A 144,179-nucleotide genomic window follows, 5' to 3' on the forward strand; every position below is an offset into this window, starting at 1 on the left:
TGGAATGTAATTAACCAAATAAAATGATGTAGGACTTTTCGCTTTTATGTGGGATTTTGCTTGGTCAGTCTAATGGTGGGCCCGGGAAAGCGTATAAAATTGAAGCGAAATGAAACGGGCCTACAGTAATACCGCAAGTGCACGGTCGTCAGATGTAGCTCGTGCAAGTACGGGTCGATCCATAGAGACTGGGGGTGTTTGGAGTTTCTATCTATTTGGACTCTAAATTGCTATTGGGCTTTTAATTGTGCTTTGGGCTTAGTGGGTTTTTGTAACAATGAAATGGTTTTGGGTTCAGTGGGCTTTTGGATTGACTGTGAACTTATGGGCTTTTGGTCTTTTGAATTGCACTGGGCCTTGGGCTAACAGTGACTGTGAATTGGGCTCAATGTCTTTTGATGTGAACTGGGCCGTTGGTTTCTAAACAGATACAGTGGGCTTTTGTAATGACTGGACTTGTAGCCCATAATTAAACTGGACCTGGAGCAGCAGAAGTGGTGGCTTCAGCAGCAGCAGAAGCAGTGCATAGCAGCAGCAACAACAACAACAATAGCAAGTAGTAGCAGCTGGGGGAGAACTGGCAGCAAGGCCAGGGAAGGAAAAGGGCAGAAAAGCCAAAAAGACCTAGTGCAGCTGGAGCTAAACAAGGCAGCAGAGCACTAGGCCAAGGTAAAACATGGATATTTACAATGGCAAAAGCAAACAGCAAACAACAATGAAGATAAACAGTGAAGCAAAGACAATAAAATGACAGTGTAATAAACCAAGGCCTAAGCCAAGGGCAGTGATGTGAAGAAAACAGTGAAGTAGAAATAAGAAAACAATGAAGACAAGAGGATGATCACTAGGATGTTGAATCCACCATTAACCTAAGGGATATTCTAATCACAGCTAAAATAATTACCAAAGTGCTAATTGTCTGATTAAAGCACAACTAGTCTAAGGGCTTAGCAACACTGAACATGAGCTGCACATGATGAAGACTATCTCAGCATTCCAAACACAACATGAATGTCATAATTTGATCTGACTCCTTACTGGTTCATAGCTTCATCTAATCCTAGCATTTGAGGTTCAGAACATGATAGACATGAAGATAAACATACATTAACAGTTGACAGTGAAACAAAACATGAATTTAAACACAATAACATAACATGGGAAGCACATAACAGTGGATAAACTTAGAACATAAACATGAACAGGAGCTTGATATAAAATGTAACAATCACACACTCAAATTAAATACATGTTGGAGTTCAGAACAGCTAAAATTAACAATGCATTTGAATTGAGAATCATGGAATTGAAAAGATTGAAACCCTCAAAGATACAGTTCATAACAAAACTAAACTATTCTACTGATGCTCTGGTTAATCCAGGCATATCCATTACACACACCACAGTCCCCTTTTTATACCCAGACACCCAAATTAGGGTTTACAAAAAAAATTCCCCCAAATCCCCAAATTGAACAGTGACAAAATTAGGGTTTCTCGCCTAATTCGACTAATTTAATCATACCCATGTTGCCACTGTTCTTCCTCATGCTCTCCCTAGCAGTAATTAGGGTTTTCTCAAACAAACCCTAAATGGACAGAAAAATTAGGGTTAGGGATTTTTCTTACCAAACCTGCGATTTAACGCTTCCCTCTTCAACCCATTCCTCTCCTCATTCACCAGCTCCATTCCCATGCCTTCAATTGCTTTTCTAGCTTCACTAATTCGTCAACCACTCACCTAGGGTTTCGGCAGGGGAGAAATTGACGAATTAGGGGGCTATAAAGATGGGTAATAGCTGTAGGAAGGTAGGGGTGATGATGGTGGAGGTGTGGTGGTGGTGGTAGAGGAGTTGGTGGCGGTGGCAGTGGAGTGGGTAGTGGTGATGATGGAGAAGGTGGTTCTGTTGCAGAGAGGGGGGGAAGAGAAGAAGTCGATGGAGAAGGAGGGGGCGTTTGGTTAGGGTATAGGTATAGGGTACTAGTGTGTTGAGCGGTTTCATCAAGTCTCGATGATTCGCAAAGATGAGACGTGGGATGCGGAAATGATAGATTGATCTAACGGCTACAAGTGAAGAGACTGGTATCGACCGTCGGATTTCTGATACAACGAAACTGACGGCTCAAGATGGAGTTAGGTGCTGTAGTGTTAGACAGGAGCTTCAGACTTTGATGTACTGGGGATACTGCGACCGTAGGATGCTGAGATGATCCAATCTGACGGCTAGAAAGGGAAACGGGTATGGATATATGAAATGGATTTGGGTGAGGGTTTTGGGCCTTGGGTATGCCAAGCCCATATCTTTTTAAGAACAATTCTTCCTCTTCGAGCCCACTTCTAGCCTTTTGGTCTTGTGCACAACATTCTTCGCGGCTTCCTTGTGTAATTCCTCCCGGCTTTTCACTACTTTTCTGCTCTTTTCGTTCCGCAATTCATCCAAACTTTATTTACAACCTAAAAATGCAAAATTAATTAATAAAAATATTTATTCTTGAAAACAATGAAAATACAGAATATGGGATAAAATGTAGAATTAATGCATAAAAGATGAGTTAAAATGCCAACAAAAATATATAGAAATATGCACTTTTTAGCACTCATCAAATACCCCCAAACCTGAATTTTACTTGTCCTCAAGTAAAACAAAACTAAGGAAATCCTACTTATACCACTTTCGCTGGTCTCTCGAATGCATTTAGCGTATGCACTAAGCCTTTTAAACCACTAAGTGTCCCTAGTGGACGAGTTAAGTCTCGTGAAGGTTTGCTTAGAACGTACCTACAAAGTTCTAGGTCAAAATATAAGCTCATATTCCATCAAATGTGACATGTGCAAGACAGTTTAAGCTCACAGAAAAATGGAGATGTCAATCTAGCTATCAAAGGCACAATCCTAGCACTGATAACAAAAAAAGACATGTGATAAGAGTGTAAAGTGTATCTACACATGTGTAAAGAAAGATCTGAAGTTATGACTACTAATCACCAAGAGATAGTTTCTCAGGCTAAGAACCGAGGTCGAAATCTAGCTAGCTGTCCGGACTTTACGAGAATTGTGAATGAGTTGGAGGTATTTCACAATTACTCGCGTTGTACATCAATGGCATACACCCTTCCTTGCTTATTACAATGAAACAACAAAAATGACTATTTACATGACTCTTATTTACATTGACTATTCTCTTTTTATTTTTGGAACAAGAGATGATGGAATTGATAAATACTTGATTTTTTTTTTTTTTTTTTTTTTTTTTTTTTTTTTTTTTTTTTTTTTTTTTTTTTTTTTTTTTTTTTTTTTTTTTTTTTTTTTTTTTTTTTTTTTTTTTTTTTTTTTTTTTTTTTTTTTTTTTTTTTTTGAACAAGGAAACACTTTTGATACATATACAAAAGGAAACAAAAGATTACATGACACTTTGCAAGAGGTAGCCCTTTTTGATGCACCCAGTTAAATTCGATGGTTGTCTTTCTTAATGTAACCTCCACCTTCTATCCCAACCAACCAAAGAACAAGCTAGTCAAGTTTCGTTCAGTATTCTAAAGTGATTGGCAATCGTAATTTCCTATCAAACACCTTGAAGATCGAGGCCATACATGTATTGGTAGATCGTGCGCGTGCAAATTTCTTATCACTATGTGAATTGTGCTAGAATCAGGGTGCCTAAATATCTAGACTAAGACTCCTAATAATAATACATATTTGCACAAGAGTCAACATTTCAAGGTAAATGAGCTCCATTTTTTTATGATTTTTTCATTTTTTAATTTTTTTGAATTTTGAGTTTTTTAATTTTTTTGGAATTTTTCACTTTTTTCAAAAAGAAGAAGGAGTTCGTTTTTAATTATAGCATATTATCGTGGTATCTACTCTATACCCCCAAACCTAAACTAAACATTGTCCTCAATGTTTCAAAATATGGAAAGAATTAAAATGCAACATATGGAAAGGGACATGCTGAGTAGAGTAAAAGGAGAGAGAATACCCGATTCGTCGAAAACACGAACCGAACTCCATTATTCACCGGCTAGAATCCAACATTTTCAACTTAGATTATATTGGATTAGCAAAAATATATACAAAAGAAACCAAAAAGTTTTAAAATTTATCTATTGGATTATATACAAAAAATTCACCATACACCAAAAGTCTAAAGAGTTGAGGATCAACCCAAAAGACAAAGTGTAGCGGTTTCAACAACTTCACACATGAAAGAAAAGCACGTGAAGCTGTGAAACCAAATGAGCTACCCCCAAACCTGGATTTTACAGAAGATACAATTTTGAAAACAAAATCGCGCAGTTTTGGGGGTTCATCATGCACAAGATCTAACTCAAAGTGAACTGTGCTATGGACGGGCAAACATGCAATTTCCAACTGTGGTTCCTCAGATGTATTATACTTAGAAGCAAAATAGTCCAAGAGGACTTGGGAAGCACACAGTTCCAAACCTAGGTTGGGGACTCTCAGAAAAGTCGGTTTGTCAATATGGGTACAAACCAAATCTAGGTTGGGTGGAAGGCCATCAGATTGTGACTTATGTAGGACGATAGGCACATCATTATTAATCAAATCAAAATCTCCTAAATCATCTACACATGTCACATCATGCTCACAATCATCAATCAAATTAGCAAGTTCACACTCAGAATCATCAGAATCATCAACAGTAAAATTGACATTGGAATTAACCCAATTAGGGGGTATCTCGGCTAACCAAGAACACCTCAACAGTAATACCCAGCCCTCAATTTATACAAAAAAGGAATGACGAACCCTAATTCCCAAAACCGAGAAAACTAGGGTTAGGGTTTACCTAAAATTCTTCACCCACGTCGACGACCCATGCTCTCTTCTTGTTCCTCCTGCTCTTCCCATGCTTCTATTGCTTCTTCTTCCATCTCTGTCATGCCTATAACTCTATTTCCCTAATTTCAAAACCCTAAATTTGAGAGGGTTTGTGAAACTAGCGAAATAGGCTAATAGGATGGATGGGTTTCGATGTCTTTGATGTAGGGTGGCTATGGTGTTTGGTGATGAAGCGGCAGTGGCAGAGGTGGTGTTCTGGTGGTGGCAGGACATGGTGTCTCTGCAGAGGTGAGGGGGTGGAAGAGAAAATGAGGTCGATGGAGAGGAAGGAGGGGATGTTTGGTTGAGGTTAAATGATTCGGTTGCTAGGGTGTTAGGCGGGATATCAAGGTTCGATGTCCAGCGAAGGTAAGCCACTGGATGCGAAGATGGTAAGTGGATCTAACGGTGAGATAGGAGCATATAGGAGCGACCGTCGGATGAAGAGATACAACGAAACGAACGGTACTTGATGGAGTTAGGTACTGTAGTGTAAGGCGGAGATATCAAACTTCGATGCACAGCAAGGGAGCGACCGTCGGATGCTTCTGAGAACTGATCTGACGGCTGAAGACGCAAGCGGGTATGGATTTGAGTTTTAGGCTTTTGGGTATAGAATATGGGTTTGGGAAATGAGTTTGGGCTTGGAAAACCTTGAGCCCACTTCTTCTTTAAGAACAACTTTCTTCTTCAAGCCCATTTCTATCCTTTTTTTGGTCTTCCGCACATCACTCTTCGCGGCTTCCTTGCGTAATTCCTCCTGGCTTTTCACTACTTTCCTGCTCTTTTTGCTCCGCAACTCATCCAATCTTTATTTATTACCTAAAAATGCAAAATTAAGTAAGAAAAATGTTTATTCTTGAAAACAATGAAAATACAGAATATGGGATAAAATGTAGAATTAATGCACAAAAGATGAGTTAAATGCCAAGAAAAATATATAGAAATATGCACTTTTTAGCACTCATCAAATACCCCCAAACCTGAATTTTACTTGTCCTCAAGTAAAACAAAACTAAGGAAATCCTACCTATACCACTGTCGCTGGTCTCTCGAATGCATTTAGCGTATGCACTAAGCCTTTTAAACCACTAAGTGTCCCTAGTGGACGAGTGAAGTCTCGTGAAGGTTTGCTTAGAACGTACCTACAAAGTTCTAGGTCAAAATATAAGCTCAGATTCCATCAAATGTGACATGTGCAAGACAGTTTAAGCTCACAGCAAAATGGAGATGTCAATCTAGCTATCAAAAGCACAATCCTAGCACTGATAACAAAAAAAGACATGTGATAAGAGTGTAAAGTGTATCTACACATGTGTAAAGAAAGATCGGATGTTATGACTACTAATCACCAAGAGATAGTTTCTCAGGCTAAGAACCAAGGTCGAAATCTAGCTAGCTGTCCGGACTTTACGAGAATTGTGAATGAGTAGGAGGTATTTCACAATTACTCGCGTTGTACATCAATGGCATACACCCTTCCTTGCTTATTACAATAAAACACAAAAGATGACTCTTTACATGACTCTTATTTACATTGACTACTCTCTTTTATTTTTGGAACAAGAGAGAATGAAATTGATAAATACTTGATTTTTTTTTTATTTTTTTATTTTTTTGTATTTTTTTTTTTTTGACAAGGTAACACATTTGATACATATACAAAAGGAAACAAAAAATTACATGACTCTTAGCAAGAGGTAGCCCTTTTTGATGCACCCAGTTAAATTCGATGGTTGTCTTTCTTAATGTAACCTCCACCTTCTATCCCAACCAACCAAAGAACAAGCTAGTCAAGTTTCGTTCAGTATTCTAAAGTGATTGGCAATCGTGACTTCCTATCAAACACCTTGAAGATCGAGGCTATACATGTATTGGTAGATCGTGCGCGTGCAAGTTTCTTATCACTATGTGAATTGTGCTAGAATCAGGGTGCCTAAATATCTAGACTAAGACTCCTAATAATTACATATTTGCACAAGAGTCAACATTTCAAGGTAAATGAACTCCATTTTTTATGATTTTTTAATTTTTTAATTTTTTAATTTTTTTTTTTAATTTTTAAATTTTTCAAAAAGAAGGAGTTCTTGTTTTCAATTATGGCATATTATCGTGGTATCTACTCTATACCCCCAAACCTAAACTAAACGTTGTCCTCAATGTTTCAAAATATGAACAAAATTATAATACAACATATGAAGAGGATCATGTTGAGTAGAGAAAAAGGAAAGAGAATACCCGATTTCGGCGAAAGCAATACTAGAACTCCGTTATTCAAGGCAAGAATCCAACATATGTCAGCCGAGATCATATTGGATTAGCAAAATATATACAAAAGGAACAAAAGGTTTTTTTTTTTAAAAAAAAATTTATCTACTGGATTATGTACAAAAAATTCACCATACACCAATAATCTAAAGAGTTGAGGATCAACCCAAAAGACGAAGTGTAGAGGTTTCAACAGCTTCACACAAATATAACAGGAAAGAAACGCAAGTGAAACTGTGAAACAAAATGAGCTACCCCCAAACCTGGATTTTTCAACGGACAAAATTTTGGAAACAAAATCTCGCAGTTTTGGGGGTTCATCATGCACAAGGTCTAGCTCGAAATGAACTGTGCTAGGGACGGGCAAACATGCTAATTCCAACTGTGGCTCCTCAAAGATATTATACTTAGATGCAAAATAGTCCAAAAGGACTTGGGAAGCACACAGTTCCAAACCTAGATTAGGGACTCTCAGAAAAGTCGGTTTGACAATATGGGTACAAACCAAATCTAGGTTGGGTGGAAGGCCATCAGATTGTGACTTATGTAGGACGATAGGCACATCATTACTAATCACATCAACATCTCCTAAATCTTCTACACGTGTCACAACAAGCTCACAATCATCAAACAAATTGGCAAGATCACAATCAGAGTCATCAACATCATCAACAGATTTATTCTCATGCATCAGCAAATCAGGAGAAATATCACAATGTGACCTAGGTAGAGAATCAGACACATCAAATATATTTTCATGCATATTAACATTAGTGTCTACAGAAGATTCAACTATTCCTATGTCATGCTCATCTTCATAGAATAATTGTACGAATCCCATGTCAATATCAAAATCATATGAATTACAATGAGTATTAGAAAGAACAACATTCATGAAGGTCGAGGGCGAGAAACCATATGTTTTTGAACCAACAGGTTCCACAATATTTTCATGTTCTTCTAACATATCATCATAATCATCATAATCATCATCATGGTAGCATGCATATTGGCCCTCATTAACAGTGGTGGTGTCATTAGTCGATTCATGTTCCTCTAAATTAGGTTCATATTCAACATCATTTACAAGAATGGGACTAGACACTTCATTAGGGACAACATACATTTCCTCATGAATTTCCTCCTTTTGTAGGTGAAGCAAAATCTGATCTAAACATGCCTGAATTCGTGATGTAGATCTATCAAAGTTTTGCTTACTGAGTCTTAAAGCTTCTGTGGTGGAGTCTAAATTCATGGGAGTACAAAATTCTTCATGTTCAAATTGTGGTGAATGGTACATGTGTGCATGGTCATTAGGATTTACAAAATATTGATCGCAACCCTCAAAAGATTGATTATGGTCCCAATGACTACCATTCTCACAATTTATGGGCATTTCATACCTTGGATTTTCTCTAGATTGCCTAAAATTATGCAAAATATGACAATTCTCAACAGGGTGGTCTAAACTACCACATGCGGGACATGCATAGATTTCAGGTTGCCTAAGAAAATTAGATGTGACAGATTCCTCATGTGATTGCATTTCTAAAGCTGTGATTCGAGCTTTTAATTGATCGATCAGTGATGATTGTGTGAGTGAGGCACTAGCAAAATGTTCATTTTCACGTTGTGATGAATGATGCATGTATGAATAGTCATTAGGGTTCATGTATTGCGGCTCGGGACTTTGAAAATGTCCATAATAATGCCTATGACTATTGACATCATGGTCCGTGGAAGGTTCATAACGTGAAGTTTGTCCATATGCAAGTTCTCTAAGGGATTTGTTGTCTTCCCCAACTGTAGAAGAAGATCTAGACATGATTGGGCTCAAAGGCTAAGTAAAGAGTTTACAAAGCTCAGAATTTGGTTTTTTAAAGGGTTTGGATTTTTGGGAAAAATTTGGTTTTGGTGGGATAAAAGAAAATAAAATTTGGTTTTTGAATGGGAGAGAAAATATTTATTTATTTATTTATTTTAAAAAGAAAATAAAATTTGGTTTTTGAATGGGAGCAAGCCCACTGTTGGTTTTGTGTTTGCTTTGGCTCAGCTGGTTTGAAAACGTTTGGTGAAACTGAGTCCAAAATCTCGGCCTAGAATTTGGGTACTCGGCCCACTAACGAGTTAACCTAGCGTGATCGGTTACAAGCTCAGCTGGGTTTAAAAACCCAGAATACAAAATACCAGTCCAAATTAAACAAGCTCACAAAAATTAAATACAAGCCCCCAAATTAAACAAACAAGCCCACAAAAATTAATTACAAACCCAACAGAAAATAAAAAGCCCAAGAATTGGCTTTAATATTACAAGCCCACAATTAAAAATTGGAAGCCCACAATTCGGGTTCTCTTAAATGGGTTACCTTTTAAGCACAGCCCAGCTGCTCTGATATTGTTGCAAAAACCCAGTTGGGCTTTGGTTCTTTTCCTTGGTGGCGTCCCAGCAGAGGAAAAACTGGTTCAGAACAGCAGGTCCAACAGCAAATGAAGTGAAGCAGATGCAGATGCAAATGCTATGCAGTGAAATGCAAAAATAGCTAATAAAACTACAAGAAAAACATAGCACCAGTCCCCGGCAGCGGCGCCAAAAACTTGGTGGGCCCGGGAAAGCGTATAAAATTGAAGCGAAATGAAACGGGCCTACAGTAATACCGCAAGTGCACGGTCGTCAGATGTAGCTCGTGCAAGTACGGGTCGATCCACAGAGACTGGGGGTGTTTGGAGTTTCTAGCTATTTGGACTCTAAATTGCTATTGGGCTTCTAATTGTGCTTTGGGCTTAGTGGGTTTTTGTAACAATGAAATGGTTTTGGGTTCAGTGGGCTTTTGGATTGACTGTGAACTTATGGGCTTTTGGTCTTTTGAATTGCACTGGGCCTTGGGCTAACAGTGACTGTGAATTGGGCTCAATGTCTTTTGATGTGAACTGGGCCGTTGGTTTCTAAACAGATACAGTGGGCTTTTGTAATGACTGGACTTGTAGCCCAGAATTGAACTGGACCTGGAGCAGCAGCAGTGGTGGCTTCAGCAGCAGCAGAAGCAGTGCATAGCAGCAGCAACAGCAACAGCAAGTAGTAGCAGCTGGGGGAGAACTGGCAGCAAGGCCAGGGAAGGAAAGGGCAGAAAAGCCAAAAAGACCTAGTGCAAGCTGGAGCTAACAAGGCAGCAGAGCACTAGGCCAAGGTAAAACATGGATATTTACAATGGCAAAGCAAACAACAAACAACAATGAAGATAAACAGTGAAGCAAGACAATAAAATGACAGTGTAATAAACCAAGGCCTAAGCCAAGGGCAGTGATGTGAAGAAAACAGTGAAGTAGAAATAAGAAACAATGAAGACAAGAGGATTATCACTAGGACGTTGAATCCACCATTAACCTAAGGGATATTCTAATCACAGCTAAATAATTACCAAAGTGCTAATTGTCTGATTAAAGCACAACTAGTCTAAGGGCTTAGCAACACTGAACATGAGCTGCACATGATGAAGACTATCTCAGCATTCCAAACAACATGAATGTCATAATTTGATCTGACTCCTTACTGGTTCATAGCTTCATCTAATCCTAGCATTTGAGGTTCAGAACATGATAGACATGAAGATAAACATACATTAACAGTTGACAGTGAAACAAAACATGAATTTAAACACAATAACATAACATGGGAAGCACATAACAGCGGATAAACTTAGAACATAAAAACATGAACAGGAGCTTGATATAAATGTAACAATCACACACTCAATTAAATACTTGGAGTTCAGAACAGCTAAAATTAACAATGCATTGAATTGAGAATCATGGAATTGAAAAGATTGAAACCCTCAAAGCTACAGTTCATAACAAAACTAAACTATTCTACTGATGCTCTGGTTAATCCAGGCATATCCATTACACACCCACAGTCCCCTTTTATACCCAGACACCCAATTAGGGTTTACAAAAAAATTCCCCCAAATCCCCAAATTGAACAGTGACAAAATTAGGGTTTCTCACCTAATTCGACTAATTTAATCATACCCATGTTGCCACTGTTCTTCCTCATGCTCTCCCTAGAAGTAATTAGGGTTTTCTCAAACAAACCCTAAATGGACAGAAAAATTAGGGTTAGGGATTTTCTTACCAAACCTGCGATTTGACGCTTCCCTCTTCAACCCATTCCTCTCCTCGTTCACCAGCTCCATTCCCATGCCTTCAATTGCTTTCTAGCTTCACTAATTCGTCAACCACTCACCTAGGGTTTTCGGCAGGGGAGAAATTGACGAATTAGGGGGCTATAAAGATGGGTAATAGCTGTAGGAAAGGTGGGGTGTGATGGATGTGTGGGGTGGGGGGTGGTGGTAGAGGAGTTGGTGCGGTGGCAGTGGAGTGGGTAGTGGTGATGATGGAGAAGGTGGTTCTGTTGCAGAGAGGGGGGGAAGGAAGAAGTCGATGGAGAAGGATGGGGCGTTTGGTTAGGGTATAGGTATAGGGTACTAGTGTGTTGAGCGTTTCATCAGTCTCGATGATTCGCAAAGATGAGACGGGGATGCGGAAATGATAGATTGATCTAACGGCTACAAGTGAAGAGACTGGTATCGACCGTCGGATTTTGATACACGAAACTGACGGCTCAAGATGGAGTTAGGTGCTGTAGTGTTAGACAGGAGCTTCAGACTTTGATGTACTGGGGATACTGCGACCGTAGGATGTGAGATGATCCAATCTGACGGCTAGAAGGGAAACGGTGTATGGATATATGAAATGTATTTGGGTGAGGGTTTTGGGCCTTGGGTATGCCAAGCCCAATCTTTTAAGAACAATCTTCCCTTCGAGCCCACTTCTAGCCTTTTGGTCTTGTGCACAACATTCTTCGCGGCTTCCTTGTGTAATTCCTCCCGGCTTTTCACTACTTTTCTGCTCTTTTCGTTCCGCAATTCATCCAAACTTTATTTACAACCTAAAAATGCAAAATTAATTAATAAAAATATTTATTCTTGAAAACAATGAAAATACAGAATATGGGATAAAATGTAGAATTAATGCATAAAAGATGAGTTAAAATGCCAACAAAAATATATAGAAATATGCACTTTTTAGTACTCATCATCTAACATCACTCTTAAACCTTTGAAATTCTTCTGAAATGAATAACCAATTTGAAATTTTACTTAACGAATATTAGGATTGTTTCTTTATATCTTTACATACAACTCAAATGAGAAAAATGTGGTGAAATTTTATTGTAGTACAATCGCTAAGTAAACAACTAATTCGTGTCTGAAAATCCTTTCACACGATGAGTCTTTAGCTTCCTCCAGAAATTGTACCAACCAGCAAACAACCTCAGCTGAGAATTAAATCCATGAGTTAAAACCATTCCTCTTCCTCTCCTCTAATCTTAGCTCCTTAGATCCCATCGACACCATGAAAATCTTTCTCTCTAGGTAGAGCGTTTTTTGCGCTCTACTTTTAAGTCCTTTCTCCGAAAGTGATTGTTTATGGACTGAGTCGAGACAATACAACTAATCGGCTCACACTTCGTGTGATCGTCTATGGATACGAGATCGAGACAATACAACGACGAAGTATGTTTACTTGATAAACAGTTCAGACTTAACCAAATACAATAGGATTACTATCAAGTAAATAGGAATTAACGTTTGTGTATTTTACTTCTAATTATAATAAAAACAATTATAATTGCGGAAATAGAAAAGTAAAAGACACATCAAGATTTTCTTAACGAGGAAACCGCAAATGCATAAAAACCCCGGGACCTTGTCCATAATTAAATACTCTCAGCATTAAGCCGTTATACAAAATAAAACCAACTTCATACAGTTGAGACCAAGCAACTAAACCTATAGTTCACCTAGCTCCGTCTGTATTCCTACGCCTCCAACTTGTAATAAGTCACGTACTTGGAACAATTCCTTTGGTTCGTATTCCAAACAATAAAGGAACAACAAATATGTTTGGTAACAACTCTTTTCAACCAAGTGATGTGAGTTCGACAAAAGGTTCTTCCGTTTATCCCAATAAACTCCTTTGCCAGGTCCTTAGATCTATCTAATAACAACTACCAAAGTAATTGTTAAGACTTTGCAATCAATACTTTGAATCACAAAGAATTGTATTGATGCCGATATACTCAACTAATCAATCCAATCTACCACAAGGATAAATCGATTATAGTTGGATCCTCTTTAACCGAAATAAGTATTGTGCACACCAAAGATTATGAACCCAAATCAGAAATCTTCTTCGTCTTCAAATCTTCTTAGATCTTCAATATATACATGCACACAATCAACTTGAATCTCTTGTGGTCAATCATACACAGAACGGAGTCTGTTAACAATGGATTATCATAAGACGTCTTTAGATCGGTTGCACCTCTTAGGAAGATCGATTCCCCTTTGCCTAGAGTTGGTCATACCAATTGCAACAAATCGATCATACCATCTCAGGTGATTACTTAAGATCGGTTTCACTAATAAAAGTCATACCAATACAAAATTCAAGCCTTGTGGTGTGGAAATGGGGTTGCACACTAAACTTGCAAGTATACAAGGTCAAGCTTTATAATATAGGGATAAGAAAGGGATCAGTCCACAGGGAGTAGGAGTGCTTAAAAGAAATTTTCCTAAGCTAGCAATGGAGACAAGGTACTATGGCAGTGAGCAAAGCAAGGTAATGTGGCAGATGCAAAGAACTAAAACAGTTAACACAACAAAGCAGTTAACACAAGATGGCAAAACAGCAAGGAACCAAGGCTGTGAGCCAAGGGTAGGGGGTGAGATTGTGCACTGATTTCAGTGCACAACAACTACAAATTGCAAGGAAAACAGGCAAGAAAAACAGTAAATTTAGCAGGGAACAAAATAGAACTGAAATTAAGTGACTGCAAAGGGATTTGTGGTTAAGCCAAGGCTTAGGATCCACCTTGTGTCCTAATCAAACAACATGTTTCTAGGTTGAGTTAAAAATCCTATGCATACATCTAGAATGGGAGGAAGACTAATTTGCTCACTAGGTTGCCCCTAGCATTGACTGTCTTTTGACAGAACAATCAATCACAGGTACTATGAGCATTAACCTCTTCCCATTGCTCAATCAAAACACACATAAGGATAACTATCCTAGCAACTTGTCAATTGACAGTGCACAAGGCTTCAACTGAGACTTAGCTTAGTGCTACTTAGCTCATGCTCAACATAAGTATAACAACATCATTCATCAAACAAAATAGTTCAAACACAACACACATAGCATTCAACTGTCAACTGTGATAAAGAGAACTGGAATTGAAATTGCATAAAATTTGTTCTAATTCTCTACTGGCTAGTCCAGAGATCATCCCCCTCTACCCCTCTACATCACCCCCTATTTATATCACCAAATACCCAATTTTTCCGAAACCCTAGAATTGAAATTAGGGTTTTCAATCTCCGAAATTTACTCACCAAAACTTTGAATTGACGTCGCCCCATGTCTTCTCTGCCTCTCTCGGTTCTTCTCCTGCTCCCAATCGCTACAATTGCTCCCTAATTTGAGGTGTTTTATCAACCCTCACCTAGGTCAGTTGGTGAGAGAGGTTAAAGCGCTTCGAATTAGGGGGATGGGTCGTGTCGGGTAATGATGGAGATGGTGGAGTTGGTGGTAGTTGATGTAGGTAGTGGTAGTTGTGGAAGTGGAATAGGTGGTGGTACGGCAGGGTATGGTGGTTCTGTTGCAGAGAGGGGGAGAGGAAGACGAAGGTGGAGGTCGATATGGGTTAGGGTAGGGAGCTGTTTGGCTAGGTCATAGGGTTCGAGTATTAGTGTGTTAGACGGGTGTATCAAGATGTGTGTACCACGAGCTGAAGCCGCTGGATATGGAGATGGTAGGTGGATCAGACGGCTAAGAAAGAAGCAGCTTGTAGCGACCGTAGGATGTAAAATACAACGAAGTCTACGGTGCGAGATTAGGTTAGGTGTTGTAGTGTTTAGCGGAATCATCGGGATTTGATGCACAGGCATAGGAGCGACCGTAGGATGCTGAAATGCTTCGATCTGACGGCTGAAATCCGAGACGGGCTTGGATATAGAAAATGGGTTTGGGTGAGGGTTTTTGGCCTTGGGTATGCCAGGCCCATGTCTTCTTTAAGAACAATTCTTCCTCTTCAAGCCCACTTCTAGCCTTTTGGTCTTGTGCACGACATTCTTCGCGGCTTCCTTGTGTAATTCCTCCCGTCTTTTCACTACTTTTCTTCTCTTTTCGCTCCGCAATTCATCCAAACTTTATTTATTACCTAAAAATGCAAAATTAAGTAAGAAAAATATTTATTCTTGAAAACAATGAAAATACAGAATATGGGATAAAATGTAGAATTACTGCGCAAAAGATGAGTTAAATGCCAACAAAAAGGGATAAAATAATACAATATTTGGCACTCATCAAATACCCCCAAACCTGAATTTTACTTGTCCTCAAGTAAAACAAAACTAAGGAAATCCTACCTATACCACTGTCGCTGGTCTCTCGAATGCATTTAGCATATGCACTAAGCCTTAAACCACTAAGTGTCCCTAGTGGACGAGTGAAGTCTCGTGAAGGTTTGCTTAGAACGTACCTACAAAGTTCTAGGGCAAAATATAAGCTCAGATTCCATCAAATGTGACATGTGCAAGTCAGTTTAAGCTCACAACAAAATGGAGATGTCAATCTAGCTATCAAAGGCACAATCCTAGCACTGATAACAAAAAAAGACATGTGATAAGAGTGTAAAGTGTATCTACACATGTGTCTAGAATGACCTGAAGTTATGACTACTAATCACCAAGAGATAGTTTTTAGGCTAAGAACCGAATTCTAAGCCAAGCTAGCTGTCCGGCTTTACGAGAATTGCGAATGTTCACCCAATGAGTTGGTGATATTTCAGTTTACCCGCGTTATACATCGATGGCTGCACCCTCCTTGCTTATTACAAGACTATTTACAACAAAAAGATGACTCTTTACATGACTCTTATTTACATTGATTACTCTCTTTTATTTTTGGAACAGAGAGATTGTTTTGTGATATTACTTGATTTTTTTTTTTTTTGATTTTTCTTTTTTTTTTTTTTTTTTTTTTTTTTTTTTTTTTTTTTTTTTTTTTTAACAATACACTTTTGATACATAACAAAAAAACAAAATTACATGACTTTGCAAGAGGTAGCCCTTTTTGATGCACCCAGTTAAATTCGATGGTTGTCTTTCTTAATGTAACCTCCACCTTCTATCCCAACCAACCAAAGAACAAGCTAGTCAAGTTTCGTTCAGTATTCTAAAGTGATTGGCAATCGTAACTTCCTATCAAACACCTTGAAGATCGAGGCCATACATGTATTGGTAGATCGTGCGCGTGCAAATTTCTTATCACTATGTGAATTGTGCTAGAATCAGGGTGCCTAAATATCTAGACTAAGACTCCTAATAATTACATATTTGCACAAGAGTCAACATTTCAAGGTAAATGAGCTCCATTTTTATGATTTTTTATTTTTTAATTTTTTTTTTTAATTTTTTTTTTTGAATTTTTCAATTTTTTCAAAAAGAAGGAGTTGTTTTCAATTATAGCATATTATCATGGTATCTACTCTATACCCCCAAACCTAAACTAAACATTGTCCTCAATGTTTCAAAATATGGAAAGAATTATAAAACAATATATGAAGAGGAACATGCTGAGTAGAGTAAAAGGAGAGAGAATACCCGATTGTACGGCGAAAGCTCCGTTTTTCAAGGCAAAAATCCATCATATTAGGAGTCACAATGGATGAGCACAAAATATATACAAAAGGAAATTTAACTAACACATTATCTACAAGAAAATTTGGTTTTTAATGGGATTGGACTTTTTGGGAAAAATTTGGTTTTGTTGGGAGACATTTGGTTTTGATGGGAAAAAGAAATTTTGGTTTTTAGGGAAACATTTGGAAAACTTTTTGGTTATTTAGGGAAAGAGTGGACCAGTTTAGTCCACATAGACGGGTCCTCCAGGTTGGTTGTTTCAATGTCGGGTGGAAATGGCTCAAGGAATGGCTTTAATCTCTGCCCGTTGACTTTGAAAACGTTCTTGTTGGAACATCCTCCAGCTCTACAGCTCCATGAGGAAAAACTGTGCGTACTAGGTACGGACCCTTCCATCTGGAACGCAGTTTTCCTGGAAAAAGATGTAATCGGGAGTCATACAGCAAGACTTTCTGACCAGGAGTGAAGGATTTGCGTAGAATACGCTTGTCATGAAACATCTTCATCTTCTGCTTATATAACTTGGCACTGTCATAAGCCTCATTTCTCAATTCTTCCAACTCGTTGAGTTGAAGTTTCCTTTGAATTCCAGCTTCGTCCAGAGAAAAGTTCAGCTCTTTGATTGCCCAGTAGCACGATGTTCTAATTCCACAGGTAGATGGCACGGCTTTCCATACACTAGACGATAGGGGGACATGCCAATTGGTGTCTTATAAGCTGTTCTATAGGCCCACAAAGCATCATTCAATCTTATGACCAATCTTTCCTAGACGGGTTAACCGTCTTCTCAGAATGTGCTTAATTTCCCTATTAGAAACTTCCACTTGTCCACTCGTCTGAGGGTGGTACGGAGTAGCAACCTTGTGAGTTTGCCATACTTGCGTACTAAAGACTCAAAGTACTTGTTACGAAAATGTGAACCGCCGTCACTGATGATAGCTCTAGGGGTACCAAAACGTGCAAATATGTTTCCTTTAGAAATGAAAGTACCACCTTGTGGTCATTTGTTCTGGTTGCTATGGCTTCTACCCACTTAGAAACGTAATCAACTGCGACTAGGATGTACAACTTGCTGTCAGACATGGGAAATGGACCCATGAAGTCTATCCCCCAAACATCAAAAATCTCCACAATCAAAATGGGGTTCAATGGCATCATGTTTCTCCTCGAAATGCTTCCTAGCTTTTGACAGCGTTCACAAGCAACACAATAATCATGGCAATCCTTGAACAATGATGGCCAATAGAATCCACACTGCAAGATCTTTGCAGCGGTTTTCTTGGCACTGAAATGGCCTCCACATGCTTGGTCATGACAGAAAGATATCACATCTTTCTGTTCAGTGTTGGGGACACATCTCCTAATGATTTGGTCTGGGCAGTACTTAAACAAATATGGGTCATCCCAAAGGAAATGTTTAACTTCAGCCAGGAATTTAGAGCGGTCTTGTCTCGACCAACGTGAGGGCATCCTACCTGTAGGAGGTAGTTAACAATATCAGCAAACCAAGGAAGGTCTGAGATAGACATCAGCTGTTCATCTGGGAATGATTCTCTAATCAGCTCAAATTCATCAATAGACTCTAAAGTTAATCTAGACAAATGATCAGCAACCACATTCTCACAACCTTTCTTATCACGGATTTCGAGATCGAATTCCTGTAATAAGAGTATCCATCGAATAAGGCGAGCTTTAGCATCCTTCTTGGAAAGAAGATACTTCAAAGCCGCATGGTCTGTGTATATGATGATCTTAGACCCTATCAGATAAGATCTAAACTTGTCTAATGCGAAAACGACGGCAAGCAATTCCTTCTCGGTAGTTGAATAATTGAGTTGGGCATCATTAAGGGTTTTGCTAGCATAGTATATCACATATGGTAGTCTATCAACTCGCTGTCCTAAAACAGCACCAACAGCATAATCAGAGGCATCACACATAAGTTCGAACGGAAGCTTCCAATCGGGTGGTCGGACTATAGGAGCGGTGGTGAGAAGGGTTTTTAATTCCTCCCATGCCTTCACACAAGCAGCATCGAAATTGAAGGCAACATCTTTGGAGAGAAGACTGCACAGAGGTCTGGAGATTTTGCTGAAATCTTTGATGAATCGCCGGTAAAAACCAGCATGACCTAGAAATGATCTGATCTCCTTCACAGAGCGAGGTTGTGGTAGATGTTGAATGAGGTCAACTTTAGCTTTATCCACTTCAATTCCTTTTTCTGAGATGATGTGTCCTAGAACTATTCCTGAATTCACCATAAAATGGCATTTTTCCCAATTTAGAACAAGGTTCTTTTCTTTACATCTGGATATCACGAGGGCAAGATGCTTCAAACATTCGTCAAACGAGGAACCAAAAACAGAGAAATCATCCATAAAGATCTCGAGAAAACTATCTATCATGTCAGAAAAAATGCTCATCATGCAACGCTGAAAAGTAGCAGGTGCATTACACAACCCGAAGGGCATACGTCTATAAGCAAACGTCCCAAATGGACACGTGAATGTAGTTTTTTCCTGATCTTCGGAGCAATGTGAATTTGGTTATAACCGGAAAAGCCATCTAGAAAACAGTAGTGACTGTGTCCAGACACACGTTCTAGCATTTGGTCAATGAAAGGGAGCGGGAAGTGATCCTTCCTTGTTACTGTGTTCAACTTCCTGTAGTCGATGCATACTCGCCATCCTGTGGTTGTACGAGTAGGGACTAATTCATTCTTGTCGTTCTGAACTACAGTAATGCCTGACTTCTTAGGCACAACTTGAATGGGACTAACCCATTTGCTATCGGGAATTGGGTATATGATACCCGCATCAAGTAGTTTCAGGATCTCTCCTTTGACTACATCTCTCATGTTAGGATTAAGTCTCCTTTGCATTTCCCTCGATGGTTTGGCATTCTCTTCAAGGTTAATGTGGTGCATGCAAATGGTGGGACTAATTCCTTTGAGATCTGAGATGGTCCATCCTAAGGCCTCTTTGTGTTCCTTAAGTACTTCTAAAAGCTTACTTTCCTGTTCCGTGTCTAAACATGATGAAATAATGACGGGTAAAGTATCAGAAGAACCTAGGAATGCGTACTTCAACGTACTAGGCAATGTTTTCAATTCAAGCTTGGGTGGCTCAACAATGGATGGATAAGCTTGGAATCAGAGAGTAAGGGTGGTTCCACTTCATATTTCCTTTCAGTGATGTCCATTTGAGGTACAGATTCGAGCAGAGATAGGACGTCACTACAGTATGCATCATCATAGGAATCTGGGTTAAAGTTCTCCATACATGCTTGAAAGGGGTCGACGGATAGAATGTTAGTCAACGAATCTTGCATTAATCCTTCAATCATATTAACTTCATGCACATCATCATCATCAAGATTCACAGGTTGTTGACTAATATCGAACACATTCAATTCTACCGTCATGTTACCAAAAGACAGTTTCAACACTCCATTACGACAATTAATGATCGCGTTGGACGTAGCCAAGAAAGGACGTCCTAAGATGACAGGAATGTGACAGTCTGGGTTTTGTACAGGTTGAGTGTCTAAGACAATGAAGTCTACGGGAAAATAGAATTTGTCAACCTTGATCAAAACGTCTTCGACCACCACGAGGAATCTTGACAGATCGGTCTGCCAGTTGTAGAGTGATAGATGTTGGTTTCAACTCCCCAAGACCTAACTGCTCATAAACAGAATATGGCAGTAGGTTAACACTTGCACCTAGGTCTAATAACGCTTTATTGACCGTGTGTTCTCCTATAGTGCAAGAAATTGTTGGACATCCTGGATCCCTAAACTTGGGTGGAGTTTTGTTCAGAATGATGGAACTCACCTGCTCAGCTAAGAAAGCACGTTTTTGCACATTGAGCTTGCGCTTTTGAGTACACAAGTCTTTGAGGAATTTGGCATAAGCAGGGATTTGCTTGATTGCTTCAAGAAAAGGAATGTTGATGTTGACTCTCTTGAACAGATCTAACATCTCATAATGGGTACTTTTCTGTTGATAGATCAATCTTTGAGGAAATGGGGCAACAGGAGAATGAGTTGGCAAAGGGACATTCACAGCAGTAGAATTGTCAGATTTTCCAACTTGCTCAGTTCTTTGGTTTTCTGGGGTTGTGGAGACAGTGGAATTTGTATCAGATTCATTAGGTTCGCCCACGTTGTTCTCGATGACTTTACCACTTCGGAGGGTGGTAATGGCATGGACTTGATCGGGTGAGGTTTCAGTGCAGGATGTTGTGCCTGTTTGAAATATCCTCTTTGGATTTTGTTGGGGTTGGCTCGGAAGTTTACCCTTTTCTCTCTCACACATTTGATCCATCTTTTGATCTAGATTTTTCTGACTTTGCATCAAACTCTGGAACATTTCCTCTAGGGTGGATAATCTCTTGTCGGTATTGTGTTGAGGATATGATTGTTGTTGAGAGTTTGATTGTTGTTGAGGGTTTCTCGGGTGTTGATAACCTTGATTGTTCTGATATCCCTGATTGTTTTGATAGCTCTGATTGGGTTGAGATGGTCCTCCTGAGTGGGTCCTTTTGACCATGAAAAGTTAGGGTGGTTTCTCCATCCTGGATTGTAGGTCTGTGAATAGGGTTATGCTTGGTTTTTGAAACATGGCATGTGCCTGTTCAAGCCTAGATTCCTGGACTGCAAGCAAATCGGGACAATTTTGGAATTGATGGTTGGGATCGTTACAAGCGGCACAAACAGACGAAGCGACATGTTCTCGGAGAGTAGTGGTGGAAGGTTTTGAATTTTTATGTAGTTCTAACTCTTCTAATCTCCTAACTATTGATGCCATGTTTGCTCTTCCCTCGAAATCGCTTCAATCCTAAAAGCCTTGCTTCGGATGTAGTCTTTCTGGGTTTCACGGATGGATTCCCACTGTTGCGTCTTTTCAGCTACTTCAATCAAGAAGTCCCAAGACGCATCAGCAGTTTTGTCTACGAATAGACCATTACACATCGACTCAACCGTTGTTCGGGTGGACACATCTAGACCTTCATACAAAATTTGCACAAGTCTCCATTTTTCAAAACCATGATGGGGACATTGGAGCAATAATTCATTGAATCTCTCCAGGTATCTAGCTAAGGTCTCACCTTCTAATTGCACAAAGCTATTCAGACTTTGACGAATTGTCGCAGTCTTGTGGTTCGGGAAAAACTTTTTGAAAAACTCCTTTATGAGGTCATCCCATGTCATGATGGATTGAGGCTGTAAAGCAAAGCCAGGCCTTTGCCTTATCTTTCAGGGAGAAAGGAAAAAGCCTTAACTTTAGGGTTTCGTCGGACATTTGAGTGAAACGCAGAGTTCCACAAATTTCCTCGAATTCTCTCACGTGGTGGTACGGGTTTTCATTCTCAACACCTCTAAAAATAGGAAGCATCTGTATTGTGCTTGATTTCAGCTCATAATGGCCATTAGCCTCGGGTAGCACAATACAAGAAGGTTGACTGGCTCTAGTTGGGTACATATAATCCTTGAGGGTACGGGGTTCTCCCATTGTTTCTGGTTGATCTGGACTGTCTCCCTCAGAACTTAGAATTTCGATAGGTTCGTCTGGGTTAATTCTAACAAGTCTGTTTGTTTGGTCTCTGTAGGTCACAATCATGTCCTAGTAGGTACCTTAACTAACATGTTGGTCAGACAGAGCAATCGGAAACAATTTGGCCCACAAGGGTTATGAAGATTTGGTTTTGAATGGGTGTTGGACTAACAAGGGATTTTGGTTTTTGGTTTAAAGTTGGGCTTTGGAAAATTTTTTGAACTAAACCTAGCATAAATTAGCACAACTCATAAAATAAAATAAAAACAATAATAATGATTACAAGCCCATAAAAGAAAAATAAAAGAAAATAAAAGAAAAAGAAAATAAAAATAAAAATAAAAATAAAAATAAAAATAATTATTACAAGCCCAAATTAAAAATAAATTAATTATTACATACCCAAATTGAATATTTAATGGGGCCCAAGTGGGTTACTCATGGTTTAGGCTTACTTGGTTAAGGAGGGAAGCCCAGTTAGGCTTTTGTTCCCTTTAGTTGCACAGCCCAGTTGGGCTTTAGGATCGTCCTAAGCAGCTCACGCTCAAACCCAGCAACAGCAGTTGGGTTTAGCAGCCCAGCAGAAGCAACAGCAACGAAGCCCACCTCAGTTGGACGAGCCCAGTAACACTTGGCAAGCCCAGTTCAGTTGAAGTTGGTGAAGCCCAGTTCAGAGAAGTACAAGCCCACCAGTAGAAGGCAGAGCCCAGCAGCAGCAGGTAGCAGCCCAGTTGCTTTGGCTTGGCAGCAGGCTTGGCAGCAGCAGGCTTTGGATTAGCAGCAGCAACACAGCTCTGCAGCAACTCAGCAACAGCAGCAGGAGCAGCAACAGCAGCAGCAACTCAGTGGTACCTGCAAGTGAACAAGAGTGCAATGATATCAGGAGACAGCTTCAAGCACAGCAAGGTAAGATGCACTTTCAACAGATTATGCAGTGGTAGATGAAAGATAGCAAAGGAAATCAGCAGATGGCAGCACCACTCCCCGGCAGCGGCGCCAAAAACTGGGTGTGGAAATGGGGTTGCACACTAAACTTGCAAGTATACAAGGTCAAGCTTTATAATATAGGGATAAGAAAGGGATCAGTCCACAGGGAGTAGGAGTGCTTAAAAGAAATTTTCCTAAGCTAGCAATGGAGACAAGGTACTATGGCAGTGAGCAAAGCAAGGTAATGTGGCAGATGCAAAGAACTAAAACAGTTAACACAACAAAGCAGTTAACACAAGATGGCAAAACAGCAAGGAACCAAGGCTGTGAGCCAAGGGCAGGGGTGAGATTGTGCACTGATTTCAGTGCACAACAGCTACAAATTGCAAGGAAAACAGGCAAGAAAAACAGTAAATTTAGCAGGGAACAAAATAGAACTGAAATTAAGTGACTGCAAAGGGATTTGTGGTTAAGCCAAGGCTTAGGATCCACCTTGTGTCCTAATCAAACAACATGTTTCTAGGTTGAGTTAAAAATCCTATGCATACATCTATAATGGGAGGAAGACTAATTTGCTCACTAGGTTGCCCCTAGCATTGACTGTCTTTTGACAGAACAATCAATCACAGGCACTATGAGCATTAACCTCTTCTCATTGCTCAATCAAAACACACATCAGGATAACTATCCTAGCAACTTGTCAATTGACAGTGCACAAGGCTTCAACTGAGCCTTAGCTTAGTGCTACTTAGCTCATGCTCAACATAAGTATAACAACATCATTCATCAAACAAAATAGTTCAAACACAACACACATAGCATTCAACTGTCAACTGTGATAAAGAGAACTGGAATTGAAATTGCATAAAATTTGTTCTAATTCTCTACTGGCTAGTCCAGAGATCATCCCCCTCTACCCCTCTACATCACCCCCTATTTATATCACCAAATACCCAATTTTTCCGAAACCCTAGAATTGAAATTAGGGTTTTCAATCTCCGAAATTTACTCACCAAAACTTTGAATTGACGTCGCCCCATGTCTTCTCTGCCTCTCTCGGTTCTTCTCCTGCTCCCAATCGCTACAATTGCTCCCTAATTTGAGGTGTTTTATCAACCCTCACCTAGGTCAGTTGGTGAGAGAGGTTAAAGCGCTTCGAATTAGGGGGATGGGTCGTGTCGGGTAATGATGGAGATGGTGGAGTTGGTGGTAGTTGGTGTAGGTAGTGGTGGTTGTGGAAGTGGAATAGGTGGTGGTACGGCAGGGTATGGTGGTTCTGTTGCAGAGAGGGGGAGAGGAAGACGAAGGTGGAGGTCGATATGGGTTAGGGTAGGGAGCTGTTTGGCTAGGTCATAGGGTTCGAGTATTAGTGTGTTAGACGGGTGTATCAAGATGTGTGTACCACGAGCTGAAGCCGCTGGATATGGAGATGGTAGGTGGATCGGACGGCTAAGAAAGAAGCAGCTTGTAGCGACCGTAGGATGTAAAATACAACGAAGTCTACGGTGCGAGATTAGGTTAGGTGTTGTAGTGTTTAGCGGAATCATCGGGATTTGATGCACAGGCATAGGAGCGACCGTAGGATGCTGAAATGCTTCGATCTGACGGCTGAAATCCGAGACGGGCTTGGATATAGAAAATGGGTTTGGGTGAGGATTTTGGGCCTTGGGTATGCCAGGCCCATGTCTTCTTTAAGAACAATTCTTCCTATTCAAGCCCACTTCTAGCCTTTTGGTCTTGTGCACGACATTCTTCGCGGCTTCCTTGTGTAATTCCTCCCGTCTTTTCACTACTTTTCTTCTCTTTTCGCTCCGCAATTCATCCAAACTTTATTTATTACCTAAAAATGCAAAATTAAGTAAGAAAAATATTTATTCTTGAAAACAATGAAAATACAGAATATGGGATAAAATGTAGAATTACTGCGCAAAAGATGAGTTAAATGCCAACAAAAAGGGATAAAATTATACAATATTTGGCACTCATCACCTTGTGAATAGTTTTACGAAGAACATAAACAAGTCATGAGCGGTTATACTAATCACACATATTGGTAATTCAAAAGATATGCAATGAATAACAATACCAATAAGCCTAGCGATTTCCCTTTCGATTCGCAAAACAAGTTCATGAATTTACTTCCTTTAAACAAATGTAAAACATTGTTATCTAGGATGAACTCTTCACCTCATACCCATACATAATCACAATAGCATTCAAAAGATTATGTTGATGTCTTATATACGAAGTTCAAAAGATAAGTATTATACTTCGTATTGTCTTCCTTAATACTACGTCTAACTAGAGTATACTCATTCATGCTTCACAGTTATGTTTTCAATATGCACGACTTGAAATATACGTTAGGAAATGAAACAGTTCAAGTCAAATATCACTAACCTCAAGTGAAAGGATGATGTTGTCGGTGTATCTCCTTACTTCTTCACTTCTTCAAGTATTCACGTAATACTTGTAATGTCTCATATCCTAATACTTTCAAGCTAACCTATACGAAGTTGACTCTAGTACATAATCAAGCGACTCTTCAAATGATTTTGGTTCACTAAAATATGACAACCAAACTTGACATACCAACGCTTGGTGGGTTCAACCGAGCTATGATCTAACAGTACAATTCAGGAAACAAAGATAACCTCCTTCACTTTTTGGTTCATAAGACAATTATGGTATAACTCTGATTTTGGTTGGGAGCATATTCCTTCACAAGGTACTGCTGGGAACAGTGGAGGGCTTCTTACCATTTGGGATAATGTTATACTGGAACTGGTAGATAAAAGGATATGATATAATTCAATATCTTGTCTTTTTTAGCTAAGGAGTAACAACTTCAAGTTCATTGTGACCAATGTTTATTCTCCTTGTGATTACAACTTAAGAGAAAACTTTTTGGAGCGATCTTGCTGATATTAGAGTTTGGTCACAGGAAGCTTGGTGTTTTGTAGGTCATGTGAATGCTGTTAGAAGTAATTCAAAAAGAAACAAGGTTGGTGAAGATGTGAGATACATGAAGTTCCTTAATGACTTCATTGTTGACCAGGAACTTATTGATTTACCATTAAATGGAGGTGCTTACAGTTGGAGTAGCAAGCAGAGTGATTCTCTCCTTTGCAGACTTGACAGATTTCTTATTTTTTCAACTTTTGATTCCAAGTTAAGTAATGCAACTCAAATTGCACTGGTAAGAACTTTTTCTGATTATAATGCTTTGTTGTTGGACTTAAATCCTTCTGTCAGGGACAACTCCAGTTTCAAGATTGAAAATCATTGGTTACAACACTTGACTGTATGGTGGAATACTGTGGTTTTTGAAGGTACTCCAAGCTATATTCTTTTTAGGAAGCTGCACATTTTAAAGTTTTTTATAAAAAGTTGGAGCAAAGCTACTTTTGGTAATGTACAGAAGAAAGAGGATGATTTAAATGAGAAGATAAAAAATTTTAATCTGGCAGAGGAGGATGCTGCTTGAACTGATGTACAACTGAAGGAGAGGGAAAAGTTGTTATTTGAGATCAGTGGTGTTAAAGTAACAAGAGCTAGGGTTGCTTTTCAAAGGGCAAAGGTCAGGGGTTTCAGAGATGGAGACAAAAATACAAGATATTTTCATCAAATTGCTAATGCTAAAAGGAAGAAGAATTATATCTCAAGGTTGAAAATTGTGGGAGTAGATGTTTTCAATCAAGATACTATAAAAATGGAGATTCAGCAGTATTATCAAAATCTGTTTACAGCAAATTCTCCAATTTTTCCTTCTTTTGAGAATATGGAGTTCAAGAAATTGGATGAGGTGCAAAAAGTTTGGTTAGAAATGCTTTTTTGATGACGAAGAGGTGGTAAGTGTTATCAGTAGATGTGGTACCAACAAAGCTCCAGGACCAGATGGGTTCGATCTGGAATTCTATAAAGCTTGTTGGTCTACTGTGAAGCCTGAAGTTATGAATGCAGTTAAGGAGTTTTATGATAGAGGAAAATTGGATTGGAGACTAAATATATCTTTCTTGAAGCTAATTCCTAAGAAAGAAGATTCTGCTACTCCTAAGGACTTTAGGACTTTAAGTTTAATCAGTAGCTATTACAAGATTCTTTCTAAGTTGCTGGCTGAAAGATTGAATATTGTGATTCCTGGTTTGGTTTCAAATGCTCAGGGTGCTTTCATTAAAGACAAGCAGATTTTGGATGGTATCTTGATTGCCAACGAATGTATTGATAGCAGATTAAGACAAAAGAAGCCAGGTATTGTGTGCAAAATAGACATGGATAAAGCCTTTATAATGTCAACTGGAACTCTTTGTTTTATATTATGATCAAGAATGGGTTTGGAGAGAAGTGGATTTAATGGATATAATGGTGTGTGACTGGTGCTCAATTTTCAATTTTAGTTAATGGAGAATCTACTAATAGAATTCAGCCATCTAAAGTTATCAGGCAAGGAGATCCTTTATCTCATTTTCTTTTCCTTCTTGTAGTTGAGGTGCTCTCTATCTTAATTAATGAAGTTGTTTCTCAGTAGAGGCTTGAAGGTTTTAAAATGGTGGAAGGGGGCAGTGTTGTTTCTCACTTGTAGTTTGCTGATGATACTATCATCTTTCTAAAATCCACAAAGGAGGAGGTTAGAAAACTACTCTTATTTTGATGGGTTTTGAGGTTTTAACAGGCCTAAAAATTAATTTAGAGAAGAGATCCATTATCAGTGTTGGTGTTGATAATGTAGTTCAAGATCTGGCTTTGGAGTTGGGATGCAAGTTAGAATTTTTGCCATTCACTTATCTGGGAATGCCTATTGGATCTAATAGAAGAAGTGTTGTAATTTTGGAAGTTGTAATACAGAAGATGAAGAAAAATCTTGTGCCGTGGAAGAGAAAATACTTAAACAAAGATGGGAGGGTGGTGTTAATAAGAAGCACTTTGGAAAGTCTGGTTGTGTATTTTATGTCTTTACATTATATCCCAGTCTCAGTGGAGAAGAGGATGAACACAATTATGAGGAAATTCCAGGGGGGTGAAGATGATGATAACAAAAAGATGAGATGGGTTAACTGGAAAAGAATTTGGACTCCAAAGAAGAAAGGTGTCTTGGGAATTAAGAGCTTAAGATTAGTTAACATAGCTTTAAGAGCCAAATGGCACGGAAGATACTGTAATGAAAAAATAGCATGGTGGAGACGATTAATGTGTGAGAAGAGTAGGGCGAGGGAGGATGATTTATTGCCTACTGAAGTTAGAGAGTCCATTGGGAGGAGTTTGTGGTTTGATATATTGAAGGCTAACGTAGACTTATTTGATGTTGTTTCTGTCCAGGTGAAGAATGGTAACTCATTGAGGTTTTGGCACGACTGGTGACTTGAGAAGAAATCTCTATAAGAGAAGTACCCTATACTTTACAAATTGAGTAGATAGGAGAACTTCTCAGTGTCAGAGATGTTTGAAGATGGTTGGAATTTCATACTCACTAGGGAGCTTAATCCAGTAGAATGGATTAATTTCTTGGAGATTAAGTTTGATATTAGAAACATCCAGTTGGCTGAAGAGGAGGACACGATTCAAGGTGATTGTTCTGCTAAAGCTATTTAAAATTCCCTAACAGGGTCTGAGCCAGATTGTTCTGCTAAAGCTATTTACACTAGTATACTGTCAATTAAGCTTGCTCCTCCTAAAGTTTTGTTTCTTTTTTGGACAACAATGCATGAGTCAGTTCCAACAAGAAATATGCTTCAAGATAGAGGAGTGGTGGTAAATTCTATTATGTGCATGTACTGTAACTCAAATTTGGAGACGATGGACCACCTTTTTCTTAACCGTGATTTGTCTAAACAACTGTGGGATTATTTTATTTCGTCTCGGCAAGTGTTATGGATCATGCCATGAAGCTTTAAAGATCTAATAATGGGATGGAGAATTACTCGCGTTTCGAAGAAAAAGCAGGTGGTCTGACATTTAATTCCATACGCCATTTGCTGGGAGTTATGTCTGGAATGCAATAGGAGAGTTCATGGAGGAAGCGCTAGAGTAAAAGATGAAGTTATTCATTCTGTTAAGCTAGATATTCATCTATGGAGTTTTTCCTCAGAAATCTTCAAGAATTACACTATGGATCAAGTTATCCATCATTGGGAGGATGTAGTGAATCTGTAATTCACTTTTTGTTTAGTTGAGATGGACTTTTGACCTCTGTATATACTATGTACATATTTTTTTCTCTTAATATATCATTCCTTTTCAAAATAAAACAAAACAGGATGAACCTTTTTTAATAGTAGTGACCAGAGAGATGCGGCTACGGCAAATTTTATTTCTATTGGAATTGGCCTGGCCTGGATTGTTTAATCTCTAATTTCATAATCTGTTCATAATAAATACTAGTAATAAGTTGGAATGGTATAAAATAGAAACAAAGTATAAATATTATCGTTGGTGCAGTTCCTAAAAGCTAGTAATCGTGACCTTACTAGCTTCAGTTTTTCTTGTTTTCTTTTTTCCAAAAAGGAAAAAAGATCCTTATACATTGATAAACCATCTGCTTCTTCATCGTAGGGAGAAAGAAAGTCGATTGCATTATCATTTCAGAATTAGAATTAGAATTAGATTGCTTAAAAGGGTTATGGATTTTTCTCAGTTCTTCAGATGATCCAAGCTAGAAAGAGGTGCATTGTTCTCTTAGGTTTGAAGAAAAACTGATGGCAAAACGAGATGCCAAATGGGCAGTTGCTAATATATCCGAACGCTGATAAGTGAACATAAACTTTCACGTGTGGACGTTAATTAATTAAGAACTGAATCTTGGGTGATCACATATTTAATTTTGGTATCAAAATGGTATCCAACTCAGAATCTCTTAAGTACTTTTCCACTTTGTAAAATAAGAGAATCCAAATTAAAAAAAAAAACTGGTATCAGAATGATTGTAGAAAGCTAACGAAGATTTTTTTGCCATAGCTGAAGTAATAAAAGAAGGGCAATTATCCACCATTAAGTACAACCCCATGTAGAGAGCGAATCCAATGGGGCGCGCAATTGAGAAGATTGAGTCATTGTCACACTACAATGGGACTGCCAAACTAGCAAAATGGATTGGAAAACTCTAAAATAAAAGGGTTTGTCCATTGCGTCACAACCGAAAACAGTTCGCATCAAATTTAACCGGTCAGGCACAATTAGGGCACAATTAGGCTGAGGCTCAACTCACATGGGAACGAGCCGCCTTGTTGGAGCTGACAACGGCTAGTCCGATCAAATGGCTTTCATTCCACTCTCAATATATTGAACTAGTTTCAGATCCAAAATCAATCTTCTCCACCTTTTACACCCGCAGATTTTCCGAATAATGGCTTAACCTTCTCCAGTTACAAAGTTCTCTATTGGTGCAATTGTGCGGGATTTTTCACGGACTTTTCATTCCTTAGTTGGGAGTTACATGGTTAGTAATCCTAACTATATAACTAATATCAGGGGTATTACAGATATAATTTTATCATTCTTTTAAGAAGTCAAATTCCTCAGAAATTTTATTTCTCTCCTCAGATCTATTTTTCCCCTCCTAATAACAAGACTCAATTTAAGTATCTTTGATGTAGTTCTTAAAAACAAATGCGACCTAGCCTTCGCATTTTTTTCTTCCGAAGAGGAAAGACCCCCATAATTCATCTATTTCTCCATTGTGATCGATACTCACTTGAGACCTCACTTAGGATTGATAAATCCTTTTGGTCACTTTTTACCAAAGGATATCAAAAGAAAGAAATACATGTTATTTTGGGTTGTTCGGTTGCTCCTTATATAGAAATCGTAAAACGATCAGAAACTTCGTAAAATATTGATATCTTTTCCATATTTTGATTTTATAGTTTTCTATCTAAAATATCATGATATTTTGTGATATATTTAATGGTTTGTCATTAAAAACCATTAAAAATAAAATAAAATGAGTTTAAGGTCCGGTTATCTTCTTAAAAACAATGTCATCCAGACAAAAAAAATGTTTTATGTAATATTTAGTGGGTTTTCGTCAGAATATTGTCACGATAAAATATGGATAGTGGTTGCCATTCGTTGCTTACCATCAACAACCTTTGGCTTTGGTCAGGCTGTTGACGACTAATTTGGTCCTATGATCAGCAAATTTCGTCCCATCATAACAACCAGCAATGAAAAGAGGCTCAGTGATCTCCTAGGTCCCCGGTTTGAAGAAAAACAGATGGCTACCCTAGATGCCAAATGGGCAGTTGCTAATGTATCTGGATGCTGACGAGTGAACATGAGCTTTCACGTGTGGACGTTAATTAAGAACTGAATCTTGGGTGATCACAAATTTAATTTTGGTATCAAAATGGTATCTAGGAATCTGATTGGATATTGTTAGTATATTCTGGCACTGTCACAAAATAAGAAGACAAACTAGAGACGAAAATCTGTGAACTTAGACAGATAATTGGACCATGATATGATGCACATGCAAGTCACTGGGTCCCATTGCAGTACAAGACAGTAAGCGTTATGGGCAGTGGTTGGGAAATGGTTGATCCTGTGTGCTTGAAATTATTGAAACTGCAGCTTTTCCGGAGTCTAACTGCATATAACAAACATGTTTACGTAGTGTCTTAAGCTGATGACAGAGAGTGTGCAACTTCTAAGTCATTTATACCTTTTAATGCAGTGATGTCTCCAAATGAATTTGCAAAATAAAGCTTATGCATAATCGCATGGGTTAGCCAATCTATGCTCCAGCCTCCATGTTGGAGTCAGATCTGAGTTATGTCCATTTATCTAGTCTAGAGTCTGAATATTGGCACCAAGCATAGGATTTTAGGATATGACGGTCAATTATTATGTTCCCACCAATTTTGTTTTAAGTATGTGTGTCAAAACTTATACCGTCTGACAGTAACTACTACCTCAATAATCACATACTCCTTATCTCCTAATTTAAAGTTTCTCCTTAATTTCTGCCAAGTGCCAAATGCTCTGCTGAAATCTGATCTAAGGAGAACTTTCTCCACGGTATTGAGAAAACTGGTGGCTGGGAGTGGTGTGCCAAATAAGCGGTTCAGAATGTAGTTAGATGATGAAAACGACTTCCCATGGTCCATGTGGATGTTGAGAACCGAACTTGCTGAGTGTAAACAATTGGCATGTAAATGCTCTGGCTATTGAATGGCGTTTAGAGAATTGGGTATGCCGATATGTTTCAGTTTATTTCGATTCTGTAGCACAAATTAGATATGACTTGAATTAACGGAAATCCAAGAAAGTCGGGGTCAAATAAGATTTCCGTTAATTCTAGTCTAATTGTTATTTTTCTTGCAGAGTATGAGGAGTTTGATATTTGGGGATAGAGTAGTAAAAACAAAAAACCCATCGGCGCAGACATTTTCACTATCAGGAGAGAACAACAGTTAAATTCGTGAGGCAAGAGCAACAGTTAAATTTGTGAGGCAACTAGAACAATCGAGTTGGACCCGTGTGATTGGCTGCTTGTGGGCTTAGCGGCCTTAGCCCATGCAAATCGTTAGATGGGCAATTTTACGATTGCCATCATGACTTGTCATATGAGAAAATTAGGCGCAGGTAAAAAAAAAAAATATTCATATTGTCAGTCCCACAATTAAGTTTGGGGAAATTAGGGGGAGATCCAAAAAAAATAATATTCTCGTTCTCAGGCCCACAATTAATTTTGTATATCGTGACACCCATAATTATATGAATCAATACATAACTGGTTATGCATACTATCTTTTCAGGCATAACTCGTTATGCATATTATCTTTTTCAGGGATATAATTGGCAGCGCAACTTGGACATAACATATCTAAAAATCCGCGCCTTAGAATTTTACAAATTTTATATCGTTGGAAATCTTTTTAAAAGAGCTACGCAACGAGTACAAACAAGAATATCAAATTTTTGTTTTTGACGAAAAAATCAGAGGTGATCCTCATTTTAGGGAATTTTTTTTGAAAACTTGATACTTAACCATTATGCAGTCACCAAAAACGATGCATAACACATTCTACAGACGCATAACGAATTATGCAACCATTTTTCGACTGCATAACAAGTTATGTATTTGCATAACAAAGTTATGCATCTATAACAAGTTATGTAACCATTGTTTTGGTTGATTTTAGCCGTACATATAAAAAATTGATGCATAATGCAGTATGCATCCATATTTACGGATGCATATCAGGTTATGCATCTATTTTCTCGATGCATAATGCATTATGTAGCCATATTTTCGGACGCATAACAGGTTATGCAGGTTTTCTGGACTGCATAACAAGTTATGCAACAAATTTTGTAGATGCATAACAGGTTATGCATCCATTTTCACGAATGCATAACATGTTATGCAGACAGTTTCTCGACTGAATGACATGTTATGCAGTCATAACCACATCATCATCTTCTTTCATGTTTCATTAACTCCCACGCAAACCATTATATTTTAGTTATTCGGGGGCTCTTGGTCAAAATCATGTATTTACACCATCATCTTCTTTCATGTATTTACACCATCATCTGCAATTAAACCTGCATAACAGGTTATGCAGGTTTTCTGGACTGCATAACAAGTTATGCAACAAATTTTGTAGATGCATAATAGGTTATGCATCCATTTTCACGAATGCATAACATGTTATGCAGACAGTTTCTCGACTGAATGACATGTTATGCAGTCATAACCACATCATCATCTTCTTTCATGTTTCACTAACTCCCACGCAAATCATTATATTTCAGTTATTCGGGGGCTCTTGGTCAAAATCGTGCATTTACACCATCATCTTCTTTCATGTATTTACACCATCATCTGCAATTAAACCTTCTTCACAACTCATCCAGTATTGTTTACTCCAACTCAATTCACGGCTGAGAGTTTCATAAAAATCTGAAATTCATTTCAAAATCTTCATTGAAAACAAGTTTTATTGGGAACCCTTGCTTGTCACACCCTCCCATAATATTAAAAACATATACTTTGAATTCCTGTTGGGAAAAAATAAAAATTAAAAAATGCATTTGGAAACTAAGATGCAAACTTAAAAGTAGTTCAGCAACATTTGAACAGTAATACATACGTCACCAAGAGCATCTCCACTAACTTCCGGAGACACCCTCTTGTCGTGGAATGCACACCTACACACAATCAAATGACATTAAGCATAAGCAAAGGCAATATCAAATGACACTAGCACATGGGAGAACCAAATGCAGTTAAGAGTTAGCATCACCAACAACTAAAATAAAACACTATCATGAATTAAGATGTAATCTCCACATTTATCACATCCAAAACGAAGGACTATTTCATATTCCTGAGGTTTGAAGCTGCAGATTAAAACAACTTGAATCAGCATATTCAAAGTTTGAACAAATTTTTATCTATACAAACTACAGAAAGGTATCCTATAAAAAGTACCAAAATCAACTGGGGATTTTTCCTCCTCCAGATGGAAGAAGATAACAATAACAAAAATCTAATAATTCTAAAAACTAAACAATCCAGATTAGTCATTCCAAACCCAAGATCATATATATTCAAATCCAACTACAAAATGGTAATCCCATATAAAATTAATAAATACCAAAATCAACTGGGGATTTTCCTCCTTGAGATGAAGAAGAAGATAACAAGAAAAATCCAGATGATACTAAAAACAACGACCTAATCATCTTTCAAAATAAACAGTCGAATTAGTCATTCCAAATTCTAGATTATAGATATTCAAATGCAACTACTGAATAAACAATCATTATAGTGAGAAAACAGTGTAGAACTTACAGTTTTTGGTCATCATCGATTTCCAACTTCTTTTCACAACCGGTTGTTGGACTTTTGTTATCACAGTAGAGAAGAAGAAGAACGCCAGCAATTCACTATGTTCTTCCTTCTTCTTCTCGGCTTCAGGGAGAGGTCTTGATCTATGGTGAATACCCATCGAATCCATGACCGGCGGCTAGGAAAATAGTGCAACATCTCACGATTGGAACCAGAGAATCAATTCACAGTCGAGAAGAAGAAAAACAATTGCGGAAATTATGGGTGTGACGGAAATTTTAACCCAGAAAATGGGTGCGCGCCTGAACTTTTATGAGCGTGGGTTTCTTAGTGTAAAAAATTTGAGAAATGGGTGTGGTAGTAGTTTTCACTTTTAGGTACCATGACATCCATAATTATTTCCGTGACATCCATAATTATATGAAATTATTAAAAATGTCTGCATGACGGATTATGCATCCGCATGACGGGTTATGCATCATGGATATAATTGGCAACGCAACTTGGATATAACATATTTAAAAATCCGCGCCTTGGAATTTTACAAATTTTATATCATTGGAAATCTTTTTAAGAGAGCTACGCAACGAGTACAAACAAGAATACGAAATTTTTGTTTTTCATGAAAAAATCGGAGGTGATCATCATTTTAGGCAAAATTTTCGAAAATTTGATACATAACTATAATGCAGCCACAAAAAACGATGCATAACACATTATGCAGACGCATAACGAATTATGCAACCATTTTCTCGACTGCATAACAAATTATGCATTTGGATAACAAAGTTATGCATCTATAACAAGTTATGTAATCATTGTTTTGGTTGATTTTAGAGCGTACATAAAAAAATTGATGCGTAATGCAGTATGCATCCATATATACGGATGCATATCAGGTTATGCATCTATTTTCTCGATGCATAAAAGATTGTGCAACAATTTTCTCGATGCATTATGCAGTCATATTTTCGATGCATAACATGTTATGCATCCATTTTCACGACTGCATAACATGTTATGTAGATATTATTGTAGGTGCATTACAAGTTATGCAGCCTTATTTTTTGTTGATTTCAATACTAAGAAAAAAATAGCTGCATAACGTGTTATGCAACCGTTTTCTGGACTACATAACAAGTTATGCAAAACAAGTTGTAGATACATAACAGGTTATGCATCCATTTTCACGACTCCATAACATGTTATGCAAACATTTTCTCGACTTTCAGTTCTGTAGTTAGTTATGGTACATCAAGCCCTCGCGCAGCAACATCTGTTGCTACCATAATTGGCGTTGCGCCAGTCTTGAACGATCTCAAAGCTTGTTCACACTCCTGCATATTATTGAAAGAGATTTTGAATAACAATAGCAAAAGGCCAACCATACAGGCAGTCTAGGGCTAGGAAACTAGAAGACCTTGTATATACCTGTGGATGATGATTTTTTTAATTTTATAATCTGCAATTTCAGCTGCTCGTGGACATATCCCCAGTGCATGGCGCGCGTCTCCTGAAATAGCTTCCACCTGCAACACGCACAGTTTAGTGAATGTGAAATCTGAACACCTGGATTCCAGACGAACAAACAAATATATATTATGATTGGACTGCAGGAAATAGAAAAGATGGCCATGAATAACACAAAATTTATGATGACGAAGATACTGGAGGAACCCAAACCTTCCTCGAAGCAAATTCTATAGCTTGTCTGTCAAATGCTTTGATTCCTTCAACGCGGATGAAAATGATTTCTCGAAGTTGCTGATAAGTATTGGGGCTAAAACAAAGCCGTTGGATTCCCACGCGGCTTGAAATACGAGGTAGCAATTTCTCGGGAAGATGAAGATCCATGGTGTTTGCTATCCCTGCACATGAATTATCCATAAAAGAAACATATCAATATTTAGGCCAATTCGGGAATAAACAGGTCATTAAGTATAGGAGCACAATCGTGAATTAATATGTTGCCTATTACAACCAATTTGGAATGTGGCTTAGTCGGCCAGTCAAGGATATTGTATAGAACCTGACACCATGATATATCGTTATGAGTGCTTAGCATCTTGAATTCATGAGAACAGATCACTGAATTTTTGAAACAAAGATTTCCCTTCACAATATGTAATTGTTCGCCATGAAAGGACATTAGTTTTTTCTTGTCTAGATTAAACACTTCCTTCTATCCGTAATCGATTTCTTTTTGACCTAATTCCTTTTGGATAGTCACTTATAAACCCAAAATTACTATCTGATCGATGAGAATGAGATAGTCACTTAAACAACACCAAATTCAAACCCCTTAATCAGCCCTAACTTGCGATTTCTATCACCATTATCTGTAGCTTCCCAACCATTTTTCTTATTTGTAATAACCTTCTTCTCTTTTTGGTGAAGATGATTTGCTTCTGATTCTTCTATTCATATTCACTGATTTGATTTCTATGATTTTCCAATGGATAATTTTACTCATCGGGAATTCACATTAGAGTGGAGAGGAAGAAGAAAAGGAATTGAAAAAGAAGAAGGAAAAAAAAAGACCGAAACCTAATTTCATAAATTATGGGTTTGGGAGAAATTTTCTCGTAAAAAATGGGTGCGAGCATGAGTTTTTTTGGCCGTGGGTTTCTCAGTGGAGAAAATATGAAAAATGGGTCTCCCTATAGTTTTCACTTATTCAAGATACTGGAATAGTTCGTGGAGGCCTTTGTTCTAACCGTGTATTTATGTAAAATTCGTGGTTAATCCGCATCCGGTTCGTATCATCCGTTGATCCGCGGATGTCAAATCCACGGGTGATTGGGCCGGACACGGTTGGATTTTCCAAATCCGCAACTTTTACGGATTGAACACCGGTGACCCCTAATCTGCATCCGTCCGTCCGTTGCACACCTCTAGTTTTCACTAGGCAAATTTATTAGTACAGAAAACAAAAAAGCGAAAAATAAGAAAAACTGGTATCAAGACTATTGTAGAAAGGTGATGAGAAAATTGCGGGTGAAATCTAATCCGCAAGATATATGGGCTGAACACGGGTGGGATTCTCAAATCCGCACTTTTAACGGTTTGGTTGTGGTTGGACTTTGAAATCCGCAGATTCACCCGCACCGTATATTTGATCACCGTAAACAATTGTATTCTATGCCTGTTTATCTGTCAACTTCCGTTGTACATTGTTTCTCTACTTTCTTAATAGTGTATCAGTTTCCTATATCTTCAGAATTTTCTTTAGTCTGATATACTCAAACTCCTAACAGAGCTTTTTAAGCTTGTTCTACGAAAAAAATAGAACTGTGGATGATGAGCAAGGTTAGGTGGACGGACTTGTAAGCAGTTCATTTTATTTCTTTAAACGTAATTGAGCGTAACGGTGAATCAACTGTGTGCCCCAACCCCACCAAAGAAGATAATTGTGTCTAACTAGTAGACCGACCCTGCAAAAATGGTGAAAGCTAGGCCCTTAGATTGACAGTTAAGCATAAATTCTCGTAGTGCTGCAGCATCGTCGTCAGAGAATCTCTGATCCTCCAACACTCTTAGTCGTATGCCACAACTCCTGGTGATTCTCAACATTTATCTGAAAGATACTGGTATAGTTCGTGGAGGCCTTTTTTCTAACCGTGAATATGTAAAATTCGCGGTTAATCCGCATCCGGTCTGTATCATCCGTTGATCCGCGAATGTCAAACCCGCGGGTAATTGGACCGGACACGGTTGGATTTTCCAAATCCGCAACTTTAACGGATTGGACACGGATGACCCGTAATCCGCATCCGTCAGTCCATTGCACACCCCTAGTTTTCACCAGGTAATTTTATTAGTACAAAAAATAAAAAAGCGAAAAATAAGAAAAAAATGGTATCAAGACTATCGTAGAAAGGTGATGAGAAAATTGGTATCAAAACAACCAAAACTCAGTTCGCCAAAAATAATCATGTATCTTTTGAAATGTTTGCTCGGGATATAGTATTAAGGATCTCAAGACTAATGTAAGATAGGGGAAGAACCCGTTACAGCTGTAAGACCTACGCGCTAGCCATGAAGTGATAGCAGGATGCAACTATATAGGATTGTTTAAGCTGTGATGGTGCATACTGGAATTTGGCATTCTGTAGACAACTGAAAGATAGGGAGGTGGAAGATGTTGTCCATCTTGTCAATCTTATTTCAAATTTCAAAACTGGCACTGGTGGTGATAGTAGAGTATGGCATCAGGGTAGGAAGCATTTCTCAGTGTCAGAGTGTTTTAAAGCTTTAGAAGTTGATGGTTTGATCTTGTCTTCGTACAAATGTTTGTGGAACCCAAAAATATCACAAAAGGTGATTTTTTTTGTTTTGGACTTTATGCTATAACTAGAACTTGACCCGTGCCGTAACGTCACGGTTTCGAAAATAAGTAGGAAAATTTATATCAATTTTGACTCGTGTTATTCATTTGTTGTTACTCTATAAAGTCACAATTATTCTTCAATCTTTTTTTTTTATTTTTTTTTATTTTATATTAACCGAGCTTATTTTAACACTAAAAAATTCAAGCACAACTTCCATAATACAGTGTTGCTTGTACCATAGCGACACTGAATAAACATGACACACTACTACAATGACCAACTGCAGTACCACCATCAAAACCACCCATTACCGCTACCTTTTCCACCAGTATCATTATCGTTGCTGACTCCATGCACCACCACTCACAAATACCACACTGACTATTAATGTAACTGTTAACAAAGTTGTTTAGTGGAGTATATATTTATTATGATAAGATTAATTAACTGGATATTTATAATTAATCATTAATTATAAGCAATTAATGAGACGTTAATTAATAAAACATTTATAATTGTTAAGTTGAACAGAGCACAACCGTAGATATGTATTCTTCCTAGACAAATCTCAACTGCTCTTTATTTAGGCTAAGCTATCCAAACTGTGCTTTGTATTCTTGATGCTGCTCCCACTTTAGATATTTATAAGAATTCTATTCTTATTAATGGTTGTTTACTTTGTAAGAAGTCAGGTGAATTAAATCACCATATCTTCTTACACTGTGCAACTACCAGGGAGGTTTGGTTGTTCTTCTTGAAGAGCTATAATCTCACTTGGGTGCGTCAAGAAACAGTTAGAAAAATTATTTGGGAATGGGATAGAAAAAAGGGATCTAGCAATAATATTAGAAGCAAAATATGGGATATAATACCATTTGAAATCTGGTGTGGCATGTGGACAGAGAGAAATGCAAGATTTTTCACTGGGAAATACAAGTCTTTGGAGGAGATCAAGAACAGTGTCAAGATGCTTATTTATAACTGGTGTATAGGCACAAAGATATTAAGGGGTATCTATTGAGATGGTTTTGTACAATTGGGAGGCTATTATGACTTAGTTGTATTTTGTTTTTAGTTTTTGTTTAGGTTTTCTCTTCTGTTTTAAAGTACTTCTTTGTGTACTTTGTATTGGTTTTGCTCAGTTTCTTACCTTCTTGGTAATGAGCTGATTTTCAATTTATTGAGCCTTTTTTGAGTCAAAAAAAAATAATAGTAGAAGGACCAGTTTGTGATAATCTCTACCCAATTTAGTTAGCTCATGTTGTTGTTTTTACTACTATTCTTTCTCATCCTTCAGTTTGGCATAAAAGGCTTGGTCACCCCTCCCTTAAGATTTTAGGTAAGTTGCACATTTCCAAATTTATTAAACTTTCTTCCTCTTCTATTTCAACTTTTTGCTATGAATGTCAGTTAGGTAAACATCACAAACTGTAGTTTACCCATTCAACTAGATTGACAAGTTCTCCTTTAGGACTTGTTCGTCCTTCCCCTATTCTTTCTCTAAATGCTTTTAGATATTACATTTTTTTGGTGATGATCATAGTTGCTACCACTGAATTTATCCCATGACTACTAAAACTGATGGAAATCTTTTGAATTCTTCTGTTACTTCTTTTCAATGTGATGAACTAAAAAAAGGTCATTTTAAAGCTTTTCTCGACTCTTGTGGTGTCACACTTAGATTTTCATATCCCCATGGTCAAGCTCATAATGTTCTTGCTGTGAGGAAGCATAAACACATTACTGAGATGGACAATACCCTTGCTATCCAAGCATCATTTCCGAAATATTTCTGGTTTAATGTTTTTTTAATAACTACATTTCTTATCAACGGAACTCCTAGTAAACTTCTTAACTATCGTAGTCCCTTTCAAGTTATTTTTGATACTATTCTTGATTACAGTTTACTCAAAGTATTTGGTTAGTTGTTATCCAAATCTGTTTATTTATAGATCTGATAAACTCATTCCAATATCTACTAGGTGTATGTTCTTATGATACAGTCCTCTCTATAGGGGGTTACAAATGTTCTGATCCTCTTACTAAAAAGACTTTTGTCTCCAGGAAAGTCATATTTGATGAATATTTTTCCTTTTTCTCTTGAAACTTCTGGCTCTTCTTCTAACTTTGACTCTAAGTTTGTGACTTTACAAATTGGAAACTGTTCTGGCCCACAAATGCCTAGCTCATCACTCCCTGCACCACCACCAACTTTTTTTTTCCATACTAATGTGCTTGTTGATGAATCCCCTTTTGTTTCCACTCTACCACAGGGTTCAATTCCTACTAGGACCATTGTCACTAGATTGTCTAGAGGAATTTATAAACCAGATCCTCTTCCTTATGATTTTGTTGCACACGGTTCTCTTTTCAATCTCTTCTTACATCTGATGTGGAAACTAAATCCTATAAAGATCAACAAAAGATCCTAAGTGGGTAGTTGTAATGAAACATGAGAATACTGCCTTAAAAAGACAATGGGAAATGGGATTTAGTGAAGTTTATGGAGGAAATGAATGTGCTAGGGAGTAAGTGGGTATACAAAATCAAATATAACTCGGATGGATCTGTTCAAAGGTACAAATCTCTCTTAGTTTCACAAGGCAACAATCATCAAGATGGTGTTGATTTCTCAAAAATATTTACCCATGTTGTGAAGATTTCAACCATCAGGTGTGTTTTGACTATTGTTGTTACCAATGGTTTAGAAATAAGGCAGTTGGATGTATCAAATGCTTTCCTTCATTGTTTTCTGAAGAAAAAAAATGTTAATATGTGGCACCCTAAGGCTTTTGTCGATGAGTTCAAGCCTGACTATGTTTGCCACTTAAAGAAATCTCTTTAGAGCCTCAAACAAGCTCTTAAAGCTTGGTTTTGAGAGGTTTAGTACTTTTCTTGACAAACATGGATTACAGTGTGGTTGTCTTGAGCAAAGAATTCTCTATGAAAGAGTTAGGTCCTCTTTATTTATTTTTTTGGTATTGAATGTTCCGGGTTTGCTACTTTTATTCTTCTTACACAGAAGAAATATGTTGTCAGAGCACTGCTCGGTCGAACTCGCAAGCGTTGCTACCTCAAGCTTGTTTGACAAGTTTAGGTGTCAAAACCATAAGTCTTGATTTCTAGTCTACCTATAGCTATGTATCAGATTATGATAAAATGTGTAGTTGAGCTTTAGACTTCACGGAGTTCATCGATTGAAAACGAAGATCTACTAAGGGGAGATTGGAGGAACTTCATCAACAAAAGGTATGTGGAGACTTAAACTCATCTATCACTCAGAAGTCTATTCTATTCTATCTCTTATTGAGACTAAGTCGTATAGCTATATAGACTTTACATTATACACATTTGATATTTCGAGCTGAGTTTAACTTGCTTATATCTTTCTTGGAATATGTGTTGGAAAGCTTTTTTATTTAACTACGTTCATCATTATACTTGACGAGTTTAGTTGGAAACAATTTATTTGTTGGAAACTAAATTATGAGTCAAAAGATGATCATGTGTAAATCGTAACATCTTACACGATTTGTGTGAGACAGTCATTTGTTGTAGACTCGGAATATTTCGTGTTGATCATTCGATCACTTGAAAATTACTTGTAAGCTAATAGTTTGTGTGAGACATCTATTGTCGTCTTCTAAGGATGTTTCAATGATTGAAATGGGAGTTTAGAACAATTAACCATTGTATGGATATTGTAAAGTATGCATACCCGTATGCAAACTGTTGTATGAATGATTCAGGTCCGGGAACCAAGTATGCATACCTGTACGCGAACGATTTTAACTGTTAAAGTCCAGGAACCAAGTTTGCGTACCCATTTGAAAACTGTCGGAAAAGATCAAATTCCGGAAATCTAGTTAGCGTACCCGTTTGCAAACTGAGTTGGTTTAAGTTCTAAAATTGGTTAAATATGATTTCATGCTCATTGACAAATAAATTTATAAATTAAGGAATGCAATCTTTGCAAACCGTGGCTAAAATGTACATGAACTGATTCTTTTGAATCAATCCGATTTTACTTCAATTGTGTGTTGTATACTTCTATGAGAATATAAACAATTGAACAACTCTATGAGTAACACAATTAGATTCATTTGATTATCGTTTGATCTGGAAGTGTTAAGATGAATGTTGTTAATACAAAAGTGTTCATATGGATAACTTCGGTTAACTATTGTTGAGCCAACTCAATATACACGTTTAGGTACGGTTACCCATATCTAAATGAAGGTATATTTCATTTGTGTGTAACAAGCTAAGTCTATCTAATGGTGGAGAGATATGGCTTTGGTTTTAAGCAAACTTAGCTTGAATCTTAAATTAGGTTTTCACCTAACGGTGAATATTGGTTGCTTTGTTTCAAGCTAAATGAACGTGCATTTCATTTGTGTATAACAAGCTATGTTCGATCTAATGATTGAAAGATATTAGCTTGAACCTAATCAGATTTTCATCTAACGGTGAATATTAAATGCTTTGTTACCAAGGTAGCATTGATTGCAAACCCTGATTTGAAGACTATATAAGGGAGAACTCTAGCAACTGGGAAACCTAATCCCCGCACCTCTTGTGTGATACTAGGTGCGACTAGAGTCTATTCTTCTTTAACCTGGGTTTTTTCTAAAACTATTATAGGTTAACGACTTGAAGACTTCATCGGGATTCTGAAGCCAGACCCAACTATTTTCTTTGTAGTTGTGTGTTCTGATCTTAATTGTTCTATCGTATTGAGTACTATCTTCTCTAAGATTTGCTCGAGATTTATCTCCGATAGGTAAGATATAAAAAGTAATCACAAAGCTCTTCGTCTCATTCTTTGTAATTCCATAATAACTTGTCCTACTACCATATAGTTACGTTATTTTGGGGTGATTAATATTTCTAGGCAGTTCTACGGGAATATAAGACCGGATTATCAATTGGTTCCTGTTCACCTTGATTTACCAAAAGACGGAACAAAAACTTCATAGGTATTTTTGTGGGAGACAAATTTATTTATCAGAATAGACTTTTCTGTGGGAAACAGATTTGTTTATCAAGTCTTCGACTTTGGGTCGTAGCAACTCTTAGTTGTGGGTGAGATTAGCTAAGGGAATCAAGTGCGTAGAGTCGTGATGGGATTCAGAGACGTAAGGAATACGATTGTACCTTAATAAGTGTGAGATTGGTTAGGGTTAAACTACATTATATTCCAAAGTTAACTTGTAGTAGGCTAGATTCCATAGCGGCTTAATACAGTGTGGTGTTCAAATCTGGACTAGTACCGGGGTTTTTCTGCATTTGAGGTTTCCTCGTTAACAAAACTTCTGGTGTCTGTGTTATTTATTTTCCACGCATTATATTTGTTTATATAACTGAAATATCACAGGTTGTGCGTAGTTCAATCAATTGTTAAATCCAACCTTTGGTTGTTGATTGAAATTGATTGACACTTGAACATTGGTTTTTGATATCGTTAAAGTTATTTCTCATATCAATCAGGCTCACAAATTTCTATATGTTCGATTGCAGATTGTATTGAGAAATTGAGATATAACTCTTGGATGTTTGTCCTCGATTGAGTCTGACTGTCTAGTTTATTCTCTTGGAATTATATTGGAGTTAGTCCATAAAGATTGCCTAACAAAATATTGGGTGTGGTTGTTAGACCCCCTCTTTTTCATATGCATTACAACTATTACAAAGAGCTGACATACTTTAATGCAGTCCTTAAAATACACTTGTTTATATAGGTCCAAGGCTATATTTGTACAATGGTGATCTCTTGAAGATGCTGCTTTCGACAAGAGTCTGGGGGAAGTTTTCAATATCCTACTCTTACTAGACCTGACATATTTTGCTGTCAATTACGTCTCCATGTTTATGCATGCACCCACTACATCTCATTTACAACTTGTTAAACAAATTTTCTGTTATGTCAAGGGTAGTATTGCTTCTGGTGTGACCTTGTCAGCTGGAAATTACAATGCTCTCACTACATACTCGAACTCTGACTAGGCAGGGTGCCCTTACACTAGGAAATCTACTAGTAGCTTTTGCATTTACCTTGGTTGTTCTCTCATTTCATGGTTTTATAGAAATCATCCGACTATGTTGAAAATACGAGGGTACCCAAATATACCTCAACCTAAAACTTTTCCACCTATAAGTCATTTCTCCGAAAGTGATTATCTATGGACTAAGTCGATACAATACAACTATCGGTTCACACTTCGTGTGATCGTCTATGGATACGAGATCAAGAAAATACGACAACAAGATAACTTGTGTGATTGACTATGGATACAAGATCGAGACAATACAACAACGAAGTATGATTTTGATAATAGGTTCGGACTTAACCAAACACAATAGGATTGCTATCAAGTAATTAGAAATTAACATTTGTGTATTTTACTTCTAATTACAATAAAAACAGTTATAATTGCGGAAATAGAAAAGTAAAAGACACAGCAAGATTTTTTAACGAGGAAATCGCAAATGCAGAAAAACCCATGGACCTTGTCCAAAATTGAATACTCTCATAATTAAGCCGATATACAAAATCTAAACCAACTTCGTATAGTTGAGACCAAGCAACTAAACCTATAGTTCACCTAGTTCCCTCAGTATTCCTGCGCCTCCAACTTGTAATAAGTCACGCACTTGGGACAATTCTTTTGGTTCGTATTCCAAATAGTAAAGGAACAACAAATCTGTTCGGTAACAACTCTTTTCAAACAACGTGATATGAGTTTGACAAAAGGCTCTTCTGTTTATCCCAATAAACTCCTTTGTCAGGTTCTTAGATCTATCTATTCAACAACTACCAAGGTAATTGTTTAGACTATGCAATCAATACTATTAATCACAAAGAAATGTATTGATGCCGGTCTACTCAACTAATCAATCAAGATTATCACAAAGATAAACTGATTATAGTTGGATCCCCAACCGATCAAGTTTTGCGCACACCAAAGATTATGAACTCAAATAAAAAATCTTCTTTGTCTTCAAATCTTCTTAGATCTTCAATAAACACCTGCACACAAACAAGTTGAATCTCTTGTGATCAATCACACACAGAACGGAGTCTGCTAACGATGGATTATCACAATACGTCTTTAGATCTACAAATAGTTCTAAAGATCCCCGTCGATACTTCGATCTAGTTTGAGTGAATCTTATATCATAAGAGAAGATTCTAAAGCATAAACAAACTAGGTGCAATCAAAGTTCAACAAACATTAGTCAATCAAATCAATCAAAAACTAATAATAAATTGCAATTATCTAGTTTACCACCAACGGTACTCGTAGAGCTTCCCAATCCAAAAGAAAACGAGCGGTCGTAAGAGATTTCGCCTAATTAGGGTACTTTTCTCTCCGAATAGACGGCTCCACCAGTAACAACACAACTAGGTAGTTTTGCTGGCTCTGAGGATTAGTTTGCTCAAAATGCAAACTTCAATATTTATAGACCAAGGAAGTTTGAACACCAAGGAATTTCCAAAACCGAATATTCTCAAAGATATGCAATAAATGCCCAAATCGGTTTTCATAATTCCTAGAAATGCTCTGTCCAAATATTGACCGAAATCTCAGTAGAAAATCTCCAATTAGTAAATGCAGATTACCAATTTTTATTTTCTAAAGATATGCATTTAATTGCTGGAAATTAAAAGCATATAAAACTAAAAACCTTAATTAAAAGATTCTCAATTTATTTCGATCCGGGATTCTCCTTTAGTTATTAAGGAATATCTTTGAACAATAAAAGGTAAGAATTACTGCACATGTTCAAAGTATGTCGACATCTTTATTTTGTAAATCCTTTTTCATATTTACAATCTTGGAACCGATTTGCCACACTTCCAAACGAGTTTAGAATTGGTTCATCTGAATTCCAAGAACTATGTGATTGATTATCATATCAAATCACCATTAATGGGTTTCACGGTTCTACCAAAATAAAGCTTCGGTTCTACCTCCATGTGGGTACTAGGATCGGTCACACTAGCTTTCCTAAAATTGGTTGACTAGGTACTAAGATCGGTTACCACATTAATATGGTATTTTACTTGTGATCGGTTGCAAAGTCATAGGATCGGTTACCAATTACTAAGACTTATTGCACCTCTTACAAGGATCGATTCCACATACTTGTGATCGGTTGCACCTCTTACTAGGATCGGTTACCCAATGTCTAGAGTTGGTCATACCAATTAAAATATATCGATCATACCATCTCAGGTGATTACTTAAGATCGGTTTCACTAATAAAAGTCATACCAATACAAAAGTCAGGCATCGTGAATAGTTTTATCAAGATACATAAACAAGTTATGAGCGGTTATACTAAACACACATATTGGTAATCCAAAGATTTGCAATGAATAACAATACCAATAAGCCTAGCGATTTCCCTTTCGATTCACAAAACAAGTTTATGAATTGTACTTCCTTTAAACAAATGTAAAACATTGTTTCCTAGGACGAAATATTCACTCATACCCATACATAATCACAATAGAATTCATACGATTATGTCGATATGTTATATATGAAGTTCAAAAGATAGACGTTATACTTTGTATTGTAATTTCTTAATACTATGTCTAACTAGAGTATAATCATTCACAGCTTCGCAGTTATGTTTTCAATATACACGACTTGAAAGATACGTTAGGAATGAAACAGTTCAAGTCAAATATTATTAACCTCAAGAGGAAGGATGATGTCGTCGATGTAGCTCTTTACTTCTTCATATTCTTCAAGTCTTCACGTAATACTTGTAAGTTTCATATCCTAGTAACTTTCTAGCTAACCTATACAAAGTTGACTCTAGTAAATAATCAAGCGACTCTTTAAATGAGTTTTGATTCACTAAAATATGACAACCAAACTTGACATACCAACGCTTGGTGGGTTCAACCGAGCTATGCTCTAACATATGTCTCGTTCTAGCACTGAAGCAGAGTATAAATCCTTAGCAGTCACAAGTGCAGAACTTCTTTAAATTTCTTATTTACTTAAATAACTGGGTATTATTTTATCTGGACCTGCTGCTTTTTACTGTCGCGATATTGGAGCTAATAGTTTAGCTACAAATCTTGTTTTCCATGCTCGTACGAAACATGTGCAGATTGACTATTGATGTACTAGTTGAAAATGGCTTACTGAAATTAGTATATGTTACCTCTCAACAACAGCTTGCAGATTTTTTCACCAAAGGGCTTGTAGTTTTCATGTTTCATTCTTGTATTTGCAAGTTAATGTACTTTGTTGAGTCATTATCTTGAGGGAGAGTGTTAAATAATATAAGTGCAAGCACAATGTTACGTTCTTTATGCTTTGTCTTATGTTTTTTATGTCTGTTGTGGGTTCCATATGTCTTATAAATAGTGGAACCCTTGTCCTTCTCTTATAACGATTCACCACTTCTCAATACACCGTGCTTGGTTCCTACATGAAATAATAAAGAAGGGTGTTGATCCACCATTGTGTCCCTTAATTAGCACCCCATGTATCTAGTGTATTAGAGCAAGTTTAGTGGGGTGCGCAAATGGGCATATTGGCCCATTTTCACCCCCACAATGAGACTGGCAAACTGGAAAAATGGATAGACAAACCTTCAAATTAAAGGGTTTATTCATCGCGTCGCAGCCTAAGACGGCTACACCCAAATATTTTCCAAGTAATGGCTCAACCTTATATTAATCATGCGGAGTTCACAGTAGATGAAAATTTATTTCTATGTAGAAACTCTATAGTATTTTATCCAGTTAGGGACGCGGAACGACGTCAAACTAGTTTAATGAGTATGAGTTATTGGCATAGATCATGAAAACTTATGCAATGATGTCGGTAACCCCAATAACCGCAATGCAGCTGGCTTGTTTTGTCGATTTCAAATCATGAAAAGAAAAAAAAATGGAAGAATTTATAGCTTTAGTACGGGTTGTCAATCAATATCGACTAGGCTCCAAACCAAAGTTGATATTGTATCGAGATTTCGAGAGAAATGACGAAGATGGAAAAAAAATCTTATGAAGCTCAATATGCAATCTTAAAGAATTTTTTTATGACACGTATGGGATGTTAAAAAGTAGACATACTACTCGAGAAATACGTTGTTATAAATTTTAATTGAATGTGAAATAAATTTTTATACTAGTTTCATTTTTTTTATAAATCAGTTGTAATTACATAAATAAAATTAATCTCATTTTCAGTTACAAATATTAAATAAAACATAACTACAACTACTCAGTCCTGTTAGAGAATTTCTCGGTCGAACTCGCATGCGTTGCTATTTCAAGCATGTTTGTCAATGTTAGTGATCAACACTATAAGTCTTGATTTCTAGTCTACTATAGAAAAGTCTCGGACTAGGATAGAAAGTGTAGTTGAGCTCAAGAACTCCATGGCAATCATCATAAAAGACGAAGGACTACTCAAGGAACTGGTGGAACTTCATCGACTAAAAGGTATGTGGAGACTTTAACTTATCTATCACTCAAAAGTCTATCTACTCTATCTCCTATTTTGAGGCAAAAGTCATTTTGCTATATAGACTTTGATTATACACATTTGCTATTTCGAGCCGAGTTTATCTCGCCTATCTATTTCTCGAAATATGTATTGGTAATATTTTGCTTTGGCGAAGTTCATCTTTACCTAGTGACGAAAGTCATGATACGTTTCAATCACATTGAAAATTGCTTACTTTGACGAAAAATAGTTTGTGAATAACAACTATATAGCAACGTCCTCTAAGAATGTTTCAACGACTGAAATGAGAGTTTAGATTATATAACCAATGATGGATATAAGGATTGTGTGGCAATACGTATATGTATTAGTCCTTTTTCCTTGAACCGAAGTTTGCGAACTTTGTTGATCAAGAGAACCGGAATAAGATCCGTGAACTCAGTCCGCGAACTCAGTACGCGAACCCATTCCGCGAACTGGAGGAAGTTCTCGACCCGAGAAAATCTTCTGGAGTTTAAGAACTCATTCCAGGAACTTAAGTCCGCGAACTAAGTCTGCGAACTTAAGTTGGTTATATCTAAAGACGATTGTTTGTGAACTTATTTATATTAACTAAGGACTGCAAAATGCAAACCGTGGCTATAAAGTTCATGAACCGATTCGAGTGAATCAAATCGTTTTTGCTTCGATTGTGTCTTGTGTAGTTACATAAGATTTCCTTGCAATTGAACAACTCTCTAACTAGTTCAATTGAGTCATTTGAACTAGTTATGGTGAAGAATAATATGGTTTATATTAAAGTGCTCATATGGCTAACCATTTGGTTAAATATTGTTGAACCAAAAAATGTACATGTTTGGGTACGGTTACACAAACCTAAAATCGTGCATTTCATTTGTGTGTAACAAGCTAAGTTTTCGATCCAACGGTTGAAAGATATTAGCTTGAATCTAATCAGGTTTTCATCTAACGGTGAATATTGAATGCTTTGTTACCAAGCTAACATTGATTGCAAACCCTTATTTGAAAGACTATATAAGGGAGAACTCTAGCAACTGGGAAACATAATCCCTACCTTCTGTGTGATACTAGTTGTATTAGCTAGAGTCGATTCTCCTTTAACCTTAGGTTTCTTCTTAAAAACCAGGTCAACGACTTAAAGACTTCATTGGGATTGGGAAGCCAGACCGATACTACTTTCTCGTAGTTGTGTGATCTGATCTTGCTGATTCTATCGTTTTGAGTACAATCGTAACGATTGGCTTGAGATTTATATCCCCGATAGGCAAGATAGAAAAGTAGTCACAAACATCTTCGTCTCATTGTTTGTGATTCCACAATATCTTCTTTCGTCGCGTCGATTAAGATTATTGTGAGGTGATTGATAATACTAGGCTGTTCTTCGGGAATATAAGTACGGGTTATCAATTGGTTCATGTTCACCTTGATTTATCAAAAGACGGAACAAAAACTCGTAGTTATTTTTGTGGGAGACAGATTTATCTATTCCTGTAGACTTTTCTGTGTGATACAGATTTGTTTATTAAAGTCTTCGACTTTGGGTCGTAGCAACTATTAGTTGTGGGTGAGATCAGCTAAGGGAATCAAGTGCGTAGTATCCTGCTGAGATCAGAGACATAAGGAGCGCAACTGTACCTTGAATCAGTGTGAGATATATTGGGGTTCAACTACAGTCCAGACTGAAGTTAGTTTGCAGTAGGCTAGTGTCTATAGCGGCTTAATACAGTGTGGTGTTCAGTATGGACTAGGTCCCGGGGTTTTTATGCATTTGCGGTTTCCTCGTTAACAAAATTCTGGTGTCTGTGTTATTTCTATTCCGCATTATATTTTGTTATATAATTGAAATATCACAGGTTGTGCGTTTGAATCAATCAATTGGAAATCCTACCTTTGGTTGTTGATTGAAATTGATTGATCCTTGAACATTGGTCTTTGGTACCTGTAGATGGGGAAAAAAGATTTATTTGTTTTCACGGAATTGAGGAGACGACCGTGCGGAGGAGACTCCTTGAACCGAGTGAAATGTTCAACCTCACACAGATGCACTGCAAGAAGGGAGTGCTTTGAATTCGAGAGATCAATCTGTAGTACTCCGAACTAAACCAAGACAATGGTCGTTCCAGAGTAAATTCGGTCACAAGAGAGAATGGGTTGATCTGTAGGAGGGATGCTGAGAAATGTGTGGAATCAATGGTAATCAAAGATTATGGGTGTGTTATGTATTCTGAATAAGATAAGTTCCGAATGATTGAAATTGCTCACTTGAGAGTAATTGCTCAATTGATGAGGTGTTGATCTCGTGTTGTCTGTGAGACGTGAGATTCTTGTATATTCAATCATGATTTCAGAGACTTATTTATATTGCTGGAATTGTAGACACCATGATCCCATGAAGAGTGACATTTGATGAAATCAAAGAGTGGGGAAATGGAAATCGTGTTTGAAACCAGTTGCTCATCGTGCAAAGACTTGGTCGATTTTCCATCCACTACTTTGTTAACTCCTTCAAATGATTGCACGACTTGCTCACATTCCATCGTATGTATGAACATACGTGCCGCAGACCGCCAGACCAAAACCATAGTTAATATCCCCCCATGTGACATGATTGACGTCTCGTGGTTAATTAGTCATTTGTTGACTTCATGATTTTATGGGACGATGAGTCCATGTATTTGCTGAGTTGAACATGATTTTGCAAAATGTTATGAAACTCATGAATTGAACGTGTCTGTTGAGCCAGAAGTATAATTCTCAGGTTGATAGTTGAGGCGAGCAAGTATTGCTCTGAATTGTTGAAAATTGATAGTTGAACCAATATTCCTTGATTTGAGCAAATATTGCTTATCTAAGCAAGTGTTGCTCGTCTGATGAATTATTGGTAGCGTGACCAAAATAAAACATTAATTAGAATACTGGTAGTTGAACCGAGCATAATTAATAAGAATACTGATCATGAGATCGTCGTAAAGTTATTAGTGTTCAAATCTTGAATTTTGATCCTTGGACTCAGAAACCCTAATTTGATCAATTGATGACCAATTGATGGTTTATTTAAAAATCAACCATGGAATGAAAGAGGGATCGGCTACATGAGACCGTGGGTCGACCATGTAGCGTCCATATGCTCATGTGAGCAAATACCAAGGTCTCTTGAAGAGTTGGTGAAAGGATGATCAAATACTAATTCAATCATTTCTCATATAATGTTCGTCTGATCCTTAGGTGATAAAATCTAATTAATTCTGAAGAGGTGAGGGACCGACCAAGGGGTCATGAAACCGACCCTGGGTAATCACGGGATCGACTGACGATCACTCCATGAAATTCCAATATTATTTGGAAGAGTTTTGGACCTAATACGTGCAATTGCGCAAATTAGGTCAAATCGTGAAAATACGTGGGACCGGCTTCTTACAAGCCAAAGAGCCAACCTTGGTCGGTCAAGGTAACATGCTCACGTCGCCAACACGTCCGTGTCTCAGTCCTGAGAATTTTGATATTTTCTGGCGTGCGTTTGAGCAACCATTCGAGAAAATATGACAAAATCAGGGTTTTGCTGAAACTGAGGAAACTTCATGAGATGAAGGAAAATAATTATAAAATGAAGGAATGTTGAAGCGTGGTATCGCTGAGGCCAAGGTATGGCCGTCCGTCCAGTGACCACGGTCCCGTGGTTCTTTTCCTAATTTTATATTGTTTTTCATGAATTTATGAAAATATCATGAAATAAAGGAATTTGTTGAAATTAAGGAGTTTCCTTGAAGTGAAAGAGTTTACATGGGATCAAGGAAGCAAATAATATTAAAAAATAATAAAATAAGGGCGTGTGGGACCGACTGAGGCATGGTCGGCCGGCTGGGGCCTGGTCCCGTGCGATTTGCCTAATTTTATGTATTTTTTCCATGATTTGAAGGAATTTTCATAATTTGAGAGAAATACCATGAAATCAAGGAATTTCATGGGATCAAGGAAACCTTAAAATAATAATAATAAAATTAAGGGACGTGTGGGACCGGCTAGGGCATGGCCGGCCGGCTTGGGCCCGGTCCCACGGGTTTCCCTAATTTTATATTATATTTTTCATGGATTTATGAAAATACCATGAGATTAAGGAGTTTTCATGAGATTAGGAAAATAATAATAAAATAATGAGGAACCATGAGGTGTGGGGCCGGCCGGGATCAATGCATGGACGGTTGGCCAATAATCACGGCCCACAATGTTTATCCCAATTTTATATTATTTCCTAGGTGCGAAGGAAACACCATGAAACTGAGGAGTTTCTTCAAAAAGAAGGATGTTTGTTCAAATGAAAGGATTTTCATAAGATCAAGGAAAATAACAAAAAATATGATAAAATGTAAAACTGGCGTGGGATTGGCCACGACACGGACGGCCGTCCGGTGAGCCCAATCCCTCAGCACCTTGGTCAATATTTAATTATTTATTATTTTCCTTCCTATTTTGCATAGGTTCATCATTTCGTCGTATTTTGAAATACTCGTTCGTGCGGTGATTGTTGATGCATCATCTTTGAGTACACTTACACCATTTGAGTCGGGTCTTACTCGGAGGTAACTCAGACGCCCGTGCGTTGAATATTTATTACTAACCCATGGAATTCTGCTGGGAAGAATCATAGATTGAAGTAACGAAATAATACGAAAATATTTGAATATTTTCGGAAATTCAGTGGATGAATCCAAGAATTTAGGAATAATTAACTTATGGCTCTATACTAGCAGAGCAAGCTGTCTAGGAGAATTAATTATTCTGACATGAGCTTGCTGGAGCTTCACATCTTTTATATAGTCAGGGAAAACTTGTTGTTTGTATCCTGAAGACGTTATCGCTCTATACTAGCAGAGCAAGCTGTCTAGGAGCCGTCAATCTCGTGATTCTATATAGAAATAATTACTGAAATGTTCAGTGTTCATGAGATATGTTGTTATCCAGCCGAGAGACTACATATCTACATGTACTCCGAGAGAAAGTATTCACAGTCAGAGGATTCGATGAGAGACCCGTGTCTCAATACTCGCGTCTGATTGTTGGATCAGAAGTTCGTATAATTATGGGTTTATGATTTTAGCCTTTGTCGAAAATCCACCGTCTACATTAAGTCCCCTGCTTAGTAAGGAAAGCCGTGTTCCTCAGTTAGCATTGAATGGTGATTTTCTGGTCATAAACAGTACAAGTAATTGAACTTAGTCGTAAGTTAAGACGTTACCGGATTTCGATAGTACGAGCAAACCATGACTTGAATGAGGATCCCAGTGGCATGATAGAGCATCGTTTGATGAGAATAAATTGGTGTTGAACCGCTGATTTGGATGACGGGACCTTGGTCGTTTAGGATTCGCGGGTCGGGCCCAATAAGGAAATCCTTGTGGAATTAGGTTTTGGGAAATAAAATTTGATATAAAAGGGAATCAATCCCTTTCTTTCTTTTTATATTTTCTACGACCAGCACACTCATCACCTCTCCACCACCTTCACGCCAGCAACAGGAGGAGAAAATTTTCACGCCGGTCGCCGGAGCACCGACCGCCGCGGCCAGTTTCCGGCCGGCGCCGACCAGGTAATTTTTTTTATTTTTTTTTGCTGATGTTATGAGTTTCATGAATTGATCATGTTTGAGTTATATACACATGTACATGTATGTGAGTAGGATTTTTTGTCGAAAACCCCTTTTTTTTGAAAATGTATGTTCGTTTGATCGTTAGTTTTGAAAACTAATAATAATCCCTGATTTAGGAGAGATTTTTTATGTATAGACCTAGGTCCAGTGATAAAACTTAGTTTATGAGCTTTCATGTGAACCAATATTTTATCGTAAAAGGAGTGAATTTTCACAAAAAATCGAAATAAACCCTCGTTTTAAAGAATGACGATAGTACGAAGGAAAAAGTTTTTTTTTATATGTGGACTTGTGTCCAGTGATAAAATTTTGTTTATGAGCTTTCATGTAAATCAAAACTTTATCCTATAATGTTTGAGCTTTCACAAAATTGAAATAAACCTTCGTTTTAAAGATGGATGACGATACGAAGGAAAAAAGTTTTTTTATATATATAAGATTATGGTCTGTCCATGAAAAATATATTTGCATACAAAACCGTGACATGCTTTCACGGAAAAAAGATTTTTTTTTGCATGAGTTATCACTCACAAAAGTAAAAACGTGAGTTATTGTTCATATATTTTCAAAACCCATGTTTGATTTTGAGTAATGTTCAAAGTGAACAATTATTTATGATAAGATAATGTTTTAGTTTTCATAATTCCATGGTAAATCTTCACGCAGTGGAAATGTTTATGATTTTATGAAAAATTTGAGTTTCGTTTGTCTTTTGTAGTTTCGAAGGAACGAACGATTTTGAGGTGTTAACTCTTGTATTACTATCACTATTGTTAGTGAAATCGTAAAAGGTAAGAGTTAAGAATTACCATTTTTGCAGATGGATTTACTTGCACGTTGATAATTTTATGCTCCTGGTTTCAGAAAATGTCAACCTCCAGCGGCAACGATTACGATTATTATTAGTCCTCTTCTTCCTCCAGCTCTTCTGATGAGGATTCCAAAGATTCTGTAGCCAAATCGAAAGCTAAGACAACTCATGATTATGGAGCGAAGACTAGCATACCCTTGATTGATCAAAGGGTCACTTATGTTGAACTTATGAAGAGAAGGCTGAAGATGACGAAGCAGAGAATCGTCAGCGCAGAAGGGATCGAACCCGGCGCCGAGTACAAGCGGCTGAGGAGAGACGTTGATTTTTCGATGGGGTACCCTCTAACTCTGATGCTGATACGTCTGAAGAGGAAACTGCGTGGGTGTTTACAGAGCGCAAGATCAAGCCTGACCGATATGAAAGAGAGTTATGGAAGAGCATGAAGCAAATTGAAGCTGAAGCTGAAGCAGAAGAAGACTCAGACTCGGATGATGATCCTGATGCTCATCCATATTTCATCGATGAAGAAGAAGACAATGATGACAAATCTAATAACTCGGATGACAAGAAGGACAGCGATGACGACTCTGACAATTCAGATGAGTCTGACGAGTAGATTTACTTCCATCCTCTTTTTTTTCTTAAACATTTGAACGTTCTTTAGCCTTCGTGGTAGACATCTCGTTGATTACTTGAATGACTTAGAGTTAGGGTTTTCTTCTGAATAATAAACATTTCTATTAATGTTGATTCCTTCTGATCGAATGAAATGGACCAATGTCCATGCGCCTAAATCCATCATGATCTTTGATGATTTCCTTCTTGTGAGAAGTACCAGAACACGATTAAGAGACACATGACGTGTACGAAGCCGTGTGGATATTCTCTGACTATGTCATTGTCAGTCCCCAGTGCGTTACTTCCCTCCGCGTCTTCAGTATTGATTTTGTTTGAAACTTAGGGTTTCCGTGAATCCCTAACTGAATTGACTTCCCGCAGAAGATAAACATCCATCGTGTCTAATATATATCTTCAAGACTTTGAGTCTATCACCTACGTGAATATTTCTTCCATTCCTGAGTCAGTTTCATCGTGCAGTGAAATTTCGATCATCATACCTTATTATCGCTATGTCGGGCAGTAGTATTTCTTCTCAAGATGACCCTCAGTCGAAGCGTGAAATAGAAGCGTCCATCTCAGTAAGTTGTATACCCTTTTCGTATCTATCTGATCGAGATTGTTGATCATAAGAAAACGATTTGTTGCAGGATAATCAGAAGAATCCTTCTTCTCATAATTCGAGGCCCAAGCGAACTGTTAGAGCTCCTGCCCGGTACAGGTCGGCTCATGCTGAGGCTGGATCGTCTGTAAGTAATCTTACACCTTTCGAAGCTTCATCACGTTCAATTTTGATAAAATTAATCATTTCTCCATTTCGTCGTAGGCGAACATTCGTGTCGTCGTTGATGCTAGAAGGAGGAGAAATAGAAAGTTTGTGACCGTGGTTGAGGTTTAAGGCAGCATCAACTGAGTTGGTGAAGACTCTGCAGAATCCGTGGAGGTTGAAGACAGGGTTCACGCTCGTGAATATCCAACAGCTGGACTTTTATTTGAAGCTCCTTTGACCAATACTTCCCCAGACAATGAGGTAGTCGGTGGATTCGTCATTCCCAAGTGTCACACGCCCCTCTATACCAAGATCTGGAAAAGATATGGGCACATTGCTACGACCGAAGTATGGAAAGGTTTTCTACCAACCCTCTTAAATACAATTGCAGGGTTGCTGCCGATCATTGAGGAGATGGACCAAATGCGTCTGCGAGATGTCAAGAATCAGGAATTGCATAGGTGGGATGAGATGATTTCGAACTGCGTGACCTTGAGGTTTAATGTAGGATGGCTTCGTCATCGGCTTGAGATAATAAAGATTCATAAGGCGGCGGAGGCGGTTGACGCGATTTCTCTGACTACTGCTTTGCTGGAGGAGGAGAATATGCTTGCTTTGGAGTCGGCCAGGGTTGAGAAGGCGGTACAGGAGTTGAAGACGAAAACCAAAAGTTTCCATAAGAAACTTGATAGGGTTGTTTACAGGTATTACCCATTGATGGATGGTTTGCTCTGAGTGAGCATTTGTAATTGTTGTTTTTGAATAGGTTTAGGCTTCTGGTTAGGTGGAATAATTGATCATGATATGAAGGAATTTTGCTCATTTATGAAACGTTTAATGAACAAAGGAGCGTTTGCACGCTCTTTGGAGGAATGAAAATTACATTTTTGAAAATGCATGAAATGATGAAAAGGTAATTACTTTCATGAATCAGGCATTATAGGCTTTGATCCATTTTCCATTGATTATATTCCCTTCCACTCCTCCATCCACAACTAAGATCCTGTAGTACCCACTGGATACTGCCTTGATGACTACATATGGTCCCTCCCATTTCGGAGAGAATTTGTGAGTGGACATATCTTGTTGAATGTGCTTTGTTGTCTTTAATACCAGATCTCCTACTTGAAATGTTCGAGGTCTTACCATTTTGTTGTAGGCCCTGGAGATCCTTTGTTTGTAGGTTTCTATGTATTTTTCCACCTTAGCCCTCCTTGACTCGAGCATGTCTAGCTCAGCGATCCTTGACTTGGATACTTCGGCCTCATCCCATTGCACTCCACTGGATGTTGCAATCCTTGCTGAAGGAATTTTAATTTCTGCCGGAAGTATGGCGTCTGCTCCGTAGACGAGGGAATATGGCGAAGTTCCGATCGAGCTCCTTGGTGCGGTTCGATAAGCCCATAGAGCCATAGGCAGCTGTTCATGCCACGTTCGAGGATTGTCATGAATTTTCCGACTAAGAATTCGGATCAAAGTTTTGTTGGTGCTCTCCGCTTGCCCGTTTCCTTGGGGATAATATGGTGTGGAGAAAACTTGTTTGATGCCGTATTCCTCGAGCAGTTAAGTCACATGTTTATTGGCGAAAGGAGTTCCATTATCAGTAACGATGTGTTTAGGTACACCGATTCTACATATTACGTGTTCTTTGATGAAGGCTGCAATCGTGACTCCAGTGGTGCTTCGAAGAGGAATCGCTTCAACCCATTTGGTGAAATACTCAGTTGCAGTGATGATGTATTCATGCTGCTTTGAAGATGCTGGATTGATCTTCCCAATAATATCCAGTCCCCAGCTGTAGAAGGGTCATGGACTGTTTACAGAATTCAACGGGAGACAAGGAGTGTGGATAAGATTACCATGGATTTGAAATTGGTGGCACCTCTGAACTATGCAGTTTCATCGTCTTCCATGGTCGGCCAGTAATATTTCTCATGTACTTGAAGAAATAATTTTCTCTTTCCTTTATGTTCTGCATCGTGCATTTCCTTCAGAATTATTGAGATTTCATGTTCAGCTAAACATCTCAGTAAATTCCCACCAAAGCTTTTGCGGTATAAGATCCGTCAAGAAAGACAAATCTCTTAGCTCTCTGAATGAGTTTGACTGCTTGCTTCTTTTCTGTTGGTAGTTCGTTGTCTCGGAGGTGTTTGATGTAAGGCTCCCAAGTGTTGTGGACTGTCAAAACCTCTAAGTGATGGGGAGGTGTCTGATAATTGGGACAAGATCCTTGTAGAGCCCTTGCTTGAGCTTCCATGGAAGGCCAGAAGTATCCTTCCCTCTGAAGCCTTCTGTAAAGTGTTATTACTAGTGTTTGTACGCAGATTTCTTCATGTATGCACTTGAGTTGTTCTTTCGCTTCGTCGTTTCCAAGGCACCGTGATAGGGATCCATCAGGGTTTCGGTAATACAGCGCCCGTGAAGCAGGAAATTTCTTCAATTCTTTGAGGCTGATTTTGCCTTCTGAAATGAGCTGCTCAATTCATGAATGATGGGTGCTCGCCAATCGTCTGTTGAAATGTCTTCGACTTGAGTGAGCCAGGTAGACGACACAGTACCTCTGTACAGTGATTGTTTTCTCTGCCCCTTCGAACTGCAGCTTAGAAGCGAGTTGCTAGGCAGTCGGCATGCCTGTTGTTGGTCCGTCCAGTATGGACGATCGTGGCATCAGCAAAATGAGTTAATAGTCGCTGAGCTTCGGTTCGGAATGGAGCGAGCGTGATTTCCTTGAGAGAGTATGCTCCATTCATCTGATTGACCAGTAACTTTGAATCTCCTCTTATTTCAAGGTGTGTCGCTCCTGCTTGCTTGGCCAGGGACAATCCTAATAAGAAGGCTTCATATTCTGCTGAATTGTTGGTGCAGTGGAAATCCAACTTGAACGAATGTGAGAAAACTTCACCAGATGGGGACACCAGCATATGCTCCTCCGGTGTCATTGCTAGGGATGGCGGATCCATCAAAGTATAGAAGCCATGTTTCTTCTTTGATAACTAAGATATCTGGAAATTCACCGGGTACATCCTCGTGTAATGTTGTCGTATCTTCTCCTGGAAAAGCAGCGAGCAAGTCTGCAACTGCTTGGCCTTTGATCGCTTTAGGCGTGCAAGCTATGTCAAATTCTGACATCTGGAGTAGCCACTTCGCTGGTCTCCCTATCAAGGCTGGCTTTGATAGCAGGAATTTATAGGATCACTTTGGAGACGAGTACGACCCTGTTGGACAGTAAATAGTGCCTGAACTTCTGGATTGCATGTACTAATGCTAGACATGCCCTTTCAGCCTTTGGATATCGGAGTTGAGCGTCTCTCATTGTGCGGCTGAAGTAGTAGATTGGTCGTTCGATGCCTTCGTCGTCTTCCTGAGAAAGGAGTGCTCCGATAGCAACGTCACTGAAGGTTGTGTAAAGAATTAGGGGTCGTACCTGTACTGGAGACTTCATGACAGCAGGTGATAATAGCATCTGCTGTATCTTATGGAAAGTTTCTTGTTGAACGGCTGTCCAGGTGAAACTTGCTCATTTCTTCAGTAGAGGGGTGAATGAAGCAATAAGTTGAGCCAATCCAGGAATAAATCGTCGAATATAATTTACCTTGCCCTTAAAGCTCTGTAGTTCCTTCACGGTGCGTGGAGGAGGCACGGTGGTGATAGCTTTCGTCTTGTACAGATCGACTTTGATTCCTTCGGCTGTGACTAGGAATCCTAAAAACTTTCCAGAGGAAACACCAAAAGCGCACTTCAAAGGATTCATCTTTAATTTGTATTCTCTGCATCTCTCGAATACTTGTCTCAAGACTTCGAGGTGAGACGTTCGAGTCTTCGATTTTACCACCACATCATCGACGTAGTCTTCCACTTGTTTGTGCTCATGTCGTGGAATATGGCAGTCATGGCTCGTTGATAAGTGGCACCTGCATTCCTTAATCCAAATGGCATCACAGTGTAGTGGAAGTTCCCAATGGGAGTACGGAATGCAGTCTTGTTGGCGTCATGCTCATACATCTTGATCTGGTTGTATCCGCTGTAACCATCCATGAATGAGAACATACCGTGGCCACTAGTTGCGTCGGCGAGCATATCAATGTTGGGTAGAGGAAAATCATCCTTTGGGCAAAATTTATTCAGATTCCTGAAATTGACGCAACATCTGATTTGACCATTTTTCTTCTTGACAGGAACAACATTTGCCAGCCACGTTGGATGTTGAATAGGTTTGATGAATTCTGCTGCTAGTAGTTTCTGGATCTCGACTTTGATTTGCTCTTCGACTTCGTACCTAAATTGCCTAGGCGATTGTTTGACAGCTTTGGAGCCAGGAACAATGTGCAGGTGGTGAGTGACCAGTTTGTCGTCTAGACCGGGCATTTCCTCATACGTCCAAGCGAAAACATCTTGATATTCTTTCAACAGTTTTATCAACTCCGCCCGCTCCTCTGATGACAATGTTGAACTAATCAGGATCGGCTTTGGATCATCCTCAGTCCCAATATTGATTGTCTCGAGATCATCGGTGGTAGAGTCAGTACCGTCTTGTAATTTTCGTGGGGCGTCCTGAACCTCTTCTTCAAGTGACTGTTCGTTCTGACATGATTCTTCAGGGTGGGGATACTTTTCATCATTCTCCCCGATTAATTGATAATCTTCCCGTTGGCGATAAACGATCCTTACCTCCGCATCACGGCTGGTTATGAAGTTTGTTCCTGGAGTTGAAACCTGATCATTACGGCGCTTAACCGGTGTAGTAGATGAATTAATCGCCTTAGCATCTGAGGATGATGGCTTGTCAGCAATCTTTTAAATATCCTTCCAACATGGAAGAAGGATGCTGCAAACCTTGCTTGGAGGTTCTGGGATGCTCTTTTGAGATTCAAGGAACTCAGCATCGTAGACAGGAGCATAAGGAGATGACGAAGCTGGGATGCGAACGATTTTGTTGTTGAGTAGTGCCTCCATGCATTGATGGTACGTGGAAGGGATCACCTTGTTATCATGGAGCCATGGGCGCCCAAGTATCATGTGATAGTCGGGCTCCTGTTCGATCACATGGAACTTGACTTTTGACTGAATAGGTCCTACCTTCAAATCGATGTATGCATACCCATATGTGTGGATCTGACTTCCTTCAAAGCCTGTCATCAGAATAGGATGGCGGACAATCTTGTGCTGTGGTAATCTGGTCGTCTTGAGAGTCTTCATAGTGACAATATTTGTAGAAGCACCTGTATCAACGAGGGCTCTATTGAATTCGTAGTCTCTAATGAATCCAGTCACGTATCGGGCTCGATTGTGTCCTTCGTCTGCCATGCGGTCTTCTTCTCCAAAATTAATGTTGTTGATTGAATGGTCAGACATCACGGGTGTTTCCTCAGCTGTTAGGCACGACGGAGTCAGAGGTATGTCTGACAATATCTGGTTGAGTGCAGCGAATGTACTCGTACGTTGATCTCTGGAGAAGTGCATAAGCTCACATAAACGTTCGATCAGATGTGCAACTTCTTGGTCCACCGGCTTTTCGTAAGTAGTTAAGCTGTTGGTTTGAGGGGTATCGTTGGCAGTAGCGCTGGGATGATCTACCACTTCTGCTCCCAAGAGTTTTTTCAATTCTACCATACAGTTGAAGAGTTCATCGATTGCCTCCTTCAATCGACTGATGCTCCTAGTCAGGACTTCTTGCCTCCATGCCAATTCAGCCAATGACAGGATTTCTCCGTCGAACGCATCAATAGAGGGAAAAGGAGTAGTAAAGTAGGAGTGACGAATATTACCAGGGTCGTTCGGACGAGCGTGAGTAATGTCTACATTTGAAATACTCTGGTTAGGGTTTGGAGCTTCTGATGAAGACCTAAGACCAACCATATTGTGAAAGCTTGAGATTTCAACCGAGAGAATGATCTCCCACTATGGTCGCCAATCTGTAGATGGGGCAAAATGATTTGCTGGTTTTCACGGAATTAAGAAGATGACCGTACGGAGGAGACTCCTTGAACCGAGCGAAATGTTCAACCTCACACAGATGCACTGCAAGAAGGGAGTGCTTTGAATTCGAGAGATCAATCTGTAGTACTCCGGCCTAAACCAAGACAATGGTCGTTCCAGAGTAAATTCGGTCACAAGAGAGAATGGGTTGATCTATAGGAGGGAAGCTGAGAAATGTATGGAATCGATGGTAATCAAAGATTATGGGTGTGTTATGTATTCTGAATAAGATAAGTTCTGAATGATTGAAATTGCTCAGTTGAGAGTAATTGCTCAATTGATGAGGTGTTGACCTCGTGTTGTCTGTGAGACGTGAGATTCTTGTATATTCAATTATGATATCAGAGACTTATTTATATTGCTGGAATTGTAGACACCATGATCCCATGAAGTGTGACAGTTGATGGAATCAAAGAGTGGGGAAATGGAAATCGTGTTTGAAACCAGTTGCTCATCGTGCGGATACTTGGTTGATTTTCCATCCACTACTTTGTTAACTCCTTCAACTTATTGCACGACTTGCTCACATTCCATCGTGTGTATGAAAACACGTGCCGTAGACCGCCAGACCAAAACCCTAGTTAATATCCCCCCATGTGACACGATTGACGTCTCGTGGTTAATTAGTCAGTTGTTGACTTCATGATTTTATGGGACGATGAGTCCATGTATTTGCTGAGTTGAACATGATTTTGCAAAATCTTATGAAACTCATGAATTGAACGTGTATGTTGAGACAGAAGTATAATTCTCACGTTGATAGTTGAGGCGAGCAAGTATTGCTCTGAATTGTTGAATATTGATAGTTGAACCAATATTCCTTGATTTGAGAAAATATTGCTTATCTGAGCAAGTGTTGCTCGTCTGATGAATTATTGGTAGCGTGACCAAAATAAAACATTAATTCGAATACTGGTAGTTGAACCGAGCATAATTAATAAGAATACTGATCATGAGATCGTCGTAAAGTTATTAATGTTCGAATCTGGAATTATGATCCTTGGACTCAGAAACCCTAATTTGATCAATTGATGACCAATTGATGGTTTATTTCAAAATCAACCATGGAATGAAAGAGGGATCGGCTACGTGAGACCGTGGGTCGACCATGTAGCGTCCATATGCTCATGTGAGAAAATACCAAGGTCTCTTGAAGAGTTGGTGAAAGGATGATCAAATTATAATTCAATCATTTCAAATATAATGCTCGTCTGAGCCTTAGGTGATAAAACCTAATTAATTTTGAAGAGGTGAGGGACCGACCAAGGGGTCATGAAACTGGCCCTGGGTCATCACGGGATCGAATGACGATCACTCCATGAAATTCCAAAATTATTTGGAAGAGTTTTGGACCTAATACGTGTAATTGCGCAAATTAGGTCAAATCGTGAAAATATGTGGGACCGGCTTCCTACAAGCCAAAGAGACAACCTTGGTCGGTCAAGGTAACATGCTCACGTCCGTGTCTCAGTCCTGAGAATTTTGATATTTTTTGGCGTGCGTTTGAGCAACCATTCGAGAAAATATGACAAAATCAGGGTTTTGCTGAAACTGAGGAAACTTCATGAGATGAAGGAAAATAATTATAAAATGAAAGAATGTTGAAGCGTGGGACCGCTGAGGCCAAGGCATGTCCGGCCGTGCAGTGACCACGGTCCCATGGTGCTTTTCTTAATTTTATATTATTTTTCATGAATTTATGAAAATATCATGAAATAAAGGAATTTGTTGAAATTAAGGAGTTTCCTTGAAGTGAAAGAGTTTCCATGGGATCAAGGAAGCAAATAATATTAAAAAATAATAAAATAAGGGCGTGTTGGACCGGATGAGGCATGGCCGGCCGGCTGGGGCCCGATCCCCTGCGTTTTCCCTAATTTTATGTATTTTTATGTATTTTTTCCATGATTTGAAGGAATTTTCATAATTTGAGAGAAATACCATGAAATCAAGGAATTTCATGGGATCAAGGAGACCTTAAAATAATAATAATAAAATAAAGGGACGTGTGGGACCGTCTAGGGCATGGCCGGCCGGCTTGGGCCCGATCCCACGGGTTTCCCTAATTTTATATTATATTTTTCATGGATTTATGAAAATACCATGAGATTAAGGAGTTTTCATGAGATTAGGAAAATAATAATAAAATAATGAGGAACCATGAGGTGTGGGGCCGGCCGGGATCAAGGCATGGCCGGTTGGCCAATAATCACGGCCCACAATGTTTTTCCCAATTTTATATTATTTCCTTGGTGCGAAGGAAACACCATGAAACTGAGGAGTTTCCTCAAAACGAAGGATATTCGTTCAAATGAAAGAATTTTCATAAGATCAAGGAAAATAACAAAAAATATGATTAAATATAAAATTGGTGTGGGATTGGCCACGGCACGGCCGGCCGGTGAGCCCAATCCCTCAGCACCTTGGTCAATATTTAATTATTTATTATTTTCCTTCCTATTTTGCATAGGTTCATCGTTTCGTCATATTTTGAAATACTCGTCCGTGCGGTGATTGTTAATGCATCATCATTGAGTACACTTACACCATTTGAGTCGGGGCTTACTCAGAGGTAACTCAGACGCCCGTGCATTGAATATTTATTACTAACCCATGGAATTCTGCTGGGAAGAATCATAGATTGAAGTAACGAAATAATACGAAAATGTTTGAATATTTTCAGAAATTCAGTGGATGAATCCAAGAATTTAGGAATAATTAACTTATGGCTCTATACTAGCAGAGTAAGCTGTCTAGGAGCATTAATTATTCTGACATGAGCTTGCTGGAGCTTCACATCCTTTATATAGTCAGGGAAAACTTGTTGTTTGTATCCTGAAGATGTTATCGCTCTATACTAGCAGAGCAAGCTGTCTAGGAGCCTTCAATCTCGTGATTCTATATAGAAATAATTACTGAAATGTTCAGTGTTCATGAGATATGTCGTTATCCAGCCGAGAGACTACATATCTGCATGTACTCCGAGAGAAAGTATTCCCAGTCAGAGGATTCGATGAGAGACCCGTGTCTCAATACTCGCGTCTGATTGCTGGATCAGAAGTTTGTATAATTATGGGTTTAGGATTTTAGACTTTGTCGAAAATCCACCATCTATAGTACCGTTCAAGTGATTTCTCTTGTATTCAATTAGACTCGCAGATTTCTATTTACTTGAGAAAGAATTGAATCAAGAAAGAGAGAGAGATAACTCTTTGATATAATTTATTAAGATTGAGTCTAGTTGATTCTCTTGAAAGTATATTGGAGTTTGTCCATACATATTGCTAATCGAAATATTGGGTGAGGTTGTTGTACCCCCGTTTTTTCATTTGGTATCAGAGCAGGCAAACACGTTCAAGACCTTCCAAGTCTGTGTTTGTAGCGATCTGACTTTATGGACAAGAGTATTATCTCTGATAAACGCGTCACCAGAAATAAAAGTTTTGTCTCGTCTATTTCTATTAAAGGGAAAGATTCTTTAATCTCAAATATAGACGAACCTTGTGTTCAAACTAGACAGACAGGCTCCGACATGTGTTATTCCGATTACCCTTCAAAAGAGTCTATCTTTCTAAATGAATGGGAAACAACTGAATAGAGTGATTTGATTCTAAATCTTGTTAGAATCCTAGCTGATAGATTTAATCGGTTAAAACATCATGTCGATGTTCTCCTTGGTGTTTTAAGGGACTGCAAGTTCAAAGAAAATACAGAAGATCATTCTTCACGTATATCTCTTGAGGCAAGCCTCAAAAAGGATGCTTTGGAAATTGAACATTGCTTGAGTAAACTATCTATTCAAGGATGCTCTAAGCAGTCTAATATAACAAGTACTTCTGCTACGACTGAAAATGTTTCAGATCTAGAAGTAAAATTGGAAACCCTTCCTATCAGAAAAGATGTGTTAGTCTCCTCCTCTAATCAAAGAAGTTCCACATCACATGTAAGGAAGAAATCTCCTAACGAGACTGTTAAGACTGTACTTTATAATCACTCTTGTGATCAGAAAGTATGTCTCTTTTGTGAGGCAAAATGTTCTGGTAAACAAAAGGGAAACTCGGGGTTGAATAAAAAATCCCTTATTCAACTTCAACACACCTTAGACTTAATCCTCAAAGGTGTAACTGACATTCGTGTGTCTAAACCAATTGTTCGTACTTTCCCTATGTATACTACCAGGAAGGTCAATTCAATGAGTTCCTCGAATGCTCAAAAGCAGAACAGACGTCTTAATAAACATCGTCTAAGGAAAGATCAAGTCTTGCCTACTGATAACAGAAAAGGTGATGTTACCTTAAGTGAGAATAAAATTCCAGAAGAAAGGAGGAAAAGTGACGATGTTAATGATAACCTGAAGAAAATAATTAAAGGTTATAAAGAAACCATCAACAGGTTTTCTACCCTCTCAAGGCCAAAATCGTCTGGTAAGGACTCAAACTATGTCTCGTATTTTTATGACAGTAAGTTTTATGATAATTTCTCACATCAAAAAGGTTTCCTTCCTAGTTTCGAAAAGAAAAAGAGACTCGATCGTAAACACAATTCATTTAATGAGCTAATGGCTCATACTTGTGTTAAGTAATCACAAGGTTGAAATCTCACTTACAAAAATCCTAGCTGAGTGAGAATTGTTTAGGTATACTCTTTGCCAAAGTGACACTGATTATCTAGCTAATTTCTTATCGTTCTTAAATGGATTCTCAAGTAACACCTTTACATGAGTATTTTTTTTTGTTTATTTGCTTCTAGTTTTTGGCTCTATGCTTCCAAATTGTTCTATTTTAAAAGAAAAAGTATGGATATTGTTTGTCAACAAGATGCTTCACAAACAGCCTTTTTGGAAGGAGCTTTGTGGACCCTCTTCTCACGGGTATACGTACGGTTTTGGGATTCTCTTACAAACCAATTTTTGTAAACCCTAAGTATCTCGAAACTTGTTTATATACCTACCCTATTGAGTTGGATTATCTCACTCTAGGCTTTCTATCATCAATGGCTTCATCATCCTTCTCTTGAGATTTGCCTGAAGACTTCGTTGATAATGCGGTATATTTCGAATTCGATAAAGAGAAGGGGACTTTTGTCAAAGCTGAAGGATCTTTTCCTCAATCTCCTGATTCCTACTCGGATATTGAGAAGGTTGAAGAGATTTCAGCTGGAATGGTTCTCGATTTTCTCAAAAACTTTGAGGATGCAAAGCAACAACTTGTTGATACAATGGAATGTCTTAATATGGTAAGAACTGAGTTGAAAAGGGTTAATTCTGACCTTGTTCTCATGAAAACTCGTGTTAAAGGACTTCTCAATGAGAATATCCACTCTGATGATGTTGTGGATGCTGTCAATCACAAGCTTAAAGATCTCAAGGCTCGTGAGGATAGTGAACCATCGATTTGACTTCAGTTCGTGTTGGGCTTTGGCATAGTTTTTTTTTAGCTTGTTGATTTTAGTTTGTCTAGTAAATCTTCTATTTTCGTGTTTTGTTTAGAAGAATAACTAGAGTTTGGAATATCCATTATTGTGATTACACATAGCTATGTCCAACGTTTTCATCTTCATGTTTTTAGATTTATTGGTTTAAATTCTAAAATTGTTTGGAAGATGATTTTTGCAGTATTAATTTTTATGGTTTTATATATTGCAATTTGTTATGGGATATGTGTGTTTGCGTCGGTGAACTGTGATTGTCCCATACTTTTTCAAAAAGTTAAGTCCTTTATATGTCGATATGCATGTATTGAAAAAAGAAGGAATGAACTTTTGACAATACAAAAGTTAAGCCTATTATTTCAATTTTTGATGGAATATAGGTTAAAATCTTTAGTTCACAAGGATTATGTCTATTGTATGTCATTGTGCAAATGGTGATGGAAAATAGAATGAATCCTTGCTTATTCCACAGTATTTGGTCGACCTACGGTCTACAATTTTTTGTGCATATACTGTGTTGTTCCATAAGATGTCTTATGTTGAGCACAATCGACTAAGTTATTCTTAGCTTAGTTGTTGCTCCGTGAGGTACTTTATGTCGAGCATGATCAACTAAATTAATCATCCTTGTTGGGTTATTTAGTTGTTGCTCCGTAAGTTACCTTATGTCGAGCATGACCAATTAAATTGATTACTTTTTGTGGTTAATTTGGTTGTGTATTCCGATTAGATTAATTACGGGTTCTCTTGTAATTAATCTAATTGAGTATTTTTGAGTCTCCATAAGTTCACTTATGTTGAGCATTTCCGATTAAATTAATCATGGGTTCTCTTGTGGTTAATTTAATTGAGTATTTTGGATACAAATTCATACTTGTATGTGATTTGTTATGTCCAAAGAAATCCTTCTTTTCTTTTGAAATTAAGGTTGCTCTTGTTGTTCTTTCGGGAATGACATATTATGGGGGAGAGTTCTTGATTGAACTTGTTCTTAATTGCCAAATATTTGTGGGGAGTGTGGTTGTGGAATATTATAAGGGTTATCTTGTATCTTTATAAACTCCTTGATGAATGCATTTAGCTTTGGCTATATGATTGCATCTAAATAAGATGATATGTGCTTTCCTTTGGTCATGAAATTCTTTTTCAGAAATTTCATTAGGATCTCGTTTTCGTACCTTTGCCAATTTTATTGACAAAAAGGGGGAGAATTAATATGTAGTTCACACTACAAATACATATGATTTTCGGATCATTATGTAAGGGGGAGTGGTTTCCATGTGAGATAGAGTATTGACTAAGGGGGAGTGATACATATCACCATAGTATTGTTGCCGAAGTTGTTATGCAATTGAACTTTGATACTATATAATGATACTATGACATCGTATAACAATGATTGGGAATTCTTGTTTTCTCATTGTTATAGCTACGGATTTTCAACAACGATGATGTTGCACTTACAACCTTTGGGATCATTGGAGTAATTGGAAGTGACGAAGATTTCGAGTAATGTTGAAGATTAGACATGTGGAATAGGAGCTACAAAAGTTAATTCATTTATTTTTATACTCCATATGTATTGATAGTTTTGTCACTAAAATTGACAAAGGGGGTGATCGAATTTTAAATAGTGGTAAATAGAGTTGTCGTTCACTCGGACTTTGTTGGATTGATTTTAGGCTTAAATATAAAACGTACTCAAAAATAAGGATATACATATACAAATTTTGTGACGGGATGAAGAGATGACTGGGACTCGGGATTCCACCAATTCTCACATTCATGCGATTCAACTATTAATTCCAGACAATTAAAGCTCATAAAATAACAAACATCGACTTTAAATCTTTGCCAAGGTAGATTTTATAAAGAATTGTATGTAAATCACAAGCATGACGCATCTAAAGTACCTAAGACTAAGCATGCGACATCTAACGAAATCACAAATAATCAAGAAAAATCATAAATCAATTATAATAGTGCAAATAGCCATAAAGGAATTAAATAGAATTACCACATGGGTGAAAAACAACTTCCTCCGTCGTTCCAGTGATGGGTTCTAGCTCCTCATGGTGAAAACACGCTCAAAGGAAGCTTTCATTGCTTAAAAAGGTGTTTGCAAGGAGAAAGGGTACAAAGCAGTGTGTTTGTAACAGTTATAATTGTTACAGAACCACTGTTACAGAGAAACACTTAACAGACTGTTGCGAATTCGAAATAGTTGTTACAAAAACTGTTACAAAGATATTGAATTTGAAACTATAGGTAACGGTTTTCTGCGACTGCTTTTAACTGCTGTTTTGTGTTCTTCTTCTTCTTCAATGGCAGCGGCAGAGACAAGCTATGCAACTCCCAATCCTCAGCCTCTATTCGAACCCTCACCCTCCATTCACTCATGTGACTCTAATATCCAATTTATACTCATATCACCTTGAAATCTTCGTGATAACTCCAAAATATTTTCTTTTACTCCCATGCAAGATACGGGATTATTCTTCCCTTTCATATCTCTGCTCGCGAAAAATCTTCAACTGACACACTCCAAATCATTTATTCTTCACCCAAACACGTAATAGATTGATCGCAACATAATCAGGTCAAACGCAGCTCGGAAAATCCCGAGATTAATTCTTCTTCTGGTTTACGTGGAAATCTTCTTTTTAAGTAAATTCAAGTCACATACCTTCCCTGTTATGAAGGAACAGATGTATACGAATCATATACCATGAAAATCTCTTACAGAATATCACCCAAACCCGATCCAGTAAACCTCAGCAAACCCGTGAACTCCACACCTCTGTTTCCTTCTAACTCGAGTTCTAACCAATTTGGGTTCAATCAAATGACTATACCAGGCCTGTTTAGGCCTAATAAGTAAACCCAATCAATTTCAGCCTTTTAGTCTCTCTAAAACTCGATAAAAAAACTCAACCCTAATTCTGCAGGTGAGATGATTTGTTTCCCGCCAAAAACATCGTTCAAATGAGGAAGAAAGGGTTGCCCCCTATCCGTCTGTGGAGTGTAACTAGCAGATGTCCAGTTAGGGTGCCCCTTATCAAGGCAGGGGAGTCCGAATAACACGTGTCCTCCGGGTGTCAAAATCAACTTTTCGTGCCGAATTTTCCAAAAATGTTTATTTCCCAAAAATGCCTACAAACACACAAAACACCATAATAAGGACGAAAACGAGTACTAACAATACGAAACATTGAGGAAAAATTAGACACATAAATGCGTCTATCAAATACCCCCAAACTTATTATTTGCTAGTCCTCGAGAAAAACAAAAAAATTAAACCGAGTTAATCTCGGGAGGGTTTACCAGAGGTGTACCCACAAAACCATGACTTCTAATTGGTCACAGGTATCCAAAGATCTATGAGGACATACATATTCTCAACCTATCTCCAAGTAACTAGAATGCCATAGAAATTAAAGGTGTCAGCTCTAAAGCTGACTGAAGAAAAGGGGAGACACATCCGCAACACTGCTAGATAAAGAGATATCCGCTACACAGCTAGATAAACATTGTAAGATGCGTCCGCTGCTTTACAGCTGGATAAGATTATGAGAGAGATAAATATGAGAGGGACATCTGCTACACAACTGGATTAATTACGTGTGATGAGTTAAACCAGTGCTAGAAAGATCTTGTGCCATATTGAAAGCGGACTAACAAAGAAACCAAATGTATCTTTCTTCGACTCTCTCATAGTGCTCAATAGAAAAAACGTCTTCTTCATTCTTCAACTGTTGATGATAAACTATCGAACCTCATAGATCCTTGACAATTAACTCTTCTCTTCGATTTCTTGCTTGACTTAAAAATTTCTACTTCCCTATGGCCTTATCAAACAAAAAACTAATTATATAACAAAAAGAACGCAATGATGATTTTCTTTTCTTTTCTTTTCTTTTTCTTTTCTCTTTTTTTTTCATTTTTTTTTTCATTTTTTTTCAGTAACAAAACAATTACAAGACAAAAATTTACATGGCCATGAGAGAAGGACTTAGAACTTGGATCTTCGCAACTTGTGATGTCTTGGTATCATGAACTTCAACAACTTAAATTGTTTGCTCTTATAGCTTTTTATAATTAAGTCTTCAACTTTGATTTTTGAATTATTCTCTTATATTGTTGCTTCTAAACCTTAAACGTCTTCAACTTTTTTCATAGATTTTGATGTCGCCCTGCTTGTTGATGATGATAAGTTTCTACTGAGAGAGAGTCACAATCCAGTAACTAAGACTAAATTGTGAGGTTGCTTTGTCTTTCTGGCATTTCCTGACCTACTTTCCTTTCCATCATGGATGGTTAGGTCCATCACGGTTACCCTCTAAAAGGAACAAGTTCTCTCCTGAATTTCAAAGATCTCAATGTCTTTTTCTCTAATGTCTCAATAGAATGTTATCCCTAGCAATTCCAATTTCCATCTTTTCGGTGAGAAACAGTATGTAAACTTAGCTAACTGGATACTATATGATGCTAGAGGTTTCTCCCTTACCCCCAAACTTAAATCTAATATTGTCCTCAATGTTCTAAAGATAAAATTAAAAACATGAACAAGGAGAAACTATTACCACTTGAGGGAAAAGAAATAAGGAAAAATATTACCGTGTCGCATGAAAATGGGTTACCTCCCAAGAAGTGCTAAGTTTAAAGTCTTCATCCAGACATTGGAAGAATTAGTCACCTCGTAGAATCGTATAACAGTAGCCGAAATAATTGTGGGTCATCTGGATCAAAAAGTGTTACCCACAAGAAGAGGAAACTGCAACAGACCAAGAAGATACCGAACATACCCTTGCTTAATACAACTACATCTAGTTGTGGTTCAGGTTCAGGCTCTATAAAAGGGTCTAAATAAAAGGTTTTCATCGGTTGGATTTCCTCAAAGCTAAGATCCGGTTCAAGTATTAGAGTCTGGAAAAACTCAACTAAGAACTTAGAAGCACATAACAACAACCTGAATAATTGGGGATCCTCTAAGTCAATTTAGATTTGACTCACAAAGCTGACAACAATTAAAGAGGTGGTCTTCCTTAAGAAAATGTGTCGACCTTAATATCCTAAAGTAATTAGGTTTAGTCTCAAAACTTAATAACCGACACATCTGAAAATCATATGTTCCCACAATTGGTTGAAAAGTTTTTGGTGGGAAAACAAATTCAATCTTGGTATCATAGCCTGGGTTAACCACATCAACCAGAGGATGGGTTTCTAACCACTGAGCTTCTTTCTGGACATTATTAGGTTCAGGGAAACGTGTATGGAGATAATCTTGTACGATGGTTGAGGCACAAATGTCAATCCCTACACGAGGGAACTTTCTAAGAGTTAAAGGTAAAGCACAGGGAGAATGATAATCACCCCCAAACTTAGAGTTTTGCGTGTCTCTAGGTAGACTAACTACAATTTCCCTAATTTCTAGATCATCGGAATCCTGAAAATGGTTAATTGCCTCTTTTAGGTTATACTCAGGTGATGCATCCTCACTCATATTTAAAAGCTCTACGAGTTCATCTTCTTCGTCTAAGACTATTGTTTCTAAAGACTCTAAAACATTATTCTCAGAATAAATTCGTTCCTCTAAATCATTATCGGCTTTGTAAACAAGAAATACTACATCGTCTAAAACGAGGGTATCTCTAGTCAAATCCTCGTCCTTTTTAATAGGTGAATAATTATTAAAATTATTTGGATTTGAACTAGAAATAATATTATCATTGTAAAGCTCAATTGGAGTAACCATTTCCTGATCACTATTCCTACATAACTATGATTCTCCATCAACACTATCCTCATCATAATAACATGAAAGAGATCGAACCTCATCTAAAATAGTGTCTCCAATTCTATCCTCGTCATCTTGATTAGGTGAATAGTAACTATCATCATTTTCAAGGGTAAAACTGGGAACACTGTGTTGGAAATTCATATAATTTCGAGTAATTATTTCGTTCGTCTCAGCTATCCGCTTGAGGTGGTCTTCTAAAGAAGGTTCACTCATTATTGTAGTTCTTTCGTCTATAATTATACTATTCATCTCAGCTAACTTACACGTCGACTCAGCTAACTTCCTGAGGGACTCTTCTAAAGGAGGAATAGGAACAGAGGGATCATAAAAAAGACTATTTTTAAATAGTTTGATTGTATCCTCTAGAAACGAAGAACTAGTACTATAATCTTCTTTCTCGTAAGACTGATGCACGTGTGGATAGTAATTGGGCTCACCAGGGTATGACCCATAACCTTCGAAAGGTTGGCGTTCCCAACCACTATTCACACTATGGTCATAAAAAGAGTGATGTCCATATTGTTCAGTTGGATATTCATATTCATTGTGATGGCTATTATAATACCAGTTTGACATCCTAACTGCAAGGGAATTCTACACAAACACAAACAAGACTGACTCGACCACAACAAGCCTATTTTATCTAGCAAACAAAAAGAATGATGGATCCCTTAGATTGTTTCTAGACCAGCTTCTAATCCTTCGAAAGGGAATTCGTTACAATTTGAGCAAACCTCTATGGAATCAATCCGAGTTAAAGTAAGTTGAATTGAGGCGAGGGAAGCTTAGTGGAGCTTTGATACTCAAGGCCTCACCGGAATTACAAGGCGGCGCAGTCACGCATTCAACTCACAGAAACCATCATGAACTTCGAAGTATGCTTAAAAGAGTAACCAATATTTTTCGAATGACTTTCCTATTAAGCTCGTTACCCTATCGATCTCGTTCTAGTCAGTATTTTAAGCTTAGGTTCGCGTAGGTTATGTGTTCCTAAGGCGGGCAAGAAGGAAACGGTGATGAAATCCGAGTCCTTATCTTGATTTGGCCAGGCCTTGCCCTTTACTAGAAAATTAAATCTGATTTCAGGTCCTCAACATATATGCATACAAAATCATCCAGTAAACCCGCTGACAGGGGATTCGCGGGTGTTTAGAATTCTTACCTCCCGTTCCAGACGGGGGATGAACCGTTGAAGTCGACTCGGGCCACAACTCCTATGTCATGTACAAACCCGAGGAGCCGAGGCTATATCGTAATCGCCGTCCTTCCCTGTGCAGTTTATATTTGAAACTACCCTTCCGTAGGGTTTAAAAAAAAATTAATGTCCAATGTCCAAAAATAAAAGTCCAAAAAGAAAAAAAGGTCCAAAAATAAAAGATTACAAAAATATAACCCTAATTATAATTTCTAAAAAATATAAAATAAAATAATATACAAAATCTTCTTCTTCACTCCTTTTGGATTTCTCTTTTCTTTCCTTTTTTGGCTTTGCCTTTCTTTTCAGCACTTTCTCCCCTTTTCTTTAGCTTAGCTCCAAATCTGAAAGCAAACAAAAATACCAAAACGCGTAAAAAAGAACAAATAAAATAAAACCTAAAAACAAATTTATAAACAAATCCGCGTCGGCGGCGCCAAAAATTGATCGAATTTTAGATAGTGGTAAATAGAGTTGTCGTTCACTCGGACTTTGTTGGATTGATTTTAGGCTTAAATATAAAACGTACTCAAAAATAAGAATATATATATATATATATACAAATTTTGTGACGGGATGAAGAGATGACTGGGACTCGGGATTCCACCAATTCTCACATTCATGCGATTCAACTATTAATTCCAGACAATTAAATCTCATAAAATAACAAACATCGACTCTAAATCTTTGCCAAGGTAGATTTCATAAATAATCATATGTAAATCACAAGTATGACGCATATAAAGTACCTAATACTAAGCATACGACATCTAACGAAATCACAAATAATCAAGAAAAATCATAAATCAATTATAATAGTGCAAATAGTCATAAAGGAATTAAATAGAATTACCACATGGGTGAAAAACAGCTTCCTCCGTTGCCCCAGTGATGGGTTCTACCTCCTCATGGTGAAAACACGCTCAAAGGAATCTTTCATTGCTCAAAAAGGTGTTTGCAAGGAGAAAAGGTACAAAGCAGTGTGTTTGTAACAGTTATAATTGTTACAGAACCCACTGTTACAGAGAAACACTTAACAGACTGTTGCGAATTCGAAATAGTTGTTACAAAAACTGTTACAAAGATATTGAATTTGAAACTATAGGTAATGGTTTTCTGCGACTGCTTTAACTGCTGTTTTGTGTTCTTCTTCTTCTTCAATGGCAGCAGCAGAGACAAGCTCTGCAACTCCCAATCCTCAGCCTCTGTTCGAACCCCTGATGCGTGTCGTAACCACAAAAAATTAGTGAATATTTTTCCACTTAATTAACAAGTAATATGGTGGTTGTTAAGTTCGTTCCCACGAGGAGCAAGAGATTTTTAGTTGTAAAATTGTCACAAAAGGGGGGAAATTATTGGTTTAGATAAAAGCAAAAGAAAGTAAACAAAGCAATTTAAAGATATAGGAAAATCAATAAAAGAGACAAGACCAAGGAATCCTTCTTCGTTGCAAAACGATGATTCAAGTTATGTTTTTCATCCACATGTTATTAGTCACAGATTATCACCAACCGTAGGATAGCAGGTTCGCTTAGCTAACCCCAAAATCCCTTGTATCACTGAGTAACAGGTCCGCTTAGTTATCAGATTCTATTCAAAAGAACCACCTTGAGGTTCGCTTACAAGATGTAATTCCCCGAACGCATTAAGATTTATGAATTTAGGTTTAGTACTAGTAGTTAGACTCGGTTCGCTTGGTCCACTTTCTAGCGTTGTTTTCACACACAATTGCTCCACGGAACACCTCTCTTCTTTCTCATCTGCAACTCAAGAACACCTCACAACACCACCAGCTCTTCTCAACTGTCTTGAAACTCCATGACCACAACAAACCCAATTCCAGCCTTCATCAGCATCTCTATTCACTGCAGTTTATGCACCTGCTACCACCACCTTCCTTCGAACCCCTGCTATCAATTGGACTCAGACGGAAAACCCCTTGTAGAATTACCCATCTCAGATACCACCATCACTGATTTCCTTTACTTGTTCTTCGGTTGCAGATTCAAATCAAAACCCTAATTTCATCCTCTCTTTCATCTGTTGTTTGAACAATAACCAGAACCCATCGAACACACCATCTCTATCACCCTAAGTCTAATTCTTTATCGCTGAGATCTCGGCTTCTTCAACAGCAAACCCTTAATCATCCACTGAAGTTCATGCTTCATCATTTTTCTCGATCTCTAACATCTCTTTCGTGGCAGCGCCATCTCACAGAACCAGATCCCATCAATTTCATCATTTCTCAATTTCTCTGCCCATTTATCTTCAAATCTCTCGGACAAACAGCATCAGCTGCTGCCTCCATTTCAGGTGGAACAAGATGCAAATGATTGAGAGAAGATTACTTCTCGATTTTAGGGTTGGGGTATTAGGGTAGGATGGGTACACCCCAGAGATAGAAGCTAATATGTACCCCAGACTGGGTGCCAATAATATACGGTCACTTATGTTAAGGGTTAGCCAGCTGGAATCCCCTTAACCTCAGCTAGTTTGTCTTTAAAACTCCTCCAAAAAAGAGTTTCCCCTTAACCCTGGCTCGGATCTGAATAGTGTTCTCCCATGAAATGATAAATTTTCCCTTTTTTTTGCTCAAATTGGGTGATTTCTTCTTCTTTTTCTCCGTATGACTCCAGAGTACCTAATAACTCAAAAACACGCGTAAAATACATAATTTACAAGAAAACATAGCAGAGAAAGCATAACCAATAGATTATAAATAAGGTGTATTCTACACCCTATCAAATTCCCCCACACTTAGACTTTGCTAGTCCTCGAGCAAATCTAACTAAAACTTACAACTTCAACGCGTCCCAGCGTCCCAAGCATCCAAAGAGTTATGAGGACCTAGAGTTTCTGCATGCTAGTAATAAGAAGTTAGAAATACTAAAAAACATATTCTCATTCTTAAATGTTGAGTGAGAAATAACCACACCATAATGAGAGAACGCGTGTTTGAGAAACGATCAATAAGCATTTCTCCTCGACTTCTGCCTCACCAAAAAGGATTTTATGATAATTGCACTCAAAAAGACGGCTTTTTTATGGGTCTCACATGTGTGCAGGTAGGAATGAAGAGAGAAATCCTGCAACACGTTGAATGGTGGGAAGGACAACTTCCGAAATATTTTAAAAACCCACATCTTTTAACATTTTGAAAAACCATTTTTCTGACGATCTCTAAGAAAGGAAATCAACCACTATTATCGAGGATGAGATTACTTACTCACCTTCACATCCGGTTGCAATGAGGATAACACCACTCTCACAGCATCCAATAGAAACGTCTTCCGCTCCTTGTCTTCATCTTCTTGGTCTTCGTCTTCGGCTTCAACTATTGATGGTAAACACTCGAAATTCATAATTCCTTGACAATTTGTAACTCTTTCCTTAAAATCCTTATCGCTTGAAACTTCCTTATAGATTTTCCTTCCCTACGGCTTATTAAATAAATAAAAACCAAAAAAAGTAAAAATTTCTCTTATCATCAATTTCTTTTTTTCTTTCTTTTTTTTTTCTTATCATCATTTTTTTTCAATAAGAGAAATAATACAAAACGAAGTGAAATAAAACAAACCATGGCCATGGGAAAAGTACTTTACCGCTTGATTCTTCACAACTTGTATCGTCTCGAAATCATAAACTTCAATAATTCTCACCTTTTGCTTCTCTTTGCTCTTGTAAATAAGTCTTCAACTTATATGTATAATTATGCTCATTGTATGCTGCTTTACTTGAATTTGCTCTTTTTCTCGTTTCGTTTCTTGTAAACCTTGAACGTCTTCAACTTTACTTGTAGATTTTTATGTTGCTCCTTGTTGATGATGATGGTGTTTCTATGGACCCGTCGTTGTCGAGAGAGAGAATGGTGCTAACTGCAAATCGAACTACAAGAAGGAGGCTTTCATCCATAGACGTCACCCTCATGATTGATAAAATTAGACCTCAAGAGATCAAAAATAGTGCTGAAAATTTGTGTGAAGTTGGGTATTCACCATTCTACCCGGAATTAACGTATGGTGACACACACTCAAAAGAAAGCTCTTTAGTTAGATGGAAAAATTTCTGGTCGGTGCCTCACATGATATAAATAGGGTAGCCTCTACTAATGATTGATCAGCAACTCTAATAATGCATTTCTCACTGCTCCTAATTTGCATCACCGACATGATTAAATCCATTATTTAACACTCTAACAAGCAAGAAATCCGAATGTAGTTCCCTAATACTTCCAAGTTCAGTAATGTCGGTCAGAATTCTCTATGTAAACGTACCTAGAAGTATGCTAGTGACTCTAAAATCTCTACAAGTTGGAGGTTTTATGCAATACTTTTTTTTTTTTTTAATTTTTTTTTTATAAAATACATGCTTAACCACTCCCCCACACTTAAACCTTACATTTTCCTCAATGTAATTGAATCGTCCTAGTAAAGTCAAGGTGAGAAACCATGATATGAAACAATAAAAATAAATAAACAAAAATAAAAAGAAAAAGGATAAGAAATACAAAACCTATGGGTTACCTCCCACTTAGCGCTTGTTTTAATGTCGATGGCCCGACTTAGCTCTTGCAAGATTCATTAGCCCGCATCAATCTTTTTAATGGTAAAACATGAATTCACATCACTTGGGTATCTCATTGTCTCAAAGATATTGAAGTAGATGAGTGCACCATCAAACTCCATAGTCAAGGTGCCATTTTGGACATCAATCTTCGTTCCGGCAGTGCTTAAGAATGGTCTACCCAATAACAAAGGTGTAAACTTGGGAGAGTTCTCATCATTCATGTCTAAGACATAGAAATCGTCCGGGAATACAAGCTCATTAACCTGCACCAAAACATTCTCAACAATCCCTTTCGGGTAAACATTAGATCGGTTAGCAAGTTCAAGAACTACCCCGGTCTCCTTAAGAGGACCAAGATTCAAAGAATCATAAATCGAGGAAGGTATAACATTAAACAATGCTCCCAAATCTAGTAAATCTCGAGTAAACCTTGTTTTACCAATTGTGCAAGGTATAGTGAAACTACCGGGTTCCTTTAATTTAGGCGGGAGTTTCTTGAGAATGAATGCCGAAGCATTCTCCCCCACACTCATGACTTCATTCCCTTTCAACCTTTTCTTCTTCACGCACAACTCCTTTAAGAACTTTGCATAGCGAGGAATTTGTCGAATAGCTTCAATGAGTGTAATATTGACTTGTACTTTCTTAAGGATGTCCCAAATATCCTTGTATTCCAACTCTTTCTTCGACTTAGCAAATCGTCTAGGAAAAGGGGGTGGAGTGGTGAAAGTAGGAACAAGTTCCTTGGAAGTTTCCTTTGGTGTGGTTTCCTCTTTGTCTTCGATTAACTCTTCATGCACCTCATCTTGTTGATTTGGTTGCTCCACTTGTTTCCCACTTCTTAAAGTAACCGCATTAACATTCTCTCTTGGGTTCACAAATGGTTGTGAAGGAATCTTTGTGGATGCTTGAGATTTCAATAGGTGCACATCGGTTGCTAATTGTCCCATTTGAGTTTGTAAATCCTTGATGGCCGAATCGGTCTTTTGTTGATTTTGTTGAAACAATGACGTAATACCTTGCATCATGACATTAAGCTTATCATCTATCGAAGATCCTTGTTCCTTCACTTGAGGTTGGAATTGTTGTTGAGGTTGAAAGTGTGGTTGTTGGAAACCACCTTGTTGCACATATGGATTAGGAGCCGCCGCTTGCTTGTTTGCATAACTAAAGTTAGGATGATCCTTCCAACCGGGATTGTAAGTATTGGATTATGGATCGTGCCTTGGCCTTTGATTTGGAAACAAACATTTACTTGTTCGGTCTCATCATCCGGAATAATTACCGCGACCATTCGTTGCACTACCCTCTCTATGTTGTTTAACCGTTGAGCGGATTGTGAAGAGTCCTCCATTTCACTAACCCTTCGGATATTGGAATCATGCCTTGTATAAAATTGTTATGCATTTGAAGCCATACTCTCAATCAAACTAGTTGCTTGGGAAAGCGTCTTCTCAGTAAGTGAACCACCTGCAGATGTATCAATCAAGTTACGTTGATCTGGAAGTAATCCTTCATAAAAATATTGAATGATAAGTGTTGGAGATATGTTGTGGTGTGGACAGCTTGCTAACAACTTCTTGTACCGCTCCCAATACTCATGGAGTGATTCTCCTGAAATTTGTAAGACTCCACTAATATCTTTACGAACCACAGCCGCCTTAGAAGCTGGAAAATACTTCTCTAGGAATAGCTTTTTCATCTCGGTCCATGTTGTAATGCTCACTGGGGGTAAATAATACAACCATTCTTCGGCTGAGTCTTGTAAGGAGAACGGAAAGGCTTGTAACATAGCCCTATCCCTATCTTCGGTACCTTGCCTAAGACTTGTCATCTTGTGTTGAAATGATTGAAAATGACGATTTGGATCTTCACCGGGAAGCCCTTTGAACTTTGGTAAGTGGTGAATAAGACTCGACTTCATCTCCACTGGATCAGTTATTGTGATACTCCATGGTTGTGAATCCAAATTCGGAGAAATTAACTCTCCCAACTTCTTCTCCGCAGGTGGAGGTGGTGGGGGATTATTATTACCGCCTACCATTGTTGATGTAGAAGTCTCTTCTTGCAAGTTCCGAGCTTCTTGTAGTATTGTTCCCTTGCGAGTTGTAATCCCACAACGTTGGCAATCCCACTGTTTAGGTGCCAGAGATCAAGCACCTGAAAACAAGACTCTCAAAAACTACGTTAGACACGATAATATAATCTAACAAAGCAATAATAAAGCAAAAAGTAAAATAAGAACAACTAAAATCGTCCGCTGCTCCCCGGAAGCGGCGCCAAAATTTGATGCGTGTCGTAACCACAACAAATTAGTGAATATTTTTCCACTTAATTAACAATTAATATGGTGGTAGTTAAGTCCATTCCCACGAGGAGCAAGATATTTTTAGTTGTAAAATTGTCACAAAAGGGGGGAAATTATTGGTTTATATAAAAGCAAAAGAAAGTAAACAAAGCAATTAAAAGATAAAGGAAAATCAATAAAAGAGACAAGACCAAGGAATCCTTATTCGTTGCAAAACGATGATTCAAGTTATGTTTTTCATCCACATGTTATTAGTCACAGATTATCACCAACCATAGGATAGCATGTTCGCTTAGCTAACCCCAAAATCCCTTGTATCACTGAGTAACAGGTCCGCTTAGTTATCAGATTCTATTCAAAAGAACCACCTTGAGGTTCGCTTACAAGATGTAATTCCCCGAACGCATTAAGATTTATGAATTTAGGTTTAGTACTAGTAGTTAGACTCGGTTCGCTTGGTCCACTTTCTAGCGTTGTTTTCACACACAATTGCTTCATGGAATCCCTATGCAAGGTGTCGTGTTTTCTACTTGTGTAAAGTGTCGAGAACGATTACGTATTCCCTAACTTATACTAGATTTAGGTTGAGTTAACAAATCAATTCAGCGTGCACTCTAAATAATCTATCAAACAACCATGAATGTATAAACATTCCAATTAGTAAAAACAAACGATAGTCATGTGAAAAACTTCAAAGTAGATTTTAAAACAAAAAATTAAATCATGTCAAGAACTAGGAATTCATCCTCAATCGGTAAGAAAATTAGCTACTCATGTTTTTGAAATTCACACAAATAATTAAAAGGAGAATTTTGAAGTTCACACAAATAACTAAAAGAAGAATTTTGAAAAGCAAACAAAAACACAAGTGTTGTGTGTGTAAAAGGTGTAGAGGTTTATCTACCAGTGTGTAGAAAAGTAGAGAACTTGTCTATTTATAGGCTTCAGTTTCCTAGCAATCCTCTTAGGAATAGACTCCCTTTCCTTAAAGCAATTCCACATTCCAAATCCTTGTCTTTGTAAAATTCTTCCACCTTCTCCTTCCAAATTCAAATCCAATTCCTCAAACCCATGAGTCTAGATGAGTCTAGAGAATTCTTCACAAATTTCTGTATTTTTGTCGCCTGAAAAGTCCTCGGGATCTGTAGTTGCAGGAAATCCTACAATACAACCCTCGTATGAATTTATCGTTGATCAGCCTATTTTTAGGTTTACACTCTTAATTTTATTGATTAATTTCTGAATATTCTTACAAGGAAAATAAAGAAATCAAGAATGATCTCTGCTCTCAACTTTCTCTCTCCTATTTACTTATTTCTCACTCAAAAAAAATCTCTCATTCCTTTACAACTCGAGTGACTATTTATAAGGGAAGTACATAATGGATGACATCTAATCTGTCCTTTATTTTTCGGATATGGTTTGCGACATTCTCGCAACCTTACAAATTTTGACTTCACAAGCTTTCTAATTTTCGCGAGACTATCACACCTTTCTCATGATCCTTGCTGATGTCGTTTCTGAAATTGTTCTGCGACGCTTTTGTGCAATACCATTGTTAACTTCGCTTAGACATAAATGTTGCGAGATTCTGATCCTACATCTTGCCTCTTCTCATATCTTCTCTGCAAAGTAGAGAATGATGTGACAAATTCCGAAACCGCTTATTTTCTCATATTCTGCATTTATCACACGTATTTTTTCTTCCATTTATTTCTCGACACGTCTTTTGTAACCGTTACTTTTTAACCGCTTAAATCTTTCCGTATTAACCACGTTTATTTTCTTGAAGAAAAATTCCCTTTATATATATTTCTTTTCATCCTCTTCTTCTTTCTTTTTATTCTCTCTGCAACTTCATCGTTCTTCTGCAAACTCCATCGTTGCAACTTTTCTTCTTTCTTCTTCAATCTTTTTAAATTCTTCTTCATCTTCAAATTAGATCTTCATAGTTCGTAATCTTCTTCAAGATAATTTCCTTGCTATCATCTTTCATGGATTCATCAAGGTTAGTCTTCTTTTTTCTTCCTTATAAATTTTGCTGAAATTGATATATTTGAAATTGATCTTGTTTATTGTCTTATGTGATGTTGTTTATGTGATTCCCATACTCTTGTTATTTCAGCAAAAGCGGCTCCAACACTAAATTTTCATTTCAGAACCCTAACAATCCCAAATCACAGCATAAAGTTGTCGTTCATAAAAGGAAGTCTGTGAATGAGAAGGTAGTAAGAAACACTATCTTTTTCTAATAACGATATTGTTGCCTCTGTTTCTTATCTAGATTGTAATTCGCAGGGTGATAAAGATCTTCATAGACCTCACAAGAAATCTCGCCACCTCAAGGCTATTCCAACTACTGTTCCCTTCCATCTACTCATTTTTTCCAAATCTCCTGCGACATCTTCGCGAGATAAACCTTTATCTCCAATTCATGAAGACGCTGCCTCTGAATTCATTTCTTCCAAATCTCCTGTGATATATTCGCAAGATAAACCTTTATCTCCAACTCGCGAGAATGCTTCCTCTGATTTCATTTCTTCAGTTGATCTTCCTATGACTGAAACTCCCCTTGTGGTTCCTTCTGCGAATGAAGCCTCTTCTCTTCCCATTGAGAATTTTTCTCAACCTTCTGCCTCTACCAGTTCTCTTCCTAAGTCTTCTCCTTTGTCGAAAGAGACCGTGGAAGGAATAAATATTGCTTTCAAGGTTTTATCTGAGATTTTAGATGATGGCAAGAAGTCTTCCACTGATCTCATCAAGTCTAATGTTTGGGAAATTCTGAGCAAGCATTTGGGTTCTGACAAAGCTGCTTCGCAGACAACTTTAGAAAAAGAATGTAATGCTCTTCGTCTTGAAAATCAGAAACTTCAGAATGTTTTGCTGGATCATGATAATCTTCGCAAGAATAATGATGAGTTAAGAGGTATGATTTCCTCATCTATGTCTTTAATCTGCCTTTTCGATGGTTTTATCCTTCCCCTGCTTAATTATCTTTTAAATCCCTCTTTCGCATGTTAAGCATTAAATCAGAAACGAGTAATGGAGAGATATCAATTTGAATCTGATGTTGAAGAAGCCCGTGTTGATAAAGAAGTCTTAATGGATCAATATAACCAATTATATAATCTCTATTCATATTCTCTTGATCAAATAAATAACCTTAACAATGAAAATACCCAATTAGTTGAAAAACAAGATCTATTAAGTAATGCAGTATCTCGTCTTTCTTATTCATAACCAAAGCTAATTTAGGGATGGAAACTTTATCAGATGAGAATAAAACCTTGTCTCAAGAAAAGCGAATTTAGTTAAACAAGATGGCGATATCTTCGCAACAACTTAATATTCTCCAAAAAGTATGTGATGACCAAGAAAAATCTCTTCGCTCTTTAAGAAATGAACTTAAAGAAGTAACAAAATCATCTATCACTGAAAGAGATTCACTCATTCAAGGTAGAATAGCTTTAAGTGTGAAGGCAAATCAGCTTAAAGATCAATATTCCAAATTAGAAGAATCTTATTCTTCTCTTGCGAAGAAAAATGCCTTCCTTGTTTCTAAAGAGAAAAATCTTCAGTCTCGACTTAAAGGTTTAGTTGGAGATAAATTTGATGACGCAATGGATCATTGGGAGAATAGTTGTCTATCCTTGGTTCAACATCTTATTTCGCAAAAGGAAGGTAGTCATAATAGTTTGACTGCCTTAATTATCTTTCCTTTGTCATATCTCTCTGAATTCCTTATCTTAATAAAATTTTGTATTCTATTTTTCGCAGAGTCTGAGAAGAATCTTCATTCTTCTATTTCTGATTTGGAGGCTAAATATGCTAAAATTCGCAAAGAGAATGCATTACTTGTCTCTACTCTTACTGGTTCTCGCGACCGGGCAGAAAGAAGACTTGATTATCTTGCTTATTTTAAGGATATTCAAGATAGGAATCATCAAAGAGCACTTCTTCGCCAAGTTCATCTCCGGGCTGAAGTCCTTGTAAATGACATTTTATTGTCCAACTCTCTTCCTCCTACATCAATTGATCCTTTAGAAGTAGATGATGATGAAGTTCCTCGTCCTGCTGATAGTGATTACGATTATGAAAGCGGTGCAGAGGATAATTTCCTGGAAGATGAAGAAGAAGTTCCTTCTAAAGAAGTATCTGCTGGTGTTAATCAGAATGAGAAAGAAATTTCTCAAGAAGTAGTTGCTGGCGATACTCAAGATGCTAATCAAGTAATTGCTGATAATCAAAATGCTAGTCATGACGAAGATCAAAGCCGAAATGAAGGAGAAGCTTGCGAGAATGTTGGCGAAGAACTTCTGTCATCTCCTGCTACTGATATTGATATTGAAGCTTGAGCTTCTTTCTAGCTTTGTTTTCTTGAGCTGTCTTATTTTTTTTTTTGAGAGCTACATTTTTCAATCGACTTTGGAGTCAACTATTTCTTTTAATATTTTGTTGATAAGAAAGATAATGCTTCTTGTATATCGATTCCCATACTTGCCTCTCATTATCTTTCTTGCAAAAATAATCTGTTATAAATGCTTATAATTAGTTTGTTTTATTATATGGTCTTATTTTGCCTTCCTAATTAAAGGTCTTATTATGCCATCTCTTGTCATTGCGACAAAATCGCAGGACGTCCTTGCACTTTCATACAAAAACCCATTGATCTTGTCTTAACTTTTTCTTTTGTATTATGGCCTCTTCAGGAATGTTGCGACAATATGACAGGCCTAAATATTCTTGCGAAAATAAAGCCCCATGACATTGCCGTCTTGCGATGAAATCGCAGGACGTCTTCGCACTTTCATGCGAAAACCCATTGATCTCATCTTATCTTTTTCTTTTGTATTATTGCCTCTTCAGGAATTTGCACAAATATGACAAGCCTTAATTATCCTTGCGAATAATAAGCCTCATGACATTTGCGTCTTAAGACACTTATCAGCTCCCTAATGGAGGGTGCCGCCCTTATCTTCCCCCTGGTTGCCCCTTCAAGGAGGCGTACTTCTACCATACAAGGTTAGCTCCTCCCATCCAGTCTTAACAACAACCAGTTGTTTTCGCAGCCTCTTATCCCTTTTACCTATAGGGCTTATGGTTACGAGACTGCACCCTAAGTGGGGTTTTCTTCAGGCCGAGTGCAGTATAAGCCAAGACTTGTCAAGAATGGCAAGGACGCTTCAAACGCCCTCGGCACTCTTGACTCAACCGTGTACCTCGGCGCCTTGATCAGATCTGCACTCCTTGGGAGAGTCCTTATTACCTTAGTCGCCCAACCTAAGTCATATGCTTAAGTTGAGAATCCAAGGTGCCTCTCCCGGATGGGTTTTATTGACCCCAAATCTCCATGACTCAGGTTCCGGTGGCGGTATAGCCTTTCCCTGAGTCATGTAACAGGTACCCCCTATAATATGACGTACTTTAGGTCTTACATTTGCCTCTTGCGAAATTTTATTCGCGAACTAGGGTGTACGCCATAAAGGTTCGCCCCTTTCTTTTATGTCATTGTTCTCTGCGAAAATTTCGCACATCATGATCTTGTTTTGTCATGAATAATCCTGCAATTATTCTTTCAGAATTCATAACTTCTCAAAGCTTCTTACGGATAATATCTTTTCAAGTACAATCTGTTCCATGGTCTATCTAATCTATGACCAACATCTCTTCCTTCTGGGTCCATTAATCTATAAGCTCCTGTTCCAACTATCTCCTTTATGATGTAAGGTCCATCCCATTTTTTCGCTAATTTTCCACCATTTTCTCGCTGATATATTGGTGTTTCTCGCAGAACTAAATCTCCTGGTTGAAATTCACGTATTTGACACGTTTATTATATTCTCGAGCCAATCTTCGCTGATAATTCTCCATATGTTGTAAAGCTTTTTCTCTTTTTTCTTCTAATTCATCAAGTTTGTTTAAATTAAACCCGCACTAAGATTTTTCTCCCAAGCTTCTCTTTTTGTTGTCGGAATAACAACTTCTGTTGGTAACACCGCTTCAACTCCATATGTTAAACAAAAAGGTGACATTCCAGTAGCTTCTCTTCTAGTTGTATTATAAGCCCATACTGCATTATGTACTTGTTCACACCATGATCTGTGATGTCCTTCTAATTTCTTCTTTTATATCTGCAATTGTTTTATTTGTTGCTTCTACTTGCCCATTAGCTTGTGGATATAAAGGAGTGGACTTTCCACATTTTATCTTGAATGCATTGAGTAACATTTCTATGTTCTGCCCCTCAAACTGTTTCCCATTATCAGATACCAACTGTGCAGGAATTCCAAATCTGCAAATGATATTTTCGAATATGAATGTAAAGATATCTTTGTCGCGAATATGTTGTACTGCCTTCACTTCTGTCCATTTTGTGAAATAATCTGTTGCGACTATTAAGTATCTTCTTTGTCCAGTTCCTGGTAAAAATGGCCCCACAATATCTAAGCCCCATTTTCCAAAGGGCCACACACTGGTTGAAGATGACAATGGTGCTCCTGGTGCATGTATCTTCTTTCCATGCCGCTGACAATCTTCGCAACGTCTTGATATTTGTTTTGCATCTTCATGCATGTATGGCCAGTAATAACCTTGCATTTTTGCTCTATGTGCCAAAGATCTTCCTCCACTATGATTGCCAGCGTCTCCACTATGTAACATTTTCAGCACCTTTTCTCCTTCCTCTCGTGTCAAACATCTGAGTGATGGTCCACTAAAAGATTTTCGGTATAACAACCCATCTCTTAATTCATAATTCGTTGCTCGGCTTTTTAACTTGTGTGTTTCCAATCTATTTCTTGGTGTTTCTCCTTTCGCCAAATATGCGTGAAGCTCCATTCTCCAGTCTGCGACATTATTTATTTGTTCTTCTTTTTCATTATCTATGACCATCACATCCACATCTTCCTCTTCTTTATTGACTGATGGTGACAGAAGTGTTTGTATTTTTATGCATCTCGCAGTTGGATCTGTCATCATACTTGAGATGAAAGCAAAAGCGTCTGCGAGTCTATTATCCTTTCTTGAAATGTGTCTCCATTTTATTTTTGGGATTTTCGCTGACAATTCCTCAACCAGATTCTTGTATTTCTTCAGGGATGGTTCATTTGTAGTATACTCTCCTTTTATTTGGCGAATAACTAGCTGCGAATCACTAGTGATCCTGGCGTTTTCTAGTTTCATTTCTATTGCGAATTTTAATGCATGTATCACAGCTTCATATTCAGTTTCATTATTAGTGGATTCAAATTCCAACCTGAATGAAAAAGCCATCTTTATTCCTTCTGACGAAATTAAAAAATTTCCTTCTCCATTTGATGATCCATCTACCAATATTTACCATCTATTTGGTTCTGTTAATAAATCTTTTGGATCTCCATGTTCGTCTTCTACATCCATCATTTCTTATACTGCTTCATCTTCTTCTAAAAGAAATTCTGCCAAGAAATCCGCAACAACTTGTGATTTTGGTGAAGACAAAACTTCATATTTAATATCAAAATGGCCTACTTGTGCGTTCCATCTCTCTACCCTTCCTGATCTTTTAGAATTCTTCATCACTGATTCAATTGGTACTTTTGTTAATACCTTATCTTGTGTGCTTGAAAATATATGCGGAGCTTAAATGATGCATAAACTAATGCTAAGATCAACTTTTCAATTTTGAGTAATTCTTCTCTGCGGTATTAAAAGTTTTGCTAATGTAATAAATGGGTTTCTCCACTCCTGCTCTACTCGCAATAACACACTTAATGCATGCGACGTTGTCGCAAGGTAAATCAATAATTCTTCTCCTGGTTCTGCCTTTTGTAAGATAGTTGTATTCATAAGATGTTCTTTGATTCCTTGAAAAGCCTTTTCACATTCATCACTCCATTTAAATTTCGCACCCTTCTTGAGTATATCGAAAAAATATTTGCATTTGTCTGATGATCGCGAAATGAATCTCCCCAGCGAAGCTAGAAGCCCATTCAACTTCTGTACATCTTTTATTGTTGCTGGTGTTGGCATGTCACGAACTGCTTGCACTTTTTCCGGATCAACCTGTATTCCTTCCTTTGATACAATGTAGCCTAAAATTTTTCCCGATGCAACTCCAATAGTACACTTCTCGGGATTCAATTTAATGTTATACTGCCGCATTTGTTCAAAAATCTCCCTCAAGTCTTGTACATGGTCCTTTGCTTCCTTACTCTTTACCAACATGTCATCCACGTATACTTCTAATGTTTTGTGTATCCATTTTGCGAACACCTTCTCTACCATTCTTTGATATGTTGCTCCCGCATTTGGCAAACCAAATGGCATTTTCGTATAACAATATAAACCTCTAGGAGCAAAGAAAGCAGTATGTTCTTGATCTTCTTCAGCGAGAGGAATTTGGTTATACCCTTTGTACCCATCTAAAGATGATACCCTATCATTTCCTGCTGCAGATTCCACCATTTGAGGAATATCGGGTAACGAAAAACTATCTTTAAGGCAAGCTTTGTTCAAATCAGTGAAATCTATGCAAATCCTGATTCCCTTGTTTTTCTTTGGGACAATGACCATATTCGCTATCCATTCTGGGTATTTAGCTTCTCTTATAATTCCTGCCTCCAACATTTTCTGTAATTCTTCTTCTATTTGGGAATGGTAAGTTGTTGCGATTTTTCTTATTCTCTGTTTAAATGGTCTCACATTTTTGTTAATCTCCAGTCTGTGGCAAGCAATTGTTGGATCTATTCCTGGTATTTCAACCATGTTTCCTGTGAAAATATCTTTATATTCTTGCAGTAAATTGACAGTTCTTTCTTCTTCTTCTATATCCATTTTGGTTCCAATTCTCAACACTAGAGGCTCCTCTTCAGTCCCAACATTTATTTCTTTTGTTGGTTCTGCGGCAGTGTGACTGGGTTTAGGTTCTCCCATTGGTGTGGGTTCTTTAATTGCTTTTATGGATCCTTCTCCTTCTTCCGAAATTTCGCTGGGTATTCCTTTGCCTTCTTTCGCCCTTATCATATATACTATAAATTCTTCTTCCTTCTTTGCTTCCTTTACCAATTTTCTGCGAAATTGTTTCCTTTTTGCTTGTTCTTCATAACGCCTTACTTCAATTTGATGACATAATTTCGCATTATCAACATCTCCTCTGATTTCACCTATTCCACTTGGAGTGGGGAATTTAATACGTTGATGTAACGTTGATACCACAGCTTTTATCGCATGTATCCATGATCTTCCTAATAACATATTATATGGCGATTCCATATCCACCACGCACAATCTCACATGTGTTTCGATTTCTCCAAGTGGAATTCGTACCACTATTTCTCCTTTAGGTTTTGTTGTGGATTTTCCAAAGCCGTGAACAAAATATGTTGAATTGGACATTTCTTCATCTTTAAATCCCATTCCCCGAAATGCATGATAAAATATTATATCAACCGAACTTCCTGCATCAATTAAAGTTCTGTTCAACATCCATTCTCCTGTGGATTTTATTTTTGTATCCTTCTCTTTTCATGTAATAGGCACTGTGACAACCAATGGAGATGTATGATTCAAATTTTCTTTTGGTATTTCTTCTGCCATGAACACAATTCTTTGCTTTTCCCAATCTTTCAAAGGTGAAGTTTTTCTACCGCCATAATTTTCTTTCCTTCAAAATTTCGTTTATGTATTCTTCCTTTGATGTTTTCATGGAATTCATTAACCAAGCTTTTTGTTATCATATTACACTCCAATTTTTTGCCATTTTCATTAATTCTATTCATCTTTCATCCAACTGATTCACTGATTTGTTTAATCACTTTCTTGATTTGAATTTTCACAATAAACAATCTTCAACTTTCGATCTTCAATCTCCCTGTTTCTAGCGCCATTATGTAGTTGCAGGAAATCCTACAATACACCCCTCGTATGATTTTATCGTTGATCAACCTATTTTTAGGTTTACACTCTTAATTTTATTGATTAATTTCTGAATATTCTTACAAGGAAAATAAAGAAATCAAGAATGATCTCTGCTCTCAACTTTCTCTCTCCTATTTACTTATCTCTCACTCAAAAAAGATCTCTCCTTCCTTTACAACTCGAGTGACTATTTATAAGGGAAATACATAATGGATGACAGCTAATTTGTCCTTTATTTTCGGATATGGTTTGCGACATTCTCGCAACCTTACAAATGTTGACTTCGCAAGCTTTCTAATTTTCGCGAGACTATCACACCTTTCTCATGATCCTTGATGATGTCGTTTCTGAAATTGTTCTGCGACGCTTTTGTGCAATACCATTGTTAACTTCGCTGAGACATAACTGTTGCGAGATTTTGATCCTACAGGATCACCGGAATCCGGTCTGAAATGTCGCCGACGTTCGCCTGAGTTCTGCTGTCGTCGACAGAATATTCCTTTCTGGTGTCGTTATCAGTAACGGTCAATAAGTCAAAACGTCGGTCGAAGGGTCAAGGGAGGAGTGAGTTAGCTACTCAGTCAGCTTCTCCGTCAGCTAGTAACTCAACTGAGTGGTCTGATCACTGGGTTGAGTCTTTAATCGGAGTTCACCTGAATCGTGAGTCACGCCATCGGTATCGGAGCATCAGCCGAGTTTCGTTTGTATTCTGGTGAAGTCCCGACCAATTTCAGGCCATTTAATAAAAATCAATTCCTGCAGTACAACCCTCTCTTCTTTCTCATCTGCAACTCAAGAACACCTCACAGCACCACCAGCTCTTCTCAATTGTCTTGAAACTCCATGACCACAACAAACCCAATTCCAGCCTTCATCAGCATCTCTATTCACTGCAGTTTATTCACCTGCTACCACCACCTTCCTTCGAACCCCTGCTATCAATTGGACTCAGACGGAAAACCCCTTGTAGAATTACCCATCTCAGATACCACCATCACTGATTTCCTTTACTTGTTCTTCGGTTGCAGATTCAAATCAAAACCCTAATTTCATCCTCTCTTTCATCTGTTGTTTGAAAAATAACCAGAACCCATCGAACACACCATCTCTATCACCCTGAGTCTAATTCTTTATCTCTGAGATCTCGGCTTCTTCAACAGCAAACCCTTAATCATACACTGAAGTTCATGCTTCATCATTTTTCTCGATCTCTAACATCTCTTTCGTGGCAGCGCCATCTCACAGAACCAGATCCCATCAATTTCATCATTTCTCAATTCCTCTGCCCATTTATCTTCAAATCTCTCGTACAAACAGCATCAGCTGCTGCCTCCATTTCAGGTGGAACAAGATGCAAATGATTGAGAGAAGATTACTTCTCGATTTTAAGGTTGGGGTATTAGGGTAGGATGGGTACACCCCAGAGATAGCATCTAATATGTACCCCAGACTGGGTGCCCATAATAGACGGTCACTTCTGATAAGGGTTAGCCAGCTGCAGTCCCTTAACCTCAGCTAGTCTGTCTTTAAAATTCCTCCAAAAAAGAGTTTCCCCTTAACCCTGGCTCGGATCTGAATAGTGTTCTCCCATGAAATGATAATTTTTCCCTTTTTTGCTCAAATTGGGTGATTTCTTCTTCTTTTTCTCCATATGACTCCAGAGTACCTAATAACTCAAAAACACGCGTAAAATACATAATTTACAAGAAAACATAGCAGAGAAAGCATAAACAATAGATTATAAATAAGATGTATTCTACACCCTATCACCTCACCCTTCATTCACTCCTGTGACTCTAATATCCAATTTATACTCATAGCACCTTTAAATCTTCCGTGATAACTCCAAAATATTTTCTTTTACTCCCATGCAAGATACGGGATTATTCTTCCCTTTCATATCTCTGCTCGCGAAAAATCTTCAACTGACACACTCCAAATCGTCTATTCTTCACCCCAAACACGTAACAGATTGATTGCAACATAATCAGGTAAGACGCAGTTACCGCAAGCAGCTCGGAAAATCCCGAGAATGATTCTTCTTCTAGTTTACGTGGAAATCTTCTTTTTAAGTAAATCCAAGTCACATACCTTCCCTGTTATGAAGGAACAGACGTATATGAATCATATACCATGAAAATCTCTTACAGAATATCACCCAAACCCGATCCAGTAAACCTCAGCAAACCCGTGAACTTCACACCTCTGTTTCCTTCTAACTCGAGTTCTAACCAATTTGGGTTCAATCAAATGAGTATACCAGGCATGTTTAGGCTAATAAGTAAACCCAATCAATTTCAGCCTTTTAGTCTCTCTAAAACTCGATCAAAAACTCAACCCTAATTCTGCAGGTGAGATGATTTGTTTCCCGCCAAAAACATCGTTTAAATGAGGAAGAAAGGGTTGCCCCCTATCCGTCTGTGGAGTGTAACTAGCAGTTGTCCGGTTAGGGTGACCCTTATAAACTGAGGTGCCCCTTATCAAGGCAGGGGAGTCCGAATAACACGTGTCCTCCGGGTGTCAAAATCAACTTTTCATGCCGAATTTTCCAAAAATGTTTGTTTCCCAAAAATGCCTACAAACACACAAAACACTATAATAAGGAAGAAAACGAGTACTAACAATACGAAACATTGAGGACAAATTAGACACATAAATGCGTCTATCAGGGGGAGATTGTTAGAGCATTGCTCGGTTGAACTCGCATGCGTTGCTATCTCAAGCATGTTTGTCAATGTTAGTGATCAAAACTATAAGTCTTGATTTCTAGTCTACTATAGCTAAGTCTCGGACTAGGATAGACAGTGTAGTTGAGCTCAAGAACTCCATGGCAATCATCATAGAAGACGAAGGACTACTCAAGGAACTGGTGGAAATTCATCGACTAAAAGTTATGTGGAGACTTGAACATATCTATCACTCAAAATTCTATATACTCTATCTCTTATTTTGAGACAAAAGTCGTTTTGCTATATAGACTTTGATTATACACATTTGTTATTTCGAGCCGAGTTTATCTCGCCTATCTATTTCTCGAAATATGTGTTGGTAAGCTTTTGATTTGGCCAAGTTCATCTTTACCTAGTGATGAAAGTCATGATACGTTTCAATTACTTTGAAAATTGCTTACTTTGACGAAAAATAGTTTGTGAATAACAACGATATAATAACATCCTCTAAGAATGTTTCAATTATTGAAATGAGAGTTTAGATTATATAACCAATGATGGATATAAGCATTATGTGACAACACATATATGTATAAGTCCTTTTTCCTTGAACCGAAGTTTGCGAACTTTGTTGATCAATAGAATCGGAACAAGAGCCGTGAACTCAGTACACGAACCCAGTCCGCGAACTGGAGGAAGTTCTCGACCCGAGAAAATCTGCTGGAGTTTGAGAACTCCTTTCGGTAACTTAAGTCCGCGAACTAAGTATGTGAACTTAAGTTGGTTATATCTAAAGACGATTGTTTGTGAACTTATTTATATTAACTAAGGAATGCAAAATGCAAACCGTGGCTATAAAGTTCATGAACCGATTCGAGTGAATCGAATCGTTTTTGCTTTGATTGTGTCTTGTGTAGTTACATAACATTTCCTTTCAATTGAACAACTCTATAACTAGTTCAATTGAGTCATTTGAACTAGTTATGGTGAAGAAGAATATGGTTGATATGAAAGTGCTCATATGGCCAACCATTTGGTTAACTATTGTTGAACCAACAAATGTACATGTTTGGGTACGGTTACACAAACCTAAAATCGTGCATTTCATTTGTGTGTAACAAGCTAAGTTTTCGATCCAACGGTTGAAAGATATTAGCTTGAATCTAATCAGGTTTTCATCTAACGGTGAATATTGAATGCTTTGTTACCAAGCTAACATTGATTGCAAACCCTGATTTGAAAGACTATTTAAGGGAGAACTCTAGCAACTGGGAAACCTAATACCCACACCTTTTGTGTGATACTAGTTGTATTAGCTAGAGTCGATTCTCCTTTAACCTTATGTTTCTTCTTAAAAACCAGGTTAACGACTTAAAGAATTCATTGGGATTGTGAAGCCAAACTGATACTACTTTCTGTAGTTGTGTGATCTGATCTTGTTGATTCTATCGTTTTGAGTACAATCGTAACGATTGGCTTGAGATTTATATCTACGATAGGAAAGATAGAAAAGTAGTCAAAAACATATTCGTCTCATCGTTTGTGATTCCACAATATCTTCTTTCGCCGCGTCGATTAAGATTATTGTGAGGTGATTGATAATACTGGTCTGTTCTTCAGGAATATAAGTCCGAGTTATCAATTGGTTCATGTTCACCTTGATTTATCAAAAGACGGAAAAAAAACTCGTAGGTATCTCTGTGGGAACAGATTTATCTATTCCTATAGACTTTTTTGTGTGATACAGATTTGTTTATTAAAGTCTTCGACTTTGGGTCGTAGCAACTCTTAGTTGTGGGTGAGATCATCTAAGGGAATCAAGTGTGTAGTATCCTGCTGGGATCAGAGACATAAGGAGCGCAACTGTACTTTGAATCAGTGTGAGATTGATTGGGGTTCAACTACAGTCCAGACCGAAGTTAGTTTGTAGTAAGATAGTGTCTGTAGCGGCTTAATACAGTGTGGTGTTCAATCTGGACTAGGTCACGGGGTTTTTCTGCATTTGCGGTTTCCTCGTTAACAAAATTCTGGTGTATGTGTTATTTCTATTCCACATTATATTTTTTTATATAATTGAAATATCACAGGTTGTGCGTTTGAATCAATCAATTGGAAATCCGTCCTTTGGTTGTTGATTGAAATTGATCGATCCTTGAACATTGGTCTTTGGTATCGTTCAAGTGATTTCTCTTGTATTTTATTAGACTCGCAGATCTCTATTTGCTTGAGAAAGAATTGAATCAAGAAAGAGAGATATAACTCTTTGATATACTTTATTAAGATTGAGTCTAGTTGATTCTCTTGAAAGTATATTGGAGTTTTTCCATACATATTGCTAATCAAAATATTAGGTGAGGTTGTTGTACCCCGCTTTTCCAAGTCCCACTCCAGTTCTTGTCAAACGTGCCCCTGCATCCTATATCCTTGATATGATCGTCCATCTTGAGACCCTTCACCATCAGACCTCTACTTTGATTTCCAACCCATGAACATGTTCCTTCAGCTGTAGAGCCATCAAAGTTTAATACACTATCACGTAATCTCCCTTATCAACTCTTTTAAGTTTCCTATCCAATCTATAGCACTCATCTCTCATGGTATTTTCAGGTTATTCCAAATAACTCTCTTTTTCTTCATATTATTATTATTATTATTAGAGAAAGAGTATTACATTAACTAGTTGGAAGCCTAACAAGCTAAGCTCCAACGACATACTACTACATTAATTGAACAGGTTGTCGTGCTAACCTACCAGCGAGCCTCATGGGTAACCTAGCCAAGGGACCCGAAGCAGATGGTGGGGCTGAGATTGTGTCACAAGGGGGGCAAGCTAACACACCTTCCATGTTAATTCCTGCAATATTACACCATTGGGGGCTCGAACCTGGGACCTCCTGGAGCGCATGAAATTTTGGGAGACGGGGATGACCAGCTGAGTTAGGTGCCCGTTTTGTACTATTATTATTATTTTATTATTTTTTATTATTTTTTTAATTTTTAATTTTTTTAAAGAAAATTAATTTATATATTATTAAAATGTAAATTTACAAATATTTGGTTGGGAGCCTAGCAACAAGTTGCGCCCCAACTCCTTTTTTTATTATTATTATTTATTTATTTTATATAAAAAAAGAGAGAGCTTTTGTTAATAAAACGAAGAATTAAAATTTTACAAGAAACTTGTTTGTAGCCTTGCAACAAGTTGCGCTCCAACCCCTTTTTGGATAGCTAAACCTAATCTAATAAAAAGAAAATTGCGAACTTTAATATCAGCATCATGTCTAGCTATGCAATTTTTCAATCTTAACAAAAACTCTATAGTTTCAGTACCAAGCTCATCTAGGGTAGTAAAAGCTAAGGTACCAAAATTATACCCATTGGCTCTACATACATCAAGGTATTTACATCTTTTACGCTCTACGACTTTAGACAAAGCAAGACCCGGTGTAAAAGTGTTTACACCACCTCCAGCGAAAGGAGAAACTCTCGTCACATCCAAACAAGTATCTCGGCCTTCCTCCCAATTGTATAAAAAAATTTACGCTGGTCTGGAATCACCACCATCACGAGATAAGAGACCTAAAGACGCTTCAACTTTAGTGTGCACACTTGCCCTATAGCAAATATCTGCAAAGGTGTCACGAGCAAGATCATGTCGAAACTTGATTCTGAATTCCTTAGCACAATGCAATGCGTGGTCACCATATACATCCGTATCTCTATTACAATACAGACAAACACTATTTTCTGCAAAAAGTGGAATGCCAATTCTATAACAAAGAACAACACAAAATTGACGTGGCCCCATCTTCTGTCCAAGTCCATCAGCAGGAATTGCAAGTAAGTAATCTTTAACATGCTTGGTTTTACTACATTGCCAAAGCACTAAGTCCATCCTTAACATATTGAAAAGGAAAGGCATGTCTTTCGTGACACCTGTAAAATACTGAACTACCAGTGAGTGCATAGGATGTGGGGCAGTTATGAGATTGCTAAGTTGTGAAGAGTCAATACCACACACTTGAACAAAATGATCAAAAGCTTGTTGATAAACTGGACCTTTAACTGAAATGCTTGAAGATATGAAGGCAGATGAAACATTGTGTAAAATATTCCCCTGTAGGTGTAAGGTCTGAGAGTAAGAAGCCAAAAAACAATATTGCATGGTGTAAAACATAGAATAAATACCAAGACCGCAATCTCTGATGGGTAGAGATACTAATCTTTGTTGTAATATGCCAAAACCTGGACCATCACCAGTCACTAGTTCCCTCATATACTTTGAAAGATGATTATCAAATACAACATGTGCTTCTTCACATATTTAGGCGCAGTAGTACACATAGAAAAATAGAGTTTAGAAACACCTGTGCAGTTGCGAAGAAGAAGCAATTCACTTTGAGGGTCTTCAAGCCTGCGAACTGCCGCCATCAACTGTATGGTCTGCTGAACTATGTCAAGAACCAATTGACTAAAAAATTCAGCATTCAAACTCACAGGACCACCAAGTCGTTTAACTCCTATAGAGGATCTACCTATATCAACAGGAAAAATACCAACTTGCAAGCTCCTAATATCCGTAGAAGGCCAAAAAAATTCAGTTTTCCGCACATTGAGATGAAGCCCAACAGATGCACCCTCAACCTGAATAATATGAAAAGCCTTAGAAACTTGCATGGTATCACCAATAATGGTGCCGTCGTCTAAGTACCATGCCTGCAGATCAAGTTGACACTGTTGCGAGACTTTTTTTATTATATTTTTTTTTATTTATTATTAACAAAAGAATCAAATACAAGGTACAATGTCAATGGAGGGAAACCTAGCAACAAGCTGGGCACCAACCCCTTATAATAATAATAAGGTATTTACAAGTGGTTAGTTGGCAGCCTATCGACAATCTGGGCTCCAACTCCTCTATGAATAATAATACCTAGTCTATGGAAGAGTAAACTACCAACTTTGTAGTTCACATCGTGACTAGCAAGGCGGTTACTTAACCTCTTTAGAAATACAATAAATTCACCACTCAACTCTCCTAAAGTAGTGAAAGCCAAGACACCGAAACCACAACCATTACTAATGCACTTGTCAAGATATTTATTATTTTTGCGTGTGACAGCAAAGGTAATGGATTGTCCAGGGGTGAACAGACGAGTACGTGCACTAGTGAAAGGTGAGACTCCTGTTACGTCAAAGCACAGATCCTTCCCATCCTCCCAGTTGTGTACTAAGATATCCGCCGGCTTAAGATCATTGTCATTGTTAGAAAGAAATCCCAACAAAACCTCTTTGTGGGCAGGATTAGCAGCCTTGTAACATATTTCTGAGATCAAATCTCTTACCATATCATGTTTGTATTTAGGTCCCACGTCTTTAGCACAATGCACAGCACGGTCTCCATGGATATCCATCGGTTTAGCGCAACTACAACAAACACTATCATCAACAAACACTGGTATGGACAAGCGATATTGGAGGATAGACTGAAATTGTCTAGGACCAACAGACTGATTGAGCCAGTAATAGGAATGACCTTCAAAAAATCCATGGCATGTTCCGTTTTGTTGCACTGCAAAATGATCTCCCCAACACTTATTATTATTATTATTATTATTATTATTATGAAAAGCACCTCAGCGGGCCTTTATTATTATTATTATTATTATGAAAGGGAGCCAGTAAGGCCTTTTATTAAGAAAAACAAATGTATATTTATAATGGTTTGGCTGGGAGTCGCGCAACAAGTTGCTCCCCGATGCCTTTCTGAATAATAATACCTAGCCTATGGAAAAGAGAACTTCCTAAATTGTTGTTAACATCATGAATCTCCATGCAGTTCTTTAGTCTCTTCAAAAAGGCAACAATGTCATCCCCCAACTCCCCCAAAGTAGTAAATGTCGTAACACCAAAACTATATCCATGAGATGAACATATATCAACATACTTGTTTCGCTTGCGGGTAACTGCAGCAGAAATAGCATGGCCAGGTGTGAAACTGCGGTTTCCTCCTTTAGAAAAGGGTGAAACACCTATGACATCAAAGCATATGTCCCGGCCGTTCTCCCAGTTATAAACCATAATGTCTGCCGGTTTAATAGGAGTACGTCTATCTGAGCTGAGGTCAAGTGAAACTTCCTTCCTTGCTGCTACACTGGCTTTATAACATAACTCCGCAAGAAGGTCTCTTTCAGGCCCACTTCACTTGCACGGTGGATAGCGTGATATCTGAAATGGTCCATAATCCTGTTACAACAAGAACAAAGGATATCTTCTTAGGTATGCCCAATTGGTATTGAAACACAGATCTACACTGGCGTGGACCAATCGAGTGATTGGGCCTTGAATAGGGACAACTTTAAGATAGTCTTGTGCATGGGATTTCTTGTTGCACTGTCATAATATTGAGTCACGTTCTGATACAGTGAATGTGGTTGGAATACTCTTCGTGACGGCATCAAAGTAACGCTTCGCGAGGTGATGCATGGGCTGTGGGGAGATGTCACTTATGTTGAACGAAGAAGAGGATATTCCACACACTTGCAGGTATTGATTCAGCGTGGTCTGAAAATGGGGACTGAGTTCAGTTGTACATTGCAGGATAGTATTCTGTAGGTGCTTGGTTTGAACGCAGGAAGCTACATAGCAGTATTGAATGGTGTCGTCCATAGTGTAAACACCTATACCACCTTCTGAGATCGGTAGAGTTGCAAAACGTTGTTGTAGTGGTCCAAAGCTGGCACCATCTGCAGTAATCAGGTAACGCAGGTGATGTATTTTATAGATAGTAGTAAAAGTGGTTCGATTCTCAGACTTGCGAAGGATAAAATATAGACTTAAATTCTAAAATTAAAATAGAAAACTCACTAATAATTATAGCAAACACTGACAAAGTTGATATCAATATTAAAAGACAACTGAGGCTAAGATTCCACTATTTTTTCAAGTTCAAAGTGATTTAATCCAATCTTTATATTTATGCAATTTTCTCATTCAATTTGATTCTAAAACAATGCAACAAGTAGATTTTAAAAAGCAATAATTGTAAATATCAAGTATGAAGCATCAAAAGTCTATAAACTAAGCATACTTCATCAAAATAGATCACAATCACTCAAGTAAAAATCATATTCAATTATATCTCAAGGAAAATAATCATAATCATAATTGCAATAAATAGATGAAATAGAATATACCACTTCTTGTTGGAAAAATAGCTTCCTCTATCGCCTCAGCAATGGGGTTTAGCTCCTCATATCAATCACTTGCTCAAAATACATGTTTGTTCCTCAAAAGTTGATTGAATAGAGAAGAAGGTATGAAGAAGCGTGTTTGTGACAGATTTAATTGTTACAGAACCCACTGTTACAGAAAGCAGTGTTACAAAGAAATACTAACAGTAATAGTTGTTGGCAAATTGTTACAGTTTGAAAGAAAAGGTGACGGTTCTCTGTTCTTCTTCTTCCTCTCGACTGCAACTCGGCTATTCTTCTCTGTGAATTTTTCTTAGCTCTGTTCTGTTTCTAAACTTCCCCAAAGTATGCGTAACCCTTCTATGACTTGCAACCAACCTATATATAGGCAACAGACCCAAAAATAACTCGATTCAATCCCTCTCTTTCCTTGATAGCAAGTCTCAGATATTTCCGTTTCTGAATCTTCTCTACGCGTATTACAAATTAAATCTGACGTCCAAGAATCTCCCAATGATGGCATTAAATATACAGAAGATCTTCTACCCTTATCTGCACGTAATCCCCATGTATAGAACCAAGAAAATTCCCGATAATAATGCTCCTCCTCTGTTCCGTTCAATCCAAGAATTCATCCCTATTCCTTCGTATTTGATAAATATACATCCCTTTTTATACTCTAAGAAGTCCATCCCAACACGAATATGCAGTTGAATCACTCCAAATCAGATCCATAAAATCTCACAAGTCTCGTGAAACTCCAAGCCTTTGTTTTATATAAACTCGATTTCTGACCCTGTTTTTTCGATTCTACAGCTCATACCTTCCCTGTTTGACCAAAACAGGGTAATCCCAATCCACAACAAACACGAATTCAGCCTAAAACTCGATCAGAATCTCGCCAGAATGTTCCGCTGCAAAACTGAATTTGAATTCAGTTTTTCCCGCCAAAAATCTGGATAAGAGAAAGGTCGCCCCCTATCCAGAGTAGGGGTGCCGATAGAAGGTGCCTTTGGGGTGTCCTGAGGGTGCCCCTTAGTAATTCGGGTACCCCTTATCCATAGTGAGAGTCCGAATAGCAAGTGTCCTCCGGGTGCGCTTTTCGACAACTTTTCGAGCCGATTTTTTCAAAAATGTTTATTGGACAAAAATACCTACACACACATAAAACACCATAATAAGTACAAAAATGAGCACTATCAATATATAGAACCGAGACAAATTAGACACAAAAATGTGTCTATCAAATACCCTCAAACCTATTATTTGCTAGTCCTCGAGCAAAGATAAAATTGAAAAATAAAATCCTAACTCACTGACGCAGGCATCGTCGATTGCATTTAGCGTATGAAATAAGCCTTTAAACCCCTAGGTGGCCCTAGTGGCTGAGTTATAGTCTCGGGAGGGCTTACCAGAGGTATACACACAAAACCTTTATACTCCAGACCCTAGATATCTATGCAGAACCTTGGAAAGCACTAAAGAATCTCCTTGGTTGGCATACTTATTGACTACAGGAAGAAATACCCTGATGCGAAATTCCAATTGTTGTACACGAGTTTGCACTCGAGCATACTAAAATCTATATAAAGTGACAGAGCTCTACTCAGATAGTTGCACTATGGATATCACTATTCGGAGTCAAACCAATCACATGGATAGATTAAGAGATGGATATAGAAAAACGTAGATGGTTTTGATGTTTACTAAGTGAACGGTGTTTCCCATATCTGTCTGAAGGCCTCCGCCAAAATGAACCTATCCTAATGGATTGAGGTACTAGTCTGACTAATATCAACACACTGGCATATACAAGGGAACCAGTGGTCGATAACCTAACTCTAGGTCAACACAACTGGCATATACAAGGGTACCAGTGGTCGACTTTATTGAATTTATTCCTTTTGGTCAAATGGTCTGGTCTTAATTTCTTTTTCTTTTTTTTTTCATCTCTTTTTTTTTCATTTTTTTTTAAAGAAAACAAGTTTATTAATCATCATCAACAACAAGGAGTTTACAATTATTGGATGGAAGCCTGGCAACAAGCTGTGCTCCAATCCCTTTATTGAGAACCACACCTATCCTATGAAAGAGAAAATCCCCGATAAAGACATTCTCATCATGACTAGCCATATAGTTTTGCAACCTATTCAGGAACTCCTCGGTATCACTCCCCAACCCACCTAAGGTTGTGAAGGCAAGAACTCCAAACCCCAGCTTCTGACCCTTGCATTTCTCCAAATACTTGGCCCTCTTCTTCACCACCGCATTATCCATAGCCCGACCAAGATCAAAATTACGTTCCCAAGCGCCAGTGAAGGGGGAAACCACCGTGACATCCAAGCACATATCATGGCCATTATCCCAACCATACACAAGGATATTCTCTAGGAGTAAAGCCGACCCATCATCCGAAAGGAGTCCCAAATCTACTTCCTTTCTGGCAGGAAGACTCGCACGATAACAAATGTCCGCAAAGGTGTCACACATTAGGTCATGCATGTATTTGATCCCGACCCCGTGATTGCAATGCAATGCATGATACCCAAAGATATCCATCCCAGCACCACAAATAGAGCACAAGTCTCCATTTTCAAAGAGGGAAATTCCGAGCCTATACTGAAGAACATCACGAAACTGCCTAGCACCAATTGTCTGATTAAGCCCGTCAATAGGCATCGCCAGCAAGAAGTCTTGCGCATGATTGACTCTATTACTCTGCCAGAGGGATGAATCACGCTTCGACATGTTGAACTGCATAGGTATGTTCTTCTTCACAGCATCAAAGTATTTGACTGCCAAAGATCTCATAGAGTGGGGGGAAGTATCCTCAATGCGTAAAAAAGAATCACCAACACCACATACCTGTTTGAAGCGTGTCAAAGCGTTCTCAAAACTGGAGCTCATACCCGAAACCCCAGAGTGCCTCAGAATGGTCCCCTGCTGGGATCTTGTATGAAAACAAGAAGCAACATAACAATATTTCTTCGTGTCCTCCATAGTATACACCCCCAAACCACCATCCTTAATGGGAAGCATAACTAGTCTCTACTGCAGTAAACCAAAACCTGGCCCGTCTCCCGTAACCAAGTGCCTAAGAAACTGTCTAAGATGGTCATCAAAAACCACTTGTGCCTCATCCAAAAAATCAGGTTTAGTAGTACGGATGGCGAAATATAACCTAGAGACACCAGAACAGTTTCTTAGCAAAAGAAACTCTCCTTGTGGGTCCTTCAGCTTCATCACCGCATCCATCAATGCGATGGTCTTCTGCACCCTCTTGACAACCATGTTTCTGCAAAACTGGGGATCTCGGCTAACTGGCCCACCCAATAACTTAACACCATCGGTAGTACGATGTAAGTTAAGCGGGAAAACACCATCAACTAACCCTCTACTATCAACCGAAGGCCAGAAAATATGACTTAGAAACATTGAGATGCAACCCCAAGTGAACACCTTTCTGCTGGATAATGTCCAAAGCCTTAGCTACCATCAAAGTATCTCTGATAATGGTACCATCATCCAAATACCAAGCCTGAAGATCCAATGTGCATCTCTCGGCAATCATATGAATGAGGGGGTGTAGCGTCAAAGAAAATAACATGGGGCCAAGAGGATCCCCTTGTTGAACTCCCAGAGCAGAGGAGAGAGTTTTGTCCATATAATATAGCCTAACAGGAGACGCATAAAAAAACTCCACCCACCTCGAGATTGAAGGAAAATGCTTTCTAACCTCTCTAATCATAGCAGACCTGCTTACCAGGTTTAAGGCATTAGAGAAGTCCACCAGAAGCATAGACATAGAAGTAGAGTCACCCTTGACTTCCAAGAGCCGGTTAACTGCATGAAGAATGGACTCGCCACCACAGGGTACCCCTACGCCAAACTGAAAGTCACCAAGATAGATATCCATTTCCTTACCAACATGAGAAGCAGCTACTTTGGAAACCAGACGTCTCCAGATAGTACCCACGGCTATCGGACGGATACCCCCATTAGGCTTAACAATAGGTGTGAGGGGAGTCGAAGATATAAACTCACCCAGTGCTTGCGGACAACCCCCAGCGAGCCAAATGTTCACAAGGTCCGTAATGGAAACAATGAGCTCACCCGAAACTGCTGAAGCAGCCCCTCCCAGTGCATCAATAAGGTGTTGGGCTCGAAGACCATCTCTCCCACATGAGGTCCCTCTAGGAAAAATTTTCAGCTTATCTAGGACCAAATCTTTAGATGCGACAAAGGGTGTATGATCCACTGGTGTGGAGGGTATCAAAGGGGGTGTCGCGTACGGATGCATGGCTTGCAACTCAAGCAAAGTGGCTTAGTTAGGATGAGCAATACCACTTGAAGTCAAAGTGCGAATCGCGACAGTATATAAACCGTTACTCAATTTCTTACGGCATACTTGGAGATTAGCCTTCTCCATATCCTATTCTGTATTAACCCGAGTTGTCCTTCGATTGTCTTTCGCCCTTAGATGTTGTATATCCTCTTGATCTTCCAATGCAATTTGAACCAGAGACGCACATCCGTCTGTGTCTGTCCATTGCTTCAAATCCAAGAGGATTGCAGCCACCTGCAACCTCTTCCTATTGCCTGAACGTTCTTCCTTGCTGAAAGTGGGAGTGTAACGCCGCAACGTAAACACAGGGAACAACAGGAGATTAATCCAGCAAACGATATCCGCGGGATTACGAATTACACTCTGAATTTCAGCCGCAAAACCCCTAGAAAAACTAAGCCTGCATTTGGCAGGGATGCTGCTAACAGTTGAGATTTGGCATCGCAGAACCCTGTCAAGCAAAGCAGGATCAATGGGAGGGAAAACAGAAGCCACGGAAACTCCAGCCAAGTCATGGACAACACCGTCACAGTTGGGGCAGCAGGCCGTGGAATGCCGTGAATTAAGAAGTCGACAGTCCTTCCTTTCAACGGGAATTGAGTTTCCTCACCCTTGTGCATGGCACACTTCTTCTTCCATGCATGTATGAGCATACAACGGTGGAAAAGCCACATTTGCATACTTTTCAGTGACTTCTCCAAGAAAGATATACAGCCAGCTCATTGTTGATCCTCAGACGACACTTCTCTTTGGCCTTCACAGTTGGGTAATGTTTGTCTCTGAGATGCGTGAGAAGGTAACCTTTGATATAACCCCTCCCTCCCACGCCATTTCTGCAACCATCCAACCCAGCAAAGGGTCATTGGTGATATTCAGAGTCGTCAACATTAGATGATGAAGCTGAGCTGGTAAAGCCATACAGGTGACGGGACAGGCGTAACTTGAGCAGTCGATGCAGAAAATTGAATGCAGGCAGGGTACGTAGAAGGTTCAGCAGCTATGGTAACAACTTGAATCGTGATCCCCACCTAATCACTTAGAGTAACATAGTTTAAAAACAAAATAAAATAAAAATATAAGTGAAAAGGACTCAACGAGATATGGTGAAACTATCATGTTATTTCTAACACCTGAGCTCTGTGCTTTTATGAATAGACTCTTCTAGATGTTTCCATCTAATCAGATTGGTTCCTCAACTCCTACAACCAAAATGCTTCCATCCACTTAGGTTGGTTAGTGTTATCCTTAATATGCATAAATTTCTAGGCTCTGGAGTGTATTTATTAAAACAAAAAGTTTTTACCCCACCCCCAAACTTAAATCTAACATTGTCCTCAATGTTTCGAATGAAAGAACAGTACCAAAAATATAAGTAACATGAGGAAATAGTAAAGAGAGAGTTCGGAAAGATAGTACCTGGGTGACGTGAAACCAAAAGCTGACAATAATAGTATACAACATACAAATCGCCTCGATGGTCAATCAAGGGTAAACAGGGTCCTCCAGAGGGACCTCCTCAACATCACCTGTAGGAAAAGGGTCTAAAAAGGGCTTCAATCTCTGACCGTTAACCTTTGAAGAACTACTACCATCTGATGTCTCAATCTCAACAACGCCATGAGGAAAAACAGTACGGACCACAAAAGGACCGGTCCACCGAGAGCGCAGTTTCCCGGGGAATAGATGCAAAAGAGTGTCATACAGAAGAACTTGTTGACCTGAAGAAAACGACTTCCGTAAAATATTCTTATCATGCACAAGTTTCATTTTGTTCTTATACTCCTTAGCACTATCGTATGCATCTCTACGAATCTCGTCCAACTCATTGAGCTGGAGCTTTCTGTGAGCTCCTGCCTTGTCAAGTGAAAATTTTATCTTCTTAATAGCCCAATAGTCTCTATGCTCTAACTAAACAGGCAAGTGACATGCCTTAACAAATACTAAACGGTAGGGTGACATTCCAATGGGTGTCTTAAGCGCAGTACGGTAAGCCCATAAGGCATCAGTAAGCCTCGACGACCAGTCTTTCCTATTGGGATTAACTGTTTTCTCTAAAATACGCTTAATTTCCCTATTGGAAACCTCTACCTGACCACTAGTCTGTGGGTGATACGGGATAGCTACTTTGTGGGTAATACCATATTGTTTCATTAACAGAGCAAACGGTATATTACAAAAGTGTGAACCCCCATCACTAATTATAGCTCGCGGTGTACCAAAACGTGTAAGTATATTCTCTTTCAAAAACTTAATTACGACCCTATGGTCATTTGTTTTACACGGAACCGCCTCAACCCACTTAGACACATAGTCTACAACGACAAGTATGTAAAGATAACCCAAAGAATTAGGAAATGGACCCATAAAATCAATGCCCCACACATCAAAGACCTCAATCACTAAAATAGGGTTCAAAGGCATCACATTTCTACGGGAAATGGTCCCTAACCTCTGGCAACGATCACAAGACACACAGTGACTATGGGAGTCCTTAAACAACGAAGGCCAGTAAAAGCCACACTGCAATATCTTAGCAGAAGTCTTCTTAGCACTAAAATGACCCCCACAAGCATGTTCATGACAAAAGGAAAGAATACTGGACTAGTCACTCTCAGGTACACATCTCCTAATAATCTGGTTTAGACAATACTTAAACAAATAAGGATCGTCCCAAAATAAATGCTTAACCTCGGCTAAAAACCTAGAACGATCTTGTTTACCCCAATGTTGAGGGGTTCGACCAGTAACAAGATAATTCACTATATTTGCATACCAAGGTGATTGGGAAACAGAGAACAATTGTTCATCAGGAAAGCATCCCTTATAGGAAGGGAATCACTAGGGGAACTAACAACTAGCCTAGATAAGTGGTCTGCTACTACATTTTCAGCACCCTTTTTGTCTCTAATGTCTGAGAAAATTCTTGTAACAATAGGATCCACCTAATCAATCTAGGTTTGGTATCCTTCTTAGACAAAAGGTATTTCAAAGCAGCATGATCAGTATAGATTACGATCTTAGAACCTAATAGGTAGGATCTAAACTTATCCAAGGCAAACACGATGGCTAACAGTTCCTTCTCGGTAGTTGTATAGTTCAACTGGGCATCATTCAGAGTTTTGCTAGCATAGTAAATCACATGAAGTAATTTGTCAACACGCTGACCTAACACGACGCCTATAGCATAATCTGAAGCATCACACATAATCTCAAAGGGTAGGTTCCAGTTAGGTGCCTGGACTATGGGAGCGGTAGTGAGTAGTAGTAAAGTCTTAAGCTTCTCGAAAGCTTCTAAACAAGCATCATCAAAGACAAACTTAACGTCTTTTGCAAGTAAATTGCAAAGAGGTCTAGAAATCAAGCTAAAATCCTTAATGAATCGACGATAAAAACCTGCATGTCCTAAGAATGACCTAATGTCTTTTACGGTTTTTGGGACCTGTAAAGTCTTAATAAGGTCAACTTTGGCTTTATCTACCTCTATACCCTTTGAAGAAACAATGTGCCCTAACACAATTCCTGATTTAACCATGAAATGACATTTTTCCCAATTAAGCACTAAATTCTTTTCCTTACACCTAGTCAACACTAATGTCAAATGATGCAAGCACTCATCAAAAGATGAACCAAACACTGAAAAATCATCCATAAAGACCTCTAAAAACCGTTCTACCATATCAGAAAATATGCTCATCATACAACGCTGAAAGGTCGCAGGGGCATTACAAAGCCCAAAAGGCATGCGTCTATACAACAAGGTACCAAAGGGACAGGTAAAAGTGGTTTTCTCTTGGTCTTCTGGGGCAATAACGATCTGATTATATCCGGAAAAGCCATCTAGAAAGCAATAATAACTATATCCAGCTAATCTCTCTAGCATTTGGTCGATAAAAGGAAGGGGAAAGTGATCCTTCCTTGTGACCTTGTTCAATTTTCTATAATCAATACAGACACGCCATCCCGTGGTCACTCGGGTTGGGATTAACACATTGTTATCATTCTGGACTACAGTGATACCTGATTTCTTGGGAACAACCTGAACGGGGCTGACCCACTTACTGTCTGAAATTGGGTAGATAATACCCGCATCTAACAACTTAAGCACCTCTTTTCGAACTACCTCTTTCATGTTAGGGTTCAGCCGACGTTGCATCTCCCTAGAAGGTTTGGAGTCTTCTTCTAAATGAATCTGATGCATGCAAACGGTAGGACTTATACCCTTAATGTCTGTTATTGTCCACCCTAAAGCTTACTTATTGTCTTGAAGAACTTTTACTAGCCTACTTTCCTGATCACTATCCAAATCGGAAGCTACTATCACAGGTAAAGTCTCAGATGGTCCTAAAAACACATACTTCAGGGTATCTGGTAGTGGTTTAAGGTCCAACTTAGGAGGCTCTTCTAAAGAAGGAATTAGGGTATTCTCAGAAACTGGTAATGGTTCGAACCTAGCTTTCCATCTATCAGTGTCTAACACAGGGGTAGAATCTAATAGAGCATTCACATGTTCAATAGTGCTATCGTCGTCAATGTCTAAACCAAAATGGGATAGACAATTTTCTAATGGGTCTTCAGACAAGATGTTTGGTAATGACTCCTGAACTAAGGCTTCTATCATGTTCACCTCTTCGACAAACGTGTCATCTAGCTCATAAGGTAGCTTACTGACATTAAAAATGTTCATCTCCATAGTCATATTACCAAAAGATAAATTCATCACACCATTTCGACAGTTAATGGTCGCATTAGACGTAGCTAAAAATGGGCGACCTAAAATCACAGGTATCTGGTTCTCTGGGTCAGGGACAGGTTGGGTATCTAAGACCACGAAATCTACTGGATAAATAAACTTGTCGACCTCAATGAGAACATACTCAATAACACCTCGAGGAATTTTAACAGACCTATCAGCTAACTGCAATGTCATCTGAGTAGGTTTCATTTCACCAAGTCCTAGATGTAAGTACACATGGTATGGCAGTAAGTTCACACTAGCTCATAAGTCAAGTAAAGCTTTTTCTACCCGGTGTTTACCTATTGTACAAGCAATGGTAGGGGAACCTGGGTCTTTGTACTTTGGAGTTGTGGTGTGATGAATGATTGAACTTACGTGACTAGATAAGAAAGCTTTCTTATGGACGCTAAGTTTTCGATTTCGCGTACACATATCCTTGAGGAACTTGGAATTAGCAGGAATTTGCCTAATTGCATCTAATAAAGGAAGGTTTATGGTAACTTGCTTAAAAACCTCCAATATGTCATTCAAGTTCGATTACTTCTTTGTTGGTACTAATAGCTGGGGAAATGGGGCTCTAGGCACAGAATCAGACCTCTCAGGAACCGAGTTGGCATCATCGGAAATTTTATCAGTCCCCTCAGCTAGTGGTCCTGAAGGATGAGATCCTGAGTGATGAACTACAGTACGTTCACTATCGGGCATGGTTACCTGATTGTCTACTACTCTGCCACTCCTAAGGGTTCTAACAGCATTCAATTGATTCGATGGTTTTGCACCTACTTCATGAACTCCTCTAGGATTGGGATTAGTCTGACTAGGGAACCTTCTGTTATCTCTCTCACTTAATGTCTTAGCTATTTGGCCGACTTGAAGTTCTAACTTAGCAAGAGTCTGAGCATTAGTTTGAATGTTCTGCTTGGTTTCCTGTTGAAAACTAATTTGGCTCTTTACTAACATGTCCTGGCTCTGTGCTAACATATCCTGGCTCTTTCTTAATATACTAAGAGTTTTCTCTAAGCTCGTCATTATATTCTCTGAAGAGTTTTGAACTGACTTGAAGAGTTCTTATCTGAACCAAAACTTGGGGGAGCATTAGAATTACTAAACTGACCTTGACTCTGGCCCTTAGACCATGAAAGGTTCGGATGGTTTCTCCAACCAGGATTATAGGTTTCTGAATATGGGTCAAACTTCTGACGGTTATCGAATCTAGTATTATTATAGAGAGCATTGGCTTTCTCTTCATTATTCTTGCCTTCCCAAAAAAGGCTCTAATCTACCACTAGTGTGACCCACTTCTAAAGCTTCTAACCTTTTCGCTATAGCAGCAATTTTGGCATCTGATTCAAAGTTTCCTTCTACCCTATTAATGTTTCCTCTGCCTAGAAGAATTGTTTTCTGGGGTCCCCTATTACTTTCCCATTGTTGGGTCTTTTCAGCGATTTCATGTAAATATGTCATCGCATCATCAACTGTTTGGTTTTCAAACCCACCTGTACACATAGATTCTACTGTGGTTGTAGTGGGATAATATAAACCCTCATAAAGGATCTGAACTAACCTAACCTTTTCTAAACCATGATGAGGACATTGGGATAATAAATCATTGAACCTTTCCAAATACCTATACAAGGATTCTCCCTCCTGTTGAGAAAATGTGCATATTTGCGTCCTAATAGACGATGTTTTGTGCCTAGGGAAGAACTTGTTCAAAAAGGCAGATGTAAGTTGTTCATATGTTTCAATTGATCCGGAATACAAACTATATAGCCACGATTTGGCTTCATCTTTTAAGGAAAAGGGGAATAACATGAGTTTCAAAGCATCCTCATCAAGGTTTCTAATTTTTAGGGTACTACAAATTTCCTCAAAGTCCCTAACATGGAAATAGGGGTTTTCATTTTCTTTCCCTAAAAATATTGGGAGCAACTGTAAGGTTCCAGGCTTAAGTTCATAATTTGCTTCAGTTTCAGATAACCTGATACACGAGGGACGAGTAGTCCTAGTAGGGTTCAACAAAGCTTTCAAAGTTGCCATTTCTGTCACTATTGGAATATCAGGGATTTTCTCCTCAAACGGACGTTCAAAAACAGAATCTTCAAGAATCGGGCTTTCTAAATTGAGGTAATCGAGACGCTTAAAACTATTAGGTTTCTCTTTAACAAATCTACCTAGGGTGTCTCTTTTACGTTCAGGCATGCAAAAGAATAAGATGGGGAATTCTATGCAATAACAAAACAAGGCTGACTCAACCAAATCAAACCTATTGATTTCTAGCAAACAAAAAGCATGATGGCTCCACTTAGATTGTTTCTAGACCAGCTTATATTCTTTCGAAAAGGAACTCGTTACAATCTGAGCAAACCCCTCTAGAATCAATCCGAGTCAAAATAAGTTGAATAGAGGCGAGGGAAGCTCGATGGAGCTTTGATACCCAAGGCCTCACGGGTATTACAAGGCGGCGCAGTCACGCATTCAACTCACAGAAACCATCATGAACTCCAAAGTATGCTCAAAAGAGTAACCAATATTTTTCGAACGACTTTCCTATTAAGCTCGTTACCCTATAGGTCTCGTTCTAGTCAAAATTTTAGTCTTAGGTTCGCGTTTGGTTTCGTTTTCCTAAGGCGGGAAATAAGAGAACGGTGATGAAATCTGAACCCTTATCTTGTATGGCCAGTCCTTGCCCTTTACTAAGAAATTAAAGCAACCGTTTTCAAGTCCTCAACATATATGCAACCGAAGGAATACAGTAAACCCGCTGACAGGAGATTCTCAGGTGTTTAGAATCTTACCTCCCGTTCCAGACGGGCGAAGAACCAGCTGAAGTTGACTCGGGCCGCAACTCCTATGTCATGTACGAACCCGAGGGGCCGAGGCGATATCGTAATAGCCGTCCTTCTCTGCACACAGTTTATATTTAAACTACCCTTCCGTAGGGTTTAAAAATAATGTCCCAAAGTCTAAAGTCCAAAGTGTCCAAAAAGAAAAGAAAAATTACAAAATAATAAAACCTAATACAGTTTTATTTTTTTTAATAAGGAAAAATAAACAAAACCCTAAGAAATAAAATAACTAAAATAAACTGTCTTCTTTTCCGTTCTTTTCGCTTTAATCTTTCGCTCCAAGTCTTTATGCTTTAAGATCCAGTCTTTATGAAATCACCAAACTCCTTGGCTCAATTTTCTTTATGATCCAACACCTGTAAACAAAAGATAAATACCGAAAAACGTAAAAAAAGAACAAAAATAATAAAAACCTAACAAAATAAAAGAAAAATAAGTCCTAAACCCTAAAAGCAAATCCGCGTCGGCGGCGCCAAAAATTGATGTATTTTATAGATAGCGGTAAAAGTGGTTCGATTCTCAGACTTGCGAAGGATAAAATATAGACTTAAATTCTAAAACTAAAATAGAAAACTCACTAATAATTATAGCAAACACTAACAAAGTTGATATGAATATTAAAAGACAACTGAGGCTAAGATTCCACTATTTTTTCAAGTTCAAAATGATTTAATCCAATCTTTATATTTATGCAATTTTCGCATTCAATTTGATTCTAGAACATTGCAACAAGTAGATTTTCAAAAGCAATAATTGTAAATATCAAGTATGAAGCATCAAAAGTCTATAAACTAAGCATACTTCATCAAAATAGATCACAATCACTCAAGTAAAAATCATATTCAATTATAGCTCAAGGCAAATAATCATAATCATAATTGCAATAAATAGCTGAAATAGAATATACCACTTCTTGCTGGAAAAATAGCTTCCTTTATCGCCTCAGCAATGGGGTTTAGCTCCTCATATTAATCACTTGCTCAAAATACATGTTTGTTGCTCAAAAGTTGATTGAATAGAGAAGAAGGTATGAAGCAGCGTGTTTTTAACAGATTTAATTGTTACAGAACCCACTGTTACAGAAAGCAGTGTTACAAAGAAATACTAACAGTAATAGTTGTTGGCAAATTGTTACAGTTTGAAAGAAAAGGTGACGGTTCTCTGTTCTTCTTCTTCCTCTCGACTGCAACTCGGCTATTCTTCTCTGTGAATTTTTCTTAGCTGTGTTCTGTTTCTCAACTTCCCCAAAGTATGCGTAACCCTTCTATGACCTGCAACCAACCTATATATAGGCAACAGACCCAAAAATAACTCGATTCAATCCCTCTCTTTCCTTCACAGCAAGTCTCGGATATTTCCGTTTCTGAATCTTCTCTACGCGTCTTACAAATTAAATCTGACATCCAAGAATCTCCCAATGATGGCATTAAATATACAGAAGATCTTCTACCATTATCTGCACGTAATCCCCATGTATAGAACCAAAAAAATTCCCGATAATAATGCTCCTCCTCTGTTTCGTTCAATCCAAGAATTCATCCCTATTCCTTCGTATTTGATAAACATACATCCCCTGTTATGCTCTAAGAAGTCCATCCCAACACGAATATGCAGTTGAATCACTCCAAATCAGATCCATAAAATCTCACAAGTCTCGTGAAACTCCAAGCCTTTGTTTTGTATAAACTCGATTTCTGACTCTATTGTTTCGATTCTACATCTCATACCTTCCCTGTTTGACCAAAACAGGGTAATCCCAATCCACAACAAACACGAATTCAGCCTAAAACTCGATAAGAATGTCGCCAGAATGTTCCGCTGCAAAACTAAATTTGAATTCAGTTTTTCCCGCCAAAAATCTGGAGAAGAGAAAGGCCGCCCCCTATCCAGAGTAGGGGTGCCGATAGCAGGTGCCTTTGGGGTGTCCTGAGGGTGCCCCTTAGTAATTCGGGTACCCCTTATCCATAGTGAGAGTTTGAATAGCAAGTGTCCTTCGGGTGCGCTTTTCGACAACTTTTCGAGTCGATTTTTCCAAAAATGTTTATTGGACAAAAATACCTACACACACACATAAAACACCATAATAAGTACAAAAATGAGCACTATCAATATATAGAATCGAGACAAATTAGACAAAAAAATGTGTCTATCAGCAGGAACTATAAAAGATGTTGATCGAAGAGAATTTGAGCATCCTACATGACCTGGGGTCGAGTAGTTCGCATTGTAAAATAAAACTTGGAGACGCCAGCACAATTGCGGAGAAGCAGAAGCTCACTTTGGGGGATCTCTCATCTTCTTAATACAGTCCATCAGGTGAGTGGTTTTGTCAACCCTGGATAAGATAGTATCACTGCAGTACTTTACATCCAAACTAACAGGGCCTCCTAACAATCGCACACCACCAGATGGTCTTCCAACTTCAGGTGGGAAGACACCTGGTTTACTACTTCTTGGGTCTGTATTAGGCCAAAATACTTCAGTCTTTCGGATATTCAAACACAAACCTCTGGATGGACCATCTTCTTGTATAATCTGCAGCTCCTTGGCGACCTCCAAAGTATCTCCGACCAATGTACCGTCATCTAAGTACAAAGCGTGGAGATTTAATGTACATTGTGAAGCAATCTTGCATACAATCGGATGTAATGCCAGTGAGAAGTGTAAGGGGCCAAGAGGGTCCCCTTGTTGAACTCCTTGTGCTGAAGACAAGGTGAATTCGTTGTAGTATAGTTTGGCTGGTCTCGCATAGCAAAATTCAACCCATTTCGAAATACTAGGGCACTTGGCTCTTACTTCGTTGATCAAGACTGTCCTTTTAACTATGTTAAATGCGTTGGTGAAATCAATGAGTAACATAGTCATGTTATCTTGTGTACGTTTCAACTCCATCAATCGATTTGCAGAGTGCACAATACCTTCGCCTCCACAAGGAATTCCCACTCCAAACTGGTGATTACCAAGGTAAGTTGTCATATCTTTAAGCACGGCTGATGTTGCTAGTTTTGAACATTGCCCGCGCCATATTTTTTCCACCGCAATCGGTCGTATGCCACCTCCAGGCTTAAGTAGTGGAGTAAGAAGCGCGCTGGCAATATACTTGCCTAAAGCAGGAAGGAAACTACCTGATAGCCATAGATTAACGACACCTGTGATAGACTGGAGAAGTTCATCTGAGACCGCAGCAGCAACACCACTAGTTGAGTCCAACAAATGTTGGGCACGGAGTCCATCTCGACCACAGGACGTACCCTTTGGAAAGCTTTTCAAAGCTTTTATAACAGCTTGGACATCTACACATATAACAACAACATTTGGGTTATCAGATGGTATAGTAGGAGGCCTGACATAAGGGTGTTTTTGTTTTAGTTCATGAAGTGTGTCTGCATTTGATGGAGCAACTTTGTTGGAAGATAGAATACGTATGGCAGCAGTATAGTGACCAAAACTTAGTTTATTTTGGCAAGCTTCAACGTTAGTCTTGTGTTGTTTCTTCCTCAGGGGATGTTTGCGTTGTTGTTGGCGTAGTTGGTTCTGTGGAACCACTTCAAGTAAGCGCTGAATGATAGTAACACATCCATTAGGTTGCCCCCATTCGATCAGAGACTGATTGATTACTTCGATTTGGAGTTTCTTCCTCGTGTTGGACCTCTCCTCGCTGGCATTGTTAGGCACAAACAGATTCAATGTATAAATGGGTAACAGTAACAATAAGTCAGCAGGCCTCAAAGCAGCATTCTCATCTGAAAGAAAACCTAAGGCGGCTTCTTTACGTGCTGCGACTCCGGCTTTGATACATATATCCATAAAAATGTCACGTACCAGATCATGTCGGAATTTGAGTCCTACGTCACTGGCACAATGTAAGGCATGGTCTCCAAATATGTCCATCTCCTTATTACAGCTTGAACAATGACTGCCTTCGGGAAAAAGCGGGATGCCAAGTCGATAGCTGAGAACGCATCTGAAATGACGGGGTCCAAGGGTTTGATTCAAACCGGCAATGGGTATGGCTAGTAAATAATCTTGGGCGTGTTTGATCTTGTTGCATTTCCATAGAACACTGTCACGTACACTCAATTGGTAGGTTGTGGGGATCTGTTTCTTCACTGCTTCAAAGTATAAGACAGCCAGGGAGTGCATAGAATGAGGGGCTGTATCGTCAAAGCTATGTGAGGAAGAGGTAAGACCACAGACCTGGATGTAGGCTGCTAAATCTTGTTGATATGGTGAGCTTGAACTGGTATGAGGGATGTCCTTCAATATGACATCCTGTATAGCCCGAGTTTGAAGCTGTGAAGCCAAGTAGAAGTACTTGCTGGTGTCATGCATCGTATATACGCCGAGACCTCCGTCTTTGATTGGTAGGGTAGCGAAGCGGTATTGCAATGGACCAAATCCTGCCCCATCTGCATTAATAAGTTGTTGCAAATAATGAAAGAGGTGATCGTCAAAGTGAGTCATAGCTTGCTGCAGTGCTAAGGGGTTCGTTGTGCGCATAGTGAAGTATAGTCTGGAGACCCCAGTACAATTGCGCAATAATAATAGTTCACTCTGTGGATCCTTGAGCTTCTTGACGACTGACATGAGGTTGATGGTTTTAGTCACTCTCTGCATCACCATTTCCTTGCAGAATTGCAAATCTAGACTGACAGGACCACCTAGGAGTTTGACACCAGTTGAGGGTCGACCAATGTTGGCAGGGAAAACGCCTGGAATTAAACTCCGTTGATCTGGTGTAGGCCAAAATAACTCAGTTTTGGTGATGTTGAGGTGAAGACCCTTGCGGACACCTTCAGATTGAATTATAGCCAAGGCTTTGGAGACTTCCAACGTATCACCAATGATGGTGCCATCATCGAGGTACCATGCATTTAAGTCTAACTTGCACTTGGAGGCGATGCTCAATACAACAGGATGGAGAGTAATAGAAAAGAGCAATGGACCAAGGGGGTCGCCTTGTTGCACTCCTTTAGCCGATGTATTCATTATAGTATAGCCGAGCTGGTTTAGCATAACAGAATTCTACCCATTGAGCAATTGCAGGACAATGGGATCTGACCTCTTGGATTAGTGATGTGCGATCAACCATTATTATTATTATTATTATAAAAAAAAGACGCTGCAAAGGCTTATATTAACAAAAGAATCAAATACAAGGTACAATGTCGATAGAGAGCAACCTAGCAACAAGTTGAGCCCCTACACCTTTTTGAATTGAAATACCTAATCTATAAAAAGAGAATTACCTATTTTGTAATTGAGGTCGTAATTAGCTATAAAATTTCTCAACCTCTTCAAAAGAATCACCATGTCTTCACTAAGTTCTCCTAAAGTGGAGAAAGCAAGGACGCCTATACCATAACCATGAGCGGACACCTTATCCAAATATTTTGCCCGCTTGCGTGAAATAGCGTTAGAAATGGCGACACCCGTAACGAAAGCCCGACCACTAATACCGGAAAAAGGTGAAACACCCGTAACATCAAAAGAAAAATCTTTCCTATTAACACAATTACATACAAGAATGTCGGTGGGATTCAAATCCTTGCCATCATCCGATGAGAGTCCAAGATTGACCTCTTTTCTAGCTGCAACTCCGGCCTTGTAAAAAATATCTGAAACAATGTCCCTAACAAAGTCATGCCTAAACTTGATCCCTACCTCACTTGCACAATGAAGTGCATGGTTGCCGAAGGCATCCATGTTCCTTTTACAACAAGCACAAACATTTACATTTTCAAAAATAGGTATACCAAGTCTGTAATAGAGAACTGCCCTGAATTGCCGAGGCCCCAGAGTTTGATTAAGCCCACATACTGGTAATGCTTTGAGATAATCCTGAGCATGATCGAGCCTGTTGCATTTCCATAGGATAGTGTCACGGTCTGTCATAGCAAACTTGTACGGAATGTTATTCTTAACGACTTCAAAGTACTGCATTGTCAAGGATTTCATGGGACGAGTGGCAATAGAGTTGATGTTGAAAGAAGATAGTCCAAAAACCTGCATGAACTGAGACAAAGCATGCTGAAAACCAAGACACGGATCCGACTCAGGTGGAAGCCCAAGAATAAACTCCTGCAGATTTCTTGTTTGAAAACAAGAAGCAAGATAACAAAAATTGCTTGTATCTACCATCGTAAGAACATTGATACCCCCATCTTTCATTGGTAGCGTAGCAATACGTTGCTGAAGAGATCCAAAACCTGCACCATCACCTGTAACTATGTGACGCAAGAACTGTAACAAGGGTTGATCATATGAAGGAATAATCTGATGAAGAGCTTCAGGGTTAGTAGTTCTCAAGTTAAAATAAATCTTCGAAACACCTGTACAACTTCGTAATAATAACATCTCACTTTGGGGATCCTGTAATTGCTTGACAGACTCCATGAGTTGCACTGTCTTATCGACCTTATTCTTCACTAAATCACTGCAAAACTGCATATTGAGACTCACAGGACCTCCCAACAACTTAACACCACGAGAAGGTCTACTAACGTTGGCTGGGAAAACTCCATCCGCTTGGCTTCTAGGATCTGTGCAAGGCCAGAACAATTCAGTCTTATTAATATTAAGATGTAAGCCTCGACTACTACCTTCATCCTGGACTATCGAGAGAGGTTTGGCCACTTCCATGGTGTCACCGGCAATAGTATCGTCTTCCAGGTACCAAGCATGGAGATCAAGCTTGCACTGACTTGAAATCATATTCACAAGAGGATGTAAAACCAATGCAAACAATAAAGGACCCATAGGGTCGCCTTGTTGTACACCAAGAGCAGATGAAAGAACAGACTCGTTATAATAAAGCCTTGCTGGTGTAGTATAGCAAAACTCCACCCATCTGGAAATACTAAGACACGTAATTCTAACTTCATGGATTAACGTGGTTCGATCAACCATATTAAAGGCGTTAGAAAAGTCAATTAGAAGCATATACATCGTGTTATTTGTACCTTTCATCTCCAAGAGTCTGTTGGCAGCATGAAGAATACCCTCTACCCCACATGGTACGCCTACACAAAACTGATGATCGCCAAGATACAAAGCAATATCTTTTCCAACTGATTTAGCAGCAGTTTTCGAGCATAGCCTCCGCCATATCGTACCAACCGCAATAGGCTGCAACCCACCGCCAGGTTTGAGGAGAGGTGTTAAGGGGGCACTCGAAATGTACTCACCTAACACTGAAGGACATTTCCCTGCCAACCATAAGTTAACCACTCCAGGATCATCACCCACAGCCGCAGCTGCGCCACTCAAAGCATCCAAAATATGCTGAGCTCGAAGCCCATCCCTGCCACATGAAGTACCTTTAGGGAAACTTTTTATTGCATCAAGGACAGTTTTAGAATCCACGGATAAAGCATCAACACCAACGTTCTCAGGGGGAATGATGGGTGGTGGAGCACTTGGATGCTTCTGACGGAGCTCGTGCAAAGTCTCTGCAGTGTTAGGGGCTACATGATGATTTTTCAAAAGTTGTTGTAATGATAGTGGTAAAAAGATTCGTTTCAGATTTATGAAGGAAATAATTTTTAGATTTAATAAAAATAAAACAAACTAATTTTCAAAGAGTGATGTCAAGATTTAAAATGGACTAAGGCTCCGGATTCACTATTACTTCAAGTTGATTGGTTACAAAAATATTTCATAATTATTATCTAGCTCTTTTTCCATTAAATCACTTATTAATCTATAAGGTGTCCAAATATTAAATTGTAATCCTTAAGCATGATTTATCAATGAATTAATTTTAAGCATAAAACATCAAACTGATTCACAACTAATTAAGAAAACCATTTTTATCTCTTTTTTTATTGATCCAAGTGAATTAAATAAAATAAATAATTAAGAAATTATAAAAAGAATTTACCAATCAAACATGAGTGAATAGCTCCTCCGTCGCCTCAGTCACCAGGTATTTTAACCGCTCATCATGTTGGAAAACCTCTCAAAATATTTCATTGATGCTCACAAGTGTTTTACAAATGATGAAAAGGAAAATAATTGAGTAAATCGGGTGTTTGCAACACTTATAATTGTTGCAGAACACTGTTACAGAAACGATAGAAATAAATTGCTGCTGACGGTAATTCTAAGACCCTCACGTGTTAGTTGTTATCACTGTTGAAGAACGACTGCCCTGGTCTGTCCGTTCTTCATGTTCTTCAATGGCAGCAGCAACAGCAGAAACTTTCCTGTAACTTGATTTTCTCGCTCTGTTTATGCTCTATACTTCTCCCAAACTCTCTATCCCCTCTATGCTAACCCAAGAGTTATATTTATACACCTTTGGACCAAGAATAACTTCTCATTAATCCAAAAAAAATCTTCCCATTACTCGGCAGTGAATGAAAATATTCCCAAGAAATTTTCTTTCCATGCACGCGTCTGCTGGCTTGTTTTAACCTCTCCAAAATCTTCATAGGATGTACCCAAATCAAACAGAATATCTTCTTACCCATCTGGTTACGTAACTTCCATAATTGGAACCAAACAGGACCCGTAATAACTCATGGCTCTGTTTTGCCGAGAACAAATTATCCATCCCAATCTGCTTCGTGAAATCACTTGCACTAGCCATGTTTAGCTTAATCACGTTCAGCCCAGCTGTTTCTAGCGATTGAATCTCTTCAAATCTGCTCCAAAATTCGAGTTCAAAATTATCCAGTGAATATGCATGAAATAACCAGTTTTCCCGCCAAAATTCTGTTTTGAATTTGGTAAGAAAACTGACCTCCCCCTAATCCAGTTATGGTGTCCCTTTAGCACATGCCCCTCATGGGGTGCCCCTTATCCAAAGTGAGAGTCCGAATAACACTTGTTCTCCTGGGAGCTTTTACCAAATTTTCGAGACGAATTTTCCAAAAAATGTTTATTTTCCAAAGGTGCCTACAAACATATAAAACACCAAAATTAGTACAAACTCGAGTGCCAACAATATACAGTATTGAGATCAAATTAGACACAAAAATGTGTCTACCAAATACCCCCAAACTTATTATTTGCTAGTCCTCGAGCAAATCTAATCTAGAAAGTAAAATGACTACACTTAGCACGTGCAGCAAGTCGTTAAACCACTAGGTGGCCCTAGTGGCGGAGTGTTGTCTCCGGAGGTTTTACCAGAGGTGTACCCACAAAACATTTACTCCAGACCCTAGCTATCTACAACGAACCTTGGAAGGCACTAAAGAATCTCCTTGGTTGGCATACAATCATTGACTATAGGAGGAAGTACCCTGATGCGAAATTCCAATTGATGTACACGAGTTTGCACTCAAGCATACTAAAATTCATATAAAGTGACAGAGCTCTACTCAGATAGTTGCACTATGGACATCATATTCGGAGTCAAACTAATCATATGGATAGAAAAAGGAGATGGAAATAGAAAAATGTAGATGTTTTTGATGTTAACCAAATGATCGATGTTTCACATATCTGTCTGAAGGCCACTGCCAGAATGAACCTATCCTAATGGACTGAGATACCGGTCTGACTAATATCAACACAACTGGCATATACAAGGGAACCAGTGGTCAATAACTTAAATCTACATCAACAAACTGGCAAATACAAGGGAACCAGTAGTTGACTACACAGAACAATAACCATTTTTTTTAACTTAACGGCATGAATAGATCTTTTTGATCCAAGCGCATGCTTCTTGTCAGCAGATTACACGATAGTTCCCACGGGTCCTGCATTCCACGCTTGCTTAGGCGACGGAAACAGGGAGAACACACGCATATTGCTATCCAAGTGTTAATACTTATTCCGATTGGTCTAACTGGTCCGGTCTCCTTTTTTTTTTTTAGTAACTCAGTCACTCTAATTCACCCTAGCAGTGGTAACAACTTGAATCGTGTGCCCCACCTAATCACTTAGAGAAACATAGTTTAAAATGAAAAAATAAAATAAAAAAATAAATGAAAAGGACTCAACGAGATATGGTGCAACTATCATGTTATTTCTAACACCTGAGCTCTGTGCTTTTATGAATAGACTCTATAGATTTTTCCATCTAATCAGATTGGTTCCTCAACTCCTACAACCAAGATGCTTCCATCCACTTAGATTAGTTAGTGCCATCCTGAATACGCATAAATTTCTAGGCTCTGGAGTTTATTTATGCAACTAAAAGCTAACAAAAAGTTTCTTCCCCACCCCCAAACTTAAATCTAACATTGTCCTCAATGTTTCCAATGATAAAATTAACAGCATGAACGAGGAGAAATTGTTACCACTTGAAGCAAAAAGGGTTGAGGAAAGATATTACCGTGTTGCGTGAGATTGGGTTACCTCCCAAGAAGTGCTAAGTTTAAAGTCTTCATCCAGACATCAAATACCTCAAAAAGGATCTTCACCTTCCAAAGTCATATACCAATACCCGAAAAAGTTGTGGGTCCATAATACCAAATAGATCTAACACCAATATGAGACAACTGCACTGGTTCAGAAAAATGAACAGAAGGAGCACATCCTCATCTAAGGTTTCTTGCAAGACAACCGAATCTATCTAGAGCCTCCAGTTGGGCTTCATAAGAGTGTCTTGAAAAATAGATTCATCCGAAAAACGGGTTTCTAATATATGGATTTCCTCATGAACAGTATCAGGCGGATCAGTTTGTGGAGTCTGAATAGACTCAAGCGATATCTCAGATGCACTAGGCTTGAGTCCCAAGTTAGGGACTTCTACTGGGGATAATTGACAATCTCTACCCCCAAATTTAGGGTAATCACTATTCTCCGTAAGACCTTTAACTATGGCTTGAATTTCCGGATCCGGAGAGTATTTAAAATACACTAGAGCTTCTTCTAGTTCACTACCCCCAAACTTAGAGTTTTGGGTGTCTCTAGATAAACTAGTCACAATATTCCTAATTTCTAGACCATCCGGTTCCTGAAAAAGGTCAATTGCTTTCTCTGAGTTATAATCAGGTGGTTCATCCTCTAAATTCTTTTGAGGTATACTAGCTATAGGACTTATATGTTTCATATCCTCTATGGTCATCCCTAGAGTTTCCTTATTGTGTTGAAGCACGGTTACTGGCCTAATCTCATGATCACTATCCAAATCGGAAGTTATAGGCAAAATCTCATATGGGCCTACAAATGCATAATTGGGGTCCAACTTAGGAGGATATTTAGGCTCTTCGAAATAAGGGCTTAAGGTAGATTCGGTAGCTAGTAATGGTTCAAAACTAGATTTCCATCTATCAGTATCTAACATGGGAATTAAATCCAATAGAGCATTTACTTGTTCAATGTTGCTATCATCGTCGGAATCCATGCTAAAACGGGCTAGACAACTCTCTAATGGATCTTCCGATTCGGTGTTTGGTATAGACTTCGGAACTAAGGTTCCTATCATGTTGACCTCTTCAATGCACGTGTCATCTAGCTCAGAATGTAGCTTATTGACATTAAAAATATTCAACTCAATAGTCATATTACCAAAAGATAGATTCATAATACCATTTCGACAGTTTATGATCGCATTAGACGTGGCTAAAAACGGGCGACCTAAAATTACTGGTATTTGGTTCTCTGGGTCAGGGACAGGTTGGGTATCTAGGATAATAAAATCCACTGGATAAATAAACTTGTCAACCTCTATGAGAACATCCTCGATCACACAATGAGGAACTTTAACGGACCTATCAGCTAACTGAAGTGTTACATGGGTAGGTTTCATTTCACCAAGTCCTAGCTTAAGGTACACATGGTACGGAAGTAAGTTCACACTGGCTCCTAAGTCAAGCAACACTTTCTCAACACGGTATTTACCTATTGTACAAGCAATGGTAGGGGACCCTGGGTCTTTATACTTAGGAATAGTGGTATTCTGAATAATAGAACCCACATGACTAGCTATGAAGGGTTTCTTCTGGACACTGAGCTTACGCTTTCGCGTACACAAGTCCTTAAGGAACTTGGCATAAGAGGGAATCTGCCTAATTGCATCTAGTAGTGGAAGGTTGATAGTTACCTGCTTAAAACCCTCCAATATATCATTAAAGTTGGACTCCCTCTTAGTCGGAACTAGCAGCTGTGGGAATGGGGATCTGGGAACAAATTCGGGCTCATCAGGACCCTCATTGGTCTCTTTGGAGACTCTATCAGTCTCCTCATTTTCTGGCTCATAAGGGTGAACTACAACATGTTCACTTTCAGGTATGTCGACCTTATTATCAACTTTCTTTCCACTCCTAAGGGTTGTAACAGAGTTCACATGATTGTACGATTTCTCTCCTCTAGGGTTAGGATCAATATGACTAGGGAACCTTCCTTCTTCTCTCTCATTGATAAACTTAGCTATTTGGCCGACTTGAAGCTCTAATTTAGCAAAAGACTGGGCACTATTCTTAAAATTCTGTTTGGTTTCCTCTTGAAAATTACCCTGGCTTTTTACTAACATTTCCTGGCTTTGTGATAGCATCTCCTGGCTCTTTCTTAATATACTAAGGGTTTCCTCTAAGCTAGTAATTCTATTCTCTGATGGGTTCTGGGTCTGACCTGAAGAGTTCTTAGTATAACCAAAACATGGGGGAGGCTGAGAATTACTAGACTGGCCTTGATTCTGGCCCTTAGACCAAGAGAAATTAGGATGGTTTCTCCAACCAGGGTTGTAGGTCTCTGAGTAGGGGTCAAACTTCTGACGGTTTTCAAACCTAGCATTGTTATAGACAGCATGAGCTTGCTCTTCACTAACCTAACCTTCCCAGAATTAGTTATCGGTCTCTATTCCACAACTAGAGACTTGAGAGGCTCTATTAGGTTCAACAAGGGACTTATTTTTAGATTGACCCATTTCCAATGCTTCTAACCTTCTAGATAAAGCAGCAAAATTAGCATCTGACGCAAAACTCGTATCTACCATATTGGTACCACTTCTATTGACCAAGAGTCTTTTAGTGGGTTCAATACAAGACTCCCACTGTTGCGATTTTTCAACGATAGCTCCTAAGAAGGTAAAAGCATCTTCAGCATTTTTACTAGTGAACTCACCAGCGCACATAGATTCGACCATAACTTTGGTCGAATAGTCCAAACCATTATAAATAATCTCTACAAGTTTCATCTTCTCAGATCCATGGTGAGGACACTGGGATAGAAGATCATTGAATCTCTCTAAAAATCTATAAAGAGACTCTCCCTCTTGTTGCACACTAGTACTAATGTTCTGCCTAACAGCTGCAGTTTTATGCTTAGGGTAGAACTTCATATATAAGGCAGTGATAAGTTCCTGCCATGTTTCTATGGATTCAGACGGTAGGTTGTTCATCCAGGTCTTGGCTTTGTCTCTCAAAGAAAAGGGAAACATCTTAAGTTTCAAGACTTCATCGGTAAGGTCCTTTATCCTAATTGTTCCACAAATTTCCTCAAAGTCCCTAATATGAAAATAAGGGTTCTCATCATCCTTTCCTAAGAATATAGGGATCATCTGGAGAATATTAGGTTTTATCTCGAAATTAGCCGTAGTGGCTGGAAATTTAATGCAAGAGACTCGGTTGGACCTAGTTGGGAACATGTAATCTTTCAAAGTTGCCATCAGTGGCACAGCAGAAGTACTAGGGGTACTTTCCTCACGAAGAGATAGGTTCTCAAAACTGAAGTTTCCAAAAACGGGGCTCTCAAAAGAAGAGTCTTCGAGCTCCCCGCTTCCACAAGAAGATCTTTTAGGCTCGTCACTAATCAAGCGGCCAAAATTATCTCTTTTCCAAGCATGCTCTGTAAAGGAATCGAGTGCTCTTGGCATACACAAACAAAAATCCTAAGGAAGGGAGGTTCTAAACAAACACACAGCAGGCCGACTCCACCAAGTCAAACCTAAAAATTTCTAGCAAACAAAAAGCATGATGGCTCCACTTAGATTGTTTCTAGACCAGCTTTTAATCCTTCGAAAAGGAATTCGTTACAATCTGAGCAAATTCTCTAGAATCAGTACGAGTCAAAGTGAATTGAATAGAGGCGAGGGAAGCTCAGTGGATCTTTGATACCCAAGGCCTCATCGGTATTCAAGGCGGCGCAGTCACGCATTCAACTCACAGAAACCATCCTGAACTTCGAAGTATGCTCAAAAGAGTAACCAATATTTTTCGAATGATTGTCCTATTAAGCTCTTTACCCTATAGGTCTCGTTCTATTCAAAATTTTAGGCTTAGGTTCGCGTTTGGTTTCGTTTTCCTAAGGCGGGCAAGAAGAGAACGGTGATGAAATCCGAACCCTTATCTTGTATGGCCAGTCCTTTCCCTTTACTAGGAATTTAAAGCAACTGGTTCAGTCCTCAACATATAATCACCTTAAGGCATACAGTAAACCCGCTTGCAGGAGATTCGCGGGTGTTTCGAAAGACTTACCTCCCGTACCAGACGGGCGAAGAACCGCTGAAGTCGACTCGGGCCACGACTCCTATGTCGTGTACGAACCCGAGGGGCCAAGACGATATTGTAATCGTCGTCCTTCCCTGCAAACGGTTTGTATTTACGGGTACCCTTCCGTAGGGTTTAAAAAAAAATTGTCCAAATGTCCAAAGTCCAAAGTAAAATGCAAAAATATTACAAAAATTTCCTAATACAATTCTAAAAAAAATTAAAAATTAAAAAAAATAATGATAAAACTAAATCCTAAAAAATTATTTGTCTTCTTTTTTTCTTTTCTTTTAGCTTTGAGATTTGTTCCAAGACCTTAGTGTCCAATCTTCAAACCTGCAAATCAAAGACACAAACAAAAAAACGTAAAGAGAAACAAATGAAAATAATAAAAAATAATAAAAACCTAAAAATTCTACCTAAGCACAAATCTGCGTCGGCGGCGCCAAAAATTTGATGATTTTTCAAAAGTTGTTGTAGTGATAAAGGTAAAAAGATTCGTTTCAGATTTATGAAGGAAATAATTTTTAGATTTAATAAAAATAAAGCAAATTAATTTTCAAAGAGTGATGTCAAGATTTAAAATGGACTAAGGCTCCGGATTCACTATTACTTCAAGTTGATTGGTTACAAAAATATTTCATAATTATTATCTAGCTCTTTTTCCATTAAGTCACTAATTAATCTATAAGGTGTCCAAATATTAAATTGTAATCCTTAAGCATGATTTATCAAAGAATTAATTCTAAGCATAAAACATCAAATTGATTCACAACTAATTAAGAAAACCATTTTTATCTCTTTTTTTTATTGATCCAAGTGAATTAAATAAAATAAATAATTAAGAAATTATAAAAAGAATTTATTGATGGTGTTTCAAAAGTGATTGTAGTAGTGGTAAAAAAGTTCTTTTCAGACTTGTGAAGAAAACAATTTTTAGATTTAAATTAAACTAGACAGTTAAATAAAGTTGTTCAAAGTTTTAGAGAAAAACACCAAGACTCTGGATTCCACCATTGTCCCATTAAATGATAAATTCTATTCAATATTCATGCAATTTTTTCCTTTTCAAGTGATTCTAATATTTGCCTATAATAAATTTTTGAAGTAATAATTGTAATCACAGAATATGAAACACCAAAAGTTTTAAAAAACCCAGCATGCTTCATCAAAATAATTCACAACTACTGAATAAAAATCAATTTATCTATTTCAATTCCATGCAAATAATCATATAAAAAATATTGCAAATAAATAATAAAAATAGAATTATACCAATTAATCTGGGACAATGGCTTCCTCCATTGCCTCGGCTAATGGGTTTAGCTCCTCATCCCAAAAACATAATCAAAATATGTGTTCATGACTTAATAGGTGTTTTTATTGATGAAATAGTGTAAAAAGAAGTTTGCAACGCTGTAATGGTGTTACAGCGTCACTGTTACAAAGATAAGTGTAGTTGTAAACGATATATTTGTGTTGCTGTAAAACAAAGACACTCTGTTTCTCTTTTAAGACTGTTGAAAAACGACTGCCTTAGCTTGTATGTTCTTCGTGTACTTGAAGGTCTTCAATGGCGGCAGCAGCAGCAACAATATCTCTCTGTAACTCGATTCTCTCGTCTCTCCTAACCTCTAAACTCTCTCCAAAACTCTCATTTTTCACTAAGACTCGAAACCCCCTATTTATAGCTCAACAGAGTCCCTTAAATTCGATTAAATCTCTGATTTCTCTTATCTGCTAGTTGGAACGATAATCCGTTTTGTTTTGCTTTTTCACGCTCTATTAGCTATTAAATAGGTACCAAACTCTTCTTAAGACGTGAACAAGACTAAATACATGAATTTCCAGCGTCAAACTCTCCCAAATATCTCTCACAAATCTTTGAAACTTGAACAACAGCGTACATGACCTGTTTGGGTTCTGTTTTGTTTCTCCGGCTATTCCAGCCCAATTGGATGGGTCCAAACACATGTACATGGTCTTTTATCCTCTATGAAGTCCAGCCCAGTTGATTCCCACGATAAAAACAGCCCAGTTGATTCCCACGATAAAAACAGCCCAATGATTCGAAATCTTCGTTGTTCTTCACTGCAGCAACATACCCCGCCAATTTTTCTTTTAAACCGTGAAGAAGGTGTCCCCCTTATCCAATCCTGATGTCCCCTTAGTACATGCCCTGAAATGGGTGCCCCTTATCCAACTTAGGGGTGCCTTTAGCAGTTCTTCTAGGATGTTTTTTGCACTTTTTCGGGGTTCCTCCGGGGTATTTCTGGGGTGCTTCTGGTAGTTATCAACGGAGGTCCAAATGCCGCATTTTTAGCCAATTTCGCCACAAATCCTTATTCTTCCAAAAACACCTACAAATAAATAAAATAACCAAATAAGTACGATATCGAGCACTAACAATATATACAAATGAGCTATAATAGACACATAAATGTGTCTATCAAATACCCCCAAACTTATTATTTGATAGTCCCGAGCAAATCAAAACTACAAAATAAAATCCTAACTCACTTTCGCAGGCATCATCGATTGCATTTAGCGTATGCAATAAGCCTTTAAACCCCTAGGTGACCCTAGTGGCCGAGTTATAGTCTCGGGAGGGCTTACCAGAGATATACCCACAAAATCTTTACTCCAGACCCTAGCTATCTACGCAGAACCTCGGAAAGCACTAAAGAACCTCCTTGGTCGGAATACTTATTGATTATTGGAGGAAGTACCCTGATGCGAAATTCCAATTGTTGTACACGAGTTTGCACTCGAGCATACTAAAATTCATATAAAGTGACAGAGCTCTACTCAGATAGTTTCTGGACATCATAAACCGGAGTCAACCAATCACATGGATAGATTAAGAAGGTGGATGTACATGGATGATGTTGACTAAGGTGAACCTATCCTAATGGACTGAGATATTGGTCTTGACTAATATCAACACACTGGCATATACAAGGGAACCAGTGGTCGGTAATCCTAACTCTAGGTCAACTCAGCTGGCATATACAAGGGTACTAGTGGTCGACTTTATTGTATTTATTCCGGTTGGTCTGGTGGTCTGGCCTCAATTTTTCAAAAAATTTTTTTTGACTCTCAGTCACTCTATTTCACCCTAGTAATGGTAAAAATAAAACAAAAAGAAGTGATCAGGATTCTTTCGATTTTTCCATCATGAGGATATGGCGAAACTTCCATGTTTTTTTTTCTAACACCTGAGCTCTGTGCTTTTATGAATAGACTCTATAGATGTTTCCATCTACTCAGATTGGTTCCTCAACTCCTAAAACCAAAATGCTTCCATCCACTTAGATTGGATAGTGCCCTCCTTAATAACGATAAATTTCTAGGCTCTGGAGTTTATTTATTACAACTTAAAACTAACAAAAAGTTTCTTCCCCACCCCCAAACTTAAATCTAACATTGTCCTCAATGTTTCTAATGAAAGAGCAATACCAAAAGAATAATAACACGAGGCAAAGGTAAAGAGTGAAGTTGGAAAGATAGTACCTGGGTAAAGCGTAACAATCCTTCTACAGAGACTAAGGAAGAAAGTAATAAACAACATACAAACCGCCTGGATGGTCAATCAAGGGTAAACAGGGTCCTCCAGAGGGACCTCCACAACATCACCTGTAGGAAAGGGCTCCAAAAAGGGTTTCAATCTCTGACCGTTAACCTTCGAAGAACTACTATCATCTGGTGACTCAATTTCCACAGCTCCATGAGGAAAAACAGTGCGAACAATAAAAGGACCCGTCCACCGAGAACGCAACTTCCCAGGGAAAAGATGTAAGCGGGTATCATACAGAAGAACTTTTTGACCTGGAGAAAATGTCTTTCTTAGGATATTCCTATCATGCACAAGTTTCATTTTGTTCTTATACTCCTTCGCACTATCATACGCATCTCTACGAATCTCTTCCAACTCATTGAGCTGGAGTTTCCTATGGGCTCCTGCCTTTCAAAATACTAAACGATAAGGTGACATTCCAATGAGTGTTTTAAACGCAGTACGGTAAGCCCATAAGGCATCAGTAAGCCTCGACGACCAGTCTTTCCTATTAGGATTAACTGTTTTCTCTAAAATACGTTTAATTTCCCTATTGGAAACCTCTACCTGACCACTAGTTTGTGGATGATACGGGGTAGCTACCTTATGTGTAATACCATATTTCTTCATCAAGAGCCTAAAAGGTCCATTACAAAAGTGCGACCCTCCATCACTAATTATAGCTCGCGGTGTACCAAAACGTGTAAGTATGTTTTCTTTCAAGAACTCTATCACAACCCTATGGTCATTGTTTTTACACGCAACCGCCTCAATCCACTTAGAGACATAGTCTACAACGACAAGGATGTATAGATTACCAAAAGAATTAGGGAACAGACCCATAAAGTCAATACCCCGCACATCAAAGACCTCAAGTATTAAAATCGGGTTCAAGGGCATCATGTTCCTGCGGGAAATGGTTCCTAATTTCTGGCAACGTGCACAAGTGGCACAATAATTATGGGAGTCTTTAAACAAAAACGGCCAATAGAATCCACACTGCAATATCTTAGCAGGAGTCTTCTTAGCACTAAAGTGACCCCCACAAGCATGATCATGACAAAAGGAAATAATCCTGGACTGGTCACTCTCCGGTATACATCTCCTAATAATCTGATCTGGGCAATACTTAAACAAATAAGGATCATCCCAAAAGAAGTGCTTAACCTCGGCTAAAAACCTAGAACGATCTTGTTTACCCCAACGTTGGGGCATTCGACCAGTAACAAGATAGTTCACTATATTCGCATGGTGATTGGGTGACAAGGAACAGTTGTTCATCAGGAAAGCTATCCATTATAGGAAGGGAATCATTTGGGGAACTAACAACTAGCCTATACAAGTGATCTGCTACTACATTTTCTGCGCCCTTTTTGTCTCTAATGTCTGGAGAAAATTCTTGCAACAATAGGATCCTCTAATCAATCTAGGTTTGGTATCCTTCTTAGACAAAAGGTATTTCAAAGCAGCATGATCAGTATATATTACGATCTTAGAACCTAAGAGATAGGGTTTAAACTTGTCTAGAGCAAACACGATGGCTAAAAGTTCTTTCTCAGTAGTGGTATAGTTCAACTGGGCTTCATTCAGAGTTTTTCTAACATAGTAAATCACATGAAGTAATTTGTTTTCTCGTTGACCTAACACAACACCAATAGCATAATCTGAAGCATCACACATGATCTCAAATGGTAGGTTCCAGTTGGGTGCCTGAACTATGGGGGCAGTAGTGAGTAAAGTCTTAAGCTTCTCAAAAGCCTCTAAACAAGCATCATCAAAGACAAACTTAACGTCTTTTGCAAGCAAATTGCAAAGAGGTCTAGAAATTAAGCTAAAATCCTTAATGAATCGACGATAAAAACCTGCATGCCCTAAGAATGACCTAATATCTCTTACTGTTTTTGGGACCTGTAAAGTCTTAATAAGATCAACTTTGGATCTATACCCTTAGAAGATACGATATGCCCTAAAACAATTCCTGAACGAACCATGAAGTGACATTTCTCCCAATTAAGCACTAAATTTTTTTCCTTACACCTAGTCAAAACTAATGAAAAATGATGCAAGCACTCATCGAAAGAAGAACCAAACACTGAAAAGTCATCCATAAAGACCTCTAAGTACTGTTCTACCATGTCAGAAAATATGCTCATCATACAACGTTGAAAAGTCTCAGGGGCATTACAAAGCCCAAAAGGCATGCGTCTATACGCAAAGGTACCAAAGGGATAGGTAAAAGTGGTTTTCTCTTGGTCTTCTGGGGCAATAACAATCTGATTATAGCCAGAGTAGCCATCTAAGAAGCAATAGTGACTACGTCCAGCTAATCTCTCTAGCATTTGGTCGATGAAAGGAAGGGGAAAGTGGTCCTTCCTAGTGACCTTGTTCAATTTCCTATAGTCAATACAAACACGCCAACCCGTGGTCACTCGGGTCGGGATTAACTCATTGTTATCATTTGGACTACAGTAATACCAGATTTCTTGGGAACAACCTGAACGGGGCTGACCCACTTACTGTCTGAAATGGGTAGATAATGCCTGCATCTAATAGCTTAAGAACCTCAGTTCGAACTACTTCTTTCATATTGGGGTTTAGTCGACGTTGCATCTCCCTAGAAGGTTTGGTGTCTTCCTCTAAATAGATCTGATGCATACAAACAGTAGGACTTATACCCTTAATGTCTGCTATGGTCCACCCTAAAGCTTCCTTGTTGTTTTGAAGGACGGTTACTAGCCTACTTTCCTGATCTCTATCCAAGTCGGAAGAAACAATCACAGGTAAAGTCTCAGACGGGCCTAAAAACACATACTTCAGGGTATCTGGCAATGGTTTTAGGTCCAACTTAGGAGGCTCTTCTAAAGAAGGAACTAGGGTAGACTTAGAAACTGGTAGTGGTTCGAACTTAGGTTTCCATCCATTACTAGTATCTAACAAAGGGGTTGAATCTAACAAAGCATTCACCTCATTAATCACATTATCATCAAAATCAATCCCAAAGTGAGCTAGGCATTTCTTCTAATGGATCTTCTAACAAAGTTTTGGTAATGACTCCTCGACTAATGTTCCTATCATGTTCACCTCTCTTCTTAAGTCATCTAGTTCAGAGGGTAGCTTACTAATATTAAAAATGTTCAGCTCAATAGTCATATTACCAAAAGACAAATTCATAATACCATTTCGAATTAATGATCGCATTGGATGTAGCTAAAAACGGGCGACCTAAAATCACTGGTATTTGGTTCTCTGGGTCAGGGACAGGTTGGGTATCTAGGATAACAAAATCCACTGGATAAATAAACTTGTCAACCTCTATGAGAACATCCTCGATCACACCACGAGGAATTTTAACGGACCTATCAGCTAACTGAAGTGTCATCTGGGTCGGTTTCATCTCACCAAGTCCTAGCTTAAGGTACACATGATATGGAAATAAGTTTACACTGGCTCTTAAGTCAAGCAATGCTTTTTCGACTCGGTACTTACCTATTGTACAAGCAATGGTAGGGGACCCTGGGTCTTTATACTTAGGATTAGTGGTATTCTGAATAATAGAACTCACATGACTAGCTATGAAGGCTTTCTTCTGGACACTGAGCTTACGCTTTCGCGTACACAAGTCCTTAAGGAACTTGGCATAAGAGGGAATCTGCCTAATTGCATATAATAATGGAAGGTTGATATTAACCTGCTTAAAAACCTCCAATATATCATTAAAGTTGGACTCCCTCTTAGTGGTAACTAGCAGCTGTGGGAATGGGGCTCTGGGAACAAAGCCGGGCTCAACAGGACCCTCATTGGTCTCTTTAGAGACTCTATCTGTCTCCTCAGTCTCTGGCTCAGATGGGTGAACTACAGCATGTTCACTATCAGGCATGGAAACCTTGTTGTCAACTTTCTTCCCACTCCTAAGGGTTGTGACAGCATTCACATGATTGTACGATTTCTCTCCTTTGGGGTTAGGATCAGTATGACTAGGGAACCTTCCATTTTCTCTCTCACTTATAAACTTAGCTATTTGTCCTACTTGAAGTTTTAATTTGGAAAGACTCTGGGAATTATTCTTCAACTCTTGCCTAGTTTCTTGTTGAAAGCTAAGGTGGTTTTTTGATAGCATGTCATGGTTATTTGCTAACATAGTGAGAGTTTCTTCTAAGGTAGAGATATTTTTCTCAGAAGTGTTCTGATACTGGGTTTGACCTGAAGAGTTCTTAAAAGAAAAACCTGGGGGAGTCTGAGAATTGCCAGACTGGCCTTGACTCTGTCCCTTAGACCAAGAGAAATTAGGATGGTTTCTCCAACCAGGGTTGTAGGTCTCTGAGTATGAGTCAAACTTCTGACGGTTCTCAAACCTAGCGTTGTTATAGACAACATGGGCTTGTTCTTCAATAACCTGACCTTCCCAAAATGAATTATCAGGCTTTATTCCACAACTAGAGACTTGAGAGGCTCTATTAGGTTCAACAAGGGACCTATTTTTAGACTGAACCATTTCCAAAGCTTCTAACCTTCTGGACAAAGCAGCAAACTTAGCATCTGACGCAAAACTCGTATCTACCATATTGGTGCTACTTTTATTGACCAAGAGTCTTTTAGGGGGTTCAACACAAGATTCCCACTGTTGGGATTTTTCAGCGATAGCTCCTAAGAAGGTAAAAGCATCATCAACATTTTTACTAGTGAACTCACCAGCGCACATAGACTCAACCATGGCTTTGGTCGAATAGTCTAAACCATCATAAATAATCTGTACGAGTTTCATATTTTCAAATCCATGGTGAGGACACTGAGATAGGAGATCATTGAATCGCTCTAAAAACCTATAAAGAGACTCTCCCTCTTGTTGCACACTAACACTAATTTTTTGCCTAACAGCTATAGTTTTATACTTAGGGTAGAATTTCATATAGAAAGCAGCAATAAGTTCCTGCCATGTTTCAATGGATTCAGATGGTAGGTTGTTCAGCCAGGTCTTGGCTTTATCTCTCAAGGAAAAGGGAAACATCTTAAGTTTCAAGACTACATCAATAAGGTCTTTTATTCTAATTGTCCCACAGATTTCCTCAAAGTACCTAATATGGAAATAAGGGTTCTCATCATCTTTTCCTAAGAATATAGGAATCATCTTATCTCGAAATTATCCGTAGTGGATGGCAATTTAATGCACGAAGCTCGGTTGGTCCTAGTTGGGAACATGTAATCTTTCAAAGTTGCCATCGCTGGCACAACAGAAGTACTAGGGGTACTTTCCTCACAAAGATACAGATTCTCAAAACTGAAGTTTCCAAAAACACGGCTCTCAAAAGAAGAATCTTCGAGCTCCCTTCTTATATCAGAAGAACTACTAGGTTTTTCGCTAATCAATCGACCTAGAATATCTCTTTTCCAAGCCCTAACAAAATCGGGCATACACTAAAAATATCAAAAAGAAATAAAAATCCTAACAGGAAGGTTCTAGCAATCACACAGCAGACTGACTCGACTCTACCACAACAAACCTAAAGATTTTTAGCAAACAACAAGCATGATGGCTCCACTTAGATTGTTTCTAGACTAGCTTCTATCTCTCGAAGGGGAATTCGTTACAGTTTAAGAAAACCCCTCTGGAATCAATCCGAGTTAAAGTAAGTTGAATCAAGGCGAGGGAAGCTCGGTGGAGCTTTGATATCCAAGGCCTCACCGGTATAAGGCGGCGCAGTCACGCATTCAACTCACAGAAACCATAAAGAACTTCGAAGTATGCTTAAAAGGTGACCAATATCTTTCGAAAATTTTTCCTAACAAGCTCGATACCCTATATGTCTCTTTCTAATCAAATTTTAAAGCTTGGGTTCGCGTTAGGTTTTGTTTTCCTAAGGCGGACAAGAAGGGAGCGGTGATGAAACACCCTTATCTTGTCTAGGCCAGGCCTTGCCCTTTACTAGGAATATATAAAAATAAACAGTCTGGTTCGTCCTCAGAAAATTATCACCTTAAGGAATACAGTAACCCGCTTGCAGGAGATTCGCGAGTGTTTCGATTGGACTTACCTCCCGTACCAGACGGGGGATGAACCGTTGCAGTCGACTCGGGCCACGACTCCTATGTCATGTGCGAACCCGAGGGGCCGAGACGATATTGTAATCGTCGTCCTTCCCTGCAAACAGTTTGTATTTAAACTACCCTTCCGTAGGGTATAAAAATAAAAATAAAAATGTCCAAAGTTTAAAGTCCACGGTTCACAAAAATAAAGTGCAAAAACAAAAAGTAAATTACAAAATATTTCCTAATACAATTCTAAAAAATAATAATAATAAAACTAAATCCTAAAAAAAAATCTTCTTTTTGTCTTCTCTTTACGCTTTAAGCTTTTTTTTTTCTCCAAGTCCTTAGTGTTCACTTCAAACCTGTAAATCAAAGACAAAAAGAAACGTAAAAAGGAACAAATAAAAATAAACAAAAAAATAAATAATAAATATAAAAAAAATGCTACCTAAACACAAATCCGCGTCGGCGGCGCCAAAAATTTGATGGTGTTTCAAAAGTGATTGTAGTAGTGGTAAAAAGGTTCTTTTCGGACTTGTGAAGAAAAAAAAATTTAGATTTAAATTAAACTAGACAATTAAATAAAGTTGTTCAAAGTTTTAGAGAAAAACACCAAGACTCTGGATTCCACCATTGTCCCATTAAATGATAAATTCTATTCAATATTCATGCAATTTTTTCCTTTTCAAGTGATTCTAATATTTGCCTATAATAAATTTTTGAAGTAATAATTGTAATCACAGAATATGAAACACCAAAAGTTTTAAAAAACCCAGCATGCTTCATCAAAATAATTCACAACTACTCAATAAAAATCAATTTATCTATTTCAATTCCATGCAAATATTCATATAAAAAATATTGCAAATAAATAATAAAAATAGAATTATACCAATTAATCTGGGACAATGGCTTCCTCCGTTGCCTCGGCTAATGGGTTTAGCTCCTCATCCCAAAAACATAATCAAAAGATGTGTTCATGACTTAATAGGTGTTTTTATTGATGAAATAGTGTAAAAAGAAGTTTGCAACGTTGTAATGGTGTTACAACGTCACTGTTACAAAGATAAGTGTAGCTGTAAACGATATATTTTTGTTGGTGTAAAACAACGACACTCTGTTTCTCTTTTAAGACTGTTGAAAAACAACTGCCTTAGCTTGTCTGTTCTTCGTGTTCTTGAAGGTCTTCAATGGCGGCAGCAGCAACAGCAACAATATCTCTCTGTAACTCGATTCTCTCGTCTCTCCTGACCTCTAAACTCTCTCCAAAACTCTCTTTTTTTCAGTAAGACTCGAAACCCCCTATTTATAGCTCAACAGAGTCCCTTAAATTCGATCAAATCTCTGATTTCTCTTATCTGCCAGTTGGAACGATAATCCGTTCTGTTTTGCTTTTTCACGCTCTGTTAGCTATTAAATAGGTACCAAACTCTTCTTAAGACGTGAACAAGACTAAATACATGAATTTCCAGCGTCAAACTCTCTCAAATATCTCTCACAAATCTTTGAAACTTGAACAGCAGCGTACGTGACCTGTTTGGGTTCTGTTTTGTTTCTCCGGCTATTCCAGCCCAATTGGCTGGGTCCAAACACATGTACATGGTCTTTTATCCTCTATGAAGTCCAGCCCAGTTGATTCCCACGATAAAAACAGCCCAATGATTCGAACTCTTCGCTGTTCTTCACTGCAGCAACATTTCCCGCCAATTTTTCTTTTAAACCGTGAAGAAGGTGTCCCCCTTATCCAATTCTAATTTCCCCTTAGTACATGCCCTGAAATGGGTGCCCCTTATCCAACTTAGGGGTGCCTTTAGCAATTCTTCTAGGATGTTTTCCACACTTTTTCGGGGTTCCTCCGGGGTATTTCTGGGGTGCTTCTGGTAGTTATCAACGGAGATCCAAATGCCGCATTTTTAGCCAATTTCGCCACAAAGCCTTATTATTCCAAAAACACCTACAAATAAATAAAATAACCAAATAAGTATGATATCGAGCACTAACAATATATACAAATGAGCTATAATAGACACATAAATGCGTCTATCATTTACCAATCAAACATGAGTGAATAGCTCCTCCGTCGCCTCAGTCACCAGGTATTTTAACCGCTCATCATGTTGGAAAACCTCTCAAAATATTTCATTGATGCTCACAAGTGTTTTACAAATGATGAAAAGGAAAATAATTGAGTAAATCGGGTGTTTGCAACACTTATAATTGTTGCAGAACACTGTTACAGAAACGATAGAAATAAACTGCTGCTGACGGTAATTCTAAGACCCTCACGTGTTAGTCGTTATCACTATTGAAGAACGACTGCCCTGGTCTTTCCGTTCTTCGTGTTCTTCAATGGCAGCAGCAGCAGCAGCAGAAACTTTCCTGTAACTTGATTTTCTCGCTCTGTTAATGCTCTATACTTCTCCCAAACTCTCCATCCCCTCTATACTAACCCAAGAGTTATATTTATACACTTTTGGACTAAGAATAACTTCTCATTAATCCAAAAAAAATCTTCCCATTACTCGGCAGTGAATGAAAATATTCCCAAGAAATTTTCTTTCCATGCACGCGTCTGCTGGCTTGTTTTAACCTCTCCAAAATCTTCATAGGATGTACCCAAATCAAACAGAATATCTTCTTACCCATCTGATCACGTAACTTCCATAATTGGAACCAAACAGGACCCGTAATAACTCATGGCTCTGTTTTGCCGAGAACAAATTATCCAGCCCAATCTGCTTCGTGAAATCACTTGCACTAGCCATGTTTAGCTTAATCACGTTCAGCCCAGCTGTTTCTAGCGATTGAATCTCTTCAAATCTGCTCCAAAATTCGAGTCCAAAATTATCCAGTGAATATGCATGAAATAACCGGTTTTCCCTCCAAAATTCTGTTTTGAATTTGGTAAGAAAACTGACCTCCCCCTAATCCAATTATGGTGTCCCTTTAGCACATGCCCCTTATGGGGTGCCCCTTATCCAAAGTGAGAGTCCGAATAACACTTGTCCTCCTGGGAGCTTTTACCAACTTTTCGAGCCGAATTTTCCAAAAAAATGTTTATTTTCCAAATGTGCCTACAAACATATAAAACACCAAAATTAGTACAAACTCGAGTGCCAACAATATACAGTATTGAGATCAAATTTGACACAAAAATGTGTCTATCACTACACCACCTGAGGACAAAACCCTTATAGCCGCAGTGTAATGACCATGACTCAGTTTTTCTTACAGGCCTGCACATTAGAATTATGCTTCCTCATCTTGTTTGGTTTGCTGACCTGATGACTCTTCTTAGATGCTGCTAAAAGTTGTTCAACAATATGAACACAGCCATTACTCTCCTTCCACTGCAATAAGGCTTGATTAATGTTGTCTATCTGAAGCCGCTTTCTAGTACCAGCCCTTTCCTCCCTTGAACACTTAGGCATGTACAGGTTTAAGGTACATATTGGCAGCAACAGAAGCTGCAGCCATGTTGATAAATCTGTATGATTAGCCAGTACCTTATCTAGTGCATCCTTTAAGGCCCTTGAGAAACTAAGCCTGCAAGGTGGTGGAATACTGGCAATGGTAGTAAAACGTTTCTGAAAAATCAAATTCAACATATTCAAGTTGAGTGCAACATCAACTTCCTGATCAACTTGGGATTGTGTCAAGGGTATCAACAGGTTTGTCAATCCCATGAATTAAGAATTTGACAGAATTACCATCAAGTGGTCCAGCAGTGACATCACCTACATGAGAATTGCATGATTTCTTCCAAGCCTGTATATGCATGCATGGCACGCGCAACCACATCTGCAACTGGCTTAGGGTTCTCTCCCAAGCCTCATAAACTGATCTATTAGAGCTGATTATCTCCTTACAAGCATTTTTACATCCTACATTTGGTAAATGTCTATCACGCAAATGCCTGTAAAAACCTTATTTGCTGTATCCATTACCACCAACTCCATTAGAACAACTGTCAAATTTGTTGAAAGGGCAATGGATACGGCCTTGAGATAATGTGCAAGATGTTGATGGCATCTGAGAAGATGGTTGAGGATGTCCATCACCTGTCGAAGATGAAGTGGATGATCTGGTTGATCTGGTTGTCGGCATGCTGCAGGGACGAAAGAACTACACACACTACAATTAGGAATCAACGAATGGGAAAATAAGGTTTCAAATTAGGCAAACAGCCTCAATTGAAAACTTAAAGTACCATTCATTAAAACACTAATTAGAGAAAACAAAAAGGCAGTAGCTTGACTGGACCTTGTACCCAAAACAATCACTACACAGAAGAAAACCCACTGCTTTTGCAAACCACTACTGCTGCAATGCACCACAAATTACGAAAATCCCATGCTACTACAACAAAGCCCTCAAATTATTGCTTCTAAAGGAAACCCAAAACTCAAATTGCTCAAGAAAAACTTGTTTGAAACTCCTAAGATGAGAAATTGGAATTACTAATCCACTAATTCAGTTAAACCAGCACCAAACCTTGAATTCAAAATCCAATACACCTAGTTCTGTAATATCAATCACTCCCAGAAGGAAACAAAACTCAAAACCTTAAATTAAATTACAATCAACAACTCGAAAGAAGTCTACATCAAACACATACACAGATTGAAGAAATCACTTACTGAAGAACAATTGGTGGTGCGACTCCTCAAAAACCCATAACCCGTGTAACAAATTAGGATTGAGAAAACCAAGTGATGGTTAGACTCCTCAAAAACTCAGAACAGTGCTCAGAAACAAAGAGTACCAAATCTCTACCCCCTAAATCTCTTGCTTCAATCAATGAAAACCCCTTCTTTAAACTGAGAAATTCAAGGCCTCAAACCCCTGATTGAACCAACAAAGAAGAGTAACAGAACACCAAACGGAAGCTTCAAAACACCAATTAGCTCTGGCTACTACCAAAGAAATACCCCTCTTTAACCTGGGAGAAACCAGACTTCAAAACCCTTAATTGAATCTGCAAAGAAGATGTACAGAACAAACAATTGGATCCTCGCACTCTGAAACCCCTAATAGAATCTGCAGGGAAGACTTCACTTCAAATTTCCAAAAATTGATGTTGGAAAAACAACAAGAACTCAAATCCCTACTCTGAGGATGGAGAGCTATTTGATTCCCTTGCAACTAAACCACAAAACCCGTCATGAATTCACCTTCAAAATCACACAACTATCAATCTCAACAGAGAAACCCCCTAACACAGAAACACCACTTTCAATCAAAGCAAACCATAATCAAACCAACTCCTTGATTCAACTAACTCCCACTCAATAAACTGAGAAATTCGATTCTCTAAAAACCCTAAGTGAATCTACGAAGAAGAAGTACAGTTGAATCTGAAAACTGATGGATTCAACGAGAAAAAAAAACGAGAAAAAAAGAAGAAGTTTCGACTAAAACG

General features: G+C 38.4%; 1 pseudogene; it reads left to right on the forward strand.

Moving 5' to 3' along the window:
- The first annotated feature begins 113,520 nt into the window (after positions 1 to 113,520).
- Positions 113,521 to 113,620, forward strand: LOC113314529 (annotated as a pseudogene).
- The last annotated feature ends 30,559 nt before the right edge of the window (positions 113,621 to 144,179 follow it).

This window comes from Papaver somniferum, chromosome 9, assembly GCF_003573695.1.
Source record: "Papaver somniferum cultivar HN1 chromosome 9, ASM357369v1, whole genome shotgun sequence".
Taxonomy (NCBI): Eukaryota; Viridiplantae; Streptophyta; class Magnoliopsida; order Ranunculales; family Papaveraceae; genus Papaver; species Papaver somniferum.